The sequence below is a fragment of the Giraffa tippelskirchi genome, chromosome 10, assembly GCF_054371585.1.
Source record: "Giraffa tippelskirchi isolate mGirTip1 chromosome 10, T2T-mGirTip1v1.2.pri, whole genome shotgun sequence".
NCBI classification, from domain to species: domain Eukaryota; kingdom Metazoa; phylum Chordata; class Mammalia; order Artiodactyla; family Giraffidae; genus Giraffa; species Giraffa tippelskirchi.
Genome location: NC_137284.1, coordinates 155,326,044 through 155,469,775, shown reverse-complemented (window position 1 = coordinate 155,469,775; position 143,732 = coordinate 155,326,044). Strand labels below are relative to the sequence as shown.

Here is a 143,732-nt window from a genome sequence, read left to right as displayed (position 1 = left end):
GGTCTGACCCCTGGGTCAGGAAGATCCCCTAGAGAATAGCATGGTAACGCCCTCCAATACTCTTGCCTAGAGAATCCCATGGACAGAGAAGCCTGGTGTGCTACAGTCCACAGGGTTGCAAAGAGTCGGACAGGACTGAAGCAACTTAGCATGTGTGCATGCAACCCTCACTACATAACAAATCACCCCAAAGTGTAGTGGTTAAAAGAACAGCAATCATTTATTTTTCTCATGAATCTCCAATTTGGGCAGGACCCCATGGGAATGGTTCATCTTTGCTCTTTGCAGTTTCATCAGTTGGCAGCTGGAGAATCCACTCTGTGTTGCCTCCCTTGCAAGGCCAGCAAGCTGATTCTGGATGGCAGATGAAATCTCAGCCAGGGAGTGGATCAGTGACTTCAGGTTCTCTTCATGGGGGCGACTTGGGCTTCTAGTCAGGCTTCCTCACAACAGGGTGGGCAAATTCCAAGAGTAACCATCGTGGAAGAGCAAGGAGGCATTTTCCCTATCTAATCTTAGAAGTCACATGGTGTTGCTTCAACCACTCACTATTTATCAAAACAGTCACAGAGTCCCTCCAATTTCAAGGTTAGTGACATAGAGGTGTAGCTCAAGGGAGAGAGATCATAAGAGGAAGTCAGATTGTAAGAAGTCAGAAAATATGGTTTTAACCATCTTTGGAAACTATAAACTACTGTATTAACAAGTTATAGTAAAATGAGGAGTAAAGATAAAGTTTATACTACCACAACATGTGCCATATTTTTGAAAGAAATTCTTTAATCATGTTGAATGCAACTTCAAATATATTCTTCTCAGCTTCTTCCCTTATATTTTTCATTCGTTCATCATGCTTCTGCTTTAGCAACTTTATTTGTTTCTCCTTTTCTTCTGGTGGTTTATGGGCATATTCCTCTTCTACTAGTTTAATTTTGTTTTGTAATTCATCAGCATAGATTTTCTTCAAGTATTCCTCCTGCTGTCTCAGCTTTCGGTCTACGTCCTTGTAAATGGGGTCAGAAAAGTAAGCCCCTTGGTTGTTCTGCACCATCCTGTCTATCAGCTCCACCAGCTCCTGCACCTGAGCTTCCTTCTCAGCCTGATCTGTGTTTTTGCTGTTACTGATGGCGTAGCGGCGGTCTCCACACTCCTGGAGGAGGCTTCGTAGGTGTACATCTGCACCCTTCAAAAAGTCGCTCAGGCTCTGGTCCCCCAGCTCATCTCTGAGAGTGAATAAGATGATCATATACTTCATGGCTTCATTCCCAAACAGACTCTTGACCAGCGCCACGGTTTGCTGCTCTTCCTGTGTGTAGCGGCCCAGCCTCAGGACCAAGACGATGGCGTGAGGCCCGGGACAGGAGGCGAGGACACATCGGCTGATTTCCTTGCAAGTGGTGTGCAGGGTCTCCTCGGTGTCAAAGAGCCCTGGGGTGTCAACAACGAGAAGCTCTCTCCCCTTCAGTTCCCGGGATGCTTTCTGACAAGTTTTGGTAACAGCGTGGGGAGCAATCTTAGACTCAAATACTTCTTTCCCGAGGATGGTGTTTGCAGTCGCACTTTTCCCACTTCCGGTCTTCCCGACCAGCACGATCCTCAGAGTGTTGTTTCGCGCAGCAGCCATGTTTGTATCTAGAGACTGGCGCGCAGGCACCCACACCACCTTAAGAAAAGGAGGGAGAGAGGGAAAGGGTCAGTTAAGGTAAGTAGGAACCATCTCCAACTCTCTCTCTTTTTTTTCTTCTCTTCCTCTCTGAAAGTTTCTAATATTCTCTTATGCACATTGACCCCGGTAGAGACGGAAAATTTAAACAGTTGAATTGTTATTGAAGAAATAACCAAGTAGTTAGAGTTTCCCCACAGAAGTCAGGTGCTGATGGTTTCACAAGGAACTCACTGAAACCTTTAAAGACCTGATAATCTCAGTGCTACTCAAACTATTCCTGATCACATAGCAATAAAGGAAAATGTTCAGTCTTTTCTATGAAGCAAGGTAATGTTGATTCCAAAAGCTAACAAAGATTTCACAATAAATAAAGCTATAGATATGTCTCATGTATAAATATTGATACAAAAGTCCTAAATAAATTATTAGACGTGAAAAGCAGCATTACATGAGTAAGTATGATTGTTTCAGAAGTACTAGGGTGATTCAACATGAGGATTTTGATTGTTACAATATATCCCATTAAGAGATTAAGAAGAAAAGTAACTAGGTGCAGAAGAGTCATTTGGCCAAATTCAATCCTGATTCATGTTTAAAGCAGTTCATCAAATTTAAATTAATTGATTCTTCTTTAACATGATTTTATATATATGCTGCTGCTAAGTCGCGTCAGTCATCTCCGACTCTGTGCGACCCCATAGACGGCAGCCCACCAGGCTCCTCTGTCCCTGGGATTCTCCAGGCAAGAACACTGGAGTGGGTTGCCATTTCCTCCTCCAGTGCATGAAAGTGAAAAGGGAAAGTGAAGTCGCTCAGTCGTGTCTGACTCTTCGCGACCTCATGGGCTGCAGCCTACCAGGCTCCTCCGTCCATGGGGTTTCCCAGGCAAGAGTACTGGAGTGGGGTGCCATTGCCTTCTCCGTTTATATATATATATATATATATAAATTTAAAATTTTTGATCACTTGTTTTTTCATGCAACTAAAATCGTTTGTTGTTCAGCCACTAAGTTGTGTCCAGCTCTTCTGTGACCCCATTTACTGTAGCCCACCTGGGTCTCTGTCCATGGTATTTCCCAAGCAAGAATAGTAGAGTGGGTTGCCATTTCCTTCTCCAGAGTATCTTCCTGACCCAGGGATCCAACCCAAGTCTCCTGCATTGGCAGGCAGATTCTTTGCCATTGAGTCACCTGGGCCCTGATAGCTCAGTTGGTGAACCACCTGGGACCTAACAGCTCAACTGCTAAAGAATCTTCCTGCAATGCAGGAGACCCTGGTTCAATCCCTGGATTGGGAAGATCCCCTGGAGAAGGGAAAGGCTACCCACTCCAGTATTCTGGCCTGCAGAATTCCATGGACTGCAAAGAGTTGGACACGATTGAATGACTTTCACTTTTCACACCTGGGAAACCCAGCAACTAAAGCAGTTGATTATAAAATTTATTTGGATGAAGAAAAAAAAAATTAGCCTGGGCAATGAAGCAAAAAAAAAAAAAGAGGTAAGATTAGCTTTACCAGATAGTAAAATACAATAGTTTCTATAGTTAAAGCAGTATGATATTGGTGCATGGATAGAGAGAACAGTAAAATAAAAACAAAAAATTCAAATATAGGCCAAATTGATCACACTATCTTCATTTATGTTCAAATCATTTACATTATGCTACATTTATATTCAGTAGGTAACATCTCCCATCAATGTGAAGAAAGATGGACTAATAAGCAATATTGAGATAACCATATAGAAAAAATAAAACTGCATCCATTTTGTTTATGCCTTCCAAATTCCAAATAGATTATAAACTTAAATATAAAAAAGTTAATCCATATAAATAACAGAAGAAACATGAGTTAATCTTTGTAACCTAGTTATAGGTAAAATATTTATAAGATTTGAAATAGAGTAAGAAAAGAGATTCCTAAGTTTGATTACATAAAAATCAAACAGATATTGTGGGGATAAAACCCACCATACACAAAACACAAACGTCAAACTAGGGGAAAAATTATTCCTGCTTTTATAAAAGAGGGGCAGTTTACCTTTTATACAAATAATATCTATACAGATGGTCAATAAGCACGTGAAAAGATGCTCAGCATCACTAACTACTCAAGAAATGCAATCAAAAATACCTTGATGTATCACCTCACAGCAGTCAGAATTGCCATCATCAAAAAGTTTACAAATAATCAATGCTGGAGAGAGTGTGGAGAAAAGGGGACCCTCCTCCACTGTTGGTGGAAACATAAATTGGTATAGCCTCTATGAAGAACAGTATGAAAGATCCTTAAGAAACTAGAAATAGAGTTGTCATATGATCCAACAATCCAACTCCTGGGCATATTATCGAGAAAAAACTCTAATTTGAAAAGATACATGCAGCCCTATGTTCATAGTAGCACTATTTACAGTAGCCCAGATATGGAAACAACCTAATTGTCCATCTACAGATGAATGTGTAAAGAATTGTGGTTTGCCTACACAATGGGATATTACTCAGCCATAAAAGAGAATGAAATATTGCCATTTGCAGCAACATGGATGAAATGAGATGCTTTCACATTGAGTGAAGTAAGTCAAACAGAAAAAAAAATATTATATGGTACAATTTATATGTGGCATCTAAAAAAATAAATGCCCTTATTTACAAAATAGGAACAGACTCACTGACACAGAAAACAAACTTATGATTACCAAATAGGAAAGTCACGGAAAAGGGATAAATTAGGAGTATAGGATTTATGGATACATACCACTATATATAAAATACATAAGCAACAAGAATTTACTGTATAATAAAAAGGGAGTATATTCAAAAAATTGTAATAACCTATAATGGAAAAGAATCAGAATATCTATCTATCTATCTATTTAGGTATAACTGAATCATTTTGCTGCAATTATAGTAAATAGACTATACTTCAATAAAAATATTTTAGAAAACAAACAATATCTAAAAGTAGAGAAACAAAAGACCAATAACTCAATAGAAAATGGAGTAAGAGATATGAATGAACAAGGTCAATAAAAAAATGTAAATATCTCTTGAATATATAAAAAGATATTAACATTCACTCACAATAGAGGAAAGTATATCAAAACATAAAAAACCCTAAAATTAATTAATTAATGTTATACTATGATATTATTTCTCATGTACAGGTTTGGCAAAAATTCAAAAGTTTGATAATACAATCTATTGGTAAACGGTGTAGGGGAGGGACTCCCTGGTGGCGCAGTGGTTAAGAATCTGCCTTGCAATGCTGGGGATGCAGGTTCTATCCCTGGTTGGGGAACTAAGATCCCACATGCCATGGAGCAACTAATCCCACCACAACCAGAGAGTCCCAAGGAAAGATCCCACATGAGGCAACAGAGATCCCGCGTGTTGCAACTAAGACCCAACGCAGGCAAATAGATAAATAAATATTTAAAAATAAAAGATTTAGGGAAAATAGGTTCTCTCTTGCATGACTATTGGGAAGAGAAAAACAGTTTAAAAGAACCAGAGGAGAAGTTAGCAAGAATTTGCAATGGTACATATGCATTTACCCTTTGATTATCAATCACAATTTTAGGATTTATCCCAAAGGTACACTGACCAAAAAAAAAAAAAAAAACAGAAGAAAATTATGCAGAAGGCTGTTAACTGCACCACTGTTTGAAACCTCAAAAGACCAAAAACTTATCAAATGCTCATCATTAGGGACCTGATGGAATTAACTAAAGTATAGTCACACAGTGAAGTACTAGTCAGTTGTAAAAAGGAATGAGGTATATCTCTATATCCCAGTATGGAGACATCTCCAGAATATATCATTAAGAAAAAAAAGCAAAGTGAAGAAAACAATGTACAGTTTACTAGCATTTTTCTAACAAGGAGGCATATGACCTACATATATAAAATGTAGTATATGTGTTTTTCATTCATCTGTAAAAGCAATGGCAGAATAATCTGAAAACTAAACAAACAATAAGTTACTTAGATGGGGATGGGAAAAATAGGAAGGCAGGGACAGGGATAGATGCTGGGAACTAGACTTGTTGGGATATACTTACATTTCATAGATTTGATCTTGAAAAGAAAAAGTGAAAGTCTCTCAGACATGTCCGACTCTTTGAGACCCCATGGACTTTGTCCATGGAATTCTCCAGGCCAGACTACTGGAGTGGGTAGCCTTTCCCTTCTCCAGAGGATCTTCCCAACCCAGGGGTTGAACCGAGGTCTCCCACATTGCAGGCAGATTCTTTACCAGCTGAGCCGATCTTAAAACCATATAAATCATTTACACAACTATACAGCAAAAGTTGCACTTCACACTACTAGTAAAAATCAAAAGAAGGAAACGAGCCTAATTGTATTTTGTGTTGTGAATGAACCATACAAAAAATTGTTCCAAGAGACTTGACAATGCAGTCATTTCTTTGTCCATCCCCAGGGGATATATTTAACTTCCCCCACTACTCTCCCTCCAGAAAAACCTGCAAAAAATTATTTTCAGGAATCCTATTCTTGGTTGTGTGTGTTTGTATAGTTTTGAACTTCATTGAAAAAGCATAAAAACAACGAGCCTGGTAACAACGAGCACCCTTAATGCCAGATTTCAGTCTTCAAATACCATTTACCACCAAAAAATTAGTTGATTTACAATCAACTATACTGCAATATAAAATAGAAACTAAATTTTAAAAAAGAGAGATTTAGACTAGGTGGCCTCTATTTGCCTTCCAGCTCTAAAGACCTGCCTTGGGAACGCATTTCTTCTTAAGAGAAATGTCTGGGTTATCAAGTGTACTCAATGTCTATCCCAACAACAACTGGATGGAAGGTGTAGTATTCAGTAAAAGATTGTCATGTTAAAATGAGATACATGGATATTATGCTAACAAACACCATTACTCCCCACCCTACCCTCCACCACTCCCGCTCTGGCAGCATCCTCTTGGCGGAGTTGCTTGCACAGCACCTGGTCCCTTCTCAGGCCAGAATCCACACCCTCTCCAACTCCAGGTATCCTGCTGCCCCTACAGCTCTGTCACTCTGGAGCCTCTTCTCAGCCAGGCTCACCTGCTTTAAGGACTTGATGAGCTGTCAAGTTTCCTTCAGAGCGCTGTTTGAGCCCCTGCTTTTGCTTAAACTGCTGCACCTCTGAGACCTCAGAGACAGGAAGCAAATTGGGTGGGGCTGGTGAAGACCCTTTTTTTTTTCTTAAAGAAACAGAAATATTGCCCATAAGTGGCGCTTAGGTTTGCCAAGTTGGAAGCTTTTTCTCCATGTGCCTGCAGTCAAATCAAAATTTCCAAAATTATACTTGTAGTTTGGGGTTATAGTAAATGACCTAAATCCTGCCCAGAAAGCCAGACACAGTGTCTGATCATCTCTCCTGGGAGCTGTGAGAGACCACGGGGCGCTTCAGGAAAGAAATAAGTCAGACACGTGGCTTGCTGTATCCTGGGGATACTGCCTGTTCTATTATTGGGTGGAAAGTAGAACTTGTAAGTGATGAACCTGACCATTTAGCTCAAGCGATTTCCAAGCAAAGTGTGGAAGGTGCAGCCTGGTTCCTCCTTATTCTTAGAGTGCAATGAAAGAGGAAAGAGGTTGCAGTGATGCGTCTAGAAGCTGAGGATTGCCAGCAGCCCCAGAAGCCCGGAAGAGGCCAGGAAGGATCTGAGAGCCTTCAGAGGATGGTTCTGCCGCCATCTTGAGTTTGAACTACAACTATGAGGCAATAAATGTCTTCCTTTCAAGCTCCATAGTTTGTAGTGATCTCTTGGAGCAGCTCTAGGAATCTAATCTATCACCTTTCTCTTTTGCTCTGCCTGTGTTTTGTTCCTCTTACTGACCCACACATTCCCCTCCTGCTTTACGGGGTCTGACGGTGCACAGTTACTAGATTGTGTCCTTCCTTCCTCATTCCCTACCCACACCTCTGGCCAGGATGGGCCGTGGAAGTCTCAGTGATGAGAGAGTTGTGGCTTTCTCAGGGAAAGTTTAGCTTTCAAATTCTCAGGAGAATCTGTCTTGTTCAACAGTTTAAACAAGAAATTGAAAAAAGTGTGTAACCTAAAAGCTGAGAATTAATTTTATTTGAGAATTTGGCCCAGGAGGCAGCCTCTTGGATAGCTCTGAGAGTCCACTCCCAAGAGATGAGGGAAGAGTCACTATGTATAGGATTTTGCAACGAACACCGGGTGGCTAGAAATATCAAAAGACTATGGTAAATTACAGAAAATCAGATATCTCCATTTAGTGAATTTAGTAGTTTTCTATGTAGGAAAGGTGCAAGAACTGGGCTCTTTGAAATGATTCCTTTGATGTACATTGAGCTATCTGGGGCCAGTCTCTGGTGCTTTCACATTGAGTGCCCTCAGGATGCTCCGTAGGGATGACTGCAGTGGCTGAGGGCACCACAGCAGGCAGCGGATTTGTCTCCATCCAGAGTCCCCTCCTTGGACGAAAAACTTGCCCCTGGGAAGAAAAGCTATGACAAATCTATATAGTGTATTAAAAAGCAGAGACTTTACTTTGAGGACGAAGGTCTGTATAGTCAAAGCTATGGTTTTTCCAGTAGTCATGTATAGATGTGAGAGTTGGACTATAAAGAAGGCTGAGTGCCAAAGAATTGATGCTTTTGAACTGTGGAGCTGGAGAAGACTCTTGAGAGTCCCTTGGACAGCAAGGAAATCCAACAGCAATCCTCAAGGAAATCAATCCTGAATATTCATTGGAAGGACTGATGCTGAAGCAGACACTCCAATATTTTGGCCACCTGATGTGAAGAGGTGACTCATTGGAAAAGACCCTGATGCTAGGAAAGATTGAAGGCAGGAGGAGAAGGGGGTGACAGAGGATGGGATAGTTGGATGGTATCATCGACTCAATGGATGTGAGTTTGAGCAAACTCTGAGAGATGGTGAAGGACAGGGAAGCCTGGTGTGATTCAGTCCATGGGGTCACAAAGACTTGGACATGACTGAGTGACTGAACAATGAAGACAACAACAACAACGAGAACATATACCCACATTTCCACTGGCAGGAATTGTGAGCCCTGGTCTGCTTACCCACACTGCTTCTCAGAGATTGGTGGTTATAGTTATAAACCTCCAGCAGTGGTGAAGAGAACAGTGGTCATAAAAGGGAGGCTACATGAAGGGGACCGTTCTTGGTGCTCTTGGCTTCAGGGGCCTTGGGGTGAGAGACCACTTCTAGTCCCGGCCTTCTCCTCCTAGTGTTCCTAAGTCTCAGCAGTCATCAGAGTGATGGATGGTTACAGACAGTTATAGATATCAGCTTTATTTACCACTTGTCTCCAACAGTAAGAAAATAAGAAACAAGGAAATGTGTTTTTCTCCCACATTTTTCTATTGCTCTCAGAAAAGACACAATTCCCTTCCTTATTTGCCTAGGAAGGTTTCTTAGTCCCATACCTCCAAAACCTATATTTGCTTTGATAACCCTTGAATTCTTAGCCATTCCATGATCCTGATGGTGGAAGAAGAGGCCATTATTAGACACTAAAAAGCAATACACCGTGATAGTATGATCATTTCAGAAATACTAGGGTGGCCCAACATGAAGAAATTGATTCTTACAACCCATTCTAGTTATAGATTAAGAAGAAAACTAACTAGGTGCAGAAAAGTCATTTGGCCAAATTCAACACTGATTCATGTTTAAGGAAGTTTATAAAATTTACATTAGATACTTCTTTAACATGTCTTTACATAAATATAAATTTAAAACATTTTTGTCATCACTTTTTTTTCATGCAACTAATATAGTTGGTTATGAAATTCATTTGGATGAAGAAAATAGAAAAGCTAGCCTTGACAATCAAGAAAAAGTATCAATGAAGGAAGACCAGAAAGACCAGAAGCTTTACCAGATAGTAGAACATTATCATTTCTATAATTAAAGCAGTATGGTGCATGAATAGACACAACAGTGAAACACAAACAAAATTCAGAAATAGACTAAATTGATTACACTATACTCATTTATATTCATTTCAGTTATATTATGTTACATTTATATTCACTAAAGCAGATCTTACATCAGTGGGAAAAAAGGTGGACCAAAAAGCAATATTGAAGTAACAATATAGAAAAAGACAAAACTGCATCCATTTTCTGATGCCATTCAAATTCCAAATAAATTAGAAATTTAAATGTAAAAAAATTAATAGAAGAAGCATAGGTAAATCTTTGTAATGTGGGGATGGGGGAAAATATGTCCAAGATTTGAAAAAGAGTAAGGAAAGAGAATATCAATTTGATTACATAAAAATCAAAAAGATAATGTGATGCAAAAATAAAGCACAATATATAAATTACACACAATTCAAACCTGTGTTATTCAAGAGATAATTGTGTCTCACTCCCCAAAAAACCTGCAGGGAAGCTAATTTTATTATCAGAATTGTTCAAATGAAGAAACTGATGTGGCTCAAGAATTCTGAGACACTTGCCCACAGTCATGGTGCCAATTGGTATTGAGCAGAGAGGGATCCAATTCAAAGTCTGTCTGACTACCACGGTAACTCTTAACCACTGCACACTCCAGCCTCTTCTAGATTCCTTCTCTGTTTCATCATTCCATAGATTACATCAGATCAGAGGTAGATCAGGGGAAGATAGTTCACTCTGTTTGCCAAATGGTGAATAGGCAGCAGGTCTGTAATTAGAGAAGGCAAGGGGAGGGTTTCACAAATATTGTTTCTTTAGAAGAGCTAACGCCGTCCACAGAGCACCTGCTCCTCAACTTATCTGTCATCCTACTAGGGACACAACTTCTCTCTGTTAAGTATTGAAAAGAATTCAAACTGAGTTCTAGGTTTCCTCTGCCATAGGTAACCTGGGTAATCCATTGTCTCATGAATTCACCAAGGTCTCATGGAGTCACCATGCTCTTAGGGATTCTATTTCTGTAAAATCAACAAGGACTTACTGTAAAGCATGTTGCATATTGAACTCTACTCAATACTCTGCTGCTGCTACGTCGCTTCAGTCATGTCTGACTCTGTGCGACCCCATAGACGGCAGCCCACCAGGCTCCCCATCCCTGGGATTCTCCAGGCAAGAATACTGGAGAAGATTGCCATTTCCTTCTCCATTCAATACTCTGTAATAACCTATATGGCAAAGAATCTGAAAAAGAATGGGTATATGTATATGTATAACTAAGTCGCTTACCTGTACACCAGAAACTAATACATTAAAAATAAACTGTACTGCAATATAAAATTAAATTTAACAAGGGATTTAGACTGAATGGCCTAAATTGCCTTGTAGTTCAAAAGACCTGCCTTGAAGACACTAAGAGAAAACTCTGGGTTATCGAGTGGTACTCAATGTCTGTCCCAACAGCAACTGGATAGAAGGTGCCTGCATGTATTCTGAGTGGTGTTTGACTCTTTGTGACCCCATGGACTACAGCCTGCCAGGTTCCACTGTCTATGGGACTTCCTAGGCAAGAATAACTGGAGTTGATTGCCATTTCCTCATCCAGGGGATCTTCCCAACCCAGGGATCAAACCCGTATCTCCTGCATCTCCTGCATTGCAGGTGGATTCTTTACCGCTGAGCCTCTGAGGATTCCTGGAGGAAAGTTGCAATATTCAGCAAAAGGTTGTCATGTTAAATGAGACGCATGGACAATATGTTAACAGACATCCTTACTCCCCTCCCTACCCCCCACTGCCCCTGCTCTGGCAGCATCATCCTGACTTGTTTGCACAGCATCTGGTTCCTTTTCAGGCCAGAATCCATGCCCTCCCCAAACTCCCCTATCCTACTGTCTCTGCAGCTCTGTCTCCCTGGGATCTTTTCTCAGCCAGGCTCACCTGCTGTTGAAGGACTTGATGAGCTGTCAGGTTTCCTCCAGAGAAGCTGTATGAGCCCCTACTTTTGCTCTAACTGCTGCACCTCTGAGACCTCGGAGCCAGGAAGCAGATTGGGTGGAGCCAGTGAAGAAACTGTTTTAAAGAGACAGAAATGTTGCCCTATAATTTGGTGGGTGCTTCAGTTTTGTGAAGTGGAAAGCTTTTTCTTCTTGTGCCTGATATAGCACCAAAATTTCTTAAATTATATTCATTGTTTGCAGTTATCATGGTGGGTCCAAAAGGCCCTTATTAAATGACCTAGCCAGACTCAGCATCTGATCATCTCTCCTGGGAGCTGTGAGAGACCACAGGGCACTTCAGGGAAGAAGGAAGTCAGACACGTGGCTTGCTGTATCCTGGGGATACTGCCTGTTCTACTATTGGGTGGAAAGTAGACCATTTAGCTGAAGAGATTTCTAAGCAAAGTGTGGAAGGTGCAGCGTGGTTCCTCCTTCTGCTTATAGTGAAATGCAAGAGGAAAGAGGTTGCAGTGATATGTCCAGAAGCTGAGGATTGCCAGCAACCTCAGAAGTCCAGAAGAGGCCAGGAAGGATCTGAGAGCCTTCAGAGCATGGCTCTGTCAACATTTCGAGTTTGAACTCCCAAACTATTACCCAATAAATGTCTCTGCTTTTAGTTTGTAGTAATCTGATAGAGCACCTCTAGGAATCTAATCGATCACCTTTCTCTTTTCCTCTACCTTTTCTCCTGCCTGCTTTTTGTATCTCTTACTGACTCATACATTCCCCTCCTGCTTTACAGGGTCTGACTGGCACAAGATTACTAGAATGTGTCCTTCCTCATTCCCTACCCACACATCTGGCCAGGATGGGCCATGGAAGTCTTAGTGATTCGAGAAGTTGTGGTTTTCTCAGGAGAGTTTAGCTTTCAAATTCTCGGGAGAATTTAGCTTTTGTCAACAGTTTATACAATAAATCAACTGGAAAAAGTGCACAACCTAAAAGTTGAGAATAATGTTTTATTTGATGGACTTCCTGAGGACTTCGGTCCAAGAGGCAGCCTCTCAGGTAGCTCTGAGGGACTGCTCCCAAGACTCAAGGGAAGAGCAGGATGTGTAGGATTTTGCAACAAAAACCAGGTGGTCAGGAACATCAAAAGATTACTGTTAATTAAAACCAGATCTCTCAACTTAATGAATTTAGTGCTTTTTTATGTTGCTGCTGCTGCTGCTAAGTTGCTTCAGTCGTGTCCGACTCTGTGTGACCCCATAGACGGCAGCCCACCAGGCTCTGCCGTCCCTGGGATTCTCAAGGCAAGAACACTGGAGTGGGTTGCCATTTCCTTCTCCAATGCATGAAAGTGAAGAGTGAAAGTGAAGTCACTCAGTCGTGTCCAACTCTAGCGACCCCATGGACTGTAGCCTACCAGGCTCATCCATCCATGGGATTTTCCAGGCAAGAGTACTGGAGTAGGTTGCCATTGCCTTCTCTGGCTTTTCTATGTAGTGGACTCAATATGCCAGTAAATTTGGAAAACTCAGCAGTGGCCACAGGACTGGAAAAGGTCAGTTTTCATTCCAATCCCAAAGAAAGGCAATGCCAAAGAATGCTCACTACTGCACAATTGCACTTATCTCACATGCTGGTAAAGTAATGCTTAAAATTCTCCAAGCCAGGCTTCAACTTCCAGATGACTTCCAGATGTTCAAGCTGGTTTTAGAAAAGGCAGAGGAACCAGAGATCAAATTGCCAACATCCACTGGATCATTGAAAAAGCAAGAGAGTTCCAGAAAACATCTATTTCTGCTTTATTGACTACGCCAAAGCCTTTGACTGTGTGGATCACAATAAACTGTGGAAAATTCTGAAAGAGATGGGAATACCAGACCACCTGACCTGCCTCTTGAGAAATCTGTATGCAGATCAGGAAGTAAGTTAGAACTGGACATAGAAAAACAGACTGGTTCCAAATAGGAAAAGGAGTATGTCAAGGCTGCGTATTGTCACCCTGCTTATTTAACTTATATGCAGAGTACATTATGAGAAATGCTGGGCTGGATGAAGCACAAGCTGGAATCAAGATTGCCGGGAGAAATATCAATAACCTCAAATATGTAGATGACACCACCCTTATGGCAGAAAGTGAAGAAGAACTAAAGAGCCTCTTGATGAAAGTGAAAGAGGAGAGTGAAAAAGTTGGCTTAAAGCTCAACATTCAGAAAACTAAGATCATGGCATCCGGTCCCATCACTTCATTGCAAATAGATGGGGAAACAGTGAAAACAGTGGCTGACTTTATTTTGGGGGGGCTCCAAAATCACTGCAGATGGTGACTGAAGCCATGAAATTAAAAGACACTTACTCCTTGGAAGGAAAGTTATGACCAACCTAGACAGCATATTAAAAAGCAGAGACATTACTTTCCCAACAAAAGTCCATCTCATCAAGGCTATGGTTTTTCCAGTGATCATGTATGGATGTGAGAGTTGGACTATAAAGAAAGCTGAGTGCCAAAGAATTGATACTTTTGAACTGTAGTATTGGAGAAGACTCTTGAGAGTCCCTTGGACTGCAAGGAAATCCAACCAGTCCATCCTAAAGGAGATCAGTCCTGGGTGTTCATTGGAAGGACTGATGTTGAAGCTGAAACTCCAATACTTTGGCCACCTGATGTGAAGAACTGACTCATTTGAAAAGACCCTGATGCTGAGAAAGATTGAAGGAGGGAGGAGAAGGGGATGACAGAGGATGAGATGGTTGGATTGCATCACTGACTCAACGGACATGAGTTTGCGTGAATTCCGGGAGTTGGTGATGGACAGGGAGGCCTAGAGTGCTGCGGTTCATGAGGTCGCAGAGTCAGACACGACTGAGCGACTGAACTGAACTGAACTACGAGTGTAATGTATTTGCATTTAGTGTAGAACCAAGAGTTCCAAATAAAATAGCGACCTGGAAGACAATGGCAGCCATCACATAGGTCCCCATTAGCTATATTTTATTCAACTACAATAAAGTACAGCAAGAAAGGGAAAGTAAACTATACAAAGCCCATGCACATGGCAGGAAGGAAGAAAAGGGGAGCTAGCAATGTGACCAAAGTTTAATTTAAAACTACTGACAGAGTTTCCAACTCCACAATGCATCATGAGAAGCCCTGCAAACTTATAACTGGTGAACAACCATAACTGGTGAACATTATCTAATAAAATAATGATATCTCTAAACATTGTCCTATGATCATATAACAAAGAAGAAACATTTATTCAAAAAAAAGTCTACTGAATCTTAGAACAGTGAGAGTCTGCATTATACTTGAGCCGTGACCAAATTCCTCCTTCCCCAAATCACCATCAGCTAAGCTTTAAGGAAACCCAATTCTAGGCAGGGGTGGCCGAGAAGATGAGGCTCCCTCTCCCCATAGCTACTCATCAAGAGTATAGTATCTTACCAATAGGAACAGCATTCCCTCCAACTCTGAGTTCCAGAGAATAAATTCATGGTGAGTGCAACTAGCAGTACCCTGCAGCTTCTCTACTGATAGAGCAGAGGTTCTACTCCAGGCATGACAGGTCCAGCTCCTTCATAGTATGGAGATTTTATGCTAGGAGAGCAAGTTGAAAAAGACCAAAGGCTACAATCCCCTGCTCTTGGCCTAGAGCTGTGACTCAAAGATTTTGTTCAGGAAGAAAAGAAGTTCATAATAACTGAAACTCCAAATCCCTCCTCAAAGGAAATGATTATTTGAAACATAGGGTAGTAAGCTCAGGTCAAAGTGTTCTCTTGCAAATGATACAGATTTTAGTGGTAAGCAATTTAAAGGGGACTGGTAATCCTTTGAGAGCCATAAGAGAAACCATAGGCCAGCAAGTTAACCAGCAAGAACTAGAAAAACAGGTAAGAAGAGTCCTCCTAGGATCAGAGAAACCTGAAAAGCCGGCCATGAAAACTATCCCTGCAAAGTAAACCAAATTTAATTAGATAAGACTGTGGTCCAATTTATGTCCATGGGCATTGTTAAAAATTAGAGTGCAATCAACTGGCAACTGGTAAGCCTAACAGCTGGGTATAATACCAATAGAGACACACAGATAAGCAGAGAGATTAGGGAAAGAAACTTTCAGAGAGAGCACTGCTAAAACTATTGTCATTCCAGGTAACTGTGTGAATGCCAGTGACTGCATCTTCTGAGGAGCAATATCAGAGATTTCATACTGCAGGGGAGATTTTTGTTATTGTTATTGTTGTTATTTAGTTGCTAAGTCATGCCCAACTCTTTGCAACCCCATGGACTGTAGCATGCCAGGCTCCCCTGTTCTCCACTATCTCCAAGAGTTTGCTTACTTCATGCCCTTTGAGTTGGTGATGCTATCTAACCATTTCATCCTCTGTGACCTGCTTCTCCTTTTGCCTTTAATCTTTCCCAGCATCAAGATCTTTTCCAATGAGTCAGCTCTTTGCATCAGGTGGCCAAAGTATTGGAGCTTCGGGATCAGTCCTTTCAATGAATATTCAGGGTTGATTTTCTTCAAGATTGACTGGTTTGATCTCCTTGCAGTCCAAGGGACTCTCAAGAATCTTCTTCAGCACCACAATTCTAAAGCATCAATTCTTCGATGCTCAGTCTTCTTTATGGTCCAACTCTCATATCCATCCATATGTGACTAGTGAAAAAATCATAGTTTTGACTGTTTGGACCTTTGTTGGCAAAGTGATGTCTCTGCTTTTTAATATGCTGTCCAGGTTTGTCATAGCGTTCCCTCCAAGGAACAAGTGTCTTTTAATTTCATGGCTGTCCATAGTAATTTTGGATTCTAAGAAAATAGAATCTGGCACAGTTTTCAATTTTTCTCCTTCTATTTGCCATGAAGTGATGAGATCAGATGCCATGATCTTAGATTTGTTGAGAATTGAGTTTTAAGCCAACTTTTCCACTCTCCTCTTTCTCCCTCATCAAGAGGCTCTTTAGTTCCTTTTCACTTTCTGCCATTAGAGTGGTATCATCTGCATATCTCAGGTTGTTGGTATTTCTCCCAACAGCAAAATGGACAGGAATGGGTGGGAGAAACATACTTTACCAGAAGAGCCTGGTGGTGGTTTAGCCACTATGTTGTGTCCAACTCTTGTGATCTCATGGAGTGATCCCACTAGGTTCCTCTGTCCATGGGATTTTCCAGGCAAGAATACTGGAGTGGGCTGCCATTTCCTTCTCCAGGGGATCTTCCTGACCCAGGGATCAACATGGGGACTCCTGCACTGCAGGCAGTTCAGTTCAGTTGCTCAGTTATGTCCGACTCTTTGCAACCAACCCCACGGACTGCAGCACGCCAGGCCTCCCTGTCCATCACCAACTCCCGGAGTTTACTCAAACTCATGTCCATTGAGTCAGTGATGCCATCCAACCATCTCATCCTCTGTTGTCCCCTTCTCCTCCTGCCTTCAATCTTTCCCAGCATCAGGGTCTTTTCAAATGAGTCAGTTCTTCACATCAGGTGGCCAAAGTATTGGAGATTCAGCTTCAACATCAGTCCTGCCAATGAACACCCAGGACTGATCTCCTTTAGGATGGACTGGTTGGATTTCCTTGCAGTCCAAGGGACTCTCAAGAGTCTTATCCAACACCACAGTTCAAAAACTGAATAAACTGATGTGGCTCAAGAATTCTGAGACACTTGCCCACAGTCATGGTGCCAATTGGTATTGAGTAATGATTTGCTTATATCAATTCTCTATATCATTATATCAATGATTTTGCAAATATCAACTCTGCAGTGCTCAGCCTTCTTTATGGGGCAACTCTCACATCCAAACATGACTACTGAAAAAACCATAGCTTTGACTAGACAGACCTTTGTTGGCAGAGTAATGTCTCTGTTTTTTAATACACTGTCTAGGTTGGTCAGAGCTTTTCTTCCAAGGAGCAAGCATCTTTTAATTTCATGGCTGCAGTCACCATCTGCAGTGATTTTGGAGCTCAGGAATATGAAGCCTGTCACTGTTTCCATTGTTTCCCCATCTATTTGCCATGGAGTGATGGGACCAGGTGCCATGATCTTCTTTTATTGAATGTTGAGTTTTAAGCCAGCCTTTTCACTTTCCTCTTTCACCCTCACCATGGGGATCTTTAGTTCCTCTTCACTTTCTGCCATAAGGATGGTGTCATCTGCATGTTTGAGGTTATTGATATTTCTCCCAGCAATCTTGATTCCAGCTTGTGATTCATCCAGCCTGGCATTTCACATGATGTACTCTGCATATAAGTCAAATAAGCAGGGTGACAATATACAGCCTTGACATACTCCTTTCCCAATTTGATAACAGTCCGTTGTTCCACATCCAGTTTTAACTGTTGCTCCTTGACCTGCATACAGATTTCTCAGGAGGCTGGTAAGGAGGTCTGATATTCCCATCTCTTTCAGAATTTTTCACAGTTTGTTGTGATCCACACGGTCAAAGGCTTTAGCGTAGTCAATGAAGCAGAAGTAGATGTTTTTCTGGAATTCTGTTGCTTTTTCTATGATCCAATGTATGTTGGCAATTTGATCTCTGGTTCCTCTGCTTTTTCTAAATGCAGCTTCAACATCTGGAAGTTCATGGTTCATGTACTGTTGAAGCCTCGCTTGGAGAATTTTCAGCGTTACTTTGCTAGCATGTGGGATGAAGTGCAATTGTGTGCAGTTGAGGGCATTTACTAAGTGAAATAAGTCAGACAGAGAACAACAAATACTATATGGTATCACTTTTTAATGTGGAATTTTAAAAAAGTCAAATTCCTTGAAATGGAGAGTAGAATGGTGGTTACTAGGAGCTGGACGGTGGGAGAAATTTGAAGATGTTGGTCAAAGAGTACAAACCTCCAGGGAGAAGATGAGTAGGTACACACACAGTGATTATAGTGCAATTTGGTATTACCTACTTGAAAGTTGCCAAGATAGTAGATCTCACCACCAAAAAGAAATGGTAATTATGTGAAGCGATGCAGATGTTAGCTAATGTTGTGATGGTAATCATTTTGCAATATATATCAGTACATCATGCATTTTAAATGTATATGATGTTACATTCAATTATATCTCAATAAACATAGAGGGTGATGTTCCTGGCAGGTAGAGCCACTTTTGCAGCATTGTCCACACTGATGTTCACTCAAAAATTCCTGTCCTGGGAAAGGGGACACTCAAGAGGCCATTTTATTCAAAAATGCCTAAAAAGCAAGAGACAACTGGAGATAAGATTATTGGTCAAAGGTTGGAAATAAAAAGAGATCTCAGAAACCTAAAATGCTCTTCCTCACTGACGTTATAGCCCCTGTTGGGGACAAGATGCTGGTGTCACAGAAACCTTTGGAAAACATTACCATAGCCCAGAGCTATGGGATAGGATGTGCTTAGTTGCTCAGTCACGTCCAACTCTTCGTGAGCCCATGGACTGCAGCCCTTCAGGTTCCTCTGTCCTTGGGGATTCTCTAGGTAAGAATACTGGAGTAGGTTGCCATGCCCTCCTCCAGGGGACCTCCTCATCCCAGGGATCAAACCCAGGTCTCCCGCATTGCAGGCAGATTCTTTACTGACTGAGCTAACCAGGGAAGCCCAAGAAGACTGGAGTGGGTAGCTTATCTCTTCTCCAGGGTATCTTCCTGACCCAGGAATCGAACCAGTGTCTCCTGCATTTCAGGCAGATTCTTTACCAGCTGAGCTACCAGGGAATCAGTATGGGATAGGACACGCAGTGACAATACTACATACCCACCAGTTCACTGGTTATTGTTGCTGTCTCTTTAAGTCATCACCACTGGGCCCTCCCCTCCCTGAGCTTCTTGAGCTCTGAGTGGCACAGAGACTTCCTCCATTGGTGGAGAGGAAACCAGTCACTGCACCCACAGCCAAGGGCAGGCAGCAGATCAGGAGCTTCTTGGATCTAACATTAGAGCCTGTCACCAATTCTGCAGGAAAGGTGAGTGTAAGGGAAAGGGAGTCAGTCTGGGAGTAGGACCTGTGGGAAACAGGAAGAGCTCCGCCCATGTGAAACTGACTAGCAAGCATGTGCATTCTAATAAGTATGAGAAAGGGAAGCAAGACCTAGAAACAGTAACTTTGCACGCGCAGGTTAATAAGGATGTTTTGAGTGTCAAATAGAGTAAGTTCAGAAGAAGTGGTAAGCATCACTCTCCACTCTTGTCGCACATGCTCCTGTTGTTGTTTAGTCATTCAGTCGTGTCTAACTCTTTGCATCCCCTGGACTGTAGCCAACCAGTCTCCTCTGTCCTCCACTATCTCCCGGAGTTTGCTCAAAATTCATGTCCCTTGAATCAGTGATGCTACGTGATGCACATACTCTTGAAAGTGAAAGTGAAGTCGCACAGTCATGTCCAACTCTTTGCGACCCCATGGAGCCCACCCGGCTCCGCCATGCGTGAAATTTTCCAGGCAAGAGTACTGGAGTGGGTTGCCATTTCCTTCCCTAGGCACATACTCTTATGTGGGGCTAAATTCTCTCTCTTTCTCTGTATGTGTGCATGCTCAGTCACTCATGTTCAACTCTTTATGACCCCCTGGACTGTAGCCCACCAGGCTCCTCTGTCCATGGAATTTTCCAGGCAAGAATACTGGAATGGGTTGCCATTTCCTACTCCAAGGGATCCTCCTGACCCAGGAATCAAGCCCACATCTCTTGTGTCTCCTGCCTTGGCAGCAAGATTATTTACCATTGAGCCACCTGGGCGGAGAAGGCAATGGCACCCCCACTCCAGTACTCTTGCCTGGAAAATCCCATGGACGGAGGAGCCTGGTAGGCTGCAGTCCATGGGGTCGCTAAGAGTCGGACACGACTGAGCGACATCACTTTCACTATTCCCTTTCATGCACTGGAGAAGGAAATGGCAACCCACTCCAGTATTCTTGCCTGGAGAATCCCAGGGACGGCGGAGCCTGGTGGGCTGCCGTCTATGGGGTCGCACAGAGTCAGACACGACTGAAGCGACTTAGCAGCAGCAGCAGCAGAGCCACCTGGGAAGCCCCTCTCCTTCCTTGGTCCCCTAGTAAATAAGAAAGATGATTGCTAGAACTACTGCAGGCAACAAATTGCATTTTCAAAGTCAACAAACACTCCGCAAAAGCATTTTCAGCAAAGGCAAAAGGTATTCCTGGGGACTTATAAGGAAAGCTAACCTCAGAACAAGCTAACCTCAGAACAAGTTACAAAGTGAAAATTCTGTAATTCTCCTAAAACCTCTACTCTCCTTAGCACTATCCACAATAGTGCAGGAAACAACTAAGGTTAAGAACTTGGTCCTCATCCCTTGCCCTACAGGAACTCTTGAATATCTTCTCCCCAAGTCAAGCTGGGCTTTGTGGGCTGCTGTACCATGTAAATTTCCTCGTCACAACTGTGTACTGAAGGGGTGGGACTAGGATAACTGATTCAAAAATTCAAGTCATGGGCTGAATGATTAAAAATAATTTGGCATGGAGGGGAACTTAATATTTTTAAGTACAGATATAGGAATATAAATCTAAGAAATACACGTTTTTATATATTGTGGATCACCACAATTGCATTTCTGCAGCCATAAAATAAAGATTGGAGCAATATGGCAGGTGTGTACAATATTGAGAAAAAACATAGACTGTGAATAGTGTATGTGATAGCATTGCAGCTACATAAAAATGTGCATTGCACATGGACAGTAAGATCAAAGGAACTATAGAAAATAAAAAGTATTGCAAAAGATAAAAATACATACATTTTTAACAATCTCCTAAATGACACCACCCTTATGGCAGAAAGTGAAGAACTAAAGAGCCTCTTGATGAAAGTGAAAGAGGAGAGTGAAAAAGTTGGCTTAAAGCTCAACATTCAGAAAACTAAGATCATGGCATCCGGTCCCATCACTTCATGGCAAATAGATGGGGAAACAGTGAAAACAGTGGCTGACTTTATTTTTCTGGGCTTCAAAATCACTGCAGATAGTGACTGCAGCCATGAAATTAAAAGACGCTTACTCCTTGGAAGGAAAGTTATGACCAACCTAGATAGCATATTAAAAAGCAGAGACATTACTTTGCCAACAAAGGTCCGTCTAGTCAAGGCTATGGTTTTTCCAGTAGTCATGTATGAATGTGAGAGTTGGACTATAAAGAAAGCTGAGTGCCAAAGAATTGATGCTTTTGAACTGTGGTGTTGGAGAAGACTCTTGAGAGTCCCTTGGACTGCAAGGAGATCCAACCAGTCCATCCTAAAGGAGATCAGTCCTGGGTATTCATTGGCAGGACTGATGTTGAAGCTGAAACTCCAATACTTTGGCCACCTGATGCGAAGAGCTGACTCATTGGAAAAGATCCTGATGCTGGGAAAGATTGAAGGCAGGAGGAGAAGGGGACGACAGAGGATGAGATGGTTGGATGGCATCACCGACTCGATGGACATGGGTTTGGGTGGACTCGGGGAGTTGGTGATGGACAGGGAGGCCTGGCGTGCTGCAGTTCATGGGGTCTCAAAGAGTTGGACACGACTGAGCGACTGAACTGAACTGACCTGAAATAATTCCAAAAGATGCCAGGTTCAATGAGTACTGGACTACCTAAATAAACCTTGACCCCTTGAAGTTTTAAAAGAAAGGATTTTACAAGTTTTACATTTTCCAATAACTGTACACCTTTGTAACCCCAGATTTTAGCTGTTAAGAAACTCAGAAGAACTTTCCAAATTCCATTCCAAACTTTGAGGGAAGGTCCAAAGGGCATACCCAAGAGTTCTGTGGATTCCCTGTAGCACACTTTCTCATTTCCACCTTTGACGGGGACATCTTGCTTCAGGTAGAGTCTTCTTCTTGGTTGTGAATCTTATAGCTCTTTCTTCATTTCAGCTCTAGTGTCAATTAAGGGAGCCTGTTGATTTCTAGACACAAAATAACTAATCACATCATGGGATTTGCCCCTAGGACAAACTTGACTGAAAGCTTTGGGGTGTGGGGGGTGCAGGGGAGTTACTGCAGAAATGCAAACAGCTTTGGCTTGAGTTCTAGATAAAACTGCCCTCTGAGTTCTTTGAGATGGGTTATTGAGCCGGCCTCTCTCTTTGCTTTCCCTTTGTTGTTGGAGCCAGCAGGGGAGAACACAGTTATCTGTAAGAACCAGGTGGGCGATGTGAAAGAGGTAGACTTTGAAATGGACGGTAAAGCAGACAGGACTCAGGCAGAAATGTGGGGTGAGATGAAGGGTCCTAGGAGGGAGAGCACGAGGTGGGTTGGGAAAGGCACTGAAATCTGTGTCTGGAGTGGCTGACTGGTGGGTTGGAGGGGGCGGGGATTCACTGGAAATGAGGCTGGAGAATTAGGCTGAGGAGAGACTATGTTCCCTTGTTCAGGTGCTCATGGGATCAGGCAAACGATCACAGAATGTTTAATTGTATTAAATGATGTTTGAATGAGTATAATCACTTTACTTTGAGAAGCCTCAGATTAGAGGGCAGGAGCATAATGAGCTGGAGGGGAGCCTCCCAGTCTCTCTAGCACACAGATCATATTTAGACTTATTTGTTTACTTATTTTTAATTGACATACAGTTGACTTAAAATATTATAGTACTTTCAAGTGTACAACATAGTGATTTGACATTTTTACAGATTATGATTCATGTAAAGTTAATATAAAATATTAACTATATTTTTTGTACATTACATTTTTGTATCTTTTATTTCCTGGCCACACCCTGTGGCTTCTGGGATTTAGTTCCCCAAACAAGGATCAAACCCTTGCCTTCGGCAGTGAAATCCCCAACCACTGAACTGCCAGGGAATTCCTTATCTTAATTTTATACCTAATAGTTTCTACCTCTTAATCCTTTTCTCCAATCGCCTCCCTCTTCAGCCCTGTCCTCAGTGGTAACCACTAACTCATTCTTTGTACTAGTGAGTCTGTTTCTCTTTTGTTATAGTCAATTGTTTTGTTTTTTATTTTTAGATTGTGAAAACATACAGCATTTTTCTTTCTTATGACTTATCTCAATAAGCATAATATGACTTATTTCAATAAGCATAATACCCTCTAGGTCCATCCATGTTGTTGCAAATGGAAAGATTTCATCCTTTTTTATGGCTGAGGATTATTCCATTATATATATATATATATATATTTACATATATATATAAAACATATATATATATATATATCTCAAAAAAAAAAAGAGAATCAAAAATGAAAGTGTTAGTCACTGAGTCGTATCCAACTCTTTAGGATCCCATGGACTGTAGCCCACCAGACTTCTCTGTCATGGAATTCTCCAGGCAAGGATACTGGCGTTGGTAGCCTTACCCTTCTCCAGGGGATCTTCTTAACCCAGGGATCAAACCCAGGTCTCCTGCACTGCAGGCAAATTCGTTACTGTCTGAGCCACCAGGGAAGCTGATATACATGTATATATAAAACACCTTCTTTATCCAATCATCTATTGATGGACATTTAGGTTGCTTTCATATCTTGGTTATTATCAATAATGCTGCTATGAATATTGGAGTGCATACATCTTTCTGAACTCGTGTTTTCATTTCCTTTGGATATATACCCAGGAGTAAAACTGCTAGATCATATGGAAGTTCTACTTTTAATTTTTCAAGGAACCACCATACTGTTTTCTACCATTACTGTAGCAATTGACATTCCCACTATCAGTGGGTTCCCTTTTTTCTACATCCTCGCCAACATGTGTTATTTCTTGTTTTCTGATGACAGCCATTCTGACAGGGGTGCCCCATGCCTCTTGTACCCGAATATCTGTTTTCTTCCTCAAGTTAGGAAACTTTTCAATTATAATTTCACCAAACACATTTTTGACCCACTTCTCTCTCATCTCTTCTATAACGTTATGTTGTCCCAGAGGTCCCATAAACTATCATCCTTTTTTTAAACGTGTTTTACTTTTTGCTGTTCTGATTAGGTGATTTCCACTCTTCTGTCTTAGGTGTTCTTCTGTGTCACCTCAGCTGGTCTGAATTCCTTCTAGCATGTTTTTCATTTCAGTTATAATCCTCAGCTCTGACTGGTTTTTGTATTTTCTAGTTCTTTGCTGAAGTTCCCACTGTGTTCAGCTGTTGTTTTCTCAAGTTCAGTTAGCATTTTTATTACTGTTGCTTTGGACTCTTTGGCAAGCAAATTATTTGTCTCTGTTATCTTGTTCTTTCATTTAAAATATATGCCTCTGTTTTCTCATTTTCTTTAACTTTCTCAGTCTGCTGCTATGAAGTCAGGTGAAACGGCCACCTATCCTGGTCTTGAAGGCACGTCCTTTCGTGGGAGTGTCCCTTTGAGTGTGCATGTGCCTGGTAGCTTTGGTGGGAGAGCTGGACCGGAAGTGAGCGGTGACTGCATCTTCTCCCAGGGTGTGCTGGCAGCCACCGCAGTGGTGGGAGGCAGGGCTGGAGTCGGAGGGGCTACAGCCAGAGCCAGGTGCCAGCAGGGCTTCTCCTAGGCTCCATACCAGTTGCCACCCTATTGTGGGAGGAGTCAAAAGCCAAGGGGCAGGAGCGGGAGTCCTAAGGGAGCTTAATCTTCCCCCAGATTGATGACAGTCTTCACTTTGGCTGGGGGGCGTAGCCAGGGCCTGAGGGCTTGGGGCTGCACTTCTGAGCTGGTTCCACTTTTTCCTCGGTGTGTACCCCTTGGTTAGAGGCAGGATGGGGGAGCAAAGGGTTGGAGCCAGACCACAGAGCTTTCTCTGCTCCTTCCCTGGTGCACACCTACCCATTGGCAGTGGTGGCCTCTGCCTTTGAGGGGAGCAGTAGGGGAGGGAGTAGGATCCCGGGTGCTGGGAGGTGCTCTGGGGGCAGTCCTGGCAGGCTGGCCAGAGCACAAGGCAGTGTTCAATCTACTGCCTCTGCACTGGGACTGGGAGCAAGCAAGCTGTACATGCTCTTCAAGACCAGGATCTCAGTATCCTACAGCCCCTACAATAAGCCCTACTGATTTCCAGACCAGCTAAGGGGCTCATCTTGACACAGAGTAAATGTTATCATCTCCCCTCTGCTCTTTGCATTTGGGGGCCCTGAGAAGACAAAGCCAAGCTTACCAGGTGTTCTCACAGCATCATCCCAACCCCAGACTAGGCTCCTCCAAATGTCTTTGCTGAACATTTCCTCCAATCTCTTCCCAGTGCCCCAGGGAAGGCAGGAACTATGACACTGTGAGGTCACCAGCATTTTAGACTTGGCCTGACACATTGTAGGCAGTTACACCTATTTGATGAATGGGTGAATGAACAAATTGTGTCTGGGACTCTTTCAGGTAATCATGGGAGGACGGAAGGTGGCAAGAGATGAAGAAAATGCCTATGGTAAGAACACGGCTCACAATGCGTATTTGCCCCCAGGTGTTAACCCTGGGTGGTAGGGGGATGGGCTAATTCAAGACTGAACAGAGAGAAGCTGAGAGGTGACTTGATGCTGGGGTGAAGCAGCAAGAGCCCTGGGGCTGGCACTTCACCTGGATCTTTGTCCTCACCCTGCTGTGAGATATCAAGTTCTTTGACTAATCTGTATCTCTGTTTCCAAAATAAAATGAATAAACAGAAGTGGATGTAGAGGGCATCAAGTCATGTATTAGAGGGAAGCTGGTTCACCAGGTAGAAGGTGTTAGGGAACACAGATGGAGGGCTACAAAAGTGTCTTATTAGGCAGCACATTTGAGAGACAAGAGAGGAGGAGGAGGGAGGCAGGAAGGGAAGGAAGAGAGTTTATCTCATCTTATTTTCTGACACCCTGAGGACAGTGCTACAGTATTGATTCCTTTCTGCAGAAAAGGTTTAACACTTAGATAAAGCAGCTCCCCAGGGTTACAAGGCTGGTAGAGGACAGGTCTATGATTCAAACCCCGGCTATGGGACTCCAGATAGCCCTCCTGGCTGGGCCCACTGCCCCACCCCTTTCTCCAGTGGGAGGGCATCAGAGAAAAGAAGGCCAAGGCTCCTGAAATTGTCAATGGGGACCAGCTTTGCACAGCCTGGATGGCCTGGATGACAGATCATATCAGACGAAGTAATGGCCTGTATTACACAGGCACATCCTCTAGAGAAATGTTCAGCAGCTGTTGGAGCACCTACGGGTGCACATGTGACGCCAAAGACGGGAGAAATAGACGAGTAGAGACCCCCTTTAAGTGTCCAAATCTCACACCAGGTCACTCAGTAAAGTGAAAGTGAAAGTCGCTGTCATGACTGACTCTTTGCCACCCCATGGACGATACGGTCCATGTAACTCTCCAGGCCACAATACTGGAGTGGGTAGCCTTTCCCTTTTCCAGGGGCTCTTCCCAACCCAGGGATCCAACCCAGGTCTCCCGCACTGCAGGCAGATTCTTTACCAGCTGAGCCACAAGGGAAACCAGTAATGGTTTGGCCCCAAACACAACCGTGGAAGCGCTCTGTTCTCCTTTGCTCGCAAGGCGTCCAGGAGACCTGGGGACCGGGACATGTCGCTCTCAGGTTCCGAAGCTTACAGACCACCGGTGCCCACAGGTTTCCAGGAGTTCAGGTCCGCCCTGCAGGAGCGCAGGCTGCGCCTCCTCCTGGCCGGGAGGTCGGGGACCGGGAAGAGCGCCACGGGCAACAGCATCCTCCAGCGGAAGCACTTCCTGTCCAGGCTCGCGGCCACGGCGGTGACCAGGGCCTGCGCCACGGGGAGCTGCCGCTGGGCCTCGTGGGACGTGGAAGTCCTCGACACCCCGGACCTCTTCAGCCCCGAGGTCGCCCAGGCAGACCCGGGCTTCGAGGAGAGAGGCCGCTGCTACCTGCTGTCGGCCCCGGGGCCCCACGCCGTGCTCCTGGTGACCCAGCTCGGCCGCTTCACCGCCCAGGACCTGCGGGCCTGGCGCGGAGTGAAGGCGCTCTTCGGGGCGGGCATCGCGGCGCGCGCCGTCGTGGTCTTCACCCGCAGGGAGGACCTGGCGGGGGGCTCGCTGCAGCAGTACGTGCGCGACACCGACAACTGCGCGCTCCGGGAGCTGGTGGCCGAGTGCGGGGGCCGATGCTGCGCCTTCGACAACCGAGCGGCCGACGGGGAGCGGGAGGCGCAGGTCGGGGAGCTGATGGGGCTGGTGGAGGAGCTGGTGAGGGACCACGGCGGCGCCCCCTACACCAACGACGTCTACCGCCTGGCGCAGACCCTGAGCGGGCTGAGCCCCGAGGAGAGGCTGCGCAGGGTGGCGGAGCAATTGGCTGCCTGCGCTCCGATGTGGCCGCTGGCCGGGCTGTGGCGGTGGCCCAAGGCGGCGCTGGGGACCCGGTATAAGCTGGGCCTGGCCGCTCTGCTGGGCACCCTGTTCCTGCTGTACCTGCTCTGCAGGCGCCGGCCCGAGGCGGTGACTGGGTGACCTCAGTCTTGCAGGTCACCTGTCAAGAAAGGACCTGGACACTTGGATCTGAAGGGCGATTTCAAAGGAATCAGAGTTTTCAGAAATTTCATGTTTACTCCAGCACATAGTTTTAAAAATAAAGTTGTACCACTTTAAAACATCCTTAAAAATGTGTTTAGTTATCTTAATGTATTCATCGTCTGTGAGAAATCTTAAAATGACTGGCAGTTTTCAGTAGAAAATGGATTCCTAGCAAAGGGAAAACCCACTCCTTATTTTGAGCTTGTGTGTGTCTGTTTGCTGGTTGGTTTGTTTAGACACTGCCTTCCTCTCTTTGGACTGCCATTTTAAACAGAGAGTCTGGGTGGCTTAAAAACAACAGACATTTATTCCTCACAGTTCTGGAGGCTGGAAGTTCACGATCATGGTCGGGTTTGGGGGAGAGTCCTCTCTGAGACTGCAGAATGCCAACTTCCGACTGGGCCCTCACACTCAGAACAATCAGAACAATTCCAGTCATGAGGAATCTACCCTCCTGACCTAAGACCCTCCCAATGACACCGCCTCCTAATACCTGAAGGAGTCTTTTGGGCCTAGAAAAGAAAACAACAGTCTCAAAGGCCCTTGCTGAATCATCTAACTTTGGAGAAAACAAAACAGAACTTTAGGTCCCACCCTGATGCTCCAGGCTGGTTGCATCTATCTGATATTTATCACCCCCTGTCCAGAAACCTTCAACAAACCCCCTGTAAATATGGAGTCCCCCTGATCCCTTTCGGCGCTCAGCCTGGTCGTTAGGCCGACTGTCACCCCTCCTTGCCTGAATAAAGGTAACCTACTTTCGCTGAGGTCGTCTTTCCTTTTCTGCCTTGCCCGAACTATTCCCTACAATACCCTCCTCTCCAGACTAGGTTTTCAGCCTGTGAATGTGGAGGGGGGAGGGGGCGGACATAAACATTCAGACCACAGCCTATACAGACTCTTCTTGATATTTTCTAGTTCTTATAGGCAGTTATCTCCCCTCAGTGACCCTTGCAGATTTTTATTATCATCAAGGAAAGAGACGTCACAGTCAAACATGTTAATGTTGAATCCCAGGTGACACTGAAAGTCGCTCAGTCGTGTCCAACTCTTTGCAACCACATGGACTAGACGGTCCATGGAATTCTCCAGGCCAGAATACTGGAGTGGGTAGTCTTTCCCTTCTCCAGGGGATCTTTCCAACCCAAGGATCCAACCCGGGTCTCACCCATTGCAGGCGGATTCTTGACCGGCTGAGCCACCAGGGAAGCCCAAGAGTACTGGAGTGGGTAGCCCACCTCCTCCTCCAGGAGCTCTTCCCAACCCAGGGATCCAACCCAGGTCTCCCGCACTGCAGGCAGATTCTTCACCAGCTGAGCCGCAAGGGAAACCAGTAATGGTTTGGCCCCAAACACAACCGTGGAAGCGCTCTGTTCTCCTTTGCTCGCAAGGCGTCCAGGAGACCTGGGGACCGGGACATGTCGCTCTCAGGTTCCGAAGCTTACAGACCACCGGTGCCCACAGGTTTCCAGGAGTTCAGGTCCGGTATAAGCTGGGTCTGGCCGCTCCGCTGGGCGCCCTGTTCCTGCTGTACCTGCTCTGCAGGTAGCTGCCTGATGCCTTTCCTGAGGTCTGTCCTGACGCATGGAGATAACACTTTGTCCCCTGCAGTGATAATCACATTCATCTCAGGTGCTCCGCTGCTTCAGGGCCCACATTCCCTTCTTTTCTCCCTCACCCTGCTTAATCTACCAACCTCAGAGTCGTGCCAGGCAAACCTCCCACCTGAAACCTTCCTGTGTTACCTGGTGGTCCCAGAACTCCCTACTCTGCAGAGCCTAACAGCCACTGTTAATTTTAGGTGTTTTCCACTTGACCTCAGACTGCCTTTGACTCCAACCTGTCATTGAACTGTTTTTACTCCTGAAAGCAGATGAGGACCATTTGCCCTCTCATCCCCTGGACTCCCTGGTGAACCAAGGGCAGAACCGCCCCAGGGCAGAGTCTGAGTACATATTCATTTGTTTGAATTGAACTGAATGGAAGAAATAAATGTACTGGACAGTCACATTGTGTTCAAAGAAATCAGTATTTGCAGATGTTTCTTCATCCACTTCATATATGCACTGAACAAAGATGCTGCTGTCTCATTCCTGACCTCACCGGCAAACAACCATGCACCCACACACTCACTCAGGTGTGTGATGGCAAGGAGAGAAGACATTAGTGTAGACCTGGCCCTCTGTACCGGCAGGGGATTGTCACCCCCTAGCAGCTTGAATGCAGATGTTTCTGCACGTCCAAAGAGATTGTCATTGGAGACTTGGTTCCCTAGGGCCCACGGAGGTCCTGCAGAAAGTCTCCTCCCAAGGAGGAGTTTTCTCACTGGCTGACACACTCACAGGGTAAGCAAGGGTATGACTTTTCAATTCAGGGATAAATTTAAAGATTTAAGTGGATTGGAGATTTTTCTTTTATGTGAATCTCAAAAGGCAAATAGGTCTTTGTGGGCTGAGAACTGGTGATATGATCGTGGGGTAGAGAGTCACCCCTGTTGCATGCACGTCTGGGAGAATCAGCTGTCTGGTGCAGGTAAGTGAGCCAGCTTAGCCTGTATCATCAGTCCTAGGTGTGCCTCCCTGTCTCTTTATTCACATTTGCTTTACCCCCAACACCACTGTCTTCACACACCAACAGAAGTCCATCTCTAATACAGCTATGGACTTCCATGTGTCTCCCTACAGTATCCTCTGCCTATTGCCTACCCAGCCAGAGATGCTCAGGCTACTGATGACCTCGGATCACTAAGTGAAAGTTGCTCAGTTGTATCCAATTCTTTGCGACCCCATGGACTATAAAGTCCATGCAATTCTCCAGGCCACAATACTGGAGTGGATAGCCTTTCTCTTCTCCAGGGCATCTTCCCAACCAGGGATCAAACCCAGGTCTCCCACATTACAGTCAGATTCTTTACCAGCTGAACCACCAGGGAAGCCCTGAGATCACTAAAGAGACATGTAAAAAGGAAAAATAATCTGCAACAACTGAGTACATATGTGAGGCCCACAAACCCTGCACAAACGCCACTGCAAACACCAATAGGAACACCAATGCCAAATGCTACGGCTTGAAATTTCCTCAGCTGCAAAGGTCATTTTGGTTTAAGGAATTGTGTGTGGCTCTCAGCAAAGGTCCTGATAGGGATCCTAATTTTTTTCTTGTTCACTTTTCAATACACTCTTAGAGTGAACAGAGAAATATCCTGCCATTGTCACTCCTCTGAGAAAAGGGATGGTCATTGGTGAAAATAAATGTGAAAAAAGAATGAAAATAGAATAACAAAGTGCCCCGTGTGAGCAATGGATAGTTTTAACCTATGACTCAAATAATGAGAAACATCTGATTCTTGCTCTTGCTTTGGGAAGGAACGAAGGTTAGGAAGTTCCTAAGTGACCCTTGTTGAGCTGGTGGGCATGTGGGGAGGAACATGCCAGGGATCCCAGAGGGCAGGCAATTGCCTAGTTCAACACTAGAGAGCTGTCTGTATATATGTGGGATATACACAAGAGGATAAAGAATGCCATGAAGAATGTCTGTAACAGATTAACAGATAGAAACAACATATAGTGCTGGGACCACTGGATATTCACAAACAAAATAGTAAATTTGGATGCTTATCTTGAACGATATAAAACCATTAACTCAAAATGGATCAAAGACCTAAATGTAAGAGTTAAAAATATAAAACTCTTAGAAGAAAACAAGTGCAAGTCTTCATGACCATGGATTAGACAATAGTTCCTAATATATGACATCAAAAGCACCAAAGAAAAACAGGTGTTATATTTAATCAAAATTTAAAACATTTCCCCATTAAATAACACTATCTAGAAAGTGAAAAGACAGCCTAAAGAATGGGAGAAGATATCTGCCAACCTGATAAAGATCTCATATCCAGGATATATAATGAACTCTTACAACTCTACAACAAGAAGACAAATACTCCAATTTTTAAATGAGTGAAAGATTTGAAGAGGAGTTTTTTCAAATAAGATACACAAATGGCCAATAAACACATGAAAAAAAAATAGTGAACATGATTTGTCATTGGGGAAATGCAAATCAAAACAAGATACCACTTCATACTCCCTGGAGTTTTTTTAAAAGAGAAAATAATAAATACTGATGAGTATGTGGATAAATTTAACACTTGTCCACTGCTGGTGAGGAGGTAAAATGACACAACTGCTGTAGAAAACAGTTTGGCATTGCCTCAAAAAGTTAAACATAGATTACCATATGATGCAGTAATTTCACTTTCTAGGTATATATCCAAGAGGACTGACAATGCATGGTAAAGCATCATTATTCATAACAGTAAAATAAAGTGGAAACAACCCAAATGGACAAGTAATGAATGGATACACACATACACACACACAATGTATATATACATATAATGAAGTATTACTTAGCCATAAAAAGGAATGGAGTAGGGACTTTCATGGTGGTCCAGTGGTTAAGAATCCACTTTCCAAAGCAGGGTACAGAGGTACGATCTCTAGTTTTGGAACTAAGATTTCACATGCCATGGAACAGCTAAGACTGGGCTCCACAATTACTGAGCCCTCCTGCTCCACAGCCCATGTGCCACAACTAGAGAGCCTGCGTGCCACAACTACTGAGGCTGCGTGCCACAACTAGGAAGATCGGGCACACAATGAAGATTCCATGTGCTGCAACTAAGACCTGATGCAGTGAATAAATAAATATTTTTAAAAATTATATTTTTAAAAAGAAATGGAGTACAGTTACATGCAACAATATGAATAAGCTTTGAAAGCATTACGCTAAGTGAAAGAAGCCAGGGAAAAGATCACATGAAGATATGATTGCATTTACATGAAACATCCAAAAACAAGAATGGGCTCATGAGAGTGTCCTCAACAGGCTTTTAGCTTTAGTTCCTTGTACTCTGTTAACATTTATATTCAGCTTCACTTTTTAAGCCTTTTTCCTTTGTGTTCCCCAAAAGGATGCTGAAGCCCTAACACTGTGAATGTGATCTTACTTGCAAATAAGGTCTTTGTAGATTCGATTGTTAAGGTAAGGCCATTGGGATGAGCTGTGATCCATACAACTGGGATCCTTATTACAAGAGGGGGATTGGACACAGACACATGCATTGGAAAGACAGTCATATGAAGACAGAAACAGAGGTTGGAATAATGCTGCCTGGGGCCACTAGAAGCTAGAAGAGGCAAGGAAGGAGCCTCCCTAACAGCCTTCAGGAGGAGCATGGCCCTGCCAGCACATTTATTCTGGACTTCTGGCCTCTAGACCTGTGAGAGAATAAATTTCTGTTATAAGCCACGTCATTTGTGGTACTTTGTTATGACAGCCCTGGGAAATGAACATGTCTTTCCTGTGGTGATTTTCTCTAGTTATCCCTGGTCAACACACAACAATTACATCTTGTTGCCATTCAGGGAGATGAAATGGCAGGTCTTACATAGGTGTGGGTCAGCAGGGCACTAAAGGGGAATGCAGGCTGCCTCCACATTAAGTCTCCCCTGAGAATGGCATGGTAGTGGCAGAAATGACCTAGGAAGGACATGGATCCTAGAGGTCAGCTGCTGACCAAAACCAAATCAAGCTGAGACTCACTACATAGCTGAGTAACATTCAGGTAAACCATAATCATGAAGTAACTGATGTGCAAGGACAAACTCAGGAACAACAGGAGACTTTTACCCCCAACCCTACTTACATACTGGGATAGGGAGTAGTGCCTGGATCCTACTATTCTTTAGACAGGGAGACAGAAATGGCAGATGCTTGAGAGACATGTCATGCTCTGCCTCCATGGTGGTTCAGAACCATCTTCAGACTGTTCATCAGAAATCATGGAGGCCAGAAGGAGTGACACAATATTTTCCAAGTGTTGAAAGAAAAGACACAATGAAAAAGACTAGAGATCTCTTCAAGAAAATTAGAGATACCAAGGGAATATTTCATGCAAAGATGGGCACAATAAAGGACAGAAATGGTATGGACCTAACAGAAACAGAAGCTATTAAGAAGATGTGGCAGGAATACACAGAATAACTGTACAAAAAAGATCTTCACGATCCAGATAATCATGATGGTGTGATCACTCACCTAGAGCCAGACATCCTGGAATGCGAAGTCAAGTGGGCCTTAGGAAGCATCACTATGAACAAAGCTAATGGAGGGGATGGAATTCCAGCTGAGCAATTTCAAATTCTAAAAGATGATGCTATGAAAGTGCTGCACTCAATATGCCAGCAAATTTGGAAAACTCAGCAGTGGCCACAGGACTAGAAAATGTCAGTTTTCCTTCCAATCCCAAAGAAGGGCAATGCCAAAGAATGTTCAAACTACTGCACAATTGCACGCATCTTACACATTAGTAAAGTAATGCTCAAAATTCTCCAAGCCAGGCTTCAATAGTACATGACTGTGAACTTCAAGATGTTCAAGCTGGATTTAGAAAACACAGAGGAACCGGAGATCAAATTGCCTACATCCATTGGGTCATGGGAAAAGCAAGAGAATTCCAGAAAAACATCTACTTCCGCTTTACTGATTACACCAGAGCCTTTGACTGTGTAGATCACAACAAACCATGGAAAATTCTTCAAGACATGGGAATCCCAGATCACCTTACCTGCCTCCTGAGAAATCTGTATGCCGGTCAAGAAGCAATAGTTAGAACCAGACATGGAACAACAGGTTGGTTCCAAATTGGAAAAGGAGTACGTCAAGGCTGTATATTGTCACCCTGTTTATTTAACTTATATGCAGACTACATCATGAGAAATGCTGGGCTGGATGAAGCACAAGCTGGAATCAAGGTTGGGTGGAGAAATATCAACAACCTCAGATATGCAGATGACACCACCCTTATGGCAGAAAGTGAAGAAGAACTAAAGAGCCCCTTGGTGAGGGTGAAAGAGGAAGTGAAAAAGCTGGCTTAAAACTCAACATTCAGAAAACTAAGATCATGGCATCCAGTCCCATCACTCCATGGCAAATAGATGAAGAAACAATGGAAACAGTGAGAGACTTTCTTTTCGTGGACTCCAAAATCACTGCAGATGGTGACTGCAGCCATTAAATTAAAAGATGCTTGCTCCTTGGAAGAAAAGCTATGACCAACCTAGACAGCATATTAAAAAGCAGAGACATTACATTGCCAACAAAGGTCCGTCTAGTCAAAGCTATTGTTTTTCCAGTAGTCATGTATGGATGTGAGAGTTGGACCATAAAGAAGGCTGAGCACCAAAGAATTGATACTTTTGAACTGTGGTGTTGGAGAAGACTCTGAAGAGTCCCTTAGACTGTCAGGAGATCAAACCAGTCCATCCTAGAGGAAATCAGTCTTGAATATTCATTGGAAGGACTGATGCTGAAGCTGAAACTCCAACACTTTGGCCACCTGATGTGAAGAACTGACTCATTGGAAAAGATCCTGATACTGGGAAAGATTGAAGGCTAGAGGAGAAGGGGATGACAGAAGATGAGATGTTTGGATGGCATCACCGACTCGTCTGAGCAAACTCTGGGAGTTGGTGAAGGACAGGGAAGCCTGGCGTGCTGCCGTCCATGGGGTCGCAAAGAGTCAGACACAACTGAATGACTGAACTGAAAGAAAAGAGCTGTCAACCCAGAATCTATAACCAGGGAAAACATCCTTCAAGAATGAGAGGACAATTAGTGCATTCTCAGGTAAAGGAACATTAACTAAGGGAATTTGCAACCTGTCAGGATACATTTAACGGGAGGCTTCCTGTGTGCTGTTTTCAGTCTTGCATGAATTCTCTGTTCCTTAACAGCACCTGAATACAGGTGCCAGAGAGCTGGCAAGCTGGCTTTCGGGGATAATAGAAATTCATGTATCTCATTCGTATGGAAATTCCATATGGTGAACAGCAGCCATTTACAAGTCTCCTCCTTTCTGATATGTAAAGTTACTTTTACAACCCCCTCTCCAGAGAATAATTCTAGTCTCCGGCTTTCTAGATGACTTGTTAGATTTTTGATCCCTATCTCTGCTAAAAAGGGCTATCTGGTAAGAGAGTATATATATGCCCACAATATGTTGAATAAATGCCTTTGTTCCACCAGAGCACTGGTCCCCGTGTCTTTCTCTCTCTCTTGCTCTCGCTCTCACTCTCTCTCTTGCTCTCTCCCTCTCTCCGTTTCAGGCGGCTTCCACGGAGCACAGGTGTCCACCGTGTCTACTTATTTGCTCGGGCTTTCAAGACCTCTTCGAGAGGCGCCCTGAGCCTACATAGACGGTGCTAGCTCTTTGTCCTAGAGTTATATTGGCATACTGTGTAAACCAGGGAATATCAGCCTCTTTTATTCCTTCTTTTACTTTCTTATCGGTCGACTCTGTACCCACAAGTTCTGGTCCATTAAAGGACCACAACAGCAACCAGCCGATCTAACTAAAAGAATGACCAAGGGACTTTCTGAAGCAGAAGGATAGAGTAAAAGAAGACTTGGAGTACCAAGAAGGAAGAAAGTAGCAAAAAAAAAAAAATAAAGGGTAAGTAGACTTTCCTTTTCTTCTTGAGTTTTCTAAATTATATTTGATGGTTGAAGAAAATATTACAACACTGACTGATGTGGTTCTAAATTTATGTAGAGGAAGGAAATTTTGGATAATTTTATTGTAAATGGGAAGTTAAAGGGATGGAGGGAAAGTAAAGTTTGTATACTTCTATTCAACTGGTAAAATAATAATATAGGTGGAGTGTGATAAGTTAAATACACATATTACAATACCCAGAACTGCCATTTAAAAAGTTATGCTGTGTGCTAAGTTGCTTCAGGTGTGTCCAATTCTTTGCAACCCTATGGACTGTATGACTGCCAGGCTCCTTTGTCCATGGGATTTCCCAGGCAAGAATATTGTAGTGGGTTGCCACTTCCTTCTCCAGGGGATCTTCCCAACCCAGGGTTCAAACTTGTTCTTCCTGCATTGGCAGGTATGGGTTCTTTACCTCTGAGCCACCAAGGAAGCCCATAAGTCAAAATAGCAATCTAAAAATGGTCAGCTACCCCACAGGAATGTAGTGGGATAATAGAGAAATGAAAAATGGAGAAAACAGAAAGAAAAGTAAAATAAAATGGCAGACTTGAGTCTTAACATCTTGGTAATTATACTAAATGTAAGATATCTGAATACACCAATTAAAGCAGAGATTGGCAGAGTATATTAAAACACACTCTATACTTCTACACTATATACTTCTTACAAGAAAATTGTTTCAAATATGGTAGAAACAGGTTGAAAATAAAAGGGTGGAAAAGTTCAATCCTGCAAATATTAATCATACAGAGGAAAGAATAAATGACTACATTAACATCAAATAAAATAGACTTTGGACTTCCCAGGTGGTGCTAGTGGTAAAGAACCTGCTTGCCAATGCAGGAGACATGAGAGACATGGGTTCAACCTCTGAGTCAGGAAAATCCCCTGGAGAAGGGCGTGGCAACCCACTCCAATATTCTTGCCTGGAGAATCCCATGGGTAGAGGAGCCTGGCGGGTTACAGTCCATAGGGTTGCAAAGAGCTGGACATGACTGAAGCGACTTAGCATGCACACACAAAATAGACTTTAGAACATAGAAAATTACTATTAATAGATACAGAGAGACATTATATAGTGATAAAAAGGTCAATCCACCAAGAAGAAAAAGCAATCCTAAATATGTATTCCCAAAAATAGAGATGTAAAATTTGTGAAGCAAAAACTGACAGAACTGAAAGAAGAAATAGATAAATACAGAATTACATTTAGAGACTTCCCACTCCTCTCTCTCCACAATTGATAGAATAACTATGAGCAAGTGTTGTGGTCCCTTAATGGACCGGAACTTGGGGGTACCGAGTCGACTGATAAGAAAGTAAAAGAAGGAAGAAAAGAGGCTGAGTAGCCTGAAGGGGACAGAGAGAGAGAGAGAAAGACACAGGGACCAGTGCTCTGATGGAACAAAAACGTTTATTTAACATATTGTGGGCATGTATATACTCTCCTACAAGATAACCATTTTTAGCAGAAACAGGGATCAAAAATCTAACAAGTCATCCAGAAAGCCAGAGGCTAGAATCATTCTCAAGGGAGGGGGTTGTAAAAGTTACTTTTCATATCAGAAAGGAAGAGAGTTGTAAATGGCTGCTGTTCACCGTATGGAATTTCCATACGAATGAGATACATGAATTTCTATTATTCCCGAAAGCTGGCTTGCCAGCTCTCTGGCACCTGTATTTAGGTGCTGTTAAGGAACATAGAATTCATGCAAGACTGAAAACAGCACACAGGAAGCCTCCTATTAAATGTATCCTGACAAGCAAGGATATAGAAGAATTCAGTGACACTATCAAGCAATAGGATCAAACTGATATTTAGAGAATATTCTACCACACTTGTTTCAAGTGCACATGGAAAGTGCACCAAGATAGATCATAACCTGGGCTATAAAACAAACCTCCACAAACTTAAACCATTCTTGCTCTCTGCCCACAGTATTATCAGGCTAGAGACCAATAACAGAAAGACAGCAGAAATGCTTCATCACCCTATCAGCAGCATTATGATTCCCTAAAGGATCATCAGGGATCCAAAGAGCTGACTCATTGGAAAAGACCCTGACGCTGGGAAGGACCGAGGGCAGGAGAAGGCAATGACAGAGGATGAGGAAGTTGGATGGCATCACCGACTCAATGGACATGAGTTTGAGCAAGCTCCAGGAGTTGGTGAAGGACAGGGAAGCCTGACATGCTGCAGTCTATGGGGTCACCAAGAGTCAGACATGACTGAGTGACTGAACAACAAAAGGATCATCAGAACTGAGAGAAGGGCTTGTGGATGGCCCTCCAAGTCAAACTCTTAAGTTTCCCTTAAACTCCAAGGGGCTTTTCTGGCCTTGGAAAACACTCAGGACACTGTGGTGAAGAATGGAAAAGTAAGGGGTAAATGACCATTTCCCCTTTTTCCTACCCATTGCTGAAGCTAATCTCCTTTGTTGTTGAAGAGAAGAGAAGAGAAGATTTTCTCCACTCCACATCTATCTCTTAATTTCACCACTCACCCAGTCCTTTTCCACTTTGAGTGCACGTATATTACTTTGGTCAAGAATGAGAAAATTCAGTCTCTACTTACCAGCCTCTACCCACCTCTTATAGCATAGCTAACCCTGTGGGCATCACTGGTTGTCATTAATGTTGGTGAAAATTCTGAGGGCAGCTGCCTGGTCAGTGGTACACATCTAGGGTCATGTCAAGAATCAGCCTCACAGAACACTGAAAGCACCATGGGTCCTATCTCTGAGGGATCACAAGCAGCATCCACCTCCATCTGCCCAGAGTGATTTCAGGGGCTCTGGCTCTATTCTCCAGGCAGGAGATTACTATCCTTTTTCGAAAAAAAGGAGGAAACAGAGCCCTAGAAATCTTAGATGGCACACAAAGCACCCCGCCCCCTGCCCCATGCAGGATCTACAACCACAGTCTAAGTCTTCGAATTCATTCTTCTTCTGTTCCTTCGTGTACATTTTCAGCCCCAATCTATCATCTCAAGGACAGGTTGTGGGAAATGGGGAAATGAAACCACAAGTCAGAGTTTGATGGGAAGAAATCTGGATTATGAAATACAATTTCTCTTCCCTTGTTTGTGCCCAATTTACGGGAAAAAAAGGAAATAATAAACGTTACTGATAAATAAGTGGTGAAATCTCCAACTCTGTGGATTTGCCTGTTTCTCCATTTCTTTCTGTCAGCTTTTACTTCTTGAATTTTGAAGTTCTTTGGGATTTTTTGAAGCTCAGTTACTTATGAGGAGCATCACACTCAGCATTACTGTGTCTTGTTGATGAACTAACCTATTTACCAATATGAAGGGTCCTCCTTTAGCCCTGATATAGAGATAGGATCATTCTGAAGCCACTCTGTGTGATATTATAGTTGCTGTAGGTTTCATATACTTCATTGATGCATGATATATCTTTTTCAACTCTGCTACATTAACCTATGTTAACCATCAACTTCCAGATGTTCAAGCTGGTTTTAGAAAAAGCAGAGGAACCAGAGATCAAATTGCCAACATCTGCTGGATCATTGAAAAAGCAAGAGAGTTCCAGAAAAACATCTATTTCTGCTTTATTGACTATGCCACAGCCTTTGACTGTGTGGATCACAACAATCTATGGATAATTCTGAAGAGATGGGAATACAGACCACCTGACCTGCCTCTTGAGAAATCTGTATGCAAGTCAGGAAGCAACAGTTAGAACTGGACATGGAACAACAGACTGGTTCCAAATAGGAAAAGGAGTATGTCAAGGCTGTATATTGTCACCTTCATTATTTAACTTATATGCAGACTACATCATGAGAAATGCTGGGCTGGATGAAGCACAAGCTGGAATCAAGGTTGAGTGGAGAAATATCAATAACCTCAGATATGCAGATGACACCACCCTTATGGCAGAAAGTGAAGAAGAACTAAAGAGCCTCTTGATGAAAGTGAAAGAAGAGAGTGAAAAGTTGGCTTAAAGCTCAACATTCAGAAAACAAAGGTCATGGCATCCACTCCCATCACTTCATGGCAAATAGATGGAGAAAAAGTGGAAACAGTGGCAGACTTTATTTTTTTGGGCTCCAAAATCACTGCAGATGGTGACTGCAGCCATGAAATAAAAAGACATTTACTCCTTGGAAAAAAAATTATGACCAACCTAGACAGCATAATAAAAAGTAGAGACATTACTTTGCCAACAAAGGTCCATCTAGTCAAGGCTATGGTTGTTCCAGTAGTCATGTATGGACGTGAGAATTGGACTATAAAGAAAGCTGAGCGCCAAAGAATTGATGCTTTTGAACTGTGGTGTTGGAGAAGACTCTTGAGAGTCCCTTGGACTGCAAGGAGATCCAACCAGTCCATCCTAAAGGAGATCAGTCCTGAGTGTTCATTGGAAGGACTGATGTTGAAGCTGAAACTCCAATATTTTGGCCACCTGATGGGAAGAGCTGACTCATTGGAAAAGATCCTGATGTTGGGAAGATTGAAGGCAGGAGGAGAAGGGGACGATAGAGGATGATATGGTTGGATGGCATCACTGACTCAATGGGCATGAGTTTGAGTAAACTCTGAGAGTTGGTGATGGACAGGGAGGCCTGGTGTGCTGCAGTCCATGGGATCACAAAGAGTTGGACAGGACTGAGCGATTGAACTGAACTGAACTGAATGTTAGCCTCTCTGTATCTTTATATTCAGCATGGGATTTCCTTTAGACAGCATGAAGGTAGGCCTTGCTTTTTTATTCCATCTGTCTTATACTTGAAGAATTTAGATAATTTACATCTAATATGATTACTGCTATGGTTGTGTTTCAGGCTTTCCTGATGGCTCAGCGGGTAAAGAATCTGCCTGCCAATGTAGGAGACATGGATTCAATTCCTGGGTTGGGAAGATCCCCTGGAGAAGGAAATGGCAACGCACTTCAGTGTTCTTGCCTGGAGAATCTCTTAGATAGAGGAGCCTAGTGGGCTACAGTTCATGGGGTCACAGAAAAGTTGGACACAACTTAGCGACTAAACAACAGCAACAACAACAGCTGTGTTTAAATTCATCATCTTGCTATTTGTTTCTGTTTGTCCCATCTAATTTGTTCTTTTTTTTCCTCTTTTCTCTACTTTTTTTCTGGGTAATTTTTAAATTTTTATTTCTACTATTGCTTTATTAGCTATACCTCATTTTATTATTTTAGTGGTTGTTCCACAATTGCAATATGCACCTTTAACTTATCACATCCTACCTTCAGAGAATATTATAAAACTTCACACTGGAAGTTTTTCAAAATTAATTTTTATTGGAGCATAGTTGCTTTACAATATTGTATTAGTTACTGTTGTGCGGGTGTATATGCTATGTCACTTTGGTCATGTCCAACTCTTTGCAGCCCTATAGACTGTAGCCTGCCAGGCTCCTCTGTTTGTGGGATTCTCCAGGCAAGAATACTGGAATGGGTTGCCATGCCCTCCTCCAGGGGATCCTCTCGACCCAAGGATCAAACCCATGGCTGAACAACCATTGACAAGAGAATAGTGGACCCCACCAAAAAGAGATACCCCACATCCAAGGTCAAAGGAAAAGCCTTGGCAAGATGGTAGGAGGGGCGAAATTGCATTTAAATCAAACCCCATACCCGCCAAAGATGCTTGGAGGGCTCAAACAAAACCTCATGCACACCAGGATCCAGAGACCCCACAGAGACTGAGCCACACCTCTGTTTGAGTCTCTTGTGGAAGTACAGGACAGCAATGGCCTGTCGCAGAGTTAGGGGTTCTGAGTGCAGCTACCTGCTCACACAGCCTGTGGTATAAGTCCTCTTGGAGGAGATCGCCATTACCCCTGCCATAGAGCCACCACGCAGATGACCCACAAAGTGCAGAACAATTATACCAAAGAAATTCTCATACTGTTAAGAAAGTTCTAGGGCCCACAACAGATTTCTCAACCTGGGGATCTGGCAAAGGGACTGAGAACTCACAGAGAAGTTGACTTTGGAGGCCAGTGGGATTTGATTACAGAACTTACACAGGACTGGGGAAACACTCTTGGAGGGCACAAAGAAAACCTTGTGTGCACCAGGATCCAGGAAAAAGGACCAGTGACTCCACAAGAGACTGACCCAAACTTGCCTGTGAGTGTCCAGGAATCTCTGGCAGAGGCGTGGCCTGTGGTGGCCTGCTGCAGGGTCAGGGGCACTGAGTGTGGCAGTGTGTGCATGGGACCTTTTGAAGTAGGTCACCATTATCTTCACTACCTCCACTGCAGTTTGCTCTCAAGTCAAATACAGGGAGGGAACACAGCCCCACCCATCAACAGAAAATTGGATTAAAGATCTACTGAGCATAGGCCTGCCCATCAGAACAAGATTCAGTTTCCATCACCACAGTCAGTCTCTCCCATCAGGAAGCTTCCATAAACCTCTTATCCTTATCCCTCAGAGGGCAGAGAGAATGAAAACCACAATCACAGAAAACTAATCAAACTGATCACACGGGCCACAGCCTTGTCTAACTCAGTGAAACTATGAGCCATGCTGTGTAGGGCCACCCAAGATGGATGGGTCATGGTGGAGAGGTCTGACAAAATGTGGTCCACTGGAAAAGCGAATGGCAAACCACTTCTGTATTCATGACTTGAGAACCCTATGAACAGTATAAAAAAGCAAAAAGATATGACACTGAAGGATGAATTCCCCAGGTCAATAGGCACCCAATATGCTACTGGAGAAGAGTGGAGAAATAACTCCAGAAAAAATAAAGAGATGGAGCCAAAGTGAAAACAACACCAAGTTGTTGATGTGACTGATGGTGGAAGTAAAGTCTGATGCCTTAAAGAGCAATATTGCATAGGAACCTGGAATATTAGGTGAATGAATCAAGGTAAATTAGAAGTGGTCAAATAGGAGATGGCAAGAGTGAATATCAACATTTTAGGAATCAGTGAACTAAAATGGACTGGAATAGGTGAATTTAACTCAGATGACCATTATATCTACTACTGTGGGCAAGAATCCCTTAGAAGAAATGGAGTAGCCCTCATAGTCGACAAAAGAGTCTGAAATGCGGTACTTGGGTGCATTCTCAAAAATGACACAATGATCTCTGACTGTTTCCAAAGCAAACCATTCAATATCACAGTAATCCAAGTTTATGCCCCAACCACTAATGCTGAAGAAGCTGAAGTTGAATGGTTCTATGAAGACCTACAAGACCTTCTAGAACTAACACACAAAAAAGATGTCCTTTTCATCATAGGGGACTGAAATGCAAAAGTAGGAAGTCAAGAAACACCTGGAGTAACAGGCAAATTTAGTCTTGGAGTACAGAATGAAGCAGGGCAAAGGCTAACAGAGTTTTGCCAAAAGAATGCATGAGTCATAGCAAACACCATATTCCAACAACACAAGAGAAGACTCTACACATAGACATCACCAGATGGTCAATACCAAAGTCAGTTTGATTATATATTTTGCAGACAAAGATCCAGAAACTCTATATAGTCAGCAAAAACAAGACTGGGAGCTGACTGTGGCTCAGATCATGAACTCCTTATCACAAAATTTTGACTTAAATTGAAGAAAGTAGGGAAAACCACTAGACCATTGAGGTATGACCTAAATCAAATTCCTTACAATTATACAGTGGAAGTGACAAATAGATTCAAGGGATTAGATTTGATAGAAGTATGGATGAAGGTTCATGACATTGTAAAGGAGACAGTGATCAAGACCATCCCCAAGAAAAAGAAATGCAGAAAGGCAAAATGGTTGTCTGAGGATGCTTTACAAATAGCTAAAAAAAGAAGACACGTGAAAGGCAAAGGAAAAAAGGAAAGATATACCTATTTGAATGCAGAGTTCCAAAGAATAGCAAGGAGAGATAAGAAAGCCTTAGTCAGTGATCAGTGCAAAGAAATAGAGGAAAAGAGTAGAATGGGAAAGACTAGAGATCTCTTCAAGAAAATTACAGCTACCAAGGGAATATTTCATGCAAAGATGGGCTCAATAAAGGACAGAAATGGTATGGACCTAACAGAAACAGACATGGCAAGAATACACAGGAGAACTATATAAAAAAGATCTTCATGACCCAGAGAGCCACGATGGTGTGATCACTCACCTAGAGCCAGACATCCTGGAATGAGAAGTCAAGTGGGCCTTAGAAAGCATCACTATGAACAAAGCTAGTGGAGATGATGGAATTCCCATTGAGGTATTTCAAATCCTGAAAGATGATGCTGTGAAAGTGCTGCATTCAATATGCCAGCAAATTTGGAAAACTCAGCAGTGGCCACGGGACTGGAAAAGGTCAATTTTCATTCCAATCCCAAAGAAGGGCAATGCCAAAGAATGCTCAAACTACCACACAATTGCACTCATCTCACACACTAGCAAAGTAATGCTCAAAATTCTCCAAGCCAGGTGTCAATAGTACATGAACCGTGAACTTCCAGATGTTCCAGCTTGTTTTAGAAAAGGCAGAGGAACCAGAGATCAAATTGCCTACATCTGCTGAGTCATAGAAAAAGCAAGAGAATTCCAGAAAAGCATCTACTTCTGCTTCATTGACTATGCTAAATCCTTTGACTATGTAGATCACAACAAACCATGGAAAATTCTTCAAGAGATGGGAATCCCAGATCACCTTACCTGCCTCCTGAGAACTCTGTATGCTGGTCAAGAAGCAACAGTTAGAACTGGACATGGAACAACAGACTGGTTCCAAATTGGGAAAGGAGTACATCAAGGCTGTATATTTTCACCCTGCTTATTTAACTTATATGCAGAGTTTATCACGCGAAATCCTGGGCTGGAAGAAGCAAAAGCTAGAATCAAGATTTCTGGGAGAAATATCAGTAATCTTATATATGTAAATGACACAACCCTCATGGCAGAAAGCAAAGAGGAACTAAAGAGTCTCTTGATGAAACTGAAAGAGGAGAGTGAGAAACCTGGGTTAAACCTCAACATTCAAAAAACAAAGGTCATGGCATCCAGTCCCATCACTTCATGGCAAATAGATGGGGAAACAATGAAAACAGTGACATACTTTCTTTTCTTGGGCTCCAAAGTCACTGCAGATCATGACTGAAGCCATGAAATTAAAAGAAGCTTGCTCCTTGAAAGAAAAGCTATGTGCAACCTAGATAGCATATTAAAAAGCAGAGCCATTACTTTGCCGACAAAGGTCCATCTAGTCAAAGCTATGGTTTTTCCAGTTGTCATGTATGGATGTGAGAGTTGGACTGTAAAGAAAACTGAGAACTGAAGAATTGATGCTTTTGAACTGCTGTGTTGGAGAAGAAACTTGAGAGTCCCTTGGACTGCAAGGTGATCAAACCAGTCAGTCCTAAAGGAAATCAGTCCTGAATATTCATTGGAAGGACTGATGCTGAAGCTGAAACTCCAGTCCTTTGGCCACCTGATATGAAGAACTGACTCACTGGAACAAATCCTGATGCTGGGAATGATTGAAGGTGGGAGGAGAAGGGTTCAACAGAGGATGAGATGGTTGGATGGCATCACTGACTCATGGACATGAGTTTGAGTAAGCTCTGGGAGTTGCTGATGGACAGAGAAGCCCGGCGTGCTGCAGTCCATGGGGTCACAAAGAGTTAGACGCGACTGAGCGACTGAACTGAACTGAATGGAGCTTGAAAGGGCTTCCCTGATAGCTCAGTTGGTAGAATCCACCTGAAATGCAGGAGATCCTGGTTCAATTCCTAGGTTGGGAAGATCCACTGGAGAAGGGATAGGCTACCTACTCCAGTATTCTTGGGTTTCCCTGATGGCTCAGCTGGTAAAGAATCTGCCTGCAATGAGGGAGACCTGGATTCGATCCCAGGGTTGGGAAGATCCGCTGAAGAATGGAAAGGCTACCCACTCCAGTATTCTGGCCTGGAGAATTCCATGGACTGTATAGTACATGGGATCCCAAAGAGTGGGATTTGACTGAGCAACTTTCACTTTCACTATGGAGCTTAAAAGACAGACATTTATTACCTCCTTTCTGGGAGTTCAAACTCAAGATGCTAGCAAAGCCGTGCTCTCTGAAGGCTCTCAGGGAGGCTGCTTTCTGGCCTCTTCTGGGCTTCTGGGGCTGCTGGCAATCCTCAGCTTCTAGACGCATCACTGCAACCTCTTTCCTCTTTCATTGCACTATAAGAAGAAGGAGGAACCGGGCTGCACCTTCCACACTTTGCTTGGAAATCGCTTCAGCTAAATGGTCAGGTTCATCACTTACAAGTTCTACTTTCTACCCAACAGTAGGACAGGCAGTATCCCCAGGATACAGCAAGCCACGTGTCTGACTTACTTCTTTCCTGAAGCGCCCTGTGGTCTCTCACAGCTCCCAGGGGAGATGATCAGACACTGTGTCTGGCTTTCTGGGCAAGATTTAGGTCATTTACTATAACCTCAAACAGCAAGTGTAATTTTTGGAAATTTTGATTTGACTGCAGGCACATGGAGAAAAACCTTCCAACTTGGCAAACCTAACCGCCATTTATGGGCAATATTTCTGTCTCTTTAAAAAAAAAAAAGTGTCTTCGCTAACCACACCCAATTTGCTTCCTGGCTCTGAGGTCTCAGAGGTGCAGCAGTTAAAGCAAAAACAGGGGCTCAAACAGCTCTCTGGAACAAACCGGACAGCTCATCAAATCCTTCAAAAGCAGGTGAGCCTGACTGAGAAGAGGCTCCAGAGCAACAGAGCTGTAGGGGCAGCAGGATACCTAGAGTTGGAGAGGGTGTGGATTCTGGCCTGAGAAAGGACCAGGTGCTGTGCAAGCAACTCTGCCAAGAGGATGCTGCCAGAGCGGGAGTGGTGGAGGGTAGGGTGGGGAGTAATGGTGTTTGTTAACATAATATCCATGTATCTCATTTTAACATGACAATCTTCTGCTGAATACTTACACCTTCCATCCAGTTGTTGTTGGGATAGACATTGAGTACACTTGATAACCCAGACATTTCTCTTAAGAAGAAATGCGTTCCCAAGGCAGGTCTTTAGAGCTGGAAGGCAAATAGAGGCCACCTAGTCTAAATCTCTCTTTTTTAAAATTTAGTTTCTATTTTATACTGCAGTATAGTTGATTGTAAATCAACTAATTTTTTGGTGGTAAATGGTATTTGAAGACTGAAATCTGGCACTAAAGGTGCTTGTTGCTACTTGGCTCGTTGTTTTTATGCCTTTTCAGTGAAGTTCAAAACTAGACAAACACACACAACCAAAAATAGGATTCCTGAAAATACTTTTTTGCAGGTCTTTCTCGGGGGAGAGTAGTGGGAGAAATTAAATATATCCCCTGGGGATGGACAAAGAAATGACTCCTTTGTCAGGTCTCTTGGAACGATTTTTTGTATGGTTCATTCACAACACAAAATACAATTAGGCTTGTTTGCTTCATTTGCTTTTGATTTTTACGAGCATTTTGAAACATAATTTTTACTGTATAATCGTTTAAACTATTTGTATGGCTTTAAGATCAAATCTATGAAATGTAAGTATATCCCAACAAGTCTAGTTCCCAACGTCTATCCCTGTTCCCTCCTTCCTCTTTTTCCCATCCCCATCTAAGTAACTTATTATTTGTTTAGTTTTCAGATTATTCTGCCATTGCTTCTTCAGATGAATGAAAAACACATATATTACATTTATACATGTAGGTCACATTCCTCCCTGTTAGAGAAATGCTAGTAAACTGTACATTATTTTCTTCACTTTGCATTTTTTGCTTAATGATGTATTCTACAGATGTCTCCATACTAGGATATAGAGATATACTTCATTCCTTTTTACTGCTGGCTAGTACTTCACTGTGTACTTTCGTTAATATATACTTTAGTTAATATACTTTAGTTAATTCAATCAGGTCCCTAATGATGATCATTTGATAAGTTTTTGGTCTTTTGAGGTTTCAAACAGTGGTGCAGTTAACAGCCTTCTGCATAATTTTCTTCTGTTTTTTTTTTTGTCAGTGTACCTTTGGGATAAATCCTAAAATTGTGATTGATAATCAAAGGGTAAATGCATATGTACCGTTGCAAGTTCTTGCTAACTTCTCTGGTTCTCTTAGACTGTTTTTCTCTTCCCAATAGTCATGCAAGAGAGAACCTATTTCCCCTAAATCTTTTATTTTTAAATATTTATTTATCTATTTGCCTGCGTTGGGTCTTAGTTGCAACACACGGGATCTCTGTTGCCTCATGTGGGATCTTTCCTTGGGACTCTCTGGTTGTGGTGGGATTAGTTGCTGCATGGCATGTGGGATCTTAGTTCCCCAACCAGGGATAGAACCTGCATCCCCAGCATTGCAAGGCGGATTCTTAACCACTGGGCCACCAGGGAGTCCCTCCCCTATACCTTTTACCAATAGATTATGCCAACAAACTTGAATTTTGCCAAACCTGTACGTGAGAAATAGCGTCATAGTATAACTTTTTATGGCTTTTTATGTTTTGATATCTTTTTCTATGAGCGAATGTTAATATATTTTTATATATTCAAAGGATATTTACATTTTTTCTTGAACTTGTTCATTCATATCTCTTACCCCATTTTCTATTGAGTTATTGGTCTTTTGTTTCTCTACTTTTAGATATTGTTTGTTTTCGAGAATATTTTTATTGAAGTATACTCGATTTACTATAATTGCAGCAAAATGATTTAGTTTTATATATATATATATACATTTCTGATTCTTTTCCAATATAGTTATTACAGGATTTTGAATATAGTTCCTTTTTACTACACAGTAAATCTTTGTTGCTTATATATTTTATATATAGTGGTGAGTGAAAGTCACTCAGTCATGTCCGACTCTTTGCGACCCCATGGACTGTATAGTCCATGGAATTCTCCAGGCCAGAATACTGCAGTGGGTAGCCTTTCCCTTCTCCAGGGGATCTTCCTAACCCAGGGACCGAACCCAGGTCTCGCACATCGCAGGCGATTCTTTACCTACTGAGCCACAAGGAATATATAGTGGTATGCATCCATAAATCCAATACTCCTAATTTATCCCTTTTCCCAGTACTCTTGTCTGGAGAATCCCATGGAGGGAGGAGCCTGGTAGGCTGCAGTCCATGGGGTCGCTAGGAGTTGGACATGACTGAGTGTCTTCACTTTCACTTTTCACTTTCATGCATTGGAGAAGGACATGGCAACCCACTCCAGTGTTCTTGCCTGGAGAATCCCAGGGACGGGGGAGCCTGGTGGGCTGCCGTCTATGGGGTTGCCCAGAGTTGGACACAACTGAAGCGATTTAGCAGCAGCAGTAGCAGCAGCAGCTGACTTTCCTATTTGGTAATCATAGGTTTGTTTTCTGTGTCAGTGAGTCTGTTTCTGTTTTGTAAATAAGGTCATTTATTTTTTTAGATTTCACATATATATTGTACCATATTTGTTTTTTTCTGTCTGACTTACTTCACTCAATGTGAAAGCATCTCATTTCATCCATGTTGCTGCAAATGGCAATATTTCATTCTCTTTTATGGCTGAGTAATATCCCATTGTGTAGGCAAACCACAGTTCTTTACACATTCATCTGTAGATGGACAATTATGTTGTTTTCATATCTGGGCTACTGTAAATAGTGCTACTATGAACATAGGGCTGCATGTATCTTTTCAAATTAGAGTGTTTTCTGGATAATATGCCCAGGAGTTGGATTGCTGGGTCATATGGCAACTCTATTTCTAGTTTCTTAAGGATCTTTCATACTGTTCTTCATAGAGGCTATACCAATTTATGTTTCCACCAACAGTGGAGGAGGGTTCCCTTTTCTCCACACTCTCTCCAGCATTGATTATTTGTAAACTTTTTGATGATGGCAATTCTGACTGCTGTGAGGTGATACATCAAGGTATTTTTGATTGCATTTCTTGAGTAGTTAGTGATGCTGAGCATCTTTTCACGTGCTTATTGACCATCTGTATAGATATTATTTGTATAAAAGGTAAACTGCCCCTCTTTTATATAAGCAGGAATAATTTTTTCCCCTGGTTTGACATTTGTGTTTTAATTTGTATATCCCCACAATATCTGTTTGATTTTTATGTAATCCAATTTAGGAGTCTCTTTCCTTACTCTGGGCTTCCCTATGGCTCAGCTGGTAAAGAATCCACCTCCAATGTGGGAGACCTGGGTTCAATCCCTGGGTTGGGAAGATAACCTGGAGAAGGGAAAGGCTACCCACTCCAGTATTCTGGCCTGGAGAATTGCATAGATGGTATTGTCCATGGAATTGCAGAGTCGTACATGACTAAGTGATTTTCACACAACCTTACTCTATTTCAAATCTTATAAGTATTTTACCTATACCTAGGTTACAAAGATTTACTCATGTTTCTTCTATTATTTATATGGATTTACTTTTTCTACATTTAAATTTCTAATCTATTTGGAAGTTGAACGGCAAGAAGAAATGGATGCAGTTTTATTTTTTCTATATGGTTAACTCAATGTTCCTTATTAGTCCATCTTTCTTCACATTGAAATGAGATGCTACCTTACTGACTATAAATGTAGCATAATGTAAATGATTTGAATATACATGAATATTGTGTGATCAACTTGGCCTATATTTGAATTTTCTGTTTTTGTTTCACTGTTCTGTCTATCCATGTACCAATATCATACTGCTTTAATTATAGAAACTGTTATATTCTACTATCTGGCAAAGCTAGTCTTACCTCATTTTTTTTTGTTTTTTGGCTTGATTGCCCAGGCTAATTTTTTTTTCTTCATCCAAATAAATTTTATAATCAACTGCTTTAGTTTCTGAGTTTCCCAGGTGGCTCAATGGCAAAGAATCCACCTGCCAATGCAGGAGACTTGGGTTTGATCCCTGGGTCTGTAAGATCCTCTCAAGAAGGAAATGGCAAACCACTCTAGTATTCTTGCCTGGGCAATGCCATGGACAGAGGAGCCAGGCAGGCTACAATAAATGGGGTCACAAAAGAGTTTGACACAACTTAGTGGATGAACAACAATTTTAGTTGCATGAAAAAAAAAGTGATAACAAAAATTTGTAATTTTATCTATATATGCAATCATGTTAAAGAAGAATCAATTAATTTAAATTTTATGAACTGCTTTAAACATGAATCAGGATTGAATTTGGCCAAATGACTCTTCTGCACCTAGTTACTTTTCTTCTTAATCTCTTGATGGGATGTATTGTAACAATCAAAATTCTCATGTTGAATCACCCTAGTATATCTGACAAACATACTTACTCATGTGATACTGCTTTTCGCATCTAATAATTTATTTAAGACTTTTGTATCAATATTTATACATGAGACATGTCTATAGCTTTATTTATTGTGAAATCTTTGTTAGCTTTTGGAATCAACATTACAGTTGCTTCACAGAAAAAAATGAACATTTTCCTTCATTGCTATGTGATCAGGAATAGTTTGAGTAGCACTGAGATTATCAAGTCTTTAAACGTTTCAGTGAGTTCCTTGTGAAACCATCAGGACCTGACACTTCTGTGGGGAAACTCTAACTACTTGGTTATTTCTTCAATAACAATTCAACTGTTTAAATTTTCTGTCTCTAACGGGGTCAATGTGCTTAAGAGAATATTAGAAACTTTCAGGGAGGAAAAGAAGAAAAAAAAAAAGAGAGAGTTGGAAATGGTTCCTACTTACCTTAACTGACCCCTTTCCTCTCTCCCTCCTTTTCTTAAGGTGGTGTGGGTGCCTGCGCGCCAGTCTCTAGATATAAACATGGCTGCTGCGCCAAACAACACTCTGAGGATCGTGCTGGTCGGGAAGACCGGAAGTGGGAAAAGTGCGACTGCAAACACCATCCTCGGGAAAGAAGTATTTGAGTCTAAGATTGCTCCCCACGCTGTTACCAAAACTTGTCAGAAAGCATCCCGGGAACTGAAGGGGAGAGAGCTTCTCGTTGTTGACACCCCAGGGCTCTTTGACACCGAGGAGACCCTGCACACCACCTGCAAGGAAATCAGCCGATGTGTCCTCGCCTCCTGTCCCGGGCCTCACGCCATCGTCTTGGTCCTGAGGCTGGGCCGCTACACACAGGAAGAGCAGCAAACCGTGGCGCTCGTCAAGAATCTGTTTGGGAATAAAGCCATGAAGTATATGATCATCTTATTCACTCTCAGAGATGAGCTGGGGGACCAGAGCCTGAGCGACTTTTTGAAGGATGCAGATGTACACCTACGAAGCCTCCTCCGGGAGTGTGGAGACCGCTGCTACGCCATCAGTAACAGCAAAAACACAGACCAGGCTGAGAAGGAAGCTCAGGTGCAGGAGCTGGTGGAGCTGATAGACAGGATGGTGCAGAACAACCAAGGGGCTTACTTTTCTGACCCCATTTACAAGGACGTAGACCGAAAGCTGAGACAGCAGGAGGAATACTTGAAGAAAATCTATGCTGATGAATTACAAAACAAAATTAAACTAGTAGAAGAGGAATATGCCCATAAACCACCAGAAGAAAAGGAGAAACAAATAAAGTTGCTAAAGCAGAAGCATGATGAACGAATGAAAAATATAAGGGAAGAAGCTGAGAAGAATATATTTGAAGTTGCATTCAACATGATTAAAGAATTTCTTTCAAAAATATGGCACATGTTGTGGTAGTATAAACTTTATCTTTACTCCTCATTTTACTATAACTTGTTAATACAGTAGTTTATAGTTTCCAAAGATGGTTAAAACCATATTTTCTGACTTCTTACAATCTGACTTCCTCTTATGATCTCTCTCCCTTGAGCTACACCTCTATGTCACTAACCTTGAAATTGGAGGGACTCTGTGACTGCTTTGATAAATAGTGAGTGGTTGAAGCAACACCATGTGACTTCTAAGATTAGATAGGGAAAATGCCTCCTTGCTCTTCCATGATGGTTACTCTTGGAATTTGCCCACCCTGTTGTGAGGAAGCCTGACTAGAAGCCCAAGTCGCCCCCATGAAGAGAACCTGAAGTCACTGATCCACTCCCTGGCTGAGATTTCATCTGCCATCCAGAATCAGCTTGCCGGCCTTGCAAGGGAGGCAACACAGAGTGGATTCTCCAGCTGCCAACTGATGAAACTGCAAAGAGCAAAGATGAGCCATCCCCACAGGGTCCTGCCCAAATTGGAGATTCATGAGAAAAATAAATGATTGCTGTTCTTTTAAAGCACTATATTTTGGGATGATTTGTCATGCAGTGAGGGCTGCATGCATGCAGGCTAAGTTGTTTCAGTCCTATCCGACTCTTTGCAACCCTGTGGACTGTAGCACACCAGGCTCCTCTGTCCGTGGGATTCTCCAGGCAAGAATATTGGAGTGGGTTTCCATGCCACCCTCCAGGAGATCTTCCTGACCCAGGGTCAAACCCACATCACTTACATCTCATACATTGGTAAGGGGGGGTGGTTCTTTACCACTAGCATCATCTGGGAAACCATGCAGTGAGAATCCACCAGAATTAAATATCCTCCCAGCTCATTACCCAGCACTCCTGGCTCCTACCTGTCCTTCCACACAATGCCAACAAATTTCAAAGTTTATGAAATTGACATAACCAGGTTATGATCCATTTTGTAGAGTTCAAAGATTCAATTTGGGAAAATTCAAATAAGAAACCTTGCTTATGTTAAGTGTAGGCCCACTGATGTAATAACTGGTGTGTTATTTCAATCCACACCTATGAGATCTTTGTTTCTGAAGCATGGGCTTCTCTGGCGTCATTATTCTGTGGTTCATGGAGATGTGGAAATTGGCAAATTCTCTTGTTGTTTTTTCTCTCCTCTTTTTGCTATTAAATGTATCTCTTTTTTGCTATCAATGCCATTTAAGTGTAGTCCAGATTAACATGACTGTTCTTCTATACAAAAATATTTTGTATGTCATTTTATTTAAATTAATTCTGATAACAACCCTATAGAAAAGATGACAGTGAGTCTCAGGAATATAAGTAATTAGACTAGAGCCATCTGAATTCTTGCCTAGTGGTCAATAGAGCTGAATTTTAACTCAGATCTGCTTGCTTTTAAAATTAAAGCTCTTTCAAAGGCACCAGTTTGATCTTTTTAGACATCTTTATTTTTTTAATTGGAAGAAATTGCTTTCCAGTATTATGTTGGTTCCTGCCATATATCACCATGAATCAATGATAGGTATACATATGTCCCCTCCCTCTTGAACCCCCCTTCCACCCCTGTTGGTTGTCACAGAGCACAACCTAGGGATTTGAGATCTCTGCATCAAACAGCACATTTGCTAATGGAACATTAATCGACAGGAGCTCTCCCAAAGGCCTCCATATCAATACTAAGACAAAGCCCCACCCAAAGACCCGAAACCTCCAGTCCTGGACACTTCACGCCAAGCCATTTGCAAAACAGAAACGCAACCCTGACCCTTAGCAGAAGGACCGCCCAAAGCCATATCAAGCCCATAGACACCCCAAAACACACTGCTAGACACAGCACTGCCCTTCAGAGAGACAAAGGCCAGTTCCATCCGCCAGAGCACAGGCACAAGTCCTCCCAACCAGGAAACTTTCACAACGCACGGGCCCAACCCCACCAGTGGGGTCTCTCCCTCTTTTAAGGTACTGTCCTAACTTTAGATGCTCCTAACTGTCGTAGAAAAGCCTCTTCTCTATCAAATAGTTTTCATTTGCCTCTGCACATCCACACTTCACCTCCCTCTCCCCTTCAATCTAACTTGTTGCCTGGGAGGCTGATCTGCATGGACTACATCAGTGGGATCTCTTGCTGTCTGTCCTCTGCTTGGTTTCTGTTAAAGGAAATCCAAGCAGGAGATCTCTTGAAGGTAGAAAGGCAAGATCAGTATATCTGTTCTCTTACCTCTCTCCCTGCAGGGTCATCTCTGAGTAGTTGCTACCCTAAGTTGAAGGTCATCGCTCCTCTCCTTGAGATCTCTCCACACAACTGTCCTTCTGGATTCCACCTTTTATTCACTGCTTAGGGTACTGATACAATTTCCTCAGTGTTACTGGACCTCTCCCTTGTCATTTCCAAACCTTGTATCCATCACTCATAGGAAGCCTCTTCACTAGACTCTGCTTCAAGTATATCACTATAGACCATCATTTTTCTGCTAGAACCCTGATGTATACATCTTATAATACCTACTTCTTTTTCTATTTGAAAGCATTCCTTGATTTTTTTTTGGTTTTTTTTTTTCAATCTCCTGACAGCAGGAAAGTCTCACGTGACTGTTGAAATCTCTGGGAAAATTTTACCCACATAGACTGTGACATTGGCAGTGAGCACATTAAAGGTTCTATCTTGCTAAAATCATTACAAAACTTCAGTGATAGAGAGATGAGTTTATATTAAAATAAATATGGCAGATAACTCAAACTCAAATATCTGGAATTTTTACAGCTGTCCTTTGTTTTGTCTGTGAGAGTGACAGAATGTTTAGTGCATCCGTGAAACTTAGGGACACAGGGATTGGAGATTAAATCTGGAGAAAATAACATCTCAAATACCTGCTCATTCTAAGGTTCATCACAAATACTATGAATGGAGTAAAGACAACGTGGATTAAAAGTCCGTTGTGAGAAAACTTTCATAGTATATGTGAAATAACACTGCAGGCCCCACTGCTATTTGCTATAACACAGTCTTATATTTATAGTTGGTTCCTTGTGAGTGGTTAATCAGTGCAACATTATCTCTAGAGAGCAAACAATCATGCACTGCCCAGATATATTTCCTTTATGAACCATTTGGATGATATTTTCTCTCAGGGATTTGCAGAAGCATTATGAAGTCAGTTAGCTTGTATGTTTCTAGGCTTGTGTTAGGACCTAATGAAGATGCAACTTAAAGGAGTTGATTTCTTTTCTCCCAAACCTATGTTCTACTTTTGAAGGTAAAACATACTGAGAAGAAAAATGAGTAATTCAAATGAGTCATATAGGCATCATCTTTTCCTTGATGCATGAATTCTTGACCATTAGATTACCTTCACTTTCGTTATATCCCAGTTTTCTCTGAAGGTGGTTCTGAATCCTGAGGTCGCAGGAAGTTCTAGCACTCACTGTGTGTACTATTCCTACGCTTGAAATATGCCATAGCCATGATCCGTAGTTGAGGAAAGCAGGATTCATAGGAGAAGACTTGAGGAAGAATTCAGGGCTTGAGGTCTACTCTGAAGGATGTATAGAATGTGTGCATGTGGGTGATGGGATGAAAAGCCCCTTTCTTTGCAGAAAGAGGAAAGTTAGGGTCTGCAGGTGAGATCATCAGGGCAGACTCAGAAGTGACAGCTTTCAATTAGGTTTGTGATAAGCTGAGTATCAGAGTCAAAGGGAGGGTCCGACATTGAAATTTTGAACTGAAGTTTATGTGAGAGGCCTAGGGTGAATGTGGCAGGATATTAACATCAGTCATTTTGACTGATTCAGTACTGACAACATCCCCACATTCCAGTCTTATGTACTAAAAGATATGTGTAGAACTTGAAAGGGAGCAGGTGGTAACCAGTTCTGTGAGGTGTAGTTCTTCAAATAATTCAGTAGGTGTTTGAAGAGTTCAAGAGGAAAGTGAAAGTGAAAGTGGCTCAGTCGTGTCTCACTCTTTGAGACCTCATGGACTGTAGCCCCTGGAATTCTCCAGGCCAGAATACTGGTACAGGTAGCCTTTCCCTTCTCCAGGGGATCTTCCCAACTCTGGCATCGAACCCAGGTCTCCCACATTGTAGTCAGATTCTTTCCCAGCTGAGCCACAAGGAAAGCCCAAGAATACTGGAGTGGGTAGCCTGTCCCTTCTCCAGCAGATCTTTCTGACGCAGGAATCAAACCAGGGCCTCCTGCATTGCAGGTGGATTCTTTACCAATTGAGGTATGAGGAAAGGGCTTTGTAAAAGAGGACACTTAGAGGACAGCAACCTTCAGGATTGGCAAATTTGGGGGGTTTATGCCTCGAGTAGTGGCTCCCCTAGTCAAGAGGGTAATCTCTCTGTAACCATGGGATTTCATAAGGGAGCCTCCCCGGGGAATCCTCTTGTGCTGTACCCAACAGGACAAGAGTTCTCTCTTACTTCACACCAATGAGGTGGCCTCCTGGGTTTTGGTGCTGCCTGAGGACATGAGTGATGCATGGTAAGAGATTCCTGGGGACAAGATCAGTGTCCTCTGGAGTGAAACTTTAGAGCCAGATGCTCTTGGGGGAAATATGAAAGATGTTGCCATGTGCCAGAGGATAAAGACTGAGGAGGCTGATTTGAAGCAACCATAACTTTCACTGACTGTGGGACCCAAGGGTGTGCTTCCCACAAATCAGCTGTAGGCCACACAGGAGGGAGCCAGCCAAAGCCGGCTTAAAGGGGACTTGACTGGAAGTCTACCAGGGGTCCCAACTCTGCCAGGAACTGGAGTTGAAATGACCAGCTGGAGGGCAGATAGAGGTCACCAGTTGGACACGTAATGGTAGATTTCCAGGGGAGGCTCTCGGCAGAGTCATTAACGGGGAAAAGAGCCACTAAGTGTGTCTCCATTCCCCAAAGACCAGATTGCGCCTGAATGTCTTCAGTGGTTTCTTCTCTCTCTTCCAACCAAGGAGGAGTCAGAAGCAAGGCCAGCGGCTGGAGGAGGAGGAGGCGAGGGCAGGGGTGCAGATGGAAGCAGCCCTGTCCACACGGCTTGGCCTTCAGCAGAAGCCGGCACATTCCATGGGAAGGAGAGGCTTTCCCCTTCAATGAAATTCAGCTTGATTATTGGGTTGGATGTTTTAATTACACAAATGGGATGAGCAGTGGTTGGAGAGTTTCCGCTTAGGGTAGCAGCTGTTCAAGATTTCCTTCATGAGACACTAATGGAGCCAGCATGACAGGTCTGTAGGAGAAAAGAATAAATGTCTTCCTTCTTTGTGACTTCTTTCTTACTTAATGCAAGGCTTAGATATAGATCACCTCGTTTGCTGTGGAGGAGAGCACTCTACAGAGAACCCCAAGGTCTTCCCCTTCTATTCCTGAAATAGTGGCGTTGGGTGCTCTGAGTGGTGTAGCGGGAGTCCAGAGGAGCACTGTGCTCCTTCAGATTACAGGAAGAAGTTTGAGGTGGTCACATGCCCCTCACAGACTTGTATTTATATATAAATCCCACCGTCAGAAGAGTCATAGGGGTGGAGTAGAGCCTGCATGTGTGACGTGGTAGAAGTGTCCCTCAGAGCCCTGACCCTTATGTACTCAAGATCAGTCAAAGACCAGCCTTGACCTGTTAAGCATCTGTGCAGTGGAGTCTCCATGTCCTTGTGACTGAAGAGAAAGCAGGTGAATGGAGACTGTCACAACAAGTGTAAGGGATAACTCTGGCAAACGCTTTGACTGTTCTTAGAGATCATAACTTGTCCTCACATAGTTACTTTAGTTTTTGACAGAGTCTCAGTCTGGTGAATAAAGTCAATGACCAAGCTTGAATACATGCTTTGGTTGAAAATAAAAAGAAGCTACAAATCACAAACTTGTTTTCTTTCCACTGTGGCATTTATGTTCAAAGATGACTCCACCAGGAGGGTTCAAGAGATGTTGAGTAACGAGTCCTCAAGTTCAAGGAGGCATGTCTGAAATGCAGCAGTCATTTGTAAAATGCTATGTACAGAACCCATGAACAACCAAACGTTTGTCACAATCATAATCTGTTAAATGTAGGCTCAAAATTACATATTCCTGGAAGATAGCACACATAGAAACCCCTGATGACTCCACCCAGCAAGTGTCTTCAATGGTGGCCAAAAAAGCCTGTCCTTACTGAATGCTGACATGTCTCTAATGAGAAAAGCTGGCCTCAAAATTACCATGTCTGTTAGTGCAGACAGAACGAAAACCACAATCATAGAAAACTAATCAAACTGATCACATGGATCCAAGCCTTGTCTAATGCAATGAAACTATGAGCCACACCATGTAGGGCCACCTGAGATAAATGGGTCATGGTGGAGAATTCTGACAAAATGTGGTCCACTGGAGGGACTTTCTTGATAGCTCAGTTGGTAAAGAATCTCCTGCAATGCAGGAGACCCCTGTTCTATTCCTGGGTCGAGAAGATCCGCTGGAGAATATCCACTCCAGTATTCTTGGGCTTCCCTTGTGGTTCAGCTAGTTCACTGGAGAAATGAATGGCAACCGATTTCAGTATTGCCTTGAGAATCCTATGAACAGTATGAAAAGGCAAAATGATATGACACTGAACGGTGAACTACCCAGGTCGGTAGAAACCTAATATGCTACTGGAGAAGAGTGGGGAAATACCTCAGGAAAGAATGAAGAAGCTGAGCCAAAGCAAAAACAACACTCAGGTGTGGATGTGACTGGTGATGGAAGTAAAGTCCGATGTTGTGAAGTACAATATTGCATAGGAACCTGTAATGTTAGGTCCATGAATCAAGGTAAATTGGAAGTGGTCAAGCAGGAGATGGCAAGAGTGAACATTGACATTTTAGAAATTTATGAATTAATATGGACTGGAATGGGTAGATTTAATTCAGATAGCCTTTGCATCTGCTACTGTGGGCAAGAATGCCTTGGAAGAAATGGAGTAGCCCTCATAGTCGACAAAAGAGTCCGAGATGCAGTACTTGGGTGAGGCTCTAAAATGACAGAATGATCTCTGTTTGTTTCCAAGGCAAACCATTCAGTATCACAGTAATCCAAGTCTATGCCCAAACCAGTAATGCTGAAGAAGCTGAAGTTGAATGGTTCTATGAAGACCTACAAGACCTTCTAGAACTAACAGCAAAAAAAGATGTCCTTTTCATTGTAGGGGACTGGAATGCAAAAAGTAGGAAGTCAAGAGATACATGGAGTAACAGGCAAGTTTGGCCTTGGAGTACAAAATGAAGCAGGGCAAAGCGTAGCAGAGTTTTGCCAAGAGAATGCATTGGTCATAGCAAACACCCTCTTCCAACAACACAAGAGATGACTCTACAAATGGACATTGCCAGATGGTCAACACCAAAATCAGATTGATTATATTTTTTGCAGCCAAAGATGGAGAAGCTCTATACAATCAGCAAAAACAAGACTGGGAGGTGACTGTGGCTCAGATCATGAACTCCTTATTGCCAAATTCAGACTTAAATTGAAGAAAGTAGGGAAAACCACTAGACCATTCAGCTATTACCTAAATCAAATCCCTTACAATTATACAGTGGAAGTGACGAATAGATTCAAGGGATTAGATCTGACAGAGAGAGTGCCTGAAGAACTATGGACAGAGGTTCATAACATTGTACAGGAGGCTGTGATCAAGACCATCCCCAAGAAACAGAAAAGCAAAAAGACAAAATGATTGTCTGAAGAGGTCTTACAAATAGCTGAGAAAAGAAGAGAAACTAAAGGCAAAGAGGAAAAGGAAAGATATATCCATCTGAATTCAGAGTTCCAAAGAATAGCAAGGAGGGATAAGAAAGCCTTTCCAAGTGGTCAATGCAAAGAAAGAGAAGAAGCCAATAGAATGGGAAAGTCTAGAAATCTCTTCAGGAAAACTAGAGATACCAAGGGAAGATTTCATGCAAAGATGGGCTTGATAAAGGACAGAAATGGTAGGGACCTAACAGAAGCAGAAGATATTAAGAAGAGGTGGCAAGAATACACAGAAGAACTGTACAAAAAAAATCTTCACGACCCAAATAACCACAATGGAGTAATCAATCACCTAAAGCCAGACATCCTGGAAATGTGAAGTCAAGTGGGCCTTAGAAACATCGTTAAGAACAAAGCTAGTGGAGGTGATGAAATTCCAGCTGAGTTATTTTGAATTCTAAAAAATGATTCTATCAAAGTGCTGCACTCAATATGCCAACAAATTTGGAAAACTCAGCAGTGGCCATAGGACTGGAAAAAGTCAGTTTTCATTCCAATCCCAAAGAAGGACAATGCCAAAGATGTTCAAACTACTGTACAATTGCACTCACCTCACATGCTAGCAAAGTAATGCTCAAGATTCTCCAAGCTAGGCTTCAACAGTTCATCAACTGAGAGCTTCTAGATGTTCAAGTTGAATTTAGAGAAGCCAGAGGAACCAGAGATCAAATTGCCAACATCTGCTGGATCATAGAAGAAGCAAAAGAATTCCTGAGAAACATCTGCTTCATTGACTACACTAAAGCCTTTGACTGTGTGGATCACGACAAACGGTGACAAATTCCTCAAGAGATGGGAATACCAGACCACCTTACCTGCCTCCTGAGAAATCTGTATGCAGATCAAGAAGTAACAGGTAGAACCGGACATGGAACAACGGACTGGTTCCAAACTGAGAAAGGAGTATGTCAAGGCTGTATGTTGTCACGCTGCTTATTTAACTTCTATGCAGAATACATCATGCAAAATGCCAGGCTGGATGAATTGCAAGCTGGAGTCAAGATTGCAGGGAGAAATATCAATAATCTCAGGTATGCAGAAAACATTACCCTAATGCCAGAAAGCAAAGAAGAACTACAGAGGCTCTTGATGAAAGTGAAAGAAGAGAGTGAGAAAGCTGGGTTAAACCTCAACATTCAAAAAAATGAAGGTCATGGCATCCAGCCCCATCACTTCATGGCAAATAGATGGGGAAACAATGGAAACAGTGTCAGGCTTTCTTTTCTTGGACTCCAAAGTCAATGCAGATAGTGACTGCAGCCGTGAAATTAAAAGACGCTTGCTCCTTGGAAGAAAAGCTATGACCAACCTAGACAGCATATTGAAAATCAGAGAACATCACTTTGCCTACAAAAGTCTGTCTAGTCAAAGCTATGGTTTTTCTAGTAGTCATGTATGGATGTGAGAGTTGAACCGTAAAGAAGGCTGAGCACCAAAAAATGCATGCTTTTGAACTGTGGTGTTGGAGAAGACTCTTGAGAGTCCCTTGGATTGCAAGGAGATCAAACCAGTCAATCCTAAAGGCAATCAATCCTGCATATTCATTGGAAGAATTGATGCTGAAGTTGAAGCTCAAATATTGCCACCTGATGAGAAAAACTGACTGACTGGAAAAGACCATGATGCTGGGAAAGATTGAAGGCAGGATGAGAAGGGGGCAACAGAGGATGAGATGGTTGGATGGCATCACCGACTTGATGGACATGAGTTTGAGCAAGCTCCAGGAGATAGTGAAGGACAGGCAATCCTGGCGTGCTGCAGTTCATGGGGTCGCAAAGAGTCGGAGACGACTGAGTGACTGAACTGAACTGAACTGAAAAAGTGGCCTTGGACATGGTTACTTCCTCCCTAGGAAAATCCAGAATCATCATCCAAACAGAATGTAGTGTGTTCCTACTGATCAAACTGTTAACGTGTCCTCTTTATTAAGTCACACGAGGGCACAAGTGAACACCCTGAGTGATCCCACCCCCTATGTGGGGGACGTTGTAAATCCAAGATTCAGGTCATACAATTTTTGGCAGAAAAAGTTGTCATTCCTTTGGGAATCACTGACTTCACCCGTGTTCTCTCCCATGTGACCCTATTGTTGCTGTGGCATCTGCCTGCATTGCAGCCAGGGAGCCTCCAGAGCAGCCCCTCCATGCTGGTGAAAGCCCAGGGAGCGGGGAGCCTGTGAGATTGCGAGAGCTGGTCGCGGGGTTGAGAGGTGGACCAGCTAACTGCACCCATGCAATCAAGTGCTCCCCAGCCGCTCCCCTGTCCTAGAAATGTGCCTTCTGCTTGCCTTCCCCGCTCCCAGAAACCCCTCCAAGGATGCAGCCTTGAGTAGAAACTGACATTGTCTGGATGCTATGAGTGATCGAACCCACTTAAGGCCTCTCTATAAGCGTTTCAGATTCTGGCAGACAGGTGTGAAGAACTGCTTTTCTTGGGGCTGCCCAAGACTAGCATCATGAGTCAGTTCCCTGTGTATTAAACCTGCCAGCTTGCAGCCTGGAGTGGTCTGCCTCACTGTCAGGTTTCAGATGAAACCTAGATAGATCCCAAGGAAGCTGCAAACCAATGTACATTTTTAAAAATCAGTCTCATCTATATTAATAAACATATATTTGTTGGAATATCCAGGGCAACCATTCTCAAAGTTCTTTATTCTTGTGAAACAGCATCCTAATTATCTAAATCCCTTCTTAAACTGGGCTGCATTCTCTGGGATTTGGAATCAACAAGTTGCTGTGTTGCAAAATAGGACTTGGTAGATGTTCCCTTTCCACACCGTTGAAGTTTCACCTGCCTTCTCTCCGTGGGTCTTCTTTACTATGCTCCCTGAGTTCTTATTCTTACATAAGGGAATATCTTCTTTAATGATTCTTTATTTTATAAATTATTTCTTTTTTGTTTATTGTTTGTCCCTTCAAGGAACACTGATAGGTCTGGAGAGGCAGGGATCTTTACCTGCTGTCCTGTGCTAATATATCCAGTTGCCTAGAACAGCGCTTGGCACGTAATAGGCTCTCAATAGACACTGAATGAAAAGTCTATTTCATTTGATAAATTGTTTGTGTTGGTCTAGAATTGTATTGCTGTATTTGCCTTTACTTCTGCTTTCAATCTATCTCTAGTTTCATGTTTTAGATTCAGATTTCTTTTGCAATCTACTTAAAAAAAATATTTATTTTAGTAACTGAAGTCTGTGCTGTATTTATCATAATTATAATCTGTAATGTATTTGGAGACATTCATAATTTTATTTTCTGCTGTCTATGTGTCCAACTTGTTTCATAATTTGTGTTTTCTTTCTTCTTTGTGTCTTAATTTGGGTTGTCAGTTGATTTTTTTCTTTTCGAATTTTTTCCCTTACTCATGTGGAAGTTTTTAATTTTCCTACAATTTTTAAAGGTTACATATCTTTTACAGTTATAACAAAATATTGGCTTTATTCCTTGTATAACACATATTCTTAACTTATCAAAGTTTAAAAGTAATTCTATGTTTTCATCTTTCTCTTAAACAACAAATACTTTAGAATATTTTAGTTTTTATTCCCACCTGCCACCCCATCTCTACATTATTGTTGTTGTGTTTTAATTTTCTTATTTTTTCCTTTTTAAGCCCTGGTGATTTAGTCTGTATGTCGAGTCTGACTCTTATGATCCCATGAACTGTAGCCCACCAGGATCCTTTGTCCATGAGGTTTCCCAGGCAAGAATGTGGGAATGGATTGTCATTTCCTTCTCCAGGGGATCTACCCTACCCAAGGATTGAACCTGGGACTCCTGCATTGCAGGCGGATTCTTTACCAACTGAGCCACCAGGAAAACCCTAGAAATTATTAATGGCATCTCTTCTTTCTTTCTTTCTTCTTCTTTTCCACCTATGATTTACCATCTGGAATTACTTTTCACTTGCTCAAGTACACCCTTACAAATTATAGCTAAGTTTTGCTCATGGTAAGATGCTCAGTCTGTATTGTCTGAAATGTGTTTCTTTTGCCTTATTTTTGATAGCTATTTTCCCTGAGTGTAGAATTTTAAGTTGACTGTTATTTTCTTTCAGCAGACTGAAAGCCTTCTTCCACTGTTTTGTGGCTTCCTTTGCCATTACTAAGAAATCAGCCTAGTTCATACTTTCTTTTCTTCAAAGGTCATCTGTCTGTTCATTCTGGTACATTTCTTTCCCCCACAGTTTCACTACTACACATTAATGTGTGAATTCCTTCCTAACGAACTTCTTTGGTATTAGATTTCTTGAATGTGTTGATTGCTGAATTTAATCAGCTCAGGAAAAAAAAATTCCAACCATTATTACTTTAAAGTCTTCCTCTAGCCTATTCTCTCTCTCTCTTTTTCTATAAGCATCTTTTGCTCCTTAAACTTCATTCTGATCGTTTCTTTTTCAAATCTGTCATCCATTTCGCTGACTAGAAGTCACTGAACCCTATGTCACCCTTCGTTGAGGGAGTGTCCCTTTGGACTTAGTGATACAAGTTCCCCTATTAGCTACCCGCCCCCTCCCACCTTGACTCCCCCTTAGCCTTGGCTCTGATTTTCTGTCAGTGTGGCTTCCAGAAGTAAAGTGTAAACCCTCCAGGGCTGGTAACGTGTCCTCAGAGAGACAGCCTGCTGCACCCCACTTGTAACCTTCACTTAGACTTAGTTCTGTTCTGAGAATGCTTGTTACTCGCCTACTCACCTATGCTTTTAAGAAAAGGTATCTAATACGTTTTCAGCATTTTTAGTTGATTTCAGTGGGAGGAGGATTAATCCAGATACCTGAAAGAGAAATTTATTTTCCCTTGGTTAGTTTTTTTCATGTTTTTGTTTGCTGAGTTAATGGCTCCCTTAGGGTTATTTTTTCTGTTTATCTTTGTCTCCTTCATCTCTCCATCATATTGCAGTTTGTCCTCAAATGGCAGTTCTCCCTGTTTACCTTTTCGAATTTTGGAATAAATCATTAGAAAAGCTGGAAGTTTCACCTGTGAGTGAGGGTTCTGAGTGCAGGCCTCACCTGAGGTGACTTCGGGACAGGCTGTTATGGAGAGGGAACCCAAAATGCCCGAATGTGGAGAATTTTCTCTGGAGATGCTCTAATGATAGGGCAGTATCCTTCAGTTACGCACTCGGGAAGAGAGGTCTTCAAGTGTGAGCTTCTGAACAGGGGAAAGTGAGGAGACAGTTGGGCCAGCTATCTCATGGTCATATCCTCAATGAATCCTCAGCCCCATCCCATCGCAGCTGAAATGTCTGAAGCCCACCTTCCCATGGTGCTTCTGTCTCCTCCGCAGACGCCTCAGCCAAAGCCTCTCTGGGACCATGCTGACTGCAGATGTTCTGCCCCAGTGCTCCTTTCAGAAATTGTTGAAGCCTCTTGTATCTGATATGTATGCTTCTAAGTTCGCTGTGACATCTCAGTTTTATTAGGTATTTCAGAAAAAAAATGTCTGTGGTCTATAATTGATCTCAATCCATTTTCCAGAATGGTTGGCATATGACTAGTTTGCTAAATTGTTGCTGAAATCTCTGATCTCCTGTTACATAGAAATAAAGTGTAATAAGAGAGAACGTGCAGATTACTCTTACATATTTATACACAGAATTATTTGTGGTCATCTACAACTTGGAGATAGAGACTTTCTAATACTAATTTCAGATTTTCATTACTTCAAAATAGGCAAAGATAAAGAAAATTGGCTTCTTAAGTTTTCTATTGTGTTCAGGCTTTTAAAACTCCATTGTCAGGAAGGCAGAAGAACCTGCATCCACTGATTGCACTGGTTCTTTCACTCAGCTCACGACAGAGCTGCGACTGCCCTCAGTCAGGGCTCCTCAGTAAGTCTGAGTCCACTGTGAGTGTCACCCCACGTAGAGGAGGGGAAGTGGACCTTGGTAAGGCCAAAAGTGAAGGAGAGGAGGCAGGAAATGGTGGTGCTGTTATAGCCACGCGTTCCGGTAAACAAACTCACTCAGAAGGACGATGCAGATAGTGAAGTGCGGTTTATTACACCGGCGGGCCCAAGGCAGAGTATCCTCTTAGCCAAGGACCCCGACCAGCATTTGTGAAAATCTTTTATACCCCATGTGTACGTGTCTGAACCCACCACCCAATTTCCTTGTGACTTACATAAACAAAGGAAAGGTAAATACAATCACAATAACCCCATCATTCATGTGTTATGTGTTCAAACAGTCAATAATCAATAAGCCTGAGGTTACATTCCAAACAGTCGATAATCAATAAGCCTGAGGTTACAGATAAAAATTTATGACCTGTCCGGAGGGGGTCTTATCCTTCTATTGTCATTTCTACAGGCACTAAGCACAGAGTTTAGAGTCCATTAGAGAGGTGGCCGAACATGATCAGCACGAACAGTCCTAAGATGGAGTCCAGGCCCTATGAATTCCTTCTTCAGTGCCTGTGTACACATGAATTTATAACAGCCACTCTTGTTATTGTGAGAAGATTCTGAGAAATGGGTCAACCACAAACTTCTTACGGACTGTGCTGTAATGTGTGTGAAAATCATCCTCTGGTCTCTTTATCACAGAATTTCTAGCAAATAGGTACAGATATTTTTACACCCATGAGAAGGGAGTATGTGGGTTGAAAAAAACAGGAAATGAAAAACGCAAAAACAGCAAATGCTTAAAACAGCAGAAGCTCCAATTCTTTGGCCACCTGATGTGAAGAGCTGACTCATTGGAAAAGACCCTGATGCTGGGAAAGATTGAGGGCAGAAGCAGAAGGGGATGACAGAGGATGAGATGGTTGGATGGCATCACCGACTCAATGGACATGGGTTTGGGTGGACTCAGGGAGTTGGTGATGGACAGGGAGGCCTGGTGTGCTGCGGTTCATGGGGTCGCAAAGAGTCGGACACAACTGAGCGACTGAACTGAACTGAACTGATGTTCCCTTTATGTCCCCTTCCTGGAGATTTTTTATTATAAACGGATGCTGAACTTTATCAAAACCTTTTTCTACATCTATTGAGATAATTGTATGTTTTTTGTTCTTCAATTTGTTAACACGGTATATCACAGAAATCGAAAAACCCTCATATCCCTAGGATAAATCCCACTTGATCATGGTAAATGACACTTTTATCTTATTATCTGATTTAGTTTGGTAATTTTTAAAATTTTACTATTCATAAGACTGAAGAGAAAGCAAATATTGGCTACAAACAATGAACAAAAGAGAAATACAGACAGCAGCTAACACTTCTGAATTATTAGACTTAAGTTCTAAAAGGATGTTAACACTCCAGACACTATGACCTGTAATCATGATGTCAATCACCTCAAAAGCAGAAGTCTAGCTCATGAGAAACTGCTTTCTTTTAATAACAGAAAGACATTTTTCATGATGGGCAGAGCTCTCCCAAAAGAAAAGCAACACTTGCAATTTATGGAGCCAACAAGAAAGATATTTTAAAAGTGTCTCACTCCTTAATTGGCTATACTCCAATACAAATATAAAAAATTTTTAAAAAGTCTCCCCCTCTAATAGGTGCTCTACTCATAAGTTTTGCTTTGCATAAATATTTTAACTTTTTAGAATGTTGTTGTTGTTGAGTCGCTAAGTGGTGTCCGACCCTTTGCAACCCTATGGACTGCAGCACGCCAGGCTTCCCTGCCCATCACCAACTCCAGGAGCTTGCTCAAACTCATGTCCATCGAGTTGGTGATGCCATCCAACCATCTCATCCTCTGTCTTCCCCTTCTCCTCCTGCTTTCAATCTTTTCCAGCATCAGGATCTTTCTCAATGAGTTAGCTCTTTGCATCAGGTGGCCAAACTATTGGAACTTCAGTGTCAGTGTCAGTCCCTCTCATGACTATTCAGAATTTATTTCCTTCAGGATTGACTTCTTTGATCTCCTTGCAGTCCAAGGAACTCTCAAGAGTCTTCTCTAACACCACAATTCAAAAACATCAGTTCTTTGGCACTCAGCCTTCTTTATGGTCCAACTCTCACAACCATACATGACTACTGGTTTTTCCAGTAGTCATTTGAGAATGTAGGAGTGGGTTTAAAATGATTTTGCATTTTTGCTATTTTTATCTCATTTGTTTAAAATAATATGCTATTCATTTTCACATAAACTAGTCTCCTAGTTTAACTTTGGAAAATCTGTTTATTTTCTTCATCCATAAAAGTCAAGATACAGAACTTTAAGTTTTCAGTGTTGGGCATACTTGCTTTTGAAAAGGAAATATTGCTATGCCACAACCTGTGATAAGCTATCATAAATAATTCACCCACAGAAGCAGGGTTGTATGAATGTGATGCTTCTAAATCCTCTTACATAATAGTTTTAGATGATCCAAAGAGCCTGCAATGCAGGAGACCCGAGTTCAATCCCTGGGTTGGGAAGTCATCCTAGAGAAGGGCATGACAACCCACTCCAGTATTCTTGCCTGGAAAATTCTATGGACAGAGGAGCTTGGCGGGCTATAGTCCATGGGGTCGCAAAAAGTTGGACATGACTGAGTGACTACCATTTTCACTTTCTTTCATAGAGTTAAAAGCTGTCATTTTCATCAATATTCTTTGTACATCAAGTGTGCATGGCAGTAAGCTTTCACTCTGTTTTCACTAAAAACATCTACAGATTAATTATTGATGCTCTTTTGGAATCACACTATCACTTATGTGCATTCTTTTCCATTGGTTACAATAAAGTTTTCTTGCAGAGTACATAAAGATGACCAGCAGCTTCTCAATATGTGAAAGACTGTCAATTCCCAGTTGTCCCTTGCTAAAATATCATGGAAAGGAAAAAAAAATCACTGCAAAATAAATTCTTAAGGGAAGCTGTCAATCACGCCTTTTTGCAATCTGTCCTGAATCATTTGCTTCAGACTCTTTAAAAGACTGAAGATGGGTTTCCCTGGTGGCTCAGCGGTAAAGAATCCTCCTGCCAATGCAAGAGACACAGGTTCCACCCCTAGTCTGGGAGGATCTCACATACTGCAGAGCAACTAAGCCTGTGTGCCACAAGTACTGAGCTTGTGCCCTAGAGCCCACATGTCACAACTACTGAAGCCCACGTGCCCCAACTACTGAAGCCCATGTGCCCTAGAGCCCATGCTTCCCAACAAGAGAAACCCACACTCCCTGCAACTGGAGATTAACCCCACTCTCTGCAACTAGAGGAAAGCCCAGGTGCAGCAGCAAAGACCCAGTGCACCCAAAAATAAAACAAAAAAATGTAAAGCCCACATAAAATTACTGAGTCAGCATTTTAGCTTGTGCCTGGCCAACTCGTTACTCACTACTGATCAGATACAGCAGTTTAGGACAGATTTCATGGAAAGCACACAACGCTTAATGGGAAGAAGTCCTCAGAACCAGGGACAGGTAGGGATCACAGAAGAGACAGGGAGGATTCTCATTGCGCTGGCTGATTTTGAAGGATTCTTTTCTTACCTACTTACCCTGAACAAAAAGGCTGACTAAAAACATCAAATGTATCATCAAGAGTGTTCTGTATAAAGTGGGGCTGGCTGGTAGGATTTCGCAAATCTGCTCAGCCATTAGACTCTTGGTAAGACTTTGCCTGGGAGGAACTGTCAGAGATCTGAGTGCCATCTCGGGGGTATGGGTGGGGGCAGGGAAGACAAGGACTAGGGAAGCCCAAAGTGAGCACCAGCTTGTCTAGTTATTACCCTGCACTTTGGAAGCCTCTTGACCTGCTGTTACAGGAGCAGACAGTATTCTTTCCCTACTTTCTTTCTACTCCCTCTCTAGGGAGCCATGCCAAACAGGCTCCAGCACTTCTCATGTAAATGCCATCTTTACCCCTTCACCTCCTGAGGAAGGAAGAGTCCAGACACTTATCTCCTAAAACAGGATGATCCCCTAAATTTGGAGGCTACTCTGCAGTTCAATTCAACAGATACTCATTTAATTCCATATGTGCAAGAAAGCTGAAAACCTCGGTAGCTTCTTCTTTTTGATTCTGCCTAACTAAAAGCTCTGCTGCATTTGTGTATCGACAAAGGCCATCAGCTTCAAAGGAACAGTTCTGTCCAGTCAAAAGGCCAAAATCTCCAGGGGGCAACAATTTCCAGGTCCATAGTACAAAATGCTGCACATCTGAAATTTTAAATAACTGGTTAGACAGTATTCCTCCCTTCCACCTACTTTCTCAGTCACTGGAAAAGCTCAGACCATTGGGAACATACATATCTTTCAAATTTTGAGAGTCTTCTGCAAAAGTCATGCTTCACATACACTGTAAAAGAGATTTTCTTCTTCATTTCTCCAATACTCTCCCTGGGCTAGGGAGTCCCTCACAGAGGGATTGCACTTAGCCAGCAGAACCTGGATGCCAACGGCTTCATAAACTCTGAGAACTTCTTTCATCATGTGGATCCCTGCTGTATCTAAAAGCTGTATTGCACTGCAGTCAGTCACGATGGTGTGGAACTCTAGGGAATCATGGGAAAGTCACACTGAAACTTCATCCTGGATTCCACTGACAGCAGCTGTTTCCCTTTTGATCCTTTTCTTTGCTACCTTCTTCTGAGCTGCCTATGAGATGATTGGATGACATCACCGACTCAATGGACATGAGTTTCAGCAAGCTCCAGGAGTTGGTGATGGTCAGGGAGGCCTGGCAGGCTGCAGTCCATGGGGTCGCAAAGAGTCAGACACGACTGAGTGACTAAACTGAACTGAACTTACTAAGACTGGATTGAGAGGGGGGTTGTTTTATAAAGAAGATTTAAAATATTCTCTGTTCATGTAATAGAGAGTGGATTCAAAGTGGACAACTTTGATGGCCAACTTAGCCTGACAGTTCTTGTAGGCAGACATGGATTCAAAGATTTCAGGCTCTTTTGTTGGGCCAAGCAATGAAGTCTTTGGCTTCTGAGTTTAGAGGATGAGCCAAAACATAGAAAAACCAACCCCAATAAGCATGCCTATTTCAGTAGTTAGTTCAGAGGACAGCACAGTACCAAACCAGATAACTGTATCCATTTGGCTAATCCTCCACATAGTTCATGGAATCTCTAGGCCAGGATATGGATTGGGTAGCCGTTCCCTTCTCCAGGGGATCTTCCCAACCCAGGGATTGAACTAGAGTCTCCTGCATCCCTGAGCTACCAGGGAAGCCCCACATCTTGGGCAGATTCTTAAATTTACACAGGGCTCTCCAGAGATTTGGCTTTCCAGGTGGTGCTAGTGGTAAAGAACCTGCCTGCCAATGCAGGAGACTTAAGAGACATGGGTTGTGTCTCTGGGTCAGGAAGATCCCCTGGAGGAGGGCATGGCAACCCACTCCAGTATTCTTGTCTGGAGAAGTTCCATGGACAGAGGAGCCTGGTGGGCTACAGTCCATGGGGTCACAAAGAGTCGGACATGACGGAGTGACTAACACTTTCACTTTCAGTGATGAATAATCCCCGCCATTATTCCAAGGGAGTCTGAGTCCAGGGAGATACTTGGCCTGAGATGTAACAGCTGTGAAGGAGGCACAGGTGACAAATCCACGCAGCAAGGCATCTGAGAGATAGACTGAAACAAAGCCCACTTGATAGAGCCCATAGCTGCCTGATAAACTCCAACCTTCAAGGTTACCATACTGTCAACTCTAATGTCATAGCTACTTGTGTTACATATCTTGCCTGATGTCTGGCTTAATAATGTGCTCTCATCTGAAACCATTCCCAAAGAAGGGGCAACATGGGCAGCGTCATAGACAGCTCCGTACAGTTCTCGGTCAACTACAGCTGACTGATCATAAGGCACAACACTCCAAAAATGCCCACAGAGATGTGATGGTAGGTCCCCAATAGGAAGTAAATGAAGCCGGGAAAAGAAGATGTGTGTAGACCATCGATATGTTCCTGGCCAGGCAAGAGAGAATAAGCAGTGAGCTGGGGCACCAACAAGATGCCCACAATCAAGCCAGACATGACAGCTCCTAAAATATTTTCCTTCAGATTATATTTTGGGAGCCACTGCAAAACAGGAAGAAAACCAAAAATGATATTTTGGGGTTTGGTTGGATGGCACTGGCAACTCTAGTTTTTTGTGGCAAATTGCCTGAAGTTAGTATCTGGTTTTTCTTAAGGCTCCAAGTGGACCCTAGGGTAGGGTCTGCATTGATCATTGGTCTCAAATTGCTGAAAGCTGTTACATGATTTCTCTTCATGCTCCAGAGGGATCCTACATGGAGAACTGTGTTGGTTATTTCCTTTAACAGAGTCCTCGGATGAAAGGTTATCTTGCTTTTTATTTTTCAAAGACATTTCTGGAGATAGATGTTCCAGCCTCCCTGAGCAAGTCAATCAGATTGGCGAATTCACACAGGAGCTCTCCAGTACTCAATGCAACTGGTCCAGGACTCTCTTCTCACTTTCTACCTTCAGGCCAAGCTAGTTTAGTGCATGCCTTCTACTTTGGAATAGCTCTCTGTGATTTCTGGGTCAAGAAACTTTTCCAAACCTCTTGAGTCTGGCCCTCCCCCATACAACCTGGCTTCAGGATGCATCTTCCACCATGGCGGGACTGAGGGGATAAGGTGGTGTGGGCAGAGGCAGCCCACCTCCAGGCCAGCATCCCTTTAACCCATCGATCCCTTGCCCACGCATTGCCTGGCTCCTGGAAGAGGAGAGCCCAGCCAGGCAGGACAAGGGAGTGGCATGCAGGCACCATCTGGGAGGTGCAGAGTGAAAACCCAGCAGGGTTTGTTAATATTTTGTTGAGGACTTTTGCATATATGTTCATCAGTGATATTGGCCTATACTTTCCTTTTTGTGTGTTATCTTTTCTGATTTGGATATCAGAGTGATGCTGGCCTCATACAATGAGTTCGGAAGTATTTCTTCCTCTGCAATTTTTTGAAATCATTTGAGAAGGATAGCTGTGAACATTTCCATAAATGTTTGGTAGAATTCACTTGTGAAGCCATTTGGTCCTGGAGTTTTGTTTCTTGGTCTGAACAACACATTCATTTTCATGATTAGTTATTGTGAAAGTGAAAGTCGCTCGGTTGTGTCTGACTCTTTGTGAACCCATGGACTACACAGTCCATGGAATTCTCCAGGCCAGTATACTGGAGTGGGTAGCCATTTCCTTCTCCAGGGGATCTTCTCAACCCGGGTCTCCTGCATTTCAGGTGGATTCTTTACCAGTATCCCCACCTGTCAAGTGGGAGACCAGGTTAGATTCTTCAATGGGGATACTATAGAACTGGTTATTGGTCTATTCATATATTTGATTTTTTCCTTATTCACTGTTGGGAGATTGTACCTTTCTAAGAATGTGTCTACTTCTTCTACGTTGTTCATTTTATTGGCAAGATTGTTTTGGCTATTCAGGGTCATTTGTGTTCCCAAACAAACAGCAAAATTCTGTGTTCTAATTCTGTGAGAAATGCCATTGGTTATTTGACAGAAATTGCATTGAGTCTATAGATTACTTTGGATAGTATAGAACAATACTGTGACAGACATTTTCACAATATTGATTCTTCCAATACAAGAACATATATATATATATGTATATCCTGTCTCTCTGGGTGGCTCTCCAAGATCAGCAAGTGGGTCTCCCTCAGGCTTCTGTCATATCACTGCTTCTGCACTGGGTCTCAGAGCATGACAGATTTTGTTCATGCCCTTTAAGAGTGGGGTCTCTTCTTCCCACACCTTCTTGCTCTCCCATGTGTAAGCCCTGTAGCCTTCAAAGTCGCATGTTTTGGGGCTTCTCAGCTCAGTGGTAAAGAATCTGCCTGCAACACAGAACACATGTGCTCAATCCCTGGGTCAGGAAGGTCCCCCAGAGAAGGGAATGGTTACCCACTCCAGGATTCTTGCCCGGAGAATCCCATGGACAGAGGAGCCTGGCGGGCTACAGGGCCAGACACAACTTAGCAATGACACAACAAAGTCAGATATTTTGGGGGCTCACCTTTCTAGTGCAGGACCCCCCCCCCACGGGGAGCCTGAAGTGGGGCCCAATCCCTTGCTCCTTGGGGAAAACCTCTGTTGTGATTCTCTTCCCATTTGCTAGTCGCCTACCTAGGGATGTGGGTCTTGACCTTACTCCCTCCTATCTGTCTTGCTGTGGTTTCTTCTTTTTGCCTTTAGTTGTGGAAAATCTTGTCTACTAGTTCTTAGGTCATAGTTGCTTTCTAGATACTTGTAATTCTGGCATGCCCGTAGGAGGAGGTGAACTCAGGGTCTTCCTACCCTGCCATCTTAGCCACACTCTGAGCGTCAGCACTCTGGTTTTGACCCAGTAGTTTTTTCTCGACTTTCACAGCATGACCCATCTTGTTTCTCTCCCTTTTGTAGTCTCTGCACGGCCTAGTATGGTAGCGACTAGGCAGGTGTGGCTATTCAACTGCAACTTTCAATTAAACAATTTGGAATAAAATTTAAAATTCAGTTCTTCAATTACACTTATTACATTTCATGAGCTCAATAGCCCATGTGGCTCAGGGCAACCATACGGAACCACACAAAACAGTTTCATCTTTGCGAAGAGTTCTAACTCTCTTAGATGATCACAGGCGCAGCAGGTCTTTTGCCTTGAGTTTGAATGGCTCCTCCCTCACTTCCTGTCTCCTCCCGCCTCCTCCTTTTAATAGCTTTGCATCACCTCCTGGTTTAGCCTTGTCTTCAAAGCAAGAGAAAGGAGCAGGCCCCAGATTTTCTAGGTAAGGGAAGAGGTGTGTTTGTGGGGGTGAGAGGGAAGGAGGGAAATGTGATTTGATGGATGGGGACTCTTCCCCTGGATCTATATCTTAAACCTCCTTGCAAACTTGCTCTCAGAATACATTTCTCATTGGGTTTCTGTTTCCTGTTTTTGATGATTTTAGGCTGTAATCTGTTTTGAAGGCTGAGCCCTACAAATTGATGCCTCTTTCCATGGTGACTGCTCAGAGGAAACTTGTACAAGCAAATGATTCCTCTCACCATTCATAGAATTTATAAGAAAACTTGAAGTTTTCAGGATTAGCATTGACCAAGCAGACAGAATTCATTCTGTGGGAAGCTGGTGGTGAGAAGAGCTCGAGGAAATGTAAGAGGCACAGCTCAGCACTTCCCCTGTTCCAAAGCCAGCACGCAGAGCAGGACCAGTGAGTCTGTTACCCAGTTAACTCTCTGCTTGGAGCTGCCCCTTTGACCTGCCTCCTCAGGGATAGTCTCTTCCTGGGCCTCATCCTGAGTTGGGAAAGAGAAGCTTTTAGAAGACAGGAGGAGGGAGATGCCAACCCATGTTACTGTCTACCATTCAGGGGAAGCAGGGGACCAATGAATGCTTGTTCCTTAGACAGTAGGAGGGGAATTTAGCCATCCAGTGTCAATGTGTAGAGAAGGTCAATCCTCTGCTTTTAAATCTGAACTAGGATAAACAGAACAGCATTAAAGAATGCTGAAGATGGAGTCCACAGACTGGACGGTAGACTTTAAGGAATAACCCAAGCCTTGTGTGTCCCTATTTCTGGTATCTTACTCCTTCTCCTAACGCCCACAACCAACATCAACTTTATGAACAAAGCTTATTCTTTAAAATTCGGTGATTTCACTTCCCAGTTTATAAGAAGCTGTTTCCTACTGTTATTCCTAATCGACTTTCAAAAGAAAGTATTTCAAATTTGTATTTGCTGCATTCCTATCAGATGACTCTGTCTTTACTAAAGAGCATTTTCAGAGTGTTCTAGTTAAAATCTGCTCTGCTAAGAATTCTTCAAATGGCTTTCTCCATTACCCAACCTTAATAGGTAGTGGTGAAAGAAAACATCTAAAATGTAATGCCATGTTTCAAGAGCAATGTGTTATTAATAAGGAAAAGATAAGTTTTTGCACAGCCAGATGCAAGCGAGACATAAAGCTCAGTCACAGAGGAGGCAAGAAACAGGGTTTTTTTTAATCATTTAATTTATTGAACAAATATTTTTTGAGATCCATGCCTTGTCCAATACTGTGTTTTTTTCCTAGGGAATAAGGGTGTATGCAAGACATAGACGGTTCACCATCACAAAGCTAACAGTCTACAAGGAGACAGTAAAAAAAATCAAACCACTTCCTATTGTGGTATGTATTCTATAGAAACTCTTGGGTGTGGTTAGAACAAACTCCACACCAAATCTGTCTTGTTGGTTGATGACGTGGGTGAAGAGGCCCCCTCTGGAGAAATAATGAAACACTGAGGCCTCAGGGCTGAGCATAAACCAGTTGGCCATTGGGTGGGAATGGGAGTGCTCCAGGGAGGGGGAAGTGCTCCTCAAAGGTCTAGGAGCTGGGGGGGGGGGGATGTCTTAGAGGATTCAGGGGACACTGAGGAGGCCAGTATGATTAAAGCTTTTTGAGAGAGAGAGAGAGAGAAATTGATCGTGCAAGGCCTTCGGGACCATTCCAAGGGCTTTCAACTATTTGGAAAAAAAAAAAACAAAAGCAATCAATTAGAAAATCTAAACCAGAAAAAAAACCAATTATCAAAAAGGCATCTGACTATATATAGAGAGAGTAACATGGAAATATACATTACCATATGTAAAATAGGTAGCCAATGGGAATTTGCTGTATGACTCAGGGACCTCAAACTGGAGCTTGGTAACAACCTAGAGGGGTGGGATGTGGAGGGAGGTGGGAGGGATGTTCGAGTGGGAGCAAACATGGGTAAACCTATGACTGATTCATGTTGATGTTTGGTAGAAACCAACACAATACTGTAAAGCAATTATCCTTCAATTATAAATTTTAAAAAGGCATCTGACTATTGAGTAGAGGAGGGATTGAAGATACAATATCATTTGGGAGCCTACTACATTGCAATCAAATGATGGGATTGGATTCACACGGAGATGGGGAGAAATGGATAATTTTTCATTTGGGGAACTAAAAATCCATAGGATTTGGTGATGGACTGTGAGTAAGTGAGGAAAGAATTGTTTTAGAGATGACCACAAGATTCTGCATGAGCCATTTCGTGATGCCGCTTACTGAAATGCGAACCAGGCTGGGGATGGAGGTCAGGGTTTCATTTTGTCCAAATCGATTTGAGATGCCCACAAAATTGCCAAATGGAGAATTTGAATGGGATAGAAAAGGTTGGAACTCTGAGAAGTGTCCAGGCTGCAGACTACATATAAATGGCATTCAGAGCAATAATTCACTGAATAGAGGGAAGGGCACCCAGAACCAGTGCCAAGGAAGCTCCTGAAGCACTTACACCTGTGTAAAGAAAAATGACAGAGTGAAAATGAGACTGAAAGCAGAAATAAGAAGTATTGGGACATAGAGGAGAGATCAAGTAGCAAGTTTATGAAAAAAGAGAAACTGTTCCTTACAGGAGGTCGATGTTTCCAGTTTATTCTGCATTTCCCTGTAATAACATAGTTATGTCTCTTTATTCCCAGGAATCCAAACCACAATGGCAGCCCAGGACCTCAGCGAACTCAGGACCAGCCACGGTGAGAGGCTGCTTGGGGAAGGCAGCCCAGGCTTGGGGCGGAGGGCTGGGACTCTCCTGCCCTGTCATCCAGCCAATCTGTACAAGAGCAAAACGTCTTCAACCACATTTCTCATTTTCCCTTCATTTGCTCTGCTCTCTCTTTCTCTCCACCCTCCACGCATCCTCCTTGTGGTGTAGCTTAACAGCGAGCAGGAGGAGAGTTCCAACACCCGGCCTGCTCCCGGGCTTGATGAGGTTTCTTAGTTGCTGCTTCCCATGATGTGGGCACACCGGGTCCGGGGTTGTGGCCTCCCAGGTGGTTTCCTGCTCCTCTCTTCAGCCCGATAGGACTGGGAAGGAGGAACATGGGGGTGGTCAATTCCTCATTCAGGCCCCTAATTTCCCTGCTCCCAGTGACCTCACTCTAAGCAACAAACTCAACAGACTGATCACTTCGTTTCTCATATAACCCTCCCTCTACCCTTTATCCTAGGAATAGATTCCATCATTTGAACTTTGGCTGGTTTAGCAAATCACCCCACAATTTAGGAACCTAAAACAGCAACCATTTAGTTTGCTCTTAATTTTGAGGGTCACTTGGGCCGTGCTTGGGTCTGGACCAACCTGGCTAATCTCAGCCAGACTGACTCATGTATGGGTGCCTGGCTGGTGGTTCAGGATGCAACACAATAATCTTGGATAGCCTCATAGACATGTCTGGTGGTCAACAAGCTCTGGGTCGGCCAGGCAGACAGGGATAACAGGGCCTTGTGTCCCTCTTCAAGCAGGCTAGTCCAGGGCAGTTGTAAGGTTCCAAAAATCAGAAAGAGAAGGCAAACCACAATGTGTGAGTGCTTTTGGATTCTCTGCTAACCATGTTTTCATGACCCTACTATCCAAAGCAAGTCACGTGGCCCAGTCAGACTGAAGGGTTGGAAAACAGACTCAGCATCTTGATGAGAGGAGCTGAGAATCCACCTTCCCAAGAGGCAGAAGTGCAGAGATGGACTCCTTCATGGCTATGGCTGCCATCTTCAGAGGTTGCCATCCATTCATTATCAGCATTGGCCAAACCTTGGTGCCTTTTTATTCCTGGGCCATGAGTTTTCTACAGCCTGTCTCTAAGGGCAATGCCTCTCAATGCCCTGGGATCTCCTTAGGTTGGAGCTTCTATTGTGAGGCTAACTATTAAGAATACTCTGAATTCTTATGTACATTTTTTTTCTTAGATAAATCTTAGCAATCCCATATCCAGTGTTTGCAGCACTGGGAAATTTACTTCTTTTATCTCAGGATTCTGGTTCTCAAATGGGGAAAACTCTGCCTTAGGGATTCAGGGATCAGCAAACACTTCATCAGAAAGTGTGTGGGAGATGGAGGTTAACTACAGATTTTGTGGACATCACAGGAGGGGTTTCTGCAAATTCCTGGTTCTGTTTGATTGATATTTTTTAAAGATTAGCCCACCTCACAGGACAGACTGAAAGGGACAAAATGGAAGTGGAGACACCTGTTAGGAGACTGCTGAGGCAGGGGTGGTGATGGAATCTGGACTGGAATGATGATCTTCAAAACAGAGACAGGTGAACAGATTTGGAACCAAGAGAACATGCTGATGGGTTGGGTCTGGAAAGTAGGGGAAAGAGGGGAGTCAAGGGTGACTCCTAGCTTTCTAGTCTGAGGACCTGGGTGAATGGTGATGGCTCTGAAAATAAACTGGAGTTGGTAACAGAGTCTATAATGTTGTACGTGGGATAATGTAGGCATTGTCTCAAAGCAGAAATGGGTAGGTATAACATTGGATTCTTCATGCAGGAATCAGACCCTTAAGTTCAAGGGCCAGCTGGCAAGGTCTGCCTTCTCGGAAAAACAGGCTTTCACATGTGATTGTCAATTGCCTTCTCTCTGGTCCTGGGTCTATCCCTGACAAATCCAGAGGACTTTGACTTTATAGACACATTGCGGAGATATGCAGAGACTTGCTGAATACATGCACAGAAAGAGCTGGTAGATGATTTGATGTTTAAATTCAGGCTTCAATTGCTGTACTCTACTGCTCTGATATTAACTTTCAACTTTCCTAGGAAGTCGAATATGCATAGTCAATTTTGTGTTACCTCCTATCTTATGAAGAACAGCTACTGGTAGCAACTCAGAGCCCTCTTCTTAATCACATTATTTCCTCTTCTATGAGCTGTTTGTTTCCACAAGGTCTGAGTAAGAAGCTGAAAGGGATCCTGAAAAATATCTGTTGTTATTGTTGTTCAGTTGCTAAGTCATGCCCATGGATTGCAGTATGCCAGGTTCCTCTGTCCTTCACTCTCTCCTGGAGTTTGCTCAAATTCATGTCCATTGATTTGGTGATGCTGTCTAGCCATTTTATCCTCTGCCACCCCCTTCTCCTTTTGCCTTCAACCTTTCCCAGCATCAGAACCTTTTCCAGTGAGTCTGCTCTTTGCATCAGGTGGCCAAAGTATTGGAGCTTCAGCTTCAGCATCAATCCTTCCAATGAATATTCAGGGTAGAATATTTATTCAGTGGGCGGGAGACTTTCAGGGAAGACAGTTGAAGTTCATTCTAACACTGGGACTTTTGTTTCCTGATGTTCCAGGACTTGCAAACCCCAGAGATTCCCAGCTGAGACTTGTATTAGTGGGTAAGACTGGGGCAGGAAAAAGCGCAACAGGAAACAGCATCCTCAGAGAGAAAGTGTTTTTGTCTAGCTTATCGGCTGCATCCATCACCAAGTACTGTGAGAAAGGAAGCAGCACCTGGAAGGGGAGAGAAGTTGTCGTCGTGGACACACCTGGCCTCTTTGACACGGAGCTCCCAGATGATGAGACTCTCAAGGAGATTACCCGCTGCATGGTGCTGACCTCCCCGGGGCCTCACGCTCTGCTCCTGGTCATCCCACTGGGCCGTTACACGGAGGAAGACCAGAAAGCCACAGAGAAGATCCTGACGATGTTTGGAGAGAGAGCTAAGAAACACATGATTCTCTTATTCACCCGGAAAGATGACTTAGACGGCACGGATTTCCATGATTACTTAAAGCAAGCTCCTACAGCCATCCAAGAGCTGATGCACAAGTTCAGAGATTGCTACTGTGTTTTCAACAACAAGGCCACAGGAGCTGAGCAGGAGAACCAGAGGGAGCAGCTGCTGGCCCTGGTCCAGGATGTGGTGGACAAGTGCAATGGAAGATACTACACAAATAGCCTGTATCAGAAGACCGAGGAGGAGATTGAGAAACAAATCCAAGTGTTACAAGAAAATTACAGAGCAGAGCTCGAGAGAGCGAAAGCTCAGATAAAACAGGAGTTCGAAGAGGAAATCGGAAAGCTGAAGGATGAACTAGAACAGCAAAAGCGGAAGGTGAAAATGGAAAGGCAACTGGCAGAAAGGGAGGCTCACTGGGTTTCAAGACAGCGAAGAGCCAGAGATGATGTTTTGAGTCAGAATGAGATACTTGAAACCATCTTTACCTTGTTACAGTTTGCTTCCTTTGTCTTCTCTCTGTTTAAGGATTAAACTTCGTGAAAATCTGTCTGTATTTCCTGCATATTTTCGGGTGGTCCTGCCCCATGTAAGTCAGAGCATTCTCCTTTTTCTCTGAGACTCTCAGGGCTAAGGAGAGTAAACTTCACTATTGATAACTGGTATATGTTTGATTGATGTAACAGGAAAGGGATAAATTCTCAACTTGTGAAACTCTAAAGAAGAAAGTATTGATGCTCCCTCATTTGTGAATTCTTTCTCAGAGACACCAAGAGAGGGAATGCGGGAGACCAAAGAAGATGACCCGAGCTTTCTCTATTTATCCCTAGAAAAAATTTCTCCTCTAGATTCTTTCTAGATTCGTAGGTGATCTTCTCCTACAGCTTTTTCTCACTTATTTTGTCTTTAGACGGCATTGATCATCTTTCCCTTACAGTTTATTAGAAAGATCAATTCTTTCCATTAGTTAAGCTTACAGAAGAAGATATGATAGAAATCTTTCTAGATAAATGGAAATTTGTCCACTTATAATTGTACTGAAAGGCTCAAATTGGTCCTTATCAACTGACCATTACGAACAGAGTTTTCTGACAAATAGATCTTTCAGAACTCAACTACCTGAAATGCCAAAAGGTGCAAAACATATTCAACAGGTAAGAGAATAGTGCTTGGTGTATTCAGATGTATCTGTAGGAAATCTTTGACCAACACCAACCAGTTTGCTGAATAACCAGTTCTCTCCTTTTTCTGTGAAACTAACAGCTGCCCCATGCAGATGAATTGTTTCCTTATTGTTAGTTTAATAAAACTTTTCTGTTCTCTCATACTTGTGCAAATTGGAATCTGTTCCCCCCCCAACCCCCTTGGAAAGCACCACTACTCCTTCTAAGAACACAGGGATGAATTTCAGTTTTTTGTAAAAGTTCAAGATGATTCTGGTGTAGAGTTGGTCCACCCTCCAGACATCTCACCTCCCCTTTTCCCCCGGAAGTTTTGAGCCACATTCTCAACCCCTCTGTCAGTCAAAGTCTACATTCTCCTTGGATTCATCCATTATGTATTGGTAGAAATTATGTGTAACTGCAGTTTCTGAGACCTTTGTGGCTTTCCTGCTGCAAAAATTCTTTAAATCTATGGATAAAAATAGAGACGTCCCTGTCCCTTTTCTCCTCTTCCAATGGGTCCTCTTCACCCAGTAATGTGTAGGCTTTCCCCAAGCACATTTCCATGTTCTTCCAACATGGTCTGGAGGTCACATGTGACCTATGCCAACTCTCTTTGCTTGGTCATCTTAAAATTATCTTCTCCATGCCCTAACCCATTCTGTCCAAAAGAGGACATACACCTTGCCCTGATTTCCCCCAAACACACAGGACTGTACATTTAACACAGCTGCTATTTATCTAGAGCTGACTCACTTTGCTGTACAGTAGAAACTAACATACTATTGGAAAGAAACTATTGCTGTTGTTGTTCAGTCACTAAAGTGAAGTGAAGTTGCTCAGTCATGTCCGAATCTTTGCGACCCCATGGACTGTAGCCTACCACGTTCCTCTGTCCATGGGATTTTCCAGGCAAGAGTACTGGAGTGGGTTGCCATTTCCTTCTCCAGAGGATCTTCTTGACCCAGGGATTGAACCCAGGTCTCCCGCATTGTAAGCAGACACTTTACCATCTGAGCCGCCAGGGAAGTTAGCAAAGGCTCAAGGATACGAGAAGGACCTGGCAAAGAAGCGCAGGACTCCACCAGAGGCAGTCACTCTGAGCGGACAGATTCGGTTTCCCTCTGCAGAACGTGGGAGGACTTGGTCTCTACGGTTTTCATCATCAGCATTTCAGTCAAAATTCTTAGGTTTGAATTTAACATGCTATTGTATTACAACTTTCCACAAGCAAATATTCAACCAAAGAACTACATATACGCCTCAAAGAAAATTAAATTCAGATTTAAGATGAAAAAAAAAAGCTAGCTGCAGTGATAATTTTCAGTATAAATCATTCAATTATTCTTATTCTTGCATCCCAGGTTAATGCTGTAGATGAGACAAAGAAAATCATTCTGCTATTTATTTCCCATCTCATTACTTTAATCATTTCATCAAAATAATCTGAACATGGGTATATGAGTACTTGTTTTGTTTTAAGAATGTGCAGTTTAAAAGTCCCTGAGACACATCCAAGAATGGATTAAAATGTATTCAATGTAATTCCATCTATGGGGTCTCAGAGTCGGCCATGACTGAAGGGACTTAGCAGCAGCAGCATTAATGTAATTATTCACCATTCTTTGGCACTGGCTTTCTTTGGGATTGGAATAAAACTGACCTTTCCCAAACCTGTGGCGATTGCTGAGTTTTCCAGATTTGCTGGCACACTGAGTGCAGCACTTTAGCAGCAGCATCTTTCAGGATTTTAAAGAATGCAGCTGGAATTCCATCTCCTACCCTAGCTTTACTAATTACCAAGGACTTGGCTCCCTTCCCTGATGCTTAAGGAATGTGACTTTAAAAAAAAGATATGCATGATATATATACACATATATAATATATATATAATAATATTTACAATTTTCCATGCTGTGTTTAGAAAAAGCAGAGGAACCAGATATCAAATTGCCAACATTTGTTGAATCACAGAGAAAGCAAGGGAATTGAAGAAAAACATCTAATTCTGCTTCATTGACTATGCTAAAGTGTTTGACTGTGTGGATCACAACACTGTGATCTTCAAGAGATGGGAATATCAGACCTTCTCACCTGTCTCCTGAGAAATCTGTTTGCAGGTTAAGAAGCAGCAGTTAGAACCTTGCATGGAAAAACAGACTGGCTCAAAATTGGGAAACGAGTACAACAAAGCTCAGCCTGTTTACTTAACTTATATGCAGAGAACATCATGAGAAATGCCGGGCTGGATGAAGCACAAGCTGGAATCAAGATTGCCAGGAAAATATCATAACCTCAGACACGCAGATGATGCCACCCATATGCCAAAACTCAAAGAGGAACTAAAGAGCCTCTTGATGAGGGTAAAAGAGGAGAGTGAAAAAGCTGGCCTAAAACTCAACATTCAAAAACCAAAGATCATGGCATCTGGTTCCATCACTTCATCCCAGTAGAAAGGGAAAAAGTAGAAACAGTGACAGATTTTCTTTTCTTGGTCTCCAAAATTACTGCAGATGATGACTGCAGTCATGAAATTAGAAGATGCTTGGTCCATGGAAGGAAAGGTATGACAAATCTAGACAGTGTATTAAACAGCAAAGATATCGCTTTGCCAACAAAGGTCTGTATAGTGAAAGCTATAGGTTTTCTAGTAGTCATGTATGGATGTGAGAGTTGGACTATAAAGAAGACTGATCGCCAAAGAATTGATGTTTTTGAAATGTGGTGTTGGAGAAGACTCTTGAGAGACCCTTGGGCTGCACAGAAATCAATCAAACCTAAAGGAAAACGGCCTGAATATTCATTGGAAGGACTGATGCTGAAGCTGAAGGTCCGATACTTTAGCCACCTGTTGTGAAGAACTGACTCATTAGAAAAGACCCTGTTGCTGGGAAAGATTGAAGGCAGGAGGAGAAGGAGACGACAGAGGATGAGATGGTTGGATGGCATCACTAACTTGATGGACATGAGTTTGAGCAAACTTTAGGAGTTGGTGATGGACAGGGAAGCCCGGCATGCTACAGTCCATGGGATCGCAAAGAATCAGACATGACTGAGCAACTGAATTGAGCTGAACTTTTCATAAGCTTTGTATTGCAGATATAAGATTTGTGAGAAAGGATAATGAGATGGGAAAATGTTGTTTATATTTAATTCCTCTTGAGATAATAGTTACCTTTACAGACCTAAAGTTTTGAACAAGTGTACGGAAATGAGTCCTCTGAGACTATAAGTCAGTCACTCCCTGTGGAACAATTTCGAATCCACTGGAAACGGCCTCTGTGGCAAAATTAAACATATACTACGTTTAGGGAATAGAGAGAGAAGGTACATATTCACACTGTCTATAATTTCATTGTCTTTCCTAGGTTCTATCCTTTATTTCCAGAGAAAACACAGAATTAAATGTTTGCTCTCGTGTAAAAACCAGTCCAATCTGATGTGTTAAAGAGCCCCATTAGGGACTTCTCTGGTGGTCCAGTGGTTAAGACTTTACCTTCCAATGCAGGTGGTTCGGGTTTGATCCCTGGCTGGGGAACTAAAGATCCCACATGCCTTGCGGCCAAAAAACCAAAACATAAAACAGAAACAATACTGTAACAAATTCAATAAAGACTTAGCAAAAAAAAAAAAAGAAAGAGCCCCTTTAGATAGTGTTCAGTCTCCATGTAGGTGACTTAGACATTTTCTGCAACCATTGTATTTATTTCTTCCCGTGGACTTTGGATGCCTTACGTGACACTGGTTTGTGGAGAAAGATGGAGTTCTCCAGGCTTCCCAGGTGGTGACAGTGGTAAAGAATCTGCCTGCCAATGCAGGAGATACAGATTCGATCCCTGGGTTGGGAAGATCCCCTGGAGAAGGAAATGGAAACCCACTTCAGTACTCTGCCTGGAAAATTCCAGGGACGAAGGGCTACAGTCCATAGAGTCACAAAGAGTCGGAGACAACTGAGCACACACACAGGCACGTATGTATGGGGTCTCCAGCCTCAACCTCTGTCTCCCCTACTTGCTGGGTGATGTCATAAGACATCTGTCTGTGAAGCCTCTGAAGGCCTGCTGGTCCCCAACAAGAAAGTCCACAAGCTGGTGTGAATGCACGGAGTGAGTTGATTTATCATTCCAGGCAACGCCCTTTCAGGGGCCCCTCAACTGACTTGACTACAGCTCCAGGTGGTCTACATTCTCTGTGGCTGGTCACGATGGCACTTCTATTGCAAAAGCAAAGCCAACCAACAGGGCTTCTTCTACCACCTCTTGGTCATATGGTTACCCCAGCTACAAGAAACACAGTACAATTCAGTATTTCACATGGGTACATTGCTGTGATAAGCAAAATTGTAGTTTTGTTAGTAATGAGGAGGGGACAAATGCTAGTGAGCTGATGACTAGCAGCACGTGCCATATGAGCTGGGGTGAATTTGCCGTACACTTCTCACTCTAGAGAGACCTCATTCTCAACGGTATGGTGAATTCTTTTGACGATTCCCAGCCAAACTATCCTACAGTCCTAAATTCTTGCTCATTCTACACATGAACCAAGGAAGGGACAAGAAAATAGAACCTCAGTGCCCAAGTCTGGTTCCAAAATATAACAGAGTCTTGTAACATATGAAATATCCTACAGATAAACTTTGGAATAAACTACAAAGAACAAATACTATAAAGTACTGGGGAGCCACCAAAGCAGACAGAAATGGAAAGCATTTCCATCCTTGAAACAAGGACCACATAAGGTGACATCTATGCTTGAAAGTTTTTTTCCAGAGGGCACTCCCCAGACCACAATGCAAGAAGTGACCAGAACTTCGCTATCTAATATATATACCTCTTGTTTCCCGAAGCTGGAGAGAAAAGTTCAGGACCATATCTGACTGCTTTATTCCTCTGCCTTCCTGTTTCCTTTCCCCTATAAGAGGAGAGACTGTTCTCGACTCTAATTAGCTGGACTTTTACTGTGTAAAATGTTATTTTCTAGTGACTAAACTTTTTTCTGAAAATTGGAGAAGTGATAGGATATGGACAACCCATTGGTTGACAAGGCTGTCATCTTTTGAAAAAATTTTATTAATATTTTAAAAAATAGTGGAGTCTGATTATTCAGATTTTTCCATATTTTGTGAAGCATGAGCACGCATCAGAGTCACCTGGAAGACTTGTTAACATACAAAGTTACTGAGTGAGTAGACCTGAGAATTTGCACTCCTAACTGTTCCCTGGTATTGCCGATGTGGCTGGTCCTCGACAGCGATTTGAGAGTGATTACTCTGAGCAAATAGCCTGTGTTTGACAAAGAATGGGATAGTGGCTTCAAATTTTTTCAAGGCATTTCCTCTGCTCCAAGTATTACCAGCTAGATCTGGGGTGCCAAAGGCCCTTCTCCCCTCCAGGATTCTGAAGGAAAAGTATACACAGAAAGAATTGAATCTAATAAAGCAAAACACCATATTGTTATCAATATCCTAGGACTCGTTAGTAAAGATGAAGTGGAGATAAAATAGGGACCAGAAACCACAGTTAGGAGTCCTCCTTCTCCTGGAAATGGAAGAGAGCCCAGTCCAGTTCTGCTCAGTCCCTCAGTCATGTCCGACTCTTTGCAACCACATGGACTGCAGCACACGAGGCATCCCTGTCCATCACCAACACCCAGAGTTTGCTCAAACTCATGTCCATTGAGTCAGTGATGACATCCAACCATCTCATCCTCTGTCATCCCCTTCTCCTCCTGCCCTCAATCTTTCCCAGCATCAGGGTCTTTTCAAATGAGTCAGTTCTTCACATCAGGTGGCCAAAGTATTGGAGTGTCTGCTTCAGCATCAGTCCTTCTGATGAATATTCGGGACTGATTTCCTTTAGGATGGATTGGTTGGATCTCCTTGCAGTCCAAGGGACTCTCAAGAGTCTTCTCCAACACCACAGTTCAAAAGCATCAATTCTTTGGTGCTCAGCTTTCTTTATAGTCCAGCTCTCACATCCATACATGACTACTGGAAAATCCATAGCTTTGACTAGACGGACCTTTGTCAGGAAAGTAATGTCTCTGCTTTTTAATATGCTGTCTAGGTTGTCCTAGCTTGTCTTCCAAGGAGCAAACATCTTTTAATTTAATGGCTGCAGTCACCATCTGCAGTGATTTTGGAGCCTAAAAAATGAAGTCTGTCACTGTTCTCATTGTTTCCCCATCTATTTGCCATGAAGTGATGGGACTGGATGCTATGATCTTCATTTTTTGAATGTTGAGTTTTAAACCAGTTTTTTCACTCTCCTCTTTCACTTTCATCAAGAGGCTCTTTAATTGCTCTTCACTTTCTGCCATAAGGGTGGTGTCATCTGCAGATCTGAAACAACAGATATTTCTCCCGCTAATCTTGAAGCAACAGTTAGAACTGGACATGGAACAACACACTGGTTCCAAATTGGGAAAGGAGTAAGTCAAGACTGTATATTGTCACCCTGTTTATTTAACTTATATGCAGGGTACATCATGCGAAATGCTGCGTGACTAAGCACAGCTAAAAGAAGAGCTCATTGACGCAATCAGGCAAGAACTGAGCAAGTCAAACACTGCATAGAGAAGAAAACTAACGAGAGATAAGACTTTCATCTGGGGAAAGAAAAAAGAAAAAAAAACCTACAGAGAACAACTCTTAACAACAACAAGACCCTTACATTTTGTGAGCTCTAAGAAGAAAATGGAGACACGTAGATGGATGGAGGGGAAAACCAACATACTTTGAAAGCCTTCAAACATTACTACTCTGGGGATAAGCTATTTCCCTCCCAGTTTGCTGCTTTTTTCTGACTTTTAAAACAGGATGGAGGAGAGTCGGGTAGGAGTTCCTGTATCAGTTATGCAGAAAATACTAAACCCATCAGGCAAGATGACTATGCATGGAAAATATTTTCATGTCAAGAGAAAATCACACATTTCCATCCTTTGCTAAAATAAAGAGGAGAGAGGCTTAAAAAAATAAAGACATACTCAAAGTGTTACATCAATCGTGTCTCAAGTCACACTTCTCATGTAGCACTAAAGAAAAAGATTTGCAATTTTTAAAACTTTAAGTCCATTGATCTTTGATATTATTTTAAAGGTCTTCTCTGGGCAGTTATTTGGTAAAAGGTCTTTCATGTTTTGTATACATTAGAATTTTTAGTTTTTTCTTTAAAAATTTACAAGAAAACTTTCCATAACCAAAGTAATAATATTTTTCATCATCTCTCCAATTGAAACTTTTTTTTCCATCCAATAATCCAAGCTGTTTTATAGATGGCCCAAGTTCCAAGCCCTGAGTCTGTTAAAAGCTTTCCAGAGTGTTTTTTGTTGGCCATTCAATTCTGGCTTCCGTTACTAGTTTTGTTAAGTCTGTCTTTGATGGCTAAGAGGAAACCTCTTATCAAGCCCTGTATGTATTTACTGAAAAGCTCTCTAACCCCTTTCTTTTTCTGGTTCTTTTTTCTTGGTCTCACTGCACTGCAGCACACTGCAATTACCATTCATTGCGAACGTTGTAAAACATCTTCCAGGCTCTTTTTCTCTCTCCGGGTCCAGTTTTAGGACCTGCTTTGTCATCTCTATTCATTCTGCATCAATATCATGCCTTCATCTTGAAGCTTAAATTTTCTCCATGCTTACTTTTAGCTAAAATTTAATCTGAATCTATTATAAGTAAAATAATCATCAGGATTTAAATTTGATAACCAACTATACGTAGCTCTGTATCACTGTAACCCATGCTGTCTACACAAAGTATTCATAAAAGTATCACAACACTCATTAAGAAGATTGTTCAAAGAGAAACAGTCTTTGGACATCTACTAAATCAGTGATGATGTGCTTATGTTCTGACACTAGAAACGATAAATGTGCCCAAGGTTTACATTGCAATACAACAATAATATGTGACACGACAGTTAGAGTGAAGTGTATTTCTACCCAAACAACAGAACTGTGTTTCACAGTAAAATATTTTACAGTACTTCAGTGTTTAAATTTAAATTAAAACAAATTATGAAATAAAAGTTCGGTTTCCCAGGGATAGCTATATTGCAAATGCTCAATAACCACGTATGGCTAGTGTCTAACATATTAGATAGTGCAATTTCTAGAAAATACTCAAATACTTGGAAATTAAATACATTCTCCTTAATAATCCATGAGCGATAAAAAAAATATCACAAAGAATATGCAAAATATCATAAACTGAGTGATAGTGAAAAGAGAACACCCAAAAAATTATGAGACGTAGATAAACATGTGTAGAGGGAAGTTTTATAACTTTCTACCTTCATGTTAAAAAACAGAAACTTTTAATAGTTTACAGGATATTGTCCATAGCATGTTGTAGAGACTCGGGATATTATTATGCTCTTCTGAAAAATACTGGGTTTGCTCCAGCAGGCTTTTAAATTACTGGTTGATGCCTTTGAACTTAACTTGGGAAGGCATAATGTCGTTAGCAAGGAGCTGTTCCAGTTTTGCTCTTCCAGGGCAAGTCCCTTAGTCCTGAGGTGATCTTTACTCCCACTAGTATTTCAGTGGATTACTTGGTGGACTAGAATCTAAAATTCTGTCTTTGCTGCTGAGGACAACTCCTGGAATCTCTGACCAGCTTATTCATCCTTCCAAAACATTTTCCCTGGACCCTTTAGAGAGCGCAATTCCTGGGTCATCCAAAGCTTTGAAGGCAGTTTTGATGCAGAATTTCTAATGCTCCCACCCATGCCCCTCTGTGGAGATCCCCATCAATACCTACCCGCTCTGGCTGCCCCCAGACTCTATCCTCTTACCCTCAGGTCCCTGTGAATTTCTGCTTGAGCGACATCCCTGGGTCAGCAGGATGGGGACGTGCTCTCGGGGGGAACCGCATACATGTGACAGCCACGCGGTCCCCTGAGTGAAGTGCTGAGCTTCCTATAGCATCTCCCTGTCCTTGGTCACCTCTCAGTGTCTTCCAACAGCTGTTTAAAAATTCTCATTATTTTGAATTTTCTACAGAGTGTATGAAAGTTATTACAGGAGAATTCAGAGCTGGAAAACTTCCCTGAGGTTTTTAGCCACTGCTTTGACCCACCAAGGAGGAAGCAGCCCGTGGACTCACTGGTCACTTCGGATTCTCCAGATCTCTCTCTTTCGTGCTTTGCTCCAGTGTAGGGATTTTTTTGAGAATAATGAATTGCCAAGGTCGCTATTTTCACAGCTTTGGCCAAGACAACCCCCTTTCTTCCCTCTACCCATGACCTCATCCACAGCACCTCTTTCTTTCTGGTACACAGACCATGGGATTTCCAGAAGAAACCAACAATGACGTCTCTGTTCTCTGATGCTCAGGGAGTGATGGTGTGAAGCGACAACTCCCCCTCCTTCTGAAATGCCGTGGGAGGGATTTTCTTGACTTTTAGTAGCAAAGGAGAGAAAACTCCATATTCCATATAATTTTAAGGAATTCCTTTAGAATTTTTAATGAATGATGTGTTTTGAGTGACTTGCCATTTGCCATTTAGTGCCTTGATGTTTTGTGAATGACAGTGCCTGTCATTTGATCAATACTTGTATTTTCTAGGATGAGATCAATTAAGCCAACAGGGTTAAAATGAAAGTACCTGAGTTAAAGATATTTATCTTCTTATCTTAAAGGAAATGGGAATGACTTTAGCTGTTAGTTTAGTGGCTATGAAGTAATGAGTCTATTCACTTAGAAACAAAATGACTTTATTTCATTTATCCTTGAAGAATTTACAGATTCTCCCAGTTTTTTTTTTTTATGTTTCAGATTTTTAATGTGACTTTAAATTTGTTCTTTTCACATTGTGTAAATTTAAGGTGTGCTGAGTGTTACTTTGGTAGACTGGTGTATCATAGTATGGTTGCCATTTTAACAATCTATAGCACATCACATACTTATGCTACAGTATTATTGTCTACATTCAATATACCATACCTTAGACCTCTATGGCTTTTTACTGCTTGTGACAAGTTTGCACCCTGGAACACCATCAATCTTATCCCCTGTGCCTCCACTTCTTGGTAACCACCATTCTCTTCCTTTGTTAAACAGGTTTGACTTTTCAGATTCCACATATTACACAGTACTTGTCCTTCTCTGTCTGATTTATCTTGCTTCCAATTCTCCCCAATTCAGTACGTAAACATAAGACAGCTCCAACTGGAATGCCAACAATGTTCTTTTCAGAAAATTCAACAAGTAATTTTAATTTTCACACAGAAGAAGAAATGCCTGAAAATCACAAAAGAAACACAAAAACGGGGACTGGGGAGGAAATCGGGGGAGGTGGGGGGAGTTCACGTTACAATCAAAGCCACAGGAATCAAGGCGGTATTTTATTCATACAGGAGTTGAGAAGATGGAAGACAAGAAGAGAGGCAAAAATTCTCACAGAAATCATAGCGAATATGAAGACTGTCCATACGATAACTGCTGTGTTTCAGTTCAGCAGGCGATGGATCACCTACTTAGTAAACGGTCTGGCACAAAGGCTATCTTAAGCATACTCCGATGTGTCTCTGTTCTGACTCGCGACCCTTTTAGCTAAAGACCTGCTCCAGCTTTCCCAGGGGTCCTCTGGGTGAGGACGAGATGACGCCCGAGTGGCAGGACTCTCCCAGGCCCGCAGGCTGCTCCCGAGGACGTTCACCTGGTCTCCTGCTTGTTTCTTTGCAGCTTCCCTTTCTTCCTTCCACCTTCCATTCTACACCCCCAAACCCCTGGCTAGAGAACCCGCCTACATGCCCAGACGCTCCTCACTTTCTCCCCTCTCTCAGGGGAGAAGGGACAGGGTTGCAGGTCAGGCAGAGGCCGGGCTGGAAGTCTCCTCTGCTCTCCATGCGGGAGGGTGGGCATCACAGGGGCGGTGCCAGGTGTGTGACGTCCCTGGTCCAAGCCTCCCTGGGAAGAGCTCCTCCGCTGCCCAAGCCCACTTGGACCTCTGGGGCGGGTCCCTGACCTGCAGCCAGGTCTAGGCCCCGTTTCCTGAGCAGACCTGGCCCCTGGATACCCCTGCCCTGCTCTGCTCCTTCCCACGGGGCTCCCGTGCTGCGGGTGGTGGCCTCTTTCAAGAGCGAATCAAGAGCAGCTCCTGGTGGCCCTCCCCCGCTTCTAGTTGCCTTCTCCTCCCCAGCCCAGAGCCTGCCCTGCCCCACATGGCGCAGGGCCTTAAAAGCCATCGTGCCTGCTCTCTTAACGGGCACGGACACAGCCCAAGAGACGCAGAGTTGCCGGTCCACATTCCACGCTGGTCTGCTGCATCAAGTTTTAAGCCGAGACTCCAGTGGCCCGATGCTGCCGGGTTCCACGGAAGAATGGAGCGCAGGCCCGCCTCAGGAGGCTTTGCTTCTCTCAGAGTTCTGTTGCAGAGAGGGAACGCCCGAGACACGTGAGGATGGGCTGGGGGCGCAGAGCAGGAGGGGATCTTGTTCTGGAAGCTGTGATGAAGGCCCTGAGAACTCAGGAGCCCACCCACCTCCTCTCGCCTGACCAGATGCGGCCTTGGAGACAGGAGGGGCCAGGGACCCCTGAGATGGAGCGGGCAGCTGAGGGGCCTGGGAGCTGGACTATGGGCCCAAGGGAGGCAGGCAGGAGGCCGCGGAGGTGGGCGCCTTAGATGGACGCGCTCGGGAGTTGGCCTCCAGCTTGCTCAGGCTCCTTCAGGATGCGCCGCAGGCCCCGTAGCCAGGACTGGTCCTCGCGCCCCTCCTCGGCGCCCGGCCACCAGTGGCCCCAGCTCTCACTGGGCGCGGTGCGGGGGTGAGGGGCGACCGGGGGGCTGTAGGGGCGGCCCTCGTGCTCCCACAGGACCCCTTGACCTGCCGCATGAGCTCCCTCAGCTGGGCCTCCTGCACGGCTCCGTCCCCCTTATTGTTGAAGCTGCAGTGTCTCCGCCCGCAGACGGAGTCCAGCTCCACCAGCGCCCGGTTGTCAGTCTCCCGCAGGTACGTGTCCAGCGAGCCGCTGTCCAGGTCTTCGTTCCGCGTGAACACCAGGACGGTCCGGGCCAGGATGCCCGCCCCGAACACCTCCTGGAGGCGCCTGGTCACCTGCTGGTCCTCCTCGGTGAACCGGCCAAGCTGGGTCACCAGGAGCACCGCGTGTGGCCCCGGCGGGGAGCGGGCGCCGGCCTCACGGATGCCCTGAGCGGTCCCCCGCGGCGCCACCCAGAGGGACAGGATGTCGGGGGTGTCGATGACCTGCAGCTCCCTCCCTTCCCACGCTCAGCGCCCCTGTTGGAAGGCCTGGGTCACCGGGCGAGCGCTGAGCTTGGACTCGAACACTCTCCTCCTGAGGATGCTGTTTCCCGTGGCGCTTTTCCCGCTCCCAGATTTTCCCACCAGGATGAGCCTCAGCGTCTGCGGGGTCCCTTCATCCCCTCGCAGCCCTGGAAGCATCAAGAGAAGGTGGAGGGCCGCGGTTAGAGCCCGACCCCGCTTTAGCCTCCCCGTGGGCAGACGGTCTGGGTGGGGACAGGACAAAGGAAGACCAGCGTCTGCATCCGAGATATGCCCTAGGTTCACATGCTTTCCTTGCTTTTCTCTTTTCTGAATTTTTTTGTGGAAAATTAAGGTAGAAAATACATAACATAAAATGCTTAAACCATGTTTAGGTGTAGCCTTCAGTACATTCACATTGCTGGGAGTCATCACTTGGGTGGGCATCTCAAGAACTTTCCATCTTCCGGAATAACACCCTGTCCCCACTAGACACTAACTCCCCATCCTCCCTCCCCCAACACCTGATGTCCACTGCTCTGTCTCCATGGGTTTGACTGTTGTAAGCACCTCATATTACTGGAATCAGGCAATTTTTGCCCTACTGTGTCTGGCTTGTCCACTTTGCATAATGTGTTCAAGGTTTATTCATGTTGGAGCAAGTGTCAGAACTGCCTTCCTTTTTAAGGCTAAATAATATTCCACTGTAGATGTAGACCACATTGTGTTTATTCATATATATATGGATTTGGTGGGTTATTTCCACTTTTTGCTATTGTGAATAATGCTGCTATGCACCTCGGTGCACATATATTCACTATCTGTTTCAACTCTATGGGGTATATTCCCCAGAAGTGGAACTGTGGAATCATATGGTAGAACACCACATTTTATGCTTCTGTTTTGAAAATTCTTCTTGGGCCACCTATTCCCCCCAGGTGGGATCATCCCATCATGAAATGGCAGCCGGAGCTTCCTCGAGCACCTCTGGTTGGAGAATCTTCTCAGGAAGATGGTGAAGTTGGACGCACACAGCCTCTGTGTCCGTCCTCTCCCTGCCGTGATTGAACACGCCACATTACCTTCACTTTTCCCAACAAGGAGTGTTGCGAGGGTGGGGTCCTTTCAGCCAGACCACCAGCTCCACAGCACAGCTCACGCTGGGGTCACAGTCCTAAACTCCACTACTGAAGTTTGGGCTGGACACCCTCACCCAGGAGAATATCAGAACCATCAGCTGAGAGTAGATGTTTCATGCCCATCTAATACTGAGGACCACACATCTAGATTTTAGAAATGACCGCGGCTGGAGGGCCCAAAGGGAATTCCCTTCTCCTGGCCTTGCAGGTCCCAGGACCCACAGCACATAGAGAAGCACCAAACTCTAGCTGATTTCCAGTCTGTCCCCAGGGAAGACATTGCTGTGTCTCAGTGCAGAGGCCTCAGCCTCTTGAGCCCAGGACTGGCACCATCTTCTTCCAGCTCTCCCCAGCAGGGGTGTGTTTCCCCTGCCTTTTCCCTTGGTGGGCAGACCCACCCAGCAACTCCCACTGGAAGATAGCGGCTCCCTCCCGCTTCTGCAGCTGACCTGAGTGAATGACTGGGAGTCCCGCAGAAAAAGAGAAGGGCAAAGTCCGTCTGTACTCTCGGATGCAAAGCTGGAGGAAGACAGTGGTCTCCCATCTGGGCAAGCCTGGAGACACTCATGCCATGCCTTTGGACTTAAAAGCCAAATACATTGAGCACGGAAGAGGAATTTTAAAGTAATGCTTAACCCCGATTGCTGCAAAAAGGGTAAATCAGGTGTGAACACTGGGACTGTCGCTTTCCTATGCAGCTTAATATTATGGCTTTCTCCCAATGGCTCAGGCCAATGAAGTTTGTCTAATAAAACATAGTTGTGTGTAAATGCATAATAAATTGCCAACCAATTCCTTTATCCAGGAGAGTGATGGATTTCCAGCATTCCTAAATTCCTAAGGTCTGTCTCCCCAGGTTAGATGTCAAGTTGAGCCCATGAAAGTGAAGCCCCTGACCCTGATGGAACAGCTTCTGGGGGAGAGAGCCCCTTGGGAAGACAGAGCCCAGACCTGCGGGCCCTTGATTGCATCCTATGTGTTCACTAGTGCTTTGCAGCCCCTGTGGTCCTGAGAGTCTCACAGTAGAGCCAGCGCAACACCCACCAGGGGCCTGGGGCGAGTCGTCTGTCACACCCACGAACACATCCTTCCTGACACTCAGTGAAGGGGCAGTGGCTGTGGTCTGTCGCCCCCTGTGACCCACAGCAACATCAGGGACCCTCCCCTTCTGTCTGGCTGGGGTGAGGGGAGGCCCAACCCAATCGCCCAGTGATGGCCACCCTGGTGGGCAAATCTCTGACGGGGGGACTCCCGCTGCCCCTCCCAGCACACCACCTGCCCCTCAGGCCCCAGCCCCGCCTCTCTCAAGTTCATGTCTGCTAGAAAGTTGTTTTACCTCCTGACCCATCTGGAGAAGGATCCTGAGCCGTGCCTTCTTCAGGTTCCTCCGGGAGAAGGATTTCGAATTCTTCTTCCTCCATCTAGAAAAAAAATCATCATGTGTCTTATCGATGTTTCCTCCGAGCTCTCAGAGGCTCCTGACTTTTGCCTTTCTCTTGCCCATGGAAGCTATTTGCATCAGTCTGTTGGCATGGGACTGGGTGAGGGGGCATCTGAGACACCCGCTACCTCCTTTAGGGACTCTGTTTCCCCTGCCTGTGGTCTCCATTTGCGGGGGGGATTCTGTGACGGGGAGAAATGACCAGAGACACATCCTGACGGGCACTGTCCTGGGAGCAGTGGCCAGTGTGCCAGGTGGAAGTGAGCAGGACGTTGCCGGAGGGGCTGGTGAGGGGCTCATGGGGCCAGAACGATCTGTGGGGGGAGCCTGGCAGTGAGGGCCACACAGGCCGAGCGCTGGGCGGTGAGGAGGGAGGCAGACATGCACAGGCTCCCTCTCCACGAGGGGTCCAGTCCTGCCAGGAGCCCCGGGTCCTCGGCGCTCAGCTCCAGGCCACCGACTCGAGCAGTCACGGTGCCGGGGCCTCCGTGTCCCCGGAGATGTGGATGCTGAGTCCAAGCTACACATTCCTGAGATTTTGTCCCCCTGGAAGATTCCAGGACATTTTATGATGTCTTCTAGAGCAATTCCCAGTCCTCTTTGCCAAGGAGGGCATTGCCACCCACCAGGAACTCCTGTCATCCACTCTCAAGCCCAGAGAGCTGTCTGCCCAGCCCCCGGCCGCCTCACCCCAGACCCTGCCCGACAGGGCATCACCACACATGTGCCACGCGCCAGTGTTTGTCTCCAATATGGAGCAGATCTGTCGCCTTGTGAGGTTTCTCAGGAGAAAAGTAAGACTCACAGAGCGTCCTGCCCAAGGGTAAGCGGGGAGCACCAGACAGAGCTCAAAGGCTGCAAGGTCCTCCTGATTCCCCTGGCTCCTCCTATTGCTCCTGAAACAGGTACACACACACAGACACTCTCACAAACACACACTCACACACACTCACAAACATACAAACACACGTATAAACATACATACAACACAAACAAACACAACATACATGGAAAATATACATATATTCATCTATACACAAATAGATACACACAACATACACACATACACACCAACATAACACACACATATACATACACATATCACACAAACACACTATGCACAGCACTCCTACAACACACCCTCAAGCACAATACACACACAAACACAGACTCACACACACAGGCACAGTCACCGCGGCCTTGGACTTACCGCCCCGCTGTCCGTGGGGCAGGAGGAATGCCCATGTCTTGCATCTCCTGGGGCCGTGTGCTCTCCTGAACTCTCTGTTTCTCCTTTTAGAGCTGACACACTGCAGGCTGAATGGAGGAGATCAGCGACAGTGCCCCAGACGTACACACACATAGAGGACATGGCGGATATTTTTCAGTAATACGTGATCCAGAAGCTCAGCTCAAGAACTGCCCTTGAGAGTGCAGCCGTCAGCCCTGAGAAGAGGGAAGAGAAAGTGGGGGAGCACCCCGGCCAGGGCCCCCAGAAGCAGAAAGCTCTGTGGGCTGCGCTTTTCTGCAGCCCTGGTGGCGACCCCGTCCAGTGTTCTCACCTGGAAAACCCCATGGACAGAGGAGCCTGGCAGGCTGCAGTCCATGGGGTCACAAAGAGTGGGACACAACTCCGTGACTTCACTGGTAACATCAACAGGGACACGAGTGTTGTTACTACTTTGATCCTGAATTAGGACAACTGGAACTCAGAGGCTTAAACCAAAGCAGCAGCTCTTTCAGAAAACGTGCTGCCAGCAGAGTGATTTTTTACTGATTTCCTCCCGTTTTGAGAATTCCCCTTCCTGCAGACATCCTCTGTCTTCTCCATCATGACACATACTCACTGACTCTCTTCCTCCCCCAGCTCCTCCTTCAGCAGCTCCATTGGCTCCAGGGTCGCCAGTATGCTGACCCTAGATCTTGAGACTTGTCACCTCCATAATCCCATGAGCCACATCGGCCAATTCTTTACAATAACTGAGTGTCTCTCTATACTTCTGTGCTGCTGCTGCTGCTGCTGCTAAGTTGCTTCAGTTGTGTCTGACTCTTTGCGACCCCATAGACAGAAGCCCACTAGGCTTCCCTGTCCCTGGGATTCTCCAGGCAAGAACACTAGAGTGGGTTGCCATTTCCTTTTCCAATGCATGAAAGTGAAAAATGAAAGTGAAGTCGCTCAGTCGTGTCCTATTCTTAGTGACCCCATGGACACAAAATCCTCCATCAATGGGATTTTCCAGGCAAGAGTACTAGAGTGGGGTGCCATTGCCTTCTCCACTATACTTGATGTATCCACACACATTCTGTGCCTTAACATTCCAAGATCTGTGTCACATCAGAGTCTGGGTTTAAGGTTTGTTTTCTGTGTTTTCTCCTGCCTTTAGCACATCCTGTAATGTTGCTGAAAGCTGGACATGATAATATCAGTTCAGTTCAGTCGCTCAGTCTTGTCCATCTCTTTGAAACCCCATGAACCCCAGCACACCAGGCCTCCCTGTCTATCACCAACTCCCAGAGTCCACCCAAAACCAAGTCCATTGAGTCGGTGATGCCATCCAACGATCTCATCCTCTGTCATCCCCTTCTGCTCCTGCCCTCAATCTTTCCCAGCATCAGGGTCTTTTCCAATGAGTCAACTCTTCCCATCAGGTGGCCAAAGTATTGGAGTTTCAGCTTCGTCATCAGTCCTTCCAATGAACACCCAGGACTGATCTCCTTTAGGATGAACTGGTTGGATCTTCTTGCAGTCCAAGGGACTCTCAAGAGTCTTCTCCAACACCACAGTTCAAAAGCATCAATTCTTCAGTGCTCAGCTTTCTTTATACTCCAACTCTCACATTCATATATGACCACTGGAAAAACCATAGCCTTGACTAGACGGACCTTTGTTGGCAAAGTAATGTCTCTGCTTTTTAATACGCTGTCTAGGTTGGTCATAACTGTCCTTTCAAGGAGTAAGCATCTTTTAATTTCATGGCTGCATTCACCATCTGCAGTGATTTTGGAGCCCAGAAAAATAAGGTCAGCCACTGTTTCCACTCTTTCCCCGTCTATTTGTCATGAAGTGATGGGACCAGATGCCATGATCATAGTTTTCTGAAAGTTGAGCTTTAAGCCAACTTTTTCACTCTCCTCTTTCACTTTCATCAAGAGGCTCTTTAGCTCTTCTTCACTTTCTGCCATAAGGGTGGTGTCATCTGTATATCTGAGGTTATTGATATTTCTCCCGGCAATCTTGATTCCAGTTTGTGCTTCCTCCAGCCCAGTGTTTCTCATGATGTACTCTCCATATAAGTTAAATAAGCAGGGTGACAATATACAGCCTTGACATACTCCTTTTCCTATTTGGAACCAGTCTGTTTTTCTATGTCCAGTTCTAACTGTTGCTTCCTGACCTGCATACAGATTTCTCAAGAGGCAGGTCAGGTGGTCTGGTATTCCCATCTCTTTCAGAATTTTCCACAGTTTATTGTGATCCACACAGTCAAAGGCTTTGGCATAGTCAATAAAGCAGAAATAGATGTTTTTCTGGAACTCTCTTGCTTTTTCAATGATCCAGTGGATGTTGGCGATTTGATCTCTTGTTCCTCTGCCTTTTCTAAAACCAGCTTGAACATCTGGAAGTTCACAGTTCATGTATTGCTGAAGTCTGGCTTGGAGAACTTTAAGCATTACTTTACTAGCGTGTGAGATGAGTGCAATTGTGTGGTAGTTTGAGCATTCTTTGGCATTGCCTTTCTTTGAGATTGGACTGAAAACTGACCTTTTCCAGTCCTGTGGCCACTGCTGAGTTTTCCAAATTTGCTAGCATATTGAGTGTAGCACTTTCACAGCATCATCTTTCAGGATTGAGATAGCTCAACTGGAATTCCATCACCTCCACTAGCTTTGTTCTTAGTGATGCTACCTAAGGACAACTTGACTTCACATTCCAGGATGTCCGGCTCTAGGTTAGTGATCACACCATCGTGATTATCTGGGTCATGAAGATCTTTTTTGTACAGTTCTTCTGTGTATTCTTGCCACCTCTTCTTAATATCTTCTGTTTCTGTTAGGTCCATACCATTTCTGTCCTTTATTGAGCCCATCTTTGCGTGAAATGTTCCCTTGGTATCTCTAATTTTCTTGAAGTGATCTCTAGTCTTTCCCATTCTATTGTTTTCCTCTATTTTTTTTTTGCATTGATCGCTGAGGAAGGCTTTCTTAACTCTCTCCTCTATTCTTTGAAACTTTGCATTCAAATGGGTATATCTTTCCTTTTCTCCTTTCTTTTTCACTTCTCTTCTTTTCACAGCTATTTTTAAGGTCTCCTCAGACAGCCATTTTCCTTTTTTGCATTTCTTTTTCTTGGGCATGGTCTTGATCCCTGTCTCCTGTACAATGTTATGAACCTCTGTCCATAGTTCATCAGACACACTGTCCATCAGATCTAGTCCCTTAAATCTATTTCTCACTTCCAGTGTATAATCATAAGGGATTTGATTTAGGTCATACCTGAATAGAAAATAGATGGGCAAACATTGGAAACAGTGGCTGACTATCTTTTTGGGCTCCCAAATCACTGCAGATGGTGATTGCAGCAATGAAGTTAAAATACCCTTATTCCTTGGAAGGAAAGTTATGACCAACCTAGACAGCATATTGAAAAGCAGAGATATTACTTTGCCAACAAAGGTCCGTCTAGTCAAAGCTATGGTTTTTCCAGTGGTCATGTATGTATGTGAGAGTTGGACTAGAAAGAAAGCTGAGCGCCGAAGAATTGATGCTTTTGAACTGTGGTGTTGGAGAAGACTCTTGAGAGTCCCTTGGACTGCAAGGAGATGCAACCAGTCCATCCTAAAGGAGATCAGTCCTGGGTGTTCATTGGAAGGACTGATGTTGAAGCTGAAACTCCAATACTTTGGCCACCTGATGGGAAGCATTGACTCATTGGAAAAGACCCTGATGCCAGGAAAGATTGAGGGCAGGAGGAGAAGGGGACGACAGAGGATGAGATCGTTGGATGGCATCACCGACTCTATGGGCATGGGTTTGGGTGGACTCTGGGAGTTGGTGATGGATAGGCAGGCCTGGCATGCTGCGGTACATGGGGTCATAAAGAGTCAGACACGACTGAGCGACTGAACTGAACTGAACTGAAAGCTAATGTTTCCCCTGGTTTGGCTTATTTTCTGGATAGTTCAAGTTAATTTATCTGTCTACTGATTACAGTGATCACGTCATTGGCTCCAAAACTTGAGTTGAAATGAGAATGAGCCACATTATATTGATTAATTTCACTTCTGATTCATACTATGCATAAGGATCTCCTATCTAACCTATATATATATATTTGTATCTAACCAATATTTGAACTGAGAAAGGTATAAGACTCCAATTTTAAATGGTTTGACTTCACTAGCAGGGCCCAATAGGATAGAAGAATTTCTCATTATTTTCTTGGCCCTTGTCCACTTTTGCTTTCTTAGGGAAAAAAAATACTGTGATGGGAAAGGATGGAGTTTTCAAGATAGACAATTTATTGTTTCCCTTAGGAACATATGGATTCCAATCTATTTCGATAGCCCACGTTGTTGTAAAATGATCATCTAATTTTGCCTCCACTTTGCAAATAGTGTCTATGACAAGCCAACACCTGCAAATGTTTGTATCCAGACCATGTACCCTAGGTATAGAAGATTCCTCAGCTCTCTCCTCACTTACAAAAGGCTCTTTTATATCCAGAATTCAGTTCCTCAATGCTTCTTTGCTTCAATCATCCTTTGACACAGAGAAGTTATATTTTCATTCTGTCCAATTCTTGTTGTCAGCGTAGAAGCTGAAGGTTTTTGAATCTTTCTCCAACTTAACCAGAAGTAAATATCATATTCTTTGTTCTGGGGCAGGAGGCACTCTGGACTTATTTTATATGGAAGAAATGCCACAGGGTAAGAAGTAATTGACGTTTAGATCACTAAGCTATTCTATTCTAGAGGGAGACTCGGGCCTTGGGGTCCTACAAGATATTTGGTGTTGGGGGCCCTGCTGGAGAGCACAGCACGTTAATCACAACAGGAGGAAGGTTTTGTAAGAGAAATGCTTTAAACCCACAAAGAATGTTCCTGTTTCTTTAAGTCATCACCACCTAACCCTCTCTCTGGGCTTTCTGGGGCTCTGGGTCTTAAAGACTTCCTCTATGCAGAGTGGAAGGAAACTGCCTGCCACACTCAAAACCAAAGGGAAAGCAGAGATCAGGGCCTTCTTGGATCACCGGTGAGAGCCTGTCACCAGGAAAGGCGAGTCCCGCACGGAGCAGGAGCTACAACCAACCAGAAGGAACATGGTTCTGAGAGCATTTACTGTCTGAGCACTCAGGCTCCACCAGGCACGTTTTGGGTGAGTGAGAGCTGGATCCATTAAGATGGGGCGTCCGGATTTGTAAAGATGTTCCAAGTTTCCAATAGAGGAAGTTCAAAAAAGGTTTATGAGCATGAGCACCAGTCTGGAGGGCACATTTTTCTGTCTCCTTCCACACTTCCCCCATACAGTAAGAAAAGTGTGTACTGGAACCATGTCTAGGAGTAAAATGCATTTTAAAACGCATTCAGCGTTGCTCAGGAGAAGGCAATGGCACCCCACTCCAGTACTCTTGCCTGGAGAATCCCATGGACTGAGGAGCCTGGTAGGCTGCAGTCCATGGGGTCGCCACGAGTCGGACACAGCTGAGCGATTTCACTTTCACTTTCCACTTTCATGCACTGGAGAAGGAAATGGCAACCCGCTCCAGTGTTCTTGCCTGGAGAATCCCAGGGACATGGGAGCCTGGTGGGCTGCTGTCTATGGGGTCGCACAGAGTCGGACACGACTGAAGCAACTTAGCAGCAGCAGCAGCAGCAACGTTGCTCAAATTGCACATTCAGCACAGACAAAAGATCTCTCCTGTGGCCCCCAAAGCAATCTATCTTCAGAGCAAGTTACAGTGTACTGAGTCAGGAAACCATCAGAATTCAACCCCACCCCAGATTCCCCCTCTCCCCTCTGTCCACGGTAAGGGACCCTCAAGAGACTAAAGAGGTTAAGAACCAGGTCTTCAACCCCTCATCCTCATAACCCCTGACACGTTGGCTCCCTAATTCAAGTCTCTCCCACCCCTGTTGTAGGAACACCTCAGTTTTCTCATCTGTACAATGAAGGGGTCTGAATAAATGGCTCATTTCCAAACTCTGATGTGTGGACTGAGGGTATCAGATACATTGGATTCATAAATCAGAATTTCTGAGCATGGTCCCCTCAGAATCGACATTTTTAAAGAATATTCAACTAGTTCTAAAAAACAACACATTTGAGAGGCACTGAGCTACATGAACTTTGAATTTTCAGAGTATTCAGAATACAGGAATCAACATCTTTTACAATAATTAAGAACCATTTGTCATCCCAGATTTCAGTAGGAGCTTACCTCCTTCTTAAAAATTATTTCAAGTTGATTTTACCCTGCATTTCAAACTATGTGGAAATTCCAGTGGCCTACTCAAGAGTTCTGTGGATTCCCTGTAGCACTGTTTCATTTCCATTTTGGACGAGGACCTCTTGCTTTAGCTAGCCTTCTTCTTGGGTTTGAATCTTGTGGCTGTTTCTTCATTTCTGCTCTGGTGTCAATTATGGGAGTTTGTTGATGTCCAGACACAAAATAGTTAACCGTATCATGTGATTTGCCCAAGGGTAAACTTTACTGAAAGCTTTGATGGGGTGGGCAGTAGGAGAGTTACAGCAGAAACACGAACAGTTTTGGTTTGAGTTCTAGACAAACCTGTCCTCTGAGTCCTTTGGCCAGAGAGGCGTTATTGAGCCAGCTTCTCCCTTTGTTTTTCCTTCATTGTTGGAGCCAATGCAGGTTGAACACAATTACCTATAGGAACTAGGTGTGCGACATGAAGAGGTAGAGTTTGAAATGGACGGTAAAGCACAGACAGGACTCCGGCAGAAATGTGGGGTGGGATGAAGGGTCCTAGGAAGGAGAGCACGAGGTGGGTTGGGAAAGGCACTGAAATCTTATGCCCCTGGAGTGGCTGACTGGGGAGGGGATTCACTGGAAATGAGGTTGGAGAAGTAGGCTGAGGAGAGACTATGCTCTGGTATTCAGGTGCTGACAGGATCAGGCAATCACAGAATGTTTAATCATATTAAATGATGTTTGACTGTAATCACATTCCTTTAAGAAGCCTCAGGTTTGAGGGCAAGAACCTAAAGAGCCACGGGGGAACATCCCAGTCTCCCCATACTTGGACATATCAGGATAAGCCAAACTATGTGGTTTTCTGAGAGCAGAAGCTCTTGAGATCAGTTTGGGAAATATGTCTTTTTTCCAATTTTCTCCCTGTTTGTCTCCCAGGCCAGCAATCCTAAGGTAGGTTCTAAGTCAGTGAGCAAGCTTTCTTCTTCTCATGGTTTTCCATAGCACCCCCACCCATCCAGCTGCTCAATCTCCTGGTAAAACTTATTTCTACAGCTTATGTCACTGACATAGAACCACCTGGAAAAACTAACATCTAAAGCTTACAAAAAACTGTGGAAAATTCTTAAAGAGATGGGGATACCAGACCACCTGACCTGTCTCCTGAGAAATCTGTATGCAGGCCAAGAAGCAACAGTTAGAACTGGACATGGAACAACAGACTGGTTCCAAATAGGAAAAGGAGTATGTCAAGGCTGTATATTTTCACCCTGCTTATTTAACTTATATGCAGAGTACATCATGCATGAGAAATGCCAGGCTGGAGGAAGCACAAGCTGGAATCAAGATTTCCAGGAGAAAATAACCTCAGATACATAGATGACACCACTTTTACGGCAGAAATCGAAGAACTGAAGAGTCTCTTGATGAAAGTGAAAGAGGAGAGTGGAAAAGTTGGCTTAAAGCTCAACATTCAGAAAACTAATATCATGGCATCCAGTCCCATCTCTTCATGGCAAATAAATAGGGTAACAATGGAAGCAGTGAGAGACTTTATTTTTGGGGGCTCCAGAGATCACAGCAGATGGTGACTGCAGCCGTGAAATTAAGGATGCTTGCTCCTTGGAAGAAAAGCTATGACCAAACTAGACAGCACATTAAAAAGCAGAGACATTACTTTGCCAACAAAGGTCCATCTGGTGAAAGCTATGGTTTTTCCAGTAATCATGTATGGATGTGAGAGTTGGACTATAAAGAAAGCTGAGCGCCAAATTGATGCTTTTGAATTGTGGTGTTAGAGAAGACTCTTGAGAGTCCCTTGTACTGCAAGGAGATGCAGTCAGTCTATCCTAAAGGAAATCAGTCCTGAATATTCATTAGAAGACCTGATGCTGAATTTGAAACTCCAATACTTTGGCCACCTGATGTGAAGAACTGACTCATTGGAAAAGACCCTAATGCTGGGAAAGATTGAAGACAGGAGGAAAAGGGGATGACAGAGGATGAGACGGTTGGATGGCATCACCGATGTGATGGACATGAGTGGGAGTAGGCTCCAGAAGTTGGTGATGGACAGGGAGGCCTGGCACGCTGCAGTCCATGGGGTTGCAAAGAGTCCAACACGACTGAGTGACTGAACTGAACCGAAAGCTTACTCATTGGCATAGAATGTTATCATCTCCTCTCTGCTCTTTGGATTTGGAGATCCTAAGAAGACAAACGGAGAAGGCAATGGCACCCCACTCCAGTACTTTTGCCTGGAAAATCCCATGGACGGAGGAGCCTGGTAGGCTACAGTCCATGGGGTCGCTAAGAGTCGGACACGACTGAGCGACTTCACTTTCACTTTTCCCTTTCATGCACTGGAGAAAGAAATGGCAACCCACTCCAGTATTCTTGCCTGGAGAATCCTAGGGACGGCGGAGCCTGGTGAACTGCCGTCTATGGGGTCGCACAGAGTCGGACACGACTGAAGCGACTTAGCATAGCAGAAGACAAAGTCGAGCTCACCAGGTGTTCTCACAACATCATCCCAACTCAGATAAGGCTCCTCCAATGTCTTCCCTAAGTTTCAATGCTCAGGGGAGAGGAGGAACTATGAGTGGGGTCACCAGCTCTTTGGATTTGGCCAAACACATTGTAGGCAGTTACACCTATTTAATGAATGAATGAATGAACAAATAGTGTCTGGGACTCTTTCAGTTAATCATGGGAAGACAGAAAGTGGGAAGAGATGAAAAAAATGCCTATGGTAAGAACACGTCTCACAATGCATGTTTGCTCCCAGGTGTGAGCTCTGGGTAGTAGGGGGAAGGGCTCACTCAAGACTGAACAGAGAGAAGCTGAGAGGTGACTCAATGCTGGGGTGAAGCAGCAAGAGGCCTGGGGCTGGCACATCACCTGGATCTTTACCCCCGCCCTGCTGTGACATATTAAGTTCTTTGACTAACCTGCAGCTCTGTTCCCAAAGTAAAATGAATAAACAGAAGGGAATGTAGAGGGCATCAGATCATGTATTAGAGGGAACATGATTCACCAGGTAGAAGGTGTTAGGGAACACGGATGGAGGTTATTAGGCAGCAGGTTAAAGAGAGAGGAGAGGAGGAGGGTGGTAGGGAGGGAGGGAAGGGAGATGGTCTCCTCTTATTTTTCTGATAGCCTATGAGGACAGTACTATAGTATTGACCTCACTTGTGCAGAAGAGATTTAACATTTAGATTAAACAGCTTCCCAGGATTACAGAGCTGACAGGGGGTGGGGCTGTGATCTGAACCAGGGGTGTGGTACTCCAGGCAGCCCTCATGGCCGCCCGATTGCCGCCTCCCACCCCCCACCCCCACTTTCTTTGGTGGAAGAGTATCTGGGGGAAAAGGCAGAGGCCCCTTAAGCTGCCAAATAGGGATCAGTTCTGGATGACAGATGTTTATTGGTTAATATTTTATGGTGAAAGCTACCTGATGAGGTATGAAGGATAATTATCACTAACAGCCTTTTATTTGAAGAGGAAAATAATCTACAGAGAGTCTAGTGACTCTCTAAGGGAAAAGGTGGCAAACCAGAACTGCAACCTATTTTTTATTTACCTATAGGAAGAGTTTCCTTAAGGAGTTGTTGTTGTTTAATTGCTCAGTCATGTCCGACTCTTTGCAACCCTATGGACTGTAGCCCGCCAGGCTCCTCTGTCCATGGAATTTCCCAGGCAAGAATGCAGGAGTGGGTTGCCATTTCCTCCTCCAGAGGCTCTTCCCAACCCAGGAATCAAATCCACATCTCCTGCATTGGCAGGCCGATTCTTTACCACTGAATCACCACACACAGAGTCAAAATATTATAACTTCTCAAAAACTGTCTATTTACGTGACTATATAAATTCATACCAACTAGGTATGTCTTCTCTCACCTTCTCTTTTATCTCCTCTTTATGAACATTCTTTGATTGTGTGTTGATTAAGTTTCTTTCATATTTTCATGCCCTGCTGCCTGGATCAGCTGTTACTTTACCCAAAGAGGTTCATCTTCGGCTTACTTCTGAGAGTTGTTTTTGGCCGTGATCAGATTTTCGAGCAGATTTCAAACAATGCATACCCTCTTACATAGTCTTGTACCATATTCAGTATTGTACAATATTCAATATTTATACAAAATATTCATCTGCCTGGCTGGACAGAAGCCACTACTCCTGCCAGTGAATACCATGTGGATTGAGTTCCCTAGAAGAGGAATACCTGCAAATCCGTGGGGAATCCAGAGCTAAGATTTACTTGTTTTTTTGTTTAAGTTTTTTTGAATTTATTGTTTTAAATTTTTGTTGGAGTATAGTTGCTTTACAATGTTGTGTTGTTAGTTTCTGCTGTGCAGCAAAATGAATCACTTGTAGGTATACATACACCCCATCTCTTATAGATTTCCTTTCTATTTAGGTCACCCCAGAGCACTGAGTAGAGTCCCTGTGCTATACTGTAGATTCTCATTAGTTGTCTATTTCATACATAGTAGTGTGTATATTTCAATCCCAATTTCCCAATTCATCCTACTCCCCCATCCCCCCTTGGTATCCATAAGCTTGTTCTCTACATCTGTGTCCCTATTTCTGCTTTGCTAATATGACTTTTCTAGATTCCATATATCGATATTATACAATATTTGTTTTTCTGACTTACTTCACTCTATGTGACAGTCTCTAGGTCTATCCACGTCTCTGCAAATGGCACTGTTTCATTTCTTTCTATGGCTGAGTAACATCTCGTTGTATATATGTACCACATCCTCTTTATCCATTCCTTTGCTGATGAACGTGTAGATTGCTTCCCTGTCCTGCTTATTGTAAACAGTGCTGCAATGAACACTGGGATGTATGTACCTTTTTTAATTATGGCTTTGTCCCAACCGAGCACAGGGGTGGGATTTTTGGGTCATATGATAGTTCTATTTTTAGTTTTGTGAGGCACCTCCATACTCTTCTCCACAGTGACTGTACCAGTTTACATTCCCACCAACAGTGTAGGAAGGTTCCCTTTTCTCCACACCCTCTTCAGCACTTATTGTTTGTAGATTTTTTTGATGATGGCCATTCTGATGAGTGTGAGGTGATACCTCATTGTAGTTTTGACTTGCATTTCCTGAATAATTAGTGATGCTGAACATGTTTCCTATGTTTGCTGGCCATCTGTATGTTTTCTTTGCAGAAATGTCTGTTTAGGTCTTCTGCCCATTTTTTTGATTGAGTTATACTTGGTTTTTTGATATAGAGTTGCATGAGCTGTTTGTATATCTTGGAGTTTAATGTTTTGTCAGTTGCTTCGTTTGCAAATATTTTCTTCCATTCTGAGGGTTGTCCTTTCATTTCATTTATGGATTCCTTTGCTATGCAAAAGCTTTTGCATTTAATTAGGTCCCATTTGTTTATCTTTGTTTTTATTTTCATTACTCTAGGAGGTGTGTCAAAAAAGATCTTGCTGCGATTTATGTCAAAGAATGTTCTGCCTATGTTTTCCTCTAAGAGTTTTATACTTCTGGGCCTTACAGTTAGGTCTTTGATCCGTTTTGACTTTATTGTTGTGTAAGACATTAGGTCATTTTTTTTTTCCTGCTCTGGGAGCCTTAATGTGATAGTGACAATGTTGCCTTTCTATACAAGTGAATAAGTATTTGCTTATTCCAGCAATAAAATATTTTGAGATTTTTTTTTCTAAATTTGTCTTTTTACCTCTTTTAAATATCTTCCCAAATGATGTAGTGTTTTGTTGTAATTATTATTTTGGATCAAAATTATTTTTATACCTTACATTCAGTCTCATTCTTGGCCCAATGCTTGTTTATTTTGTATTTCCTTTCACATTTTATCCCATGAAGTTTAGGCACTCCTTTTTACTTCAAAAATAGAGTTAAATCGTGTATATCCCTTGACTTACTACGCCTGAAAACACCTAAGATCTAGTCTTCCACTCGCTGGTGAAATAGCTCAAGGGTACACTGAAGAGAACTGCATATCACTTCTCAAAAATCACACACATACACGCCTCCTAAGAACAGACACCCCAACCCCAAGAGACAAAAGGCAAGGAACAGTGGCTCTCTGGCTCCTAGCTCTGCGGAGTTTCTGGAAAGGAGGAGGGCTCCACTCTAACCTGTTCCACACCTGGCTCCAACTTTGCACGAAGGTAGAGAAGTCCTCCGCGAAAAGTCTGTGATTCTTTCTTGCGCCAAAGAAAATAACTAGCTTTCTGAGTTGATCTCTTTGGAGGTGCTTTATCGGAGAAGGCAATGGCAACCTACTCCAGTACTCTTGCCTGGAAAATCCCATGGCTGCAGAAGCCTGGTAGGCTGCAGTCCATGGGGTCGCATAGCGTCGGACACGACTGAAGCGACTTAGCAGCAGCAGCAGAGGTGCTTTCACTGGGCGACTGGTATCAGAGGGGTCTCTTTTCACCCATCTTGAAGAGGAAATGGGAGGGGGCGAGGCGCTGGCGGTCTCAGAAGGCAAGCATCCCTTGAGGGTGCGCACGCTGCGAACTCGCCGCTCTCTGGTTTCCGCGGCAGCAGTTTCGTCCCGCCCGGAGGGGTGTCCCCAACTGCGGGGACAGGAGGCGCAGGCGCTCCGTCAGCCCCACTTTCCTTCTTGCCCTGTAGTCGTGCCCTGCAGCCTTGGCCCGCGCGCTCCCTCCGACCCGCCTGCACCCAGCCCGCAGAGCCGAGCCTGGTAAGGGGACCCAGTCTGGGGTCCCTGCGTACTGGAGGATTGGGAGCGGGGCGAAGAGGGAGGGTTCTGGTGGCCGCGGTTGAGTCAGGGCTACTGATTTCTGGTAGGACTTCGAACCGGTTCCATGCTTCTGGGGTCTCCTGTCAGTGAAACCGGGTGCTGGTGGAGAGCTTTATGGACAACAGCGGGTTCCCAGTGGGAACCAAGCGGATTTGGGAACCTCTCACCCCGCGTTCCCGCCCATCGCTTTCCCATCGCTTTCCACAGCGCTGCAGTCTTTTATGTCTAGTTGCCTACTTCTTAGCTCTTTTGATTTTCATTAAGCTTCACAGCGTTTCATAAAGCTTCGCTAATATTCTCAGATGCTGGGAAAGACTGAAGGCAAAAGGAGATGGGGGCGGCAGGAGATGAGTTGGTTAGATAGCATCACGGACTCATTGCTCATGAATTGAACAAACTTCGGGAGCTAGTGGAGGACAGGAAAACCTGGCGTGCTGCATGCAGCCCATGGGGTCGCAAAGAACTGGACAGGACTGAGCGACTGAACAACAATTTGACAGATGAGAAAACTGAAACTCACAAGGTGCCCTAACTAGGTAGAGTGAACATCTTAAGTTTTACCTTCTTAACTTCAGCCATACCACCCCCGCCCCGTCCCTGACAAGCACCACCTCCCAGAGAAGCCTGGGGCAGGAATCCATTCCTAGGGCTCCACACGCCGAGTACCCTCACTGAGCCACGTTCCCAACGAAACCTCTCCGTGGACATTGTTCTATGACCTTGATCTTCTGAAAGCCACCCCATTCTTCCCCAGATAGCCACGTTTCCTACTACACGAGGTAGAATTCGCGGCTATGGCAGAGAGACCCCAGCGTGTACAGGAACCATCCCTTGGTCTGCTGTCAACCCCCTGTGAGCGCCGTGTTATAAAGTCATGAGACCATTGGTAGCTTGATAGGGATTGCATTGAATCTATAGATTGCTTTGGGTAGTATACTCATTTTCACTATATTAATTCTTCCAATCCATGAACACGGTATATTTCTCCATCTGTTTGTGTCCTCTTTGATTTCAAGCTACCAATGGTATTTTTCACAGAACTAGAACAAATCATCTCACAATTTGTATGGAAATATAAGAAACCTCGAATAGCCAAAGCAATCTTGAGGAAGAAGAATGGAACTGGAGGAATCAACCTGCCTGACTTCAGGCTCTACTACAAAGCCACAGTCATCAAGACAGCATGGTATTGGCACAAAGATAGAAATATAGATCAATGGAACAAAATAGAAAGCCCAGAGATAAACCCACGCACATATGGACACCTTATCTTCGACAAAGGAGGCAAGAATATACAATGGAGAAAAGACAATCTCTTTAACAAGTGGTGCTGGGAAAACTGGTCAACCACTTGTAAAAGAATGAAACTAGAACACTTCCTAACACCGTACACAAAAATAAACTCAAAATGGATTAAAGATCTAAACGTAAGACCAGAAACTATAAAACTCCTAGAGGAAAATATAGGCAAAACACTCTCCGACATAAATCACAGCAGGATCCTCCATGACCCACCTCCCAGAATATTGGAAATAAAAGCAAAAATAAACAAATGGGACCTAATTAAAATTAAAAGCTTTTGCACAACAAAGGAAACTATAAGCAAGGTGAAAAGACAGCCTTCAGAATGGGAGAAAATAATAGCAAACGAAGCAACAGACAAACAATTAATCTCAAAAATATACAAGCAACTTCTGCAGCTGAATTCCCGAAAAATAAACGACCCAATCAAAAAATGGGCCAAAGAACTAAACAGACATTTCTCCAAAGAAGACATACAGATGGCTAACAAACACATGAAAAGATGCTCAACATCACTCATTATTAGAGAAATGCAAATCAAAACCACAATGAGGTATCATTTCACACCAGTCAGAATGGCTGCTATCCAAAAGTCTACAAGCAATAAATGCTGGAGAGGGTGTGGAGAAAAGGGAACCCTCTTACACTGTTGGTGGGAATGCAAACTAGTACAGCCACTATGGAGAACAGTGTGGAGATTCCTTAAAAAACTGGGAATAGAACTGCCATATGACCCAGCAATCCCACTGCTGGGCATATACACCGAGGAAACCAGAATTGAAAGAGACGCGTGTACCCCAATGTTCATCGCAGCACTGTTTACAATAGCCAGGACATGGAAGCAACCTAGATGTCCATCAGCAGACGAATGGATAAGGAAGCTGTGGTACATATACACAATGGAATATTACTCAGCCATTAAAAAAAATACATTTGAATCGGTTCTACTGAGATGGATGAAACTGGAGCCCATTATACAGAGTGAAGTAAGCCAGAAAGAAAAACAACAATACAGTATACTAATGCATATATATGGAATTTGAAAGATGGTAACGATAACCCTATATGCGAGACAGAATAAGAGACACAGATGCATGGAACAATTTTATGGACTCTGAGGGAGAAGGTGAGGGTGGGACGTTCTGGGAGAATAGCATTGAAACATGTATATTATCGTATGTGAAACAGAACACCATTCCATGTTCGATGCATGAGACAAGGGCTCAGGGCCGGGGCAATGGGATGACCCGGAGGGATGGGATGGGGAGGGAGGTGGGTGGGGGGTCCAGGAAGGGGAACACATGTAAACCCATGGCTGATTCATGTCAATGTATGGCAAAAACTATTACAATATTGTAAAGTAATTAGCCCCCAACTAAAATAAATAAATTTATTAAAAAAATAAATAAATAAAAATAAAGTCATGAGACCAAACTGTGAAACCAGTGATGCTGGGAAACAGAGGGACTCAAACAGACGGGGAAGGAGAGCCTCATGAATAAGGCAGACGAAAAATATTTTTACCTTTCCTAAAAGAGCAGGAAAGAGCCTACTTTCTAGTGGTTTGATAAAATGAGATAGCATCAAGATAACATCAGGTTCGTCCAATTTAAAGATCAAAAGGTATATGATGTTCATTTGCTTCAACCTCCTCCCCAAGCTAGATCCCCCTGCTGTTCCTGTCAGATACCCGTATAATCTCTGCTCCCACACCGTTTCTCTCATGATTAGGATTTTCCTTGTGGAAAAGAAATCTGCCTCCATTCTTCATTCCCCCACTTTTGTCTGTTCTGCAATTGACACGTGTCACATTGCTTCAGGTTTACAGTGCTTCTGGATCTCTTCCTAGGCTTGATTCAGTCCTTTAATATCCTGTCATTTCAGCATTTCCATCAATATCCTTTCTGACTAGCCTCTGGACACTTTGGTATTTGTTAATATCGGCCCCCAAAATTCTATTCCTCAGTGAGACGTGTCTCTCCCTGGTAGCCTGACCCACTCAGAAGATGCTTCAGGAGGACAATGCTGCACCTCTGCTCCCCACTTCGGAACCTTGATGGTGTTTTGTGGCAGCCACAGAGCCCCAGTTGGGTCATACTGATCATCAAGTCATGTAAAAAACGCCAGATTGTTTAAACTGAAATCTTTCCATTCTGAGCAACTTCTGTCCCCTACAATTTTATGTTTGAATAGTCTTTAGAAAAAAAAAAAAAAGGCACCCAAGATTTTGCAATACAGTTCTCTTTGTTGGTTTTAGGGCAAGCTTCCAGCCTAACTGCTTCAGTTTATGTGCTGACCACGGATGGCAACATGGTATGTGGTGTTCCAAGAGGCTCAATGACTTTATGTTCACTTCTCCTCCCCAATGAACCTAGGAGAATATGCAGGCAAAATGAACCAACTTTTGTTCTTAGCTCCATGATAGTTGTGTGAACATGGGCAGGTTAGTTGAGACTCAGTTTCTGAATATTTTAATAGAAATTTTAATACCTATCTCAATCACATCATAGGGTATTAGGGAAAACAATTAAAATAATGGATATGAAAGAAAAATTGAAAATTACAAATGGCTGCACAGAGGGTTATTATGATGGTGAAGTTCATCATCAACATTGTCACCACTGTCATCATTGTCTTTACTACTTCAACATACTGATTCCAGTAGAAAATGTCATCTGAGATAGAAAAGATGTCAGAGAATTTGAGCAATTTTAGCAAAAGCTGGAGTATAATTTACCAGAGGCAAGGACACCAAGTGGGAGAAGGTGGTAAGGAAAATGTTCTTCTCAGGGGTTAAGGAAAGGAAAGGGGTGCAGGAGGAAAAGGAAAGGAAGGAAGTTATTTTAGTATATTCTGATAGTGTGACAAGGGATGGTTTCCTTAATGAGGACCATTTCTGTGCATCCTGACTGAGTGAATAGAAAAATGAGAAAAGGTAGAAATAACAAATTTGCTGAATAGCAAATCAACTATGAAAATCATTTTTAATTCAATGTTAATCAATAAAATGCAAGTTTAAACCAATTAAGACATCCTACTGTATGGCCAACAGGGTGACCAAAAAATTAAAAATCTAGTATTACCAAGTGTAGGCAAAAATTTGAGGGATGCTCATACATGGCTGCTGCCAGCACGACTCAGCACAAGTTTCCTGGAGTCAGATTTGGCAACATCTAGTCAGGCGGAAGCTGGACATTCCAGAGAGATTGTCATGTTGGTAGTAGCACTACTGTTGGTAGTAACAAAGATGTATTTGGAACACCAGATGTTTGTTAAGAAAGAACTGGATAAAATGTTACATAAATAATGTCACTTCTGTAAAAGATTAAAATACAAAAAAGTACTGTATCTTAACTATAGATAGATGTGTATGTACAAGTGTAAATACACAAATGAGATAGATACATAAACATCTCAGAATATTGTTTGCCTCTAAAGGGAGAGGGAGAATGAGACTTGGATTTGGGGGAGTCAAAAAATAAATAAATGAAACTATATGTGTAAAGTTTTAACTTTCTCAGTCAAACCAGACAGCAGTAATAAAAATGCCAAAATACTGAGATTTGTTCATTGCACATCGTGGAATTTGTTTCATTACTCAGTGTATTTATTTCTCTTCTTAAAATGTTTGTTTCATAACTGCATAATCTTTAAAACTGAATAAATAAAATACAGCCTCAGTGGTGGTGGTTTAGTTACTAAGTTGTGTCCGACTCTTGCAACACCATGGACTGTATCCTGCCAGGCTCCTCTGCCCATGGGATTCTCCAAGCAAGAATACTGGAGTGGGTAACCATTCCCTTCTCCAGGGGATCTTCGCAACCCAGGAATCGAATCCGGTTCTCCTGCATTGCAAACCCATTCTTTACCGACTGAGCTATGAGGGAAGCCCATAGGCTCAGAGTTCGTCTTAATCATAACTGCAGATTGCATGCTTGCCTTTTCCAATGCATACTTACCTTTTCTAGCACCAGGAATGATGCAATAGTATGCTTCATCTGAATGAAACATTTATCTCCATGGTTTTGCCAATTTCTGGTTATGTCTACTGGGGTTTTTTTAAAGTTGTTATTGGGAGACCCACAAGGAAAGACGTTTGATTTAAAACAGAGCAAGAAATTACTTTATCTTGAATTTGTCCCGAATGTTGCTTCTGTCCCTCAGTCAGGGCACCAGTTTCTCTTCCCCCAGCTGCTCAGAGGATGGGAGGACGGTGACCATGTTCGGCCCTCTTCCCCTTCTCCCTCTCATGTCCATGCTCAAAGGCGCCCTGAATCCCCAATTCCACACTCTCACTGGAAGGTACATTGTACTTTCCTCTTTGCCACTGGGATGTCCATCTGATACAAAGAGTTTCTGGGACTGGAAATGCCCAGTACGTCAAACAAACCACTATCATTTACATCAAGGCAACTTTTATTCTCTAGCCTAGCAAGTTTGCTTTGATTCCAATAATAATAACAAATAATTTAAATGTCTTGCTTCTTATTCCTTTGAAGAAGCCCTTCTTTATTTCACGCCTTTTCAGCTTGAAGGGAGATAATCAACTGATGTGTATTCAAACATTTCTTGCTTTCCTATAGAATGAGGAAGAAAAGCAAGAGTTCGCTGTACTAACATAACCTAGCATCACCTGGCTTGCTTAAAGTTATATATGGATATTTGAAAATAAAATATGTTAGAAAATTAGCAATGGAAATGACTCATCTAAGGATAATTGTTCTCGGCTGTCTGAATTGGAGGTGTTCTCAGGCCTTGCCAACTCCTATAAGGACACTTGCTTTTATTCCTTTCCTCTTTTTATTCTAGAAGCGAATGGAAGGGCTGCAGAGGAGCAGATACGGAACCATGGCTGATGGTAAGAAACCCTCCAAATTCTCAAGCGCTCTGGACACCAGGAGAGAGTTACTGTCTTCCCTCCTCCACTCCCTGACCTCAAACACTGAGACAGAAGAGAAACCCAGTTATTTTTAACTGCAAGAGAAAAAGGCAGCTATCATGTTGTTTATTTTCCCTACTATCATCACACCCTACCTACCCGAGTATGACACTCTGACCCGTGTGGTGATGTATGGGAAATGTGGAAACAAAACTTCAAGTCAGAAGTCAGTGGATTTGGAACCGAATTGTGGAAATGATATCTTTCCCTGCCTGTGCTCAGCTGAAAAGAGGAAAAGTTCCCCATAGAGATTTAGTAATTAAAAAAAAAAAAATCTCAGAATACTTAAGTAAGGGAAGAACCAACACAGAGTAAAAGGAACAAAATAACAGATTTTAGGAGCCTAGAATGAGCCTACTTCATGTGGGCTCATAAGAACTCCAGAAGTCCTTGGATTCTCACTCTTCATCTCTTGAAAATTTTAGCTCTTGGCACAGTATCACCCTTGCCAACTCTTGTTGATGTTTGTTGTTGTTTAGTCACTATGTCATGTCCAGCTCTTGCGACCCCATGGACAGCAGCCCACCAGGCTCCTCTGTCCATGGGCTTTTCCAGGCAAGAATACTGCAGCAGGTTGCCATGTCCTCCTCCAGGGTATCTTCCCAACCCAGGGATCAAACCTGTGTTCCATGTCTCCTGCATTGGCAGGCGGGTTCTTTACCACTAGCATCACCTGGGGAGCCCATCATCAACTATACTCCAAGATAAAATAAAAACTTTAAAAAAGAATCACAAACTTAGCAAAACTGGAAAAAATTTTTTTTTTTTTACAGGCAGGATAGAACATCAGGGCTTTGAATCCTCCTCCTCGTTGAGGATCATCCTGGTAGGCAAAACAGGCAGCGGGAAAAGTGCCACCGGGAACAGCATCCTCTGCCAGCCAGCGTTTGAGTCCAAGCTGGGGGCCCAGTCGGTGACCAGGAAGTGTCAGAGGGCAACAGGCACGTGGAATGGGAGGAGCATCCTGGTGGTGGACACGCCCCCCATCTTTGAGTCCAGGGCCCAGGATCAAGAGGTGTATGAGAATATCGGAACCTGTTACCTGCTGTCGGTGCCAGGGCCCCACGTGCTGCTGCTGGTGACCCAGCTGGGGCGCTTCACGGAGCAGGACGCGGTGGCCGTGACCAGGGTGAAGGAGGTCTTTGGGGCGGGAGCCGAGAGATACATGGTCATCCTCTTCACCCACAAGGAGGACTTGGCAGGCGGATCCTTGGATGAGTACGTGGCAAACACAGACAACCTCAGGCTGAGGAGCCTGGTCCGGAAGTGCGGGCGGAGGTATTGCGCCTTCAACAACCGGGCCTCCGGGGATGAGCAGAGAGAGCAGCTGGCCCAGCTGATGGCCGTGATCGAGGGGCTGGAGCGGGAGCACCAGGGCGCCTTCCTCACCAACGAGCTCTTCTTTGATGCACAGATGCTCCAGCAGATGGGGGGTGGCACCCGTGGAGAAGGTCAGAGGCGCTACCTGGACAAGGTACGGCTACAGGTTGCAAAGCAAAAGCAAGACCTGGAAGAGGCTGAGAGAAACTGTGCCTTCAAAGCGCTCCTCCAACTCAAAGCCTGGATCGTTTCTCATGCCAAACTATTTGTTCTTGTCCTATGCCTTTTGATTTTTCTTACCATTGTAATTAGCTTGTATAGTACGCATCAACTTTGAGCATTTTCGGATGACAGCTGCCGTCAACTTCCATTTTTTCAGAGTCAACATATCTATCTGTGTTGATCAGGAACTTTATTTGCTTTTTACATAATTTCATTTTCAATTTTGCTTCCTTGCATCAAACACACCATCTCTTTTCTTCGATTCCTTTTTAGATAAATAAAATCCAAAGGGAAAAAAATTTCCCCTTTCTGTTGTGTTAAAAACGATGAAGGCAGAAACTTCCTTGGCAGTCCAGTGGTTAAGACTGTGCTTTCAATGCAAAGGGTGCACGTTCAATCCCTGGCTGGGAAACTAAGATCCCATATGCCATGCAGCCAAAAATTAAAGCAAATAAATAAATTTAAGAGCAAAATCTTAAAAAAAAAATGGTGAAGACAAATAATAAACTAACTAACTGCACACCATCAGGAAATATTGGGGAGCTTGCGGAAAGGAAAGTGAGTGGACTGACATGTTGTGTGAGGAAGCGTCTCACCGGGGACCTCCTTTCTACAGTTGGAATTACTTATTTTATTCAGAATCATATTCTGACTTCCTCGTAGGTTGTAAAAACAAATAGTAATAATAAGACACCGCACAAGAGAGAAAGATTAGGGTGTTCTGGAAAGTCTCTGGGGTGTGAAGAGGCTGGGGGAGAAAGGAGGGAAGCCCTAGAGACGAGATGGGGAGGAAGATCTCTGCATAGTCAGCCACTGGGAAGTTAAAGAACCAGAAATCCTTAGAGCAGGGCTAGACAAGAGCCAGGTGGTGAGTATAGCAGTTCAGGCTTAGCCGGCCATCTGGTCTCCTTCAACACTCAACCATCTCCTTGTAGTATGAAAGCCACCCTGGACAAGAAGGAAAGGACCTGCAAGACTGCATTCCCTACAAGTTTTTGAAGTTTGAATTGCATGGACCTTTCATATGTAGTGATGAAACATTCTGCTTCTTTTGATTTTTTGACCCATTGTTGTTGTTGCTCAGTCGTTCAGTCCTGTCTGGCTATTTGCAACCCCATGGACTGCAGCACGCCAGGTTTCCCTGTCATTCACCATCTCCAGGAGCTTGCTAAAACTCATGTCCATTGAGTTGGTGATGCCATCCAACCATCTCTTTCTCTGTCATCCCTGAATCCTCCTGCCTTCAATCTTTCCCAGTAAAGATTTTTTGAAAGATTTTTTCAGTCTCTTCTAATGAGTCAGCTCTTAGGTGGCCAAAGCATCAGAACTTTCAGCTTCAGCATCAATCCTTCCAAAGAATATTCAGGACTGATTTCCTTTAGGATTGACTGGTTTGATCTCCTTGCAGTCCAAGGGACTCTCAAGAGTCTTCGCCAACACCACAGTTCAAAAGCATTAATTCTTTGGCACTCAGCCTTGTTTATATTCCAACTCTCACATCAATACATGACTACTGGAAAAACCATAGCTTTGACCTTTGTCAGCAAAGTAATATCTCTGCTTTTTAATACACTGTCTAGGATTGTCATAACTTTTCTTCCAAGGAGCAAGTGTCTTTTAATTTCATGGCTACAGTCACCATCTGCAGTGATTTTGGAGCCCAAGAAAAGAAAGTCTGTCATTATTATCATTGTTTCTCCATCTTTTTGCCATGAAGTGATGGGAACAGATGCTATAATCTTTGTTTTTTGAATGTTTTTTAAGCCAGCTTTTTCACTCTCCTCTTTCGTCTTCATCAGGAGGCTCTTTAGTTCCTCTTCACTTTCTGCCATAGGGGTGGTGTCAGCTGCTATCTGAGGTTACTGATATTTCTCCCAGCAATCTTGATTACAGCTTGTGCTTCATCCAGTCTGGCATTTCGCATGATGTACTCCATCAAGCTGCTGCTGATGCTGATGCTAAGTTGCATCAGTCATGTCCGACTCTATGCCACCCCACAGACAGCAGCCCACCAGGCTCTTCTGTCCCTGGGATTCTCCAGGCAAGAATACTGGAGTGGGTTGCCATTTCCTTCTCCTGTTAAATAAGCATGGTGACAATATACAGCCTTGATGTACTCCTTTTCCAATTTGAAACCAGTCCGTTGTTCCCTGTCCAGTTCTGAATGTTGCTTCTTGACATGCATACAGGTTTCTCAGGAGGCAGGTAAGGTGGTCTGGTATTTCCATCTGTTTAAGAATGTTTCACAGTTTGTTGTGATCCACACAGTCAAAGGCTTTAGTGTAGTCAATGAAGCAGAAATAGATGTTTTTCTGGAATTCTCTTGCTTCTTCTATGATTCAAAAATGTAAAAGCCCTCCTCAGCTCACAGGTTATACAGAACTGGCCTCAGCCTGGATTTGCTCTGCAGGCTGTGGTTTGCCAATCCCCATCTTAGAGGAGGTTTTCCATCATGGGTTGAGCTGGGATGTAGTTGAATGTCTTGAACCCCAAGGTCAGCACAATCGTGTGTGATACCTGTAGGAATTTGGGGAAAGGGTGGCATTGCACATTTCAGTGGTAGAAAAGAGTAGTGGGCAGACACAGGTGAAGTCTGAGTGGTGGTCACCAAGCCAGTGGAAAGAGGAAATCAGATGAGGAAGGGTCTGGGTGACCCCTTCCCAACTTCTCCTTCTATGGGATAGCTGCCCATCCCTTCGTACCTTGTAGGGGAGATCCGCAGTCTCACAGGCAGCTTGTGACTGTGTGGGTAAATGATGAACTGTCTGTGATGCCCAACTCATTGTCCATGTCCCCGCTAGTAATAAAGGTGTGGTTGATCCCGACAGTGCTATGCCACAACCGATTCCAATCTCGTGCAAGGAGTGTTATGTGTGAGCTCCTCAAGCCCTTGAAACACCAAGCAACTCAGAGTTCTCAGACCAAGGACCTCCTCCTCAGTGCAGTCTTCCCAAACTGTCTGACCCAAGTTGGCCTTTCCCTTCCTTGACTTCATCCAGTCCCACTCCACCCCCATGTAGCTGAGTGCCGAGGGTCGGGGTCTCTGCTCGGCATCAGGGATCTGAAAAGTAAGGCCAGAGGCACCTGTGCGGTAGAGGGAGGAAGGCATATAAAAATGAGGGTGAGCCAGAAGTGAGCGTCCACATAGGGAAGCAAGGGTAGCCCTCGCTGGTCATGACTAGAGAAAGCCCGGGCAGCAGCAAAAACCCAGTGAAGCCAATGAATAAATTAAAGTGAAAATCGGTGTTAGAGAAATTTGTCTGCCTTGGGATGTCAACCAGGCGGCAGAGGCGCCCTGGCCAGGGTGGGGCCGGGGCTCCTAGAAACGTGCCAGCCCCTCCCTCCAGGACTGACTTCAGGCAGAGGGAGCAGGCAAGCCATTCAGTATCACAATAATCCAAGTCTGTGCCCCAACCAGTAATGCTGGGTCAGGCAGGACATTGAGAATCACTGGAGGAGGAGGGGAAGGGGAGAGCCTGGGTGGGTTCAAGGGCTTTCTCCCCAAGGTTTTTAAGAAGGTTAGGAATTTCAGGAAGATCATACTGCAGAAATGTGGCAGTTGGACTAAATAAGTGTGAGCCTGGGAACAAGGATTCACATTCAGAAGAAAAGAATTCCATCTCAGCCATCCATCAGGGCCTGAGCCGTAATGGGAGGTGTGGGGATGGAGAGGACAGGACAGGAATGGGGACACCGAGGGGGTGAATTGACACAGAGTGGCACTGACAGCAAGGTCAGGAGGGAGCCAGCTTTCTGTCTTGGCCTCCCGGGGACCCTGGCTCCCCCCACTGCCCAGGCCCCCAGAGGAGACTGGGCTGAGCAGAGGAAGGCGGAGACTTCAGATCTGGTGGAGTCGACCTTGAAGCCCTCTGGGCTGGGCGGTCTCCTCCTCCCTCCAGGGCAGGCATTGGACCAGGGAAACTCACTAAAGAAAGTATTTGGGAGCAGGGCTGCGGGAGGATGGCCTCCTTCCAGGGATGCAGATGGTCGGCTCCCAGACCTCCCCACAATGAGAAAGCATCTCTCCCCAGGAGCAGTGTTGCCCAGTGATCCAGATGGCATTCCACCTTCACTGACTTCCTAAGGGTGTAAAGCTGGAGAGTGAACCCAGGAATATTTTACAGTAGAGGAGGAGACAGGGTTGTGTTTCACCTTTGATGTTCACCAAAGTAATTCCTTTGAAAGTGTTCAAATATGAGCTCTGATTCTCCCTCAAAGTGTTACTGAAAGGGGGACCCCTTCCAGGGCCCAAAAGGGGGCTCCTGTCTAACACTCGGAAATGAATTGTCTGAGGAGACACAGGAGCTGACAAAGCAAGAGACTATCGGGAAGGGGCCCGCTGAGGGGAGAGCCAAGGGTGAGGGAGCCCAGGGGAACTGCTCCGCCTGCTCTGCCGCGTGGCTCAAAGTGTCGGGTTTCATGGTGATGGGATTAGTTTCCGGGTTGTCTTTGGCCAATCATTCTGGCTCAGGGTCCTTCCTGGTGGTGCCTGCATTGCTCGGTCAAGATGGATGCAAGCAAGAAGGATTCTGGGAGGTGGTAAAACATGTGGAGCCTGGTGGGCTGCCATCTATGGGGTCGCACAGAGTCGGACACGACTGAAGCGACGCAGCAGCAGCAGCAGAACCAGAACATGTGGCTTCTCCTTTTGACCTTTCCCGAGCTCTTCCGGTTGGTGGTGGCTTATTAGTTTGTGTTCCTTACCAGGACTTTCTATGATAAAGTAACTCAAGCAAGTGTTTATTGCGATGCCTGGCCAGGGTGGGCAGTTTCAGTTAGTGTGCAGTCAGGCAGTTTCAGCCTAACAAAAGGGTGAAAGAAGCACAGAAAAGACTCGCCCAGGGGCCATCCCATTTCCTCTGCTTCTCCCTTTGTCATTGTCAGGATAGTCCAGCTCCACAGATTTTTCAGGTTCTTCAAGATTCCAGGGAAGCCCCTTCAGGATTCAGTGAATGTTGACTCTAAGCAGGAACTTTAGCTGTACACGGAGGTCCTTCCTGATACTAGGAACAGGAAAAGAGAAGTTCGTTTGCTTATTTATTCTTTGCATCTTTGGAAGTTCACAACTTGAAGATTCCTATGTAGGGGACTTACTGTATTTATTATGCTGGTCTGTGGTCAGTGACCTTAGATGTTGCTACCAGGACTTGCTTAAGCCTCAGATGATGGTTAGCACTTTTCAGCAATCAAGTATTTTTAAAGTTATGTACATTTTTTTTAGGGGGCTTCCTTAGTGGCTCAGTGGTAAAGAATCCACCTGCCAATGCAGGAGATAGAGGATTGATCCCTGGATGGGGAAGATCCCTAGGAGAAAAAAATGACAATCCACTCCAGTATTCTTGCCTTGGAAATCTCAGGGACAGAGGAGCCTGTGGGCTACAGTCCATGGGGCCACAAAAGAGTTGGAGAGGACTTAGCGACTGAACAACAGCAACAATAAAGAAAAGGAAGAAACTAAATGTCTCTCTCCACCAAATGAGGACACAGCAACCAGGAAGTGGGTTCTCCCCAGACAGCAAATCCCCCACACTTTGATCTTGGACCTCCCAGCCTCCGGAGCAGTGAGAAATAAATATTTCTTGATTACCACCTAGTCCCTGCCATTTGTTTTAGCAACCTTAACTGACAGAAAGAGTAATAAATGCCTCTTGAGGAGGAAGATCAGAAAAGATAAAAAGGAAAAGACCTAGAAAGATTAGCACCCCTGGATCAATTCAGCTCTCACACCCTTTATTCCCACCACAGGCCTGGGCTCAGAGTAGATATTCTTACACAGAGAATACAGGGAGCTCGCACAGGGCTGGTGGAATAAATCATCCCGGATGGCCAAAGTCTTTAGGATCAGTCCTTTGGGGTTATTGGATTTTTCCAACATTTCCAGAACCTTCTCCCTATTCTGTCTCCACAGAGAAGCCTCTTCGATGCTCAGAGCTTCCTACAACCACTGAATTAACTGTTTGTCCCATACTTTCAACTCCTCCCATCCCTGCCTGGTCTCTGTTTTACAAGATGGCAGAGTTTTATCTGAAAAAAAACCTTACCCTCAGTAAGGAGAGCATGACAGCAAATAGTCTAGTAAGTTACATATCCTGGGAAAAAGCATTTGTCTTCAGATGACTCTAGTCTTATACCTTTCACTGTCTGTGGGAAACAGCTGCCTGGTCAGGGGTGCACATCTAGGCCATGCCAAGAATCAGCCTCATGGGACACTAGCTGGAAGCACCATGTACCAGCATCCACCTCCAACTGCTCAGAGTGATTTCCGGGGCTCTGGCTTTACTTTCAGCCAGAAGAGAGACTACTATCTTTTTTTGAAAAAAGGAGGAAACTGAGGCCCAGAAATCCTAGATGGCATGCACAAAGCACCCCCCTATGCAGGACCTACAGCCACAGTCCAAGTCTTTGAATTCATTCTCCTTCTGTTCCTCCACGCATCTCTTCATCCCAACACGCCCGCTCAAGGGTAGGTTGTGGGAAATGGGGAAATGAAACCACAAGTCTCTGATGCGAAGAAATCGGAAGCACGAAACACAATTTCCTTCCCTTGTTTGTGTTCAATGTTGAAGAAAAAAGGAAATAATATTATTGGTACATTAGTGTTTAAATCTGCAACTCTAACTGTGAACTTGTCTATTTTCCCCCATTTATTTCTGTCCATTTTTACTTCTTGAATTTTGAAGTTCTCTGGGATTTTTCTGAAGCTCAGTTACATATGAGGAGCATCACATTCAACATTGCTGTGTCTTGTTGATGAATTAGCCTTTTTACCAAGATGAAGTGTCCTCCTTTAGCCCTGAGATATAGTATCGTCCTGAAACCACTGATACTATAGCCACTGTAGGCTTCATGTTCTTAATCTATGAATCATATATCTTTTTCAACTCTTCTACTTTCACCTCTCTGTGTCTTGATATTTAAGGTGAGATTTCCTTAGACAGTTTGCGGGTAGGTCTTGCTTTTTTACCCCATCTGTCTTATACTTGAAGAGTTGAGATAACTTGCATCTAATATGGTTATTGATACAGTTGTGTTTAAACGCATCATCTTGCTATTTGCTTCTGTATGTTTATCCCACCTTTTTTTTCTTTTTCTCTGTTTTTTTTATGATGAATTTTTAAGTTTTCATTTTATTTCCACTATGCTTTGTTAGCTCTACCTGATTTTATTTTCTTACTGGTTGCTCCACAATTTACAATCAATTCAGTTCAGTCACTCAGTTGTGTCCGACTCTTTTCGACCCCATGGACTACAGCACTCCAGGCCTCCCTGTCCATCACCAACTCCCGGAGTTTACTCAAACTCATGTCCATTGTGTCAGTGATGCCATCCAAACATCTCATCCTCTGTCGTCCCCTTCTCCTCTCGCCTTCAATCTTTCCCAGCATCAGGGTCTTTTCCAATGAGTCAACGCTTCCCATCAGGTGGCCAAAGCATTGGAGTTTCAGCTTCAACATTAGTCCTTCCAATGAACATTCAGGACTGATTTCCTTTAGGATGGACTGGTTGGATCTCCTAGAAGTCAAAGTGACTCTCAAGAATATGCACATTTAATTTCTCATCCTCTCTTCAGAGAGGGTTATATCACTTCACATATACTGGAAGTTCTTTAGAACACTATCTTTTACTTTCTGCCTCCCATCTTCTGCATTATTTATATTATACCTTTTACACTTAAGCGAAATACAAACAGGCTTCCCTGTTGACTCAGTGATAAAAATTCCACCTGCCAATGCAGGAGATTAGGGCTCAATCCCTGGGTCAGGAAGATCCTCTGGAGGAAAAAATGGCAACCCACTCCAGTGTTCTTGCCTGGGAAATCCCATGGACAGAGAAGCCTGGCAGGCTACAGTCCATGGGGTCACAAAAGTATCAGGCATGACTTAGTGACTAAAGAACAACAGAATATAAACTCAACAATATATTCTAGCTTTGTCTTTAAAAGCCAACTATCTTTAGGAAAAATTTAGATGATAAAAAGAATCTTTTTTTAATTATCCAGTTATTTGCTATGGTCTGTCATTCTTTTGTGTTGATCCCACTTCTCATCCACTTCCACTTTCCATCCATCTGACCCATCTATGGATCAGTCCAGAGCAGCCTATTGCTCAATGTCTGAACAGTCGTCTTACACAGGAATACCTCAGAAACATTGTCAATTTGGTTCCAGATCGCTGCAACCAAGTTAATACCACACCAAGTTTTTAGCTTCCCAGTGCACATAAAAGCTATGTTCACACTATGCCGCAGTCTATTAAGCGTGCAATAGCATTTTGTCTAAAAAAACAATGTACATACCTGAATTTAAAATCACTGACAACCATCGTCTAAGCCTTTGGTGAGTCATAATCTTTTTGCTGGTGGAGAGTCTTGCCTTAATGTCAAGGACTGCTGACTAATCAAGGTGAAGGTGGTGGCTGATTAAGGCTGGCGTGGCTGGGGCAATTCCTTAAGATAAGACAGCAATGGAGTTTGTCACATCAATTAACTCTTCTTTTCGTAAATAATTTCTGTGTAACATGCACTGCTATTTCTCAGCATTTTACCCACTGTAGAGCTTCTTTCAGAATTGGAATCAATTTTCTCAAACTCTGCTGCTGCTTTATCAATTGTTGTTGTTGTTCAGTCACTAAGTTGTGTCTGACTCTTTGCGACCACGTGGACTGCAGCACTCTGGGCTTCCCTGTCCTTCACAATCTCCCAGAGTTTGCTCAAACTCATTTCCATTGAGTCGGCGATGTCATCCACCATGTCATCCTCTGTCTCTCCCTTTTCCTCCTGCCTTCAATCTTTCCCAGCATCAGGGTCTTTTCCAATGAGTTAACTCTTTGCATCAGGTGGCCAAAGTACTATAGCTTCAGCTACAGCATGTGCTGTGATTAGTCACTCAGTTGTGTCCGACTCTTTGGGACCCCATGGACTATAGTCCACCAGGCTCCTCTGTCTATGGGGATTCTCAAGACAAGAACATTGGAGTGGGTTGCCATGCCCTCCTCCAGGGGATCTTCCCAACCCAGGGATCGAACCCAGGTCTCCTGCATTGCAGGCGGATTCTTTACTGTCTGAGCCACCAGGGAAGCCCAAGAATACAGAGGTGGGTAGCCTATCCCTTCTCCAGGAGAACTTCCCAACCCAGGAATTGAACCAGGGTCTCCTGCATTGCAGGTGGATTCTTTACCAGCTGAGCTACCAAGGAAGCCATCAGTTCTTCCAAAGAATATTCAGGATTGATTTCCTTTAGGATTGACTGGTTTGATCACCTTGCTGTTAAAGGGACTCTCAAGAGCCTTCTCCAGCACCACAGTTCCAAAGCATCAGTGCTTCAGTGCTAAGCTTTCTTTTACATGACTACTGGAAAAACCATAGCTTTGACTATATGGACTTCTGTTGGCAAAGTGATGTCTCTGCTTTTTAATATGCTGTCTAGGTTTGTCATAACTTTTCTTCCAAGGAGCAAGTATCTTTTAATTTCATGTGTTGAGTCCCTTAAAATCACCTATGAGGACTACAATCAGCTTCTTTCAAACTCCTGTTAATGTTGATATTTTGACCTCTTCCCGTGAATCATGAATATTCTTAATGGCATCTAGAATGATGAGTCCTTTCCAGATGGTTTACTACTAACTTTGCCCACATGCATCAAAGGAATCACTATATATGGTAGCTATAGCCTTATGAAGTGTATTTCCTAAATAATAAGATTCAAAAGTCAAAATTACTTCTCGATACAAGGGCTACAGAATGGATGTTTTCACAGACATGAAAACAACATTAATCTCACATTACATTTCCATCAGAGCTCTTGTGTAACCAGGGGCATTGTCAAGTAGCAGTAATATTTTAAAAGGAATCTTTTTCCCTGAGCAGTAAGTCTCAACGGTGGGCTTAACATCTTCAGTAAACCTTGTTGCAAACAAATGTGCTGTCATCCAAGGTTTGTTGTTCCATGTGTAAGGCACAGGCAGAGTAGATTTAGCATGATTCTTAAGGACCCTAGGATTTTCAAAATGGTCAATGAGCATTGGCTTCAACTTAAAGTCACCAGCTATGTTAACCTCTAACAAGAGAGTCAGCCTGTCCTTTGAAGATTTGAGGTCAGGCATTGACTTCTCTGGGCTTCCCAGGTGGCACTAGTGGTCAAGAATCCTCCTGCCAATGCAGGAGCTGCAGGAGACACAGGTTTGATCCCTGGGTCAGGAAGATCCTCTGGAGGAGGAAATGGCAACCCACTCCAGTATTCTTGCCTGGCGAATCCCATGGACACGGGAGCCTAGTGGGCTACAGTCCATGGGATTGCAAAGAGTCAGACATGACTTAGCAACTAAGCATGCATACATGATTGACTTCTCTTCTGTAGCTATGAAAGTCCTAGACAGCATTTTTTTCCAAGATAAAGCTGTTTCACCTACACTGGAAATCTGTTGTTTAGCATAGATACCTTCATTCATTATCTTAGCTAGATCTTCTGAATAACTTACATGCATTTCTACATCAGCTCTGGCTGCTTCACCTTGCATATTTATGTTATGGAGACGGCTTCTTTCCTCAAACTTCATTAACCAACCTCTGCTAGTTTCAAACTTTTCTACTGCAGTTTCTTCACCTCTCCTAGTCTTTAGAGAACTGAAGAGAGTTTGGACCTTTCTCTGGATTAGGCTTTAGCATAATGGAATGCTGTGGCTACTAAAACTCTCTCCATATCAGAATAGCTATTTCATTTTCTTATCATTCTAAGTTCACTGGAGTAGTACCTTTAGTTTCCCTCAAGAACTTTTCCTTTGCATTCATAATTGAGCTAAATGTTTGGCAAAAGAAACCTAGCATTCAGCCTGTCTTGGATTTTGACATGTCTTCCTTACTAAGTTTCACCATTTTTAGCTTTTGATTCAAACCGAGTGATGTGTGAACTCTTCCTTTCGCTTGAACAGTTAGAGGCCAGCATTGGGTTATTAATTGTCTAATTTCAATATTGTTGTTTCTTAGGCATAGGGAGACCCAAAGAGAGACAGAGAGACAGGTGAAGGGCTGCTTAGAGGAGCAATCAGAACACACACATTTCCCAGTCAAGGTCACTGTCCTATATGGGTGCGGTGTATGGCACACCAAGACAATTACAACAGTAGCTTCAAAGACCAAAGATCACAGATCATCATGATGGAAGAGGGGCATGGGAAATTCACACTGGTTTATACATGATTTAACTTGAACTTTAACTAAAACAGCCCATTTTGTGGTCTATTAGACATACATGGTTCATCTGCTTTAACCACTGAAGAAAAGAATGCATTTAAACATCACAATGGAGGGTCCAGTGGTTAAGGATCTGCCTGCCAATGCAGGGGACACACATTCAATCTCTGGCCAGGGAGCTAATATTCCACATGCCTGGTGACCAAAAAACCAAAACATAAAAAAGAAACATTGTAATAAGTTAAAGGCTTTAAAAATGGTCCACATCAAAAATAATCTTTAAAAAAAAAAATCACTATGGAAGGAATTACTTGGCAGTACAACTGTTAGGGTTCCTCATTTCCACTGCAGTGGGCACAGGGTTCAATCCCTGGTCCAGGAACTAAGATTCCACAAGCCACACACTGTGCTGAGTGAAAAATAAATCTTTTAAAAAATTCAATAAAGCTGAAAAATTGCAGCCATCTAGGTACATTTTTTCAATAGAAAGGATCAACAAAACTAAGAGATGGATTTTTTAAAAGAAAAATGGATAAACTAGAAGAAATAAATTCCCAAAAATATGCAACATACCAAGACTTAGTCATAAAGAAACAGAAAATTTAAACAGACTAATAATGAGTACAGAGATTGAAACAGCAATGAAAACCTCCCAACAAGGAAAAGCCGATACCGTATGGCTTCACTGATGAATTCAACCAAACATTTTGAGAATTAATGCCAAGCCTTCTCAAATTCTTCCAAAAAGTTGAAGAGAAAGGAACACTTCCAAACACATTTTGAGGCCAAATAGACCAACATATTTTTTTAAAAAAATACAAGGCCATTACAAAAGAAAATACATGCCAATACCCCTAACAAATATAGATTCAAAAAATTAATAGCAAACCAAATTTAACAAACATGAAGACCATCATGCACCATGACCAACTGAGACTTATCCAAGGATGCAAGGATGGTGCCACATTCACAAATCAATAGATGAATGACATGCAAGTGACAAGCAAATGACAGTAATAGGATGACAAATAAAGTAAAGTGAATGTTCATTTCAACATGTAAACACATATATAAGCTAATGAGAAATACTAACACTTAGAAATACTTTAATTGATTATTGAGTATACTGAAAGAATGCATACATTTTATTTTATGCAAATTAAAATTCAATAAAGAAGAAAAATACACAATTTAGGCACAACTGGATGTGAGTAGGATAGTCAATTGTGGGTGACTTACTGTAAAACTGGCCCAAGTTGTCACACTACCTTGTCTCCAGGCCCTTATACAATGTAAATTTGGATTTCTACCCATGCAGAGTTGGGACCTATTTTTCCACCTCTTGAAGCTCAAAGCCTCAAAGGCTTTGCAGTTTTACTTTCAATAGTTTCTGCTCTTTTAAGCATTTCCTGTTTGTGCTTCATAATTTGACACTCCTTTTTTTTTTTTTTTTTGAGTCTGTGCGACCCCATAGACGGCAGCCCACCAGGCTCCGCCATCCCTGGGATTCTCCAGGCAAGAATACTGGAGTGGGTTGCCATTTCCTTCTCCAGTTGACACTCCTGTTTCAACCCACATACTATCTTCTCAATATCAATAACCTCTGATATGCAGATGACACCACCCTTATGGCAGAAAGCAAAGAAGAATTAAAGAGCCTCTTGATGAAAAAAGAGGAGAGTGAAAAAGTTGGCTTAAAACTCAACATCCAGAAAACTAAGATCATGACATCTGGTCCCATCACTTCATGGCAAATATATGGGGAAACAGTGGAAACAGTGACAGACTTTATTTTGGGGGGCTCCAAAATCACTGCAGATGGCAAACTGGCCATATGCCAGCCATTCTAGAAAATGAACTGAGATCAAGCATCGTGAAATCAAAAAACGCTTGCTCCTTGGAAGAAAAGTTGTGACCAACCTAGATAGCATATTAAAAAGCAGAGACATTACTTTGCCAACAAAGGTCCATCTAGTCAAAGCTATGGTTTTTCCAGTCGTCGTGTACAGATGTGAGAGTTGGACTATAAAGAAAGCTGAGCGCCAAAGAATTGATGCTTTTGAACTGTGGTGTTGGAAAAGACTCTTGAGAGTCCCTTGGACTGCAAGGAGATCCAACCAGTCAATCCTAAAGGAAATCAGTCCTGAATATTCATTGGAAGGACTGATGTTGAAGCTGAAACTCCAATACTTTGGCCACCTGATGCAAAGAACTGACTCACTGGAAAAGACCCTGATGCTGGGAAAGATTGAAGGTGGGAAGAGAAGACGACGACAGAGGATGAGATGGTTGGATGGCATCACCAACTCAATGGGCATGAGTTTGAGTAAACTCCGGGAATTGGTGATGGACAGGGAGGCCTGGTGTGCTGCAGCCCATGGGGTCGCAAAGAGTTGCACACAACTGAGTGACTGAACTGAACTGAACTACCTTCTCATGCCTGTAAAAATATCTGTACCTATTCACTAGAAATTCTGTGGTACAGAGGATGATTTTCACACACATAACAGCACAGGCCCCAGGAAGTCTGTGGTTTGCCCCTTTCTCAGAATCTTCTCACAATACCAAGAATAGCTGTTATAAATTCTCCTGTAAACAGCCGAAAACATTTCCTGCCTCATCTCCATCACCTTTGACCTTACCTGTGTGGTCACTTCACAGGATAGAAAGGTTAAGATGCAAGGTCCACTTCCCCACTACATGGGGTGATGCTCACAGTGGATTCAGACGTGTTGAGGAGGCCTGACTGAGGACAGTCACAGCTCTGTTGTGAGCTGAGTGGAAGAATCAGTGCAATCAGTGCACACAGGTTGCTCTGCCTTCCTATGCCTTTTAGAATCCTGACAATGGAGTTTTAAAAGTCTAAACTGCTTATAGAAAACTTAAGAACTTGATTATTTTTTATTATTGCTTATTTTGAAGCAGCATAAAATTTGCATTAGAATTTCTCTATTTCCAAGCTATAAATGGGGACAAAAAAAAAATCTGTCTATAAACATGTAAAAGTAGTTTGCTCATTTTCTCTTATTATGTTTTATCTCTTTGTAACAGGAGATCAGGGATTTCAGCATTGAGATGACAAACTGGCCATATGCCAGCCATTCTAGAAAATGAACTGAGATCAATTACAGACCACAGATACTCTCTTTTCGAAAACCCTCATAAAATCAAGATGTCATAGAGAACTTGTTTAGTCATTAAGTCCTGTCCTACTCTTTGAGACCCCATGGACTGCAGCTAACCAGGCCTACCTGTCCGCAAGGAGTCGGACACGACTGAGCGACTGAACTGAACTGAACCTGTCCATCACTAACCCCCAAAGCTTGCTCAAACTCATGTCCATTGAGTCAGTGATGCCATCGAACCATCTCATCTTCTGTTGTCCTCTTGTCCTCTTGCCTTCAATCTTTCCCAGCATCAGGGTCTTTTTCAAGGAGTCAGTTCTTCACATCAGCAAGCCAAAGTATTGGAGTTTCAGCTTCAGCATCAGTCCTTCCAATGAACACCCAGGACTGATCTCCTTTAGGATGGACTGGTTGGATCTCCTTGCAGTCCAAGGTGCATCTCAAGAGTCATCTCCAAAACCATGGTTCAAAAGCATCAGTTCTTCAGTGCTCAGCCTTCTTTATGGTCCAACTCTCACATCCATATATGATTACTGAAAAAATCATAACTTTGACTAGATGGACCTTTGTTGGCAAAGTAAGGTCTATGTTTTTTATATGCTGTCTAGATTTGTCAAAGCTTTTCATGCAGGGGGCAAGTGTCTTTTAATTTCATGGCTGCAATCACTATCTGCAGGGATTTTGGAGCCCAAGAAAATAACATCTCTCACTTCTCATTGTTTCCCCATCTGTTGGCCATGAAGTGATGGGACTGGATGCCATGATCTTCATTTTATGAATGTTGAGTTTTAAGCCAGCTTTTTCACTCTCCTCTTTCACTTTCATCAAGAGGCTCTTTAGTTTTTCTTCACTTTCTGCCATAAGGGTGGTGTCATCTGCAAACATGAGGTTATTGATATTTCTCCCAGCAATCTTGATTCCAGCTTGTGCTTCGTCCAGCCCAGCATTTCACGTGATGTACTCTGCATATAAGTTAAATAAGCAGAGTGACAGTATACAGCCGTGATGTACTCCTTTCCCAATTTGGAACCAGCCCATTGTTCCATGTCTGGTTCTAACTGTGGCTTCTTGACCTGCATACACATTTCTCAAGAGGAAGGTAAGATAGTCTGGTATTCCCATCTCTAAGAATGTTCCACAGTTTGTTGTGATCCACACAGTCAAAGGCTTTAGTGTAGTCAATGAAGCAGAAGTAGATGTTTTTCCGGAATTCTCTTCTGTTTTCTATGATCCAGCTTTTACTTCTGGAAGTTTTCGATTCATGTAATATCTTCTGCTTCTGTTAGGTTTATACAATTTCTGTCCGTTATCATACCCATTTTTGCATGAAATGTTCCCTTGGTATCTCTAATTTTCTTGAAGAGATCTCTAGTCTTTCCCACTCTGTTGTTTTCCTCTATTTCTTTGCATAGGGAACTTAGGAGCATAAACATCAGATACAAGAGGCTTCAAGAATTTCTGGAAGGAGCACAGAGGCAGAACATCCACAGTCAACATGGCCCCAAGAGAAGCTATGGCTGAGGTGTCCTCGGAGGAGACAGAAGCACCGTGGGGAGGTGGGCTTCAGACATTTCAGCTGCAATGGGATGGGGCTGAGAATTCGTTGAGGATATGACCATGAGACAGCTTGCCCAACTGTCTCGTCACTTGTCCCTGTTCAGATGCTCACACTTCAAGGTCTCTCTTCCCACGTGCATAACTGAAAGATTCTGCCCTAAAAACTAGAGCATCTCCAGAGAAAATCCTCCACATTTGGGCATTTTGGATTCTCTCTCCAAAACAGCCTGTCCTGTGGTCACCTCAGATGAGGCCTACACTCAGAACCCTCACTCACAGGTGAAACTTCCAGCTTTTCTAATGATTTATTCCAAAATATGAAAAGGCGATCAGGGGAACTGCCATTTGAGGACAAACTGCAATATGATGGAGAGATGAAAGAGACAAAGATAAACAGAAAAAAAAAAATAACCCTAGGGGAGCCATTAATTCAACAAACAAAAACAGGAAAAAAAAACTAACCAAATGAAAATATATTTCTCTTTCAGATATCTACATTATTAATCCACCCACTGAAATTAACTAAAAATGCTGAAAGCATATTTCATACCTTTTCTTAAAAGCATAGGAAAGAGGCAGATAATAAGCTTGCTCAGAACAGAACAAAGTGAAAGTGGCGAGAGGGGTGCAGCAGCAGGCTGTCTCTCTGAGGGCACTTTGCCAGCCCCGGAGGATTGAAGCTGTGCTTCTCTTAGCCATATTGACATGAAAATCAGAGTCAAAGGCAATGGGGGATTCAAGGTGGTATCTAATAGAGGAACTTTTACCACTGACTCCAAAGGGCCCCTCCCTCAATGAAGGGTGATACAAAGTCAGTGGTTTCTAGTTAGTGAAGGGGATGATAGATTTGAAAGAGAAATGACCAGAAGGCAATTTAAAGAGGCAAAAGATGCTTATAGAAAAAAGGAGAGAGAGACTAGGGTAGAGGAAGTCTTTATTTATTTTTTTAAGATTATTTTGATGTGGACCATTTTTAAAGTCTTTATCGAATTTGTTACATATTGATTCTGTTTTCGGTTTTTTGGTCTGAGGCATGTGAGATCAGAGCTCCCAGACTAGGGATTGAACCCACACCCTCTTCATTGGAAAGCAAAGTCTTAATCACTGGACCACCAGGGAAGACCCAGGTAGACTTTAAAGTGATAATGGTTGAATTTTTTTATAAGTTTATGAAATTCAACAGTCAAAACATTCCAGAAAGCTAATACCAAAGACTGTTGTGACACTGTGTGGATCACAACAGACTGTGGAAAATTCTTAAAGAGATGGGAATACCAGATCATCTTACCTGCCTCCTGAGAAATCTGTTTGCAGGCCAAGAAGGAACAGTTAGAACTGGACATGAAAAAACAGACTGGATCCAAATTGGGAAAGGAGTATGTCAAGGCTGTATATTTTTACCCTACTTATTTAACTTATATGCAGAGTACATCATGTGAAATGCTGAGCTGGATGAAGCATGCTGGAATCAAGATTGCTGGGAAAAATATCAATAACTTCAGATACACAGATGATACCACCCTTATGGCAGAAAGTTAAAAAGAACTAAAGAGCCTCTTGATGAAAGTGAAAGAGGAGAGTGAAAAAGCAGGCTTAAAACTCAACATACAAAAAAAAAAGATCATGGCATCCGGTCCCATCACCTCATGACAAATAGATGGGGAAACAATGGAAATGATGAGAGACTTTATTCTTTGGGCTTCAAAATCACTGCAGATAGTGACTGCAGCCATGAAATTAAAAGACACTTACTCCTTGGAAGAAAAGCTATGTCTAACCTAGACAGCATATTAAAAAACAGAGACATTACTTTGCCAACAAAGGTCCATCTAGTCAAGGCTATGGTGTTTCTAGTAGTCATGTATGGATGTGAGAGTTGGACTATAAAGAAAGCTGAGTGCCGAAGAATTGATGCTTTTGAACTGTGGTGTTGGAGAAGACTTTTAAGAGTCCCTTGGACTGCAAGGAGATCCAACCAGTCCATCCTAAAGGAAATCAGTCCTGAATATTCATTGGAAGGACTGATGTTGAAGCTGAAACTCCAATACTTTGGCTAACTGATTTGAAGAACTGACTCATTTGAAAAGACCCTGATGCTGGGAAAGATTGAAGGCAGGAGGAGAAGGGGACGACAGAGGATGAGGTAGTTGGATGGCATTACCATCTCAATGGACATGAGTTTGAGTAGACTCTGGGAGTTGGTGATGGACAGGGAGGCCTGGCGTGCTGCAGTCCATGGGGTTGTAGAGTCAGACATGACTGAGTGACTAAACTGAACTGAACTGAACTGAATATCAAAGAAGGTCATTAAGAAAGAAATCAAACCATAACATGTAATAGTGAAACTGTGGGACATCAAAACAAAGAGAATGTCTAAAAAAGTAATCAGAAAGAACACACTGATGATCTCTGAAGAAGAGAAGGTAGGAACTATGCTGATTTCTTAGGCAGCCACCAAACAGTGGAAACAGGTCTCCAATGTGCTGAAAGAAAATAACAGTCAACTTAAAATTCTATACTCATGGAAAATAGCTGTCAAAAATAAGTGCAAAAGAAACACATTTCAGACAACACAGACAGAATTTTTGCCACCAACACAACCTCACTAAGAGAATTTGTCAAGAGTGTACTTGAGCAAGAGGAAAGTAATCCCAGATATTAAGTCAGAGGTGAAAAAGATTCTTGAAAGAAGGAAGAAAGGAAAGATAATAGTAATAACTTCTATGATTTAAAAGGGAAAAAACAAGAAAATTAAAATACACAACACCAACAATGTGTACATAGGAATACAAGGTGGGCTTCCCAGGTGGTACTAGTCGTAAAGAATCCATCTGCCAATACAGGAGACGTAAGAGACTCAGGTTTGATCCCTGGGTGGGGAAGATCCCCTGGAGGAGGAAATGGCAACCCACTCCAGTATTCTTGCCTGGAGAATCCCATGGACAGAGGAGCCTGACAGGCTACAGTGCATGGGGTCACAAATAGTCAGGAAGAGATTTAGCACACACACACAGGGGTGCAAGGTGAGAATAGAAATTAAATGTTCTAAATTATTTGTTGTATAACAGGAAGAAAAAAGTATAGATTGCTTTAAAATTTTGATAAGAATATGTGTCATACAGGGAATAAAACAAATATTTTGTAATAACTATGAATGACGTGTAACCTTTCAAAACTAAAACCTTTAAATAAAATTAAAACTTTCCATACAAAAAAAGAAGCAAAAAATAGAATGTGAAAAATAATCAAATAATCTAATTTAAGGTACAAAGAAGAAAGAAAACACAACAAATTTGACAAGTAGATACTAAAAAATAAAATTGTGAATGCATCCAGATATTTCATAAAATATAGTTATGATAAACACACCAAAGATTTCAGTTATAAAAAAAAAGTTTTTGGAGTGGATTGCGAAAGAAATCCAAATCTAACACATGAAACTAGAGACAGATTGAAATCAGAAGTGTAGGAAAATACAGCAATCTAAATCTAAACAAACACGAACAAAATATCAAATGAAATAGAATTTTCATTCAGTGTCTATTGAGAGCCTATTATGTGCCATGTACTGTTCTAGGCAACTGGATGTATCAGCACATGATAGCAGGTAAAGATTCCTGCCTTGCCAGCGATCTCAGTGTTACTTGAAGGGACAGACAATAAACAAAATAGGAATAATTTGTAAATTATAGAATAAATATAGAAAATGTTCACTTATAAAAGAAAAAAAAGACCTAGAGCGAGAAGGCAGGTTAAACTTCATCAGTGTGGAAATGGAATACCTACCAAGACCCATTCTTCAGCATGGCCAAATCCCAGAGAATGCAATCCAATTTAGGAAGAAATTTAGATAATCAGGATGCTTTTTCACAAGAAGAAAGCACTTTGAGAACTAGTACCTAGGATATTCCATTTTTGCATTTGTTTATAAATATAGATGACACTTAAAACATAAATTGGTTTGCAGCTTCCTTGGGATTTAACCAGGATTAATCTGAAACTTGATGGTGAGGCCAACCACTCCAGGCTGGAAGCTGGCAGGTTTAATACACAAGGGAACTGACTCTCAATGCTTGTTTTGGGTGACCACAAGGAGAAGGGTCTCCACACCTGTCTGCCAGAATCTGAAACACTTACATAGAGTCCTTAAGTGGGTTCAGCCACTTATACCATCCAGATAGTGTGAGTTCCTACTCTGGGTTCTATCTTTGGGGTGTCTTCTGAGAGTGGTTCATAACATTGTACAGGAGGTAGTGATCAAGACCATCCCCTAGAAAAAGAAGCACAAAAAGGCACAATGGTTCTCTGAGGAGGTCTTACAAATAGGTGCGAAAAGAAGGGAAGCAAAAGGTAAAGGAGTAAAGGAAAAATATGCTCATCTGAATGTAGATTCCCAAAGGAAAGAAAGGAGAGATAAGAAAACCTTCCTCAGTGAACAATGCAAAGAAGTAGAGGAAAACAATAGAATGGGAAAGACTAGAGATCTCTTCAAGAAAATTAGAAATACCAAGGGAACATTTCATGCAAAGATGGACTCAATAAAGGACACAAATAGTAGGGACCTAACAGAAGCAGAAGATATTAAGAAGAGGTGGCAAGAATACACAGAAGAGCTATACAAAAGAGATCTTAATGGCCCAGATAACCATGATGGTGTGATCACTCACCCAGAGCCAGACATCCTGGAATGCAAAGTCAAGTGGGCCTTAGAAAGCATCACTATGAACAAAGCTAGTGGAGGTGATGGAATTCCAACTGAGCTATTTCAAATTCTAAAAGATGATGCTGTGAAAGTGCTACACTCAATATGCCAGAAAATTTGGGAAACTCAGCAGTGGCCACAGGCCTGGAAAAGTTCAGTTTTCATTCCAATTCCAAAGAAAGGCAATGCCAAAGAATGTTCAAACTACCACACAATTGCACTCATCTCACACACTAGCAAAGTAATGCTTAAAATTCTCCAAGCTAGACTTCAACAGTACATGAATCGAAAACTTCCAGAAGTAAAAGCTGGATTTAGAAAACTCAGAGGAACCAAAGATCAAATCACCAACATTCGTTGGATCATAGAAAACAGAAGAGAATTCCAGGAAAACATCTACTTCTGCTTCATTGACTACACTAAAGCCTTTGACTGTGTGGATCACAACAAACTGTGGAAAATTCTTAGAGATGGGAATACCAACCCAGCTTACCTGCCTCCTGAGAAATCTGGATGCAAGTCAAGAAGCAACAGTTAGAACCAGACCTGGAATAATGGACTAGTTCCAAATTGGGAAAGGAGTACATCACAGCTGTATACTGTCACCCTGCTTATTTAACTTATATGCAGAGTACATCATGAGAAATGCCAGGGTGGATAAAGCAGAAGCTGGAATCAAGATTTCTGGGAGAAACATCAATAACCTCAGATTAGTAGATGACAGCACCGTTGTGGCAGAAAGGGAAGAGGAACTAAAGAGCCACTTGATGAAAGTGAAAGAGGAGAGTGAAAAAGCTGGCTTAAAGCTCAACATTCAAAAAATGAAGATCATGGCATCTGGTCCCATCACTTCATGGCAAATAGGTGGGGAAACAATGGAAACAGTGACAGACATTATTTTCTTGGGCTCCAAAATCACTGCAGATAGTGATTGCAGCCATGAAATTAAAAGACACTTGCTCCTTGGAAGAAAAGCTATGATAAACCTAAACAGCATATTAAAAAGCAGATACATTACTTTGCCAACAAAAGTTTGTATAGTGAAAGGTATGTTTTTTCCTGTAGTCCTGTACAGATGTGAGAGTTGGACCATAAAGAAGGCTGAATTGATGTTTTGAACTGTGGTGTTGGAAAAGACTCTTGAGAGTCCCTTTTACTGCACAGAGATCAAACCAGTCAATCCTAAAGGAAATCAACCCTGAATATTCATTGGAAGGACTGATGATGAAGCTCCAATACTTTGGCCACCTGATGCAAAGAGCCGACTCATTAGAAATACCCTGATGCTGGGAAAGATTGAAGGCAGGAGGAGAAGGGGATGACAGAGGATGAGATGGTTGAATGGCGTCACTGACTCAATGGACATGAGTTTGAGCAAGCTCCTGGGGATGGTGAAGGACAGGAAAGCCTGGTATGCTGCAGTCTATGGATTGCAAAGAGTCAGACATGACTGAGGGACTGAACAAAAATAACAACTGGGAGTGGGGAAGGCAAGCAGAAGGCACATTTCTAGGACAGGAGAGTGGCTGGGGAGCCCTCAGTTGCATGGGTCCAGTTTGCTGGTTCACCTCTCCAACCTGTGACCAACTCTTGTGATCTCAGAGGTTCCCCTCTCCCTGGGCTTTCACTAGCATGGAGGTGGCTCCTCTGGTGGCTCCCTGGCTGCACTGGAGGTATATGCCACAGCAACAATAGAGTTACTTGCCAGAGAGAACACAGGTGAAGACAGTGATTCCCAAAATCAATGACAACTTTTTCTGCCAAGAATCTTGTCGTCCAAACCATTGACCTACTACTTCCCCACCTAGGAAGTGGGATCACTCATGGTGTTAACTTGTGCCCTTTTGTAGCTTAATAAAGATGACACATTAACAGCCTCGTCAGTAGGAACACACTACATTCAATTTGGATAATGACACCAGTGCTTCCTTGCAAGGTGGTGATCATGTCCAAGGCCAGTGTACTTTGGAGGTCAGCTTTTCTCATTAGAGGCATGTCAGCATCCCATCACCTCATGGCCAACAGAAGGGGGAAGGTGGAAGCAGTGACAGATTTTATTTTCTTGGGCTGCAAAACCACTGTGGACAGAGACTGCAGCAATGAAATTAGAAGTCACTTGCTCCTTAGGAAGAAAGCTATGACAAACCTAGACAGCATATTAAAATATTGAAAAACAAAGATATCACTTTGCCGACAATGGTCCATATAGTCAAAGCAATGGTTTTTCTGGTAGTTATGTATGGATGTGAGAGTTGGACCATAAAGAAGGCTGAGTGCCAAAGAATTGATGCTTTTGAACTGTGGTGCTGGAGAAAACTCTTGAGAGTCCCTTGGACTGCAAGAAGATCAAACCAGTCAATCTTAAAGGAAGTCAATCCTGAATATTCATTGGGAAGACTGATGCTGAAGCTCCAATACTATGGCCACCTGATGTAAAGAGCTGCCTCATTGGAAAAGACCCTGATGCTTGGAAAGATTGAAATCAAAAGGAGAAGGGGATAGCAGAGGATGAGATGGTTAGATAGCATCATCAACTCAATGCACATGAATCTGAGCAAAATGTGGGAGATAGTGAAGGACAGGGAGCCTAGCATGCTGCAGTCCATGGGTCGCAAAGATGTGAACAAGACTTAGCAACAACAAGCACACAGGAAGAACAGGCTCTGCCTCCATTCCAGACTTGTTAGGTGAATTTATCAAGGACTTCTACGTGTTCTATACCTTCTAGAAATTAAGCAATTTTGCATCTGTATTCAACAAATTCCGATTGAAATGAACTTTTGGTCATTCATGGATTATGTACACATAACTTTACAATTGACTGCTGTGTCAGGAACATGCCTCCTTTGACCTTGGGGGCTCATTATTCAACACTTCTGGAACTCCTCTGGTGGAGTCATCTTTGAAGTTAAATGCCACAGTGGAAAACTTGTCTCTAATTTGTAGATTCTTTTTCTTTTCACCCAGAAGCATGTTTCCAAATTTCATCATTGACCCTATTCACCAGGTTTAGATGCTGTCAAAAGGTAAATCCATTCTCAGCAGGTCAAGTCGTGATCTCTAAGAACAGTCAGGTGAGAAGGAACCGTCATCCTCTTGGGTGGGGCACACAGTGGAGTCCACATGGAGCCTTCCTTGTTAAACCACGTGGTTACATACAGATCACCGTCTTGACTAAGGAGGCCACTGCTCTAGAGAAGAACCTCAAGAATTTCTTGGTCCTAGAAATTGTTGTCCTTATCATCAAGATGTCCTTTTTTAAAACAGACAAACAATTAATATCAAAAATATACAAGCAACTTCTGCAGCTGAATTCCCGAAAAATAAACGACCCAATCAAAAAATGGGCCAAAGAACTAAACAGACATTTCTTCAAAGAAGACATACAGATGGCTAACAAACACATGAAAAGATGCTCAACATCACTCATTATTAGAGAAATGCAAATCAAAACCACAATGAGGTATCATTTCACACCAGTCAGAATGGCTGCTATCCAAAAGTCTACAAGCAATAAATGCTGGAGAGGGTGTGGAGAAAAGGGAACCCTCTTACACTGTTGGTGGGAATGCAAACTAGTACAGCCACTATGGAGAACAGTGTGGAGATTCCTTAAAAAACTGGGAATAGAACTGCCATATGACCCAGCAATCCCACTGCTGGGCATATACACCGAGGAAACCAGAATTGAAAGAGACGTGTGTACCCCAATGTTCATCGCAGCACTGTTTACAATAGCCAGGACATGGAAGCAACCTAGATGTCCATCAGCAGACGAATGGATAAGGAAGCTGTGGTACATATACACAATGGAATATTACTCAGCCATTAAAAAAATACATTTGAATCGGTTCTACTGAGATGGATGAAACTGGAGCCCATTATACAGAGTGAAGTAAGCCAGAAAGAAAAACAACAATACAGTATACTAATGCATATATATGGAATTTGAAAGATGGTAACG

At 43.3% G+C, this 143,732-nt stretch overlaps 6 protein-coding genes, 1 long non-coding RNA gene and 1 pseudogene across 22 annotated transcripts; 4 read left to right on the top strand and 4 right to left on the bottom strand.

Annotated features, from left to right (window-relative positions):
- Positions 1-195: 195 nt before the first annotated feature.
- Positions 196-11,600, bottom strand: LOC145524652 (GTPase IMAP family member 7-like). 13 transcript variants are annotated; one of them, XM_081537342.1, is made up of 6 exons: positions 11,515-11,600; positions 11,208-11,269; positions 10,620-10,819; positions 10,141-10,346; positions 6,736-6,947; positions 196-1,663 (listed from the first exon to the last, which is right to left on the bottom strand). In XM_081537342.1, the coding sequence occupies exon 6, from the start codon at positions 1,622-1,624 to the stop codon at positions 743-745; it is 882 nt and encodes a 293-aa protein (XP_081393468.1). In that variant the 5' UTR covers positions 1,625-1,663; positions 6,736-6,947; positions 10,141-10,346; positions 10,620-10,819; positions 11,208-11,269; positions 11,515-11,600; the 3' UTR covers positions 196-742. The 13 variants fall into 13 exon arrangements, with proteins under 13 accessions (XP_081393468.1, XP_081393476.1, XP_081393473.1 ...); XM_081537350.1 differs by lacking the exon at positions 6,736-6,947; XM_081537347.1 differs by lacking the exon at positions 6,736-6,947 and having other exon boundaries at positions 11,250-11,269.
- A 7,756-nt stretch (positions 11,601-19,356) lies between these two features.
- Positions 19,357-28,022, top strand: LOC145524651 (GTPase IMAP family member 1-like). Its single transcript, XM_081537338.1, has 3 exons — positions 19,357-19,466; positions 25,789-25,837; positions 27,017-28,022. The coding sequence occupies exons 2-3, from the start codon at positions 25,795-25,797 to the stop codon at positions 27,868-27,870; spliced, it is 897 nt and encodes a 298-aa protein (XP_081393464.1). The 5' UTR covers positions 19,357-19,466; positions 25,789-25,794; the 3' UTR covers positions 27,871-28,022.
- Positions 28,023-28,217: 195 nt separating this feature from the next.
- LOC145524661 (uncharacterized) lies at positions 28,218-46,936 on the bottom strand. The gene is made up of 3 exons (XR_014067732.1): positions 46,796-46,936; positions 46,483-46,638; positions 28,218-29,538 (listed from the first exon to the last, which is right to left on the bottom strand). It is a non-coding gene; the product is annotated as an uncharacterized LOC145524661 (long non-coding RNA).
- A 132-nt stretch (positions 46,937-47,068) lies between these two features.
- Positions 47,069-54,523, top strand: GIMAP7 (GTPase, IMAP family member 7). Its single transcript, XM_081537353.1, has 2 exons — positions 47,069-47,153; positions 52,177-54,523. Exon 2 carries the CDS (start codon positions 52,216-52,218, stop codon positions 53,095-53,097), a length of 882 nt encoding a protein of 293 aa, XP_081393479.1. The 5' UTR covers positions 47,069-47,153; positions 52,177-52,215; the 3' UTR covers positions 53,098-54,523.
- A 16,472-nt stretch (positions 54,524-70,995) lies between these two features.
- Positions 70,996-73,105, bottom strand: LOC145523949 (sulfate transporter-like; annotated as a pseudogene).
- A 2,363-nt stretch (positions 73,106-75,468) lies between these two features.
- Positions 75,469-82,579, top strand: GIMAP4 (GTPase, IMAP family member 4). 3 transcript variants are annotated; one of them, XM_081537318.1, is made up of 5 exons: positions 75,469-75,516; positions 75,679-75,881; positions 76,802-76,897; positions 78,223-78,276; positions 80,869-82,579. In XM_081537318.1, exons 4-5 carry the CDS (start codon positions 78,237-78,239, stop codon positions 81,786-81,788), a joined length of 960 nt encoding a protein of 319 aa, XP_081393444.1. In that variant the 5' UTR covers positions 75,469-75,516; positions 75,679-75,881; positions 76,802-76,897; positions 78,223-78,236; the 3' UTR covers positions 81,789-82,579. The 3 variants fall into 3 exon arrangements, with proteins under 3 accessions (XP_081393444.1, XP_081393445.1, XP_081393443.1); XM_081537319.1 differs by having other exon boundaries at positions 75,679-75,939; XM_081537317.1 differs by lacking the exon at positions 75,679-75,881.
- Positions 82,580-92,171: 9,592 nt separating this feature from the next.
- On the bottom strand, positions 92,172-98,657 carry LOC145524643 (GTPase IMAP family member 6-like). Its single transcript, XM_081537316.1, is given in 4 exon segments — positions 92,172-94,203; positions 94,236-94,812; positions 97,118-97,202; positions 98,433-98,657. Coding segments are annotated over 4 exon segments (990 nt in total). The 5' UTR covers positions 98,595-98,657; the 3' UTR covers positions 92,172-94,037.
- A 4,736-nt stretch (positions 98,658-103,393) lies between these two features.
- LOC145524646 (GTPase IMAP family member 5-like) lies at positions 103,394-122,048 on the top strand. Of its 2 annotated transcripts, XM_081537325.1 has the most exons (4): positions 103,394-103,597; positions 117,526-117,574; positions 118,429-118,933; positions 119,070-122,048. In XM_081537325.1, exons 2-4 carry the CDS (start codon positions 117,532-117,534, stop codon positions 119,263-119,265), a joined length of 744 nt encoding a protein of 247 aa, XP_081393451.1. In that variant the 5' UTR covers positions 103,394-103,597; positions 117,526-117,531; the 3' UTR covers positions 119,266-122,048. The 2 variants fall into 2 exon arrangements, with proteins under 2 accessions (XP_081393451.1, XP_081393450.1); XM_081537324.1 differs by having other exon boundaries at positions 118,429-122,048.
- Positions 122,049-143,732: the final 21,684 nt, after the last annotated feature.

Bases quoted from the DNA above. Each gene is read 5' to 3' on its own strand.
- GIMAP4 (XM_081537317.1), top strand. From the start codon at position 78,237: ATGGCAGCCCAGGACCTCAGCGAACTCAGGACCAGCCACG. The intron at 78,277-80,868 runs GTGAGAGGCTGC...CTGATGTTCCAG, and splicing joins CGAACTCAGGACCAGCCACG to GACTTGCAAACCCCAGAGAT.
- LOC145524652 (XM_081537342.1), bottom strand. From the start codon at position 1,624: ATGGCTGCTGCGCGAAACAACACTCTGAGGATCGTGCTGGTCGGGAAG.
- LOC145524646 (XM_081537324.1), top strand. From the start codon at position 117,532: ATGGAAGGGCTGCAGAGGAGCAGATACGGAACCATGGCTGATG. The intron at 117,575-118,428 runs GTAAGAAACCCT...TTTTTTTTACAG, and splicing joins ATACGGAACCATGGCTGATG to GCAGGATAGAACATCAGGGC.
- LOC145524651 (XM_081537338.1), top strand. From the start codon at position 25,795: ATGGGAGGACGGAAGGTGGCAAGAGATGAAGAAAATGCCTATG. The intron at 25,838-27,016 runs GTAAGAACACGG...CGGTGCCCACAG, and splicing joins AGATGAAGAAAATGCCTATG to GTTTCCAGGAGTTCAGGTCC.
- GIMAP7 (XM_081537353.1), top strand. From the start codon at position 52,216: ATGGCTGCTGCGCCAAACAACACTCTGAGGATCGTGCTGGTCGGGAAG.